This window comes from Nuphar pumila, chromosome 6 (assembly GCF_984573655.1).
Source record: "Nuphar pumila chromosome 6, dmNupPumi1.hap1.1, whole genome shotgun sequence".
NCBI lineage: Eukaryota > Viridiplantae > Streptophyta > Magnoliopsida > Nymphaeales > Nymphaeaceae > Nuphar > Nuphar pumila.
Window position 1 is genome coordinate 127,148,850 of NC_143254.1, and position 119,688 is coordinate 127,268,537.

Below are 119,688 nucleotides of genomic sequence, written 5' to 3' on the forward strand. Positions count from 1 at the left end.
GGAGACGTGCTCGGTCGTACAAAACCACGCTCCATCAGTTCTTGCAACTGCTTCTTCAGTTCTTCCAACTCCGTTGGTGCCATCCGGTAGGGTGCTCTTGATATTGGCTTCGTACCTGGTATCAGTTCTATCCCGAACTCGACTTCTCGCTTAGGAGGAAGTCCTGGAAGTTCCTCTGGAAATACATCGGCAAAATCGCGGACGATTTCCAGATCCCCAACCAGAGTCGACTTCATTTCTCCTTCGATCATACTGACTAGGAAAGCCATATCTCCTCGACGGAGATACTTTTGGGCCTTGAGGTCGAAATAACTCTTTTCTTGATTCCAGGCCTTGCTAATCGAAATTCAACTTCTGGCATATCCGGCCGAGACAGAATTACTTTTCCTTCTCTACAGAGGACTCTATCATAGTGTTCAAAGAGTCAATCCATACCCAGTATGACATCGTATTCGGTCATATCAAGTATGATTAGGTTGACAGGTAAGTTGTGTTCTCCTAAAATAACTTCTACTTCTGGCATCTAGTTCACACAAATTTCTTTGAATCCTATAGGGTTTTATACTACTAGTTCTTGATTCAATGATTCTGTGGGGATTCTAAGTTGTTTTGCAAATTATAAAGAAATGAAGGAATGAGAAGCTCCACAGTCAAATAAGACAAGGGCAACTTGGTCCGAAACAAGCACGGTACCTTGCACAAGGTCCCCCTTCTCTAGTTGGTCAGTTGTGGTAGCATACACGCGTCCTGCTACGCGTTGTGCAGCCGCCTGCGGCTGTGGTGGTGCACGATGTTGTTGAATCGGTCTGCTTCTTCCGGCACTCCTTAATGCAGTGCCCCATCTTTCCACAGTAGAGACATCCTCCTATCTCACGGGGACATTGTTGTTCGGGGTAAAAGCGATTGCACTTCTGACACCTTTGATTTTGTCCTGGCATGTGTCGGGTACCTTTGTTATGCCTTGGTTTCTTGGTTTGATGGTTGAAACATTTTCCACCAAACCTCTTCTTGAACTCGGGTTTCTGAACCCCCGTTTTGTTCTTTTGCGACTTTTGCCCCTCCTTCCAGTCATCGTCGAGGAGAGTCGCAATCTGAATAACAAGGATAGTTGATAACTAGTCAACGTTTCTCGATAGTCTAAGTGTTAATTTTAATACTTAAAATAAGACTTGTATCACAATGAATATAGTGATTTTACCTGAATGGCTTCGTCAAGGTTCTTTGGCCCTTGAGTATACAGACGGTTTCTAAAGCCCGTCTTTAAGCCTCGAGCAAACTTCATTGCTCGATCTTCATCCGATGTATACACATTTGGGCAATAGCGTTCCAAACTGTGGAACTTAGTGATGTACTCGGTGAGGGACATCTCACCCTGCTGTAGGTCCAAGAACTCTTGTATCTTCTTTGCCCTTTCGTACTTCGGAAAGTAGGCAGCGTTGAAGACCATCCTAGAACTTGACTGCCCTGGTGGTTTCCCACCATTTTTCAGCATGATCCTTGAGACGATATGTCCCAAAGTCCACCTGACGCTCCTCGGGCACCTTCAGTACACGGAAGTTACGTTCAATCTCCCAGATCCAACTCTCAGCAGCTTCTGGATCCGTCTTTCTAGAGAAAGCAGGAGGATCCATGTTCATGAATTTCTTGTAGGACATAGTCCCACCGTTTGTACTCTTCTCATGGGCCACATGTTGTAGATTATCGTCCATCTGCTGCTGCTTGCTGGCCTACTACTTCGGCCAGGTTATGTAGTGTTTCCATAATATCGTTGCAACGGTTTGCCCAAGCCATCTATTTGAGCAATTTAAAATTCATTATAACCTTAGCCATGATTTCGTGAAATACTCATACATATTCATATGGTTTTTTTTTCTATATTATAAAAATAACATTTCTACATACTTACAGAGTCATCGCGGTCGCTAAAAGAGCCAAGATATCAAATTATTCAGTCCTGCTCTGATACCAAAGCTGCAACGCCCCAACTTTTTATAGTAAAAATTTTGGAGTAATTTTTTTCTTTTTTTTTTGAAATAGCGGAAGTGCGAAAAACACAAATCGGGTGCATTATAGGGTAAAACAGAGAAGTACTAAAAGCGTAATATTCATTAATTAAAACATTAAAGTCATTAATTACATCTTATAATAGAAATGTAAATATATTCATCAGAGTTCAAACATAAAATACTGAATAAATGAGATCTCTTGGCTATTTCCATGACGACTCCTTGATGCTCTAATTTAGTTGCTTCCTGAAAAATATTTAAAGCATAAGGGTCAGACTTCCCTGTCTGCGTAAAAAGCATTATATTTATATGTGGTGCTCAGTGTCCTGTGTACAAATATGTGCAACAACTGTAGATATAACTAGCATGGAGATTTATATCATTCTAAGAAAATGATTATGCTTTCTAACTCATGATACAGTACAAAAGATAACTGAACTAAAGATATATTTATTCACATTAGCATAAGTTGTAGATTTTACAAGTTTTACGAAAGTCATATCAACAGTTCCTGATTCTTCAAGAATGAGTATTTTATTTAACTTAAATTATTTAATATTTATCTTACTCTTACTCTTACCATGTGGGTACGCACAGGCATAGACCTCGTAGCGGACCGAGACCATACGGGGGTCTATTAATTAATAACCTGTATGACTAGCCGTACGGATATCCAAAGGGGACGGTCCGTGACCGAGAGAGAACTCCCCAGTGGCTAGAACTAGTATTAGGATGCACCCCGTACTTCTGCAGAAGACTTGGATCTACCACCTAGGACATACTGGTAGTCCTGGTCCCCTAACTTCGTGGACTGGGGACCGGGTGAGACCCCTAGCTCTCACAAAAAAATAAGAATATCCACGAAGCTTGTACCACCTACCCTCTCCAAGGTAGACCATGGGTCCAGTAACATACACTATCTTTCAGGTGCAACCAGAGCCCTCGGAAACCAGTAACATATACCATTTTCAGGTATACCCAGAATCCAATATATTTAATTTATATATGTATAAATTTTCATTCTTGTTTGTTTGGGTCTAGTAACATACACAATCTTTTAAGTGTACCCAGAACCCAGGGAAACTAGTAACATATACCGTCTTCCAGGTATACCCAATCCCACATTTAAGTTATATAATGCATATTTTGCATTTTGTTAAATTCTTAGTGCGAGTCAATGCACCATAGGGTTTTCCAAATTCCCAACCCGCATTCGGGGTGATCTTAGTATATGCTCATTACCCACTAGAAGCCCAATAGGCGGCCACCAAAATTTCTCAAAATTCTGGTTCAACTTTGTGTCCAGTACTTATACAATCGGCATTTTAAGTTTTGTTTATGAGCTCGAGTGTACGTTTCGTACTCCCACTGGTTATGCCGCAATATGGCATTATCCAACTTTATCATTTATTAAGTGCTTGTTTGGCACTCCCAACATTTAGCGAAACCACATGTTCATTTTTGAACTCTTATATTGTCCTAAACAAGAATTGATCTTCGTTGTGCAAGTATATGTACCATGTGTGTTCCATGTATTGGACATAATCCTAAAGTCTATATGTGAATCACATATTTAGTTTACCATCAAAACTATTCCCTTCATAGATATTTCAACTGCATTTCATCTAAAAAGTCTTTAAGATAACTTTTCTAAAAGAACCCTTCATTAAAATTATTTTAGAAAACTTTTTACTTAATTTTTCAGGTTTATTAGTCGACCAATAGACTCACCGGTCAACCAACTTTTTTACTTCAAATCTTCTAAGCAAAATGTTATTTTTTATAAAATTAGTCGACCGAAAGTTTTATCAGTCGACTGAACAGAATATCAGTTTTCTGGAAAATTTAGCAGCAGTCGACTGAACAGAATATCAGTTTTCTGGAAAATTTAGCAGCAGTCGACTGATCATATTATCAGTCGACTAACTATTGTTCCAGTCGACTAATTTTGTCGTTTTCTGTAACTTAAAAAAAAAGGCGTGTCTTTTTATTTTCAAACATTTTGATCATTCTAAATAGACTGTTTTGCCACCCTTTCATCCTCAATGTATGAAATCTTTCAACTATAAATAGGAGTGCATTCCACGCTCAAAAACATCAAATCCAATCAAATTACCCAATATGAATGATACATCTTTATTTTACCATAATGTGAAATAGCAAATCACGTATACATAACTTCAGACTTGATTAAAACTATTCAATTTACAAAGTATGAAAGGTGTATTAAACAAGAAAATACAACCAAACAATAATTTCATGAATAATAATCTGAGATACTTAAGGTTCCACGCCATTCGCCTACTTAAGATTGTTTCGATCTTGAATACGTCATGGCTAACACCCACACCAAAAATATATGCATTTTCTTACATAGATTCGAACTGTAGGTTTTGATATGAGTACTATCTATCCCTAAGCATAGGAACATAATGCCCTTATAAAGAACACCACAGTGCCCCAACATTGGCCAAGGGTGAGAACCATTGGCTGAACCACTACATATTGACCTATTGGCGAGTAGGTGTTTCAACTCGTGCCACCTAGGTCTCGAGGCCCTAAATGCACATACATATAGGTGGTGCTTATCGCGTAAACTCCATGATATTGCAACATAGATGTGCAACAAGGCATCAACCACTTACATACAAATAGCAATGCTCCTTACCTCTTTGGAGTCTCACGACGGCAAGGCTGCAACCCCTTCTCTTCGTTAGAGCAACACCCCACGTCGATAATGGATGTTCACGCGTTCAGCAAGGGAGGTCCACACAGTCCAACAATGGAGGTCGACCACCATCGTGAGAGAGAGAGAGAGAGAGAGAGAGAGAGAGAGAGAGAGAGTAGTCGTCTCCTCCTTTTTATCGAATTTAATTTTCTTCCCTATTTAGGGAAATTTTTTATTTCAAAAAATATCTAACCTCCACCCCCACGTTTTGTGTGGTTTGTTTAGAAGCTTCCTAGATTGCCCCCCCCTTTTCCCCATTAGCAAAGTGTTTTTCCAAGGTTGCTTTATGGGTACCCCCACCACATTTGGGAGGATTTCTCATATTTCTTGGAAAAGGGGAAACACAAAGGCCAACTCCCACACGTTTATTGTGGGAGAGGGTCTAGAGAGTAGGGGTTTAACTCCCCCAATGATTTTCCTTTATATATATATATATATATTTTTTTCAAGTAAAAATTCTAACTTGTGTGTGTAAAAAGAAAAATCTGTGTACATGGGGCTTTAAACTTGGGTTGTGGTATCACACACCGTGTGTCCTACCACAACACTACACCATCACTTGGTGTTTACTTTTGCAGAAAATTTTCTTTATGTCACAATGGGACATTTTTCCTTGTTGATGGATTTCTTTCGTTTTCATATGGATTTTCACCCGTTTGTTCTAAACTTGCACTCGCTTACTCTAATTATGTTTCGGATCTCACGCTATCATTCTAAAACCATCAGGTTTCCCATTGGACCCCATAAGTCGGGTTGGATCATCGGATCTTGCCAAGATCCGGATCCAAAACCATTTGTGAGAGTTTGTTATCGGTTTCGTTCTAGAAACCACAAGTCATAAAAATTGTACTGCCTAACTTAAAATCTTATTATTTCACATAACTGCTCTCTTTTATTCATTTCGAATTTCATAAATTTCACGGGTTTTACAGACGCAATGGACGAGACTTCATATTTTCAACATGCTTACCGAGGCACTCACAATTTAATAATCGACACTCAGAATCGCCAGAGATTCAGACCATCTCCGAGAAAGGGGAAAGTTGCATGTGATAATGACAACGAAACACTTTTGATATATATATACATATTATAGTTATGTCTAATATATATATATATATGTGTGTGTGTGTGTGTGTGTGTGTGTGTGTGTGTGTGTGTGTGCGTGCGCTCTTATCGCTCGGATGCAGTTTTGCGTATTCTTGTCCCATTTTAATTATGTTATTTACTTTGACTTCGCAGTGTAATGTACACAAGCTCCAATTTTACGTAATTTACTTAACCCTATGTACGGTTTCCTACACCAGACCTTTGCTTGTGCAGTTTATTTAGTCTGATGCATGGTTTCACACATCGGGCCTTGCTTTGTGCTATTTATTTTGCCGCCATGCTGTAATGTGCATAGGCACCAGTTTTACGGAATTTACTTAACCCGGTGTATGGTTTCGTACACTGAGCCTTGGTTATGTAATTTATTTTGCCCGATGCATGGTTTAACACACTGGGCTCTACTTTATGCTATTTAATTTATTCTCGCACTGTAATGTGCACAGGCTTCTGCTTTAATATATATGTATCCTATGTATATATATAATTATATAGAACATGTTGTTTTGCATACTCTTGCTTTATATTTCAATTACGTACACATCTGTTTAGAGTATGCAGCTTTGTGTACTCTTGCTTATCTAAAGACGCAGATTTGCGCAAGCCTTGTTGAAACCCAATTTTTAAAAGAACCTTTATCAGGCCCTGATGTCTCGAAAATCAAAACATGTGTTTTACGTTTGCATATTCGTGATATGCAACAATTTTATACATAGCTTATTCTGCTTATAAAGCAAGGCTCCCATGCTCACATGTATCAATGTTGTCACGTCCGTACTTATCAGACAAACTCCCTAGCGTCAGAGGGTTATTTTCAACACCTTTTCAACCTGGTTCGAAATTTAAAATAAGTTAAGATTGACATGACTCAGGAATTCACAATTGAGTTTTCTCTTCAAACCAACTACACAAAAAGGCTTCGACTATGTAGCCTTCAACAATATGTATGTTAGGTTCTTTTTTGTATTCAGAATGACACATATATTTCTCAGCCTAAGGCATGAGTTATCATGATTTCCAATGTTCTGTTTGGGTTTCTTTCTGAGAAACTAATATCTTTCTTATTGTTGTAGTACTATCAGACGTGCTTGACATGCTAGTACGCTGATGAATATACTAGAGGATTACGTTAACCTCGTAGTGCGACATTGCACCATGTTAAAAGGAAATCACTTAAACATAGATGATTGCCTTCACAGGCAAGATGCTTGATTTGGTTTAATATACCAGAGCATAATGAATGGGTTATCAAATAAAATAAGACCTGACGTACTCATTCATCCTTTGGTTATGTCAAGAGAGAGAATAGGAGATACAAACTCTGATGGACAAGTTCTTAACAACTATGATCCTCGAGTGGCAATGACTCGGTGTCCCCAATTATCAGAGTTAGGGAACTAGGTTACCAAATATTATTCTAGGTAGTAGATCACATTGACTTTTGAAAAAGTTTGGATGCATGCTCTGGTTACAAGTGGCCTCTGAGAATTCTCTCTTGGTCATTAGACCATCCTCTTTGGAGCGGATTTAGCTAGTCATCCGGGGTATCAAAATAATGTAATATGAAACCTCTGAATGATCTCAGTTGTTTCTATATATTGTCATGTGAGTACACGTAAGTCATAATTATTGAAACAAGATTATTGTGTTCGCTTTGCTTCTTTTGAAACTGAATGTTGTGAAATACATTAATGCATTTGTTAGTCTTGTTCTGACGTTTGATATCAATGCACCTACGAGGCTTTCATGAGTTTGACATGTTTTATGGGATACAAGTGATAATTAGGTTGATGCTACAGGTGATGGTGCGGTGACACAATGATATCAAGAATTCACTCTTTTTGTTGTTCACTCCCCAACATGTTTTATAATTTTGTATAAGAGTTCCTTTATAATAACTCTTTCTATATAAAATATTGTTTTTTAATCTACATGATTTTAAACAAATGTATGGAGATACGAATGTAAAGTGTTGAAAAGGAAAGTTTGCCTGTAATCCACCTAAGGATCGTCGACTTGTTCTTTTCAAATATTATTTCCACTAAACTATCATTTTTAACTCTGAAAAAGGATTGATTGTAAAGTTTCATTTTTTTCTTAAAATTTTACAAATTCAGGATTTTGGGGCGTTACAATCATGGCTAAGGAACCACTATGACCCCAACGAGATAATGAGAACGAAGAAAAAAGTATCATGTGTTTGAGGAAAGAGCAGTGCCAGGGTGGACAAAAAGGTGAGAGCATTCTTGCTCTACTTTTTTGGCAAGCGTATTCATTGACATTGGTGGTAAGTCGATCCATGGATCGTACGTGCAACTATTTTTAGACCTAGATCGTGTTGATGAATACACATGGGAAGCAACCTCACTTGCACGCCTATATGCAAGTTTGAGTAACGTGAGATGTGAAAGAAAAAACATCATCAATATGTTGGTGGTGTTAGAGGTATTTGTCCATTCATTATACCTTAACTTTTGATTTATACTCAAACATGATTTAACATTGTTAATGTACTATATTGTGTATTAATCAATATTAATTGGTGTATTGATCCTTGCAGGTTTATATATTGGAACACATAACAATTGAAAAAACCATAAGACGTGATTGTGCCTCTGAATTTTCACATATTGCAATATGGAGTCAGCCACACAACGAAAAGGAGGAAAATGATCAAAGAAGGTTGGGTCCTCAGATGGGAAGGGTGCTTTGCGCTATAAAGTTGTGTGGGCTGACCAGGGCACATGTAAGTATGCATGAAAAACAATTTTCTATGTTGTTATTAATAATAAGATATAATACTAACCATGAATAAAACTTCATTTTGTAGGTAACGTGGTGCCCGTACGAAGACGCATACGAGGATGAGGAGAAAAATGTAGTTGTGCAAGCCATGGACATCGCGAGGAGGAACATTTGGTTGCACATGAATGAAGTTGAGTGCCAAATGATCAACCAAGTGGTTCAGCAGTCTGGGCTTGTTCAACAACCACCTTGTTGCCATCACGCAATTAGCAAAAGCATCTTTTTTTGCCTGAAGGATCGAACCAAGGATTTGTAATACCCGTAAAAATTCGATGAGTAGTTTTATCCCTATTGGACCCGAGATCCGTTACCCGGATCCAAAAAGGGAATATACCTATATATGAGTGTTAAATATATATATATATAACAATATTTAATAAAGAAATAAATAAAATTATTTTGGGTTTGATTCACAGTTGGACCCATTTGGATCCAACCTGTGGATCCACCTTTATAACATGATCAGATCCACATTCAAACTGGACCCAAATCCATGTTAGGATGGATCCAACACATTAAAGCCGACCCGGAGTGGATCCGGCATTGCGGGTCATGGTTCAGACCCAGACCCGGGCTTTGTTTTATAAAACACCCAAAAACAAGAATTGTGCCTAGGGCACGATTCTTGCAAGTTCGAAAGGGGAGGGGGAGGTTACAACAAGCATATCCGACTCCACCTTTCGCGGAGGAAGGGCCTTTGTTCGATAAAGGGGAAGGGAGAGGGTCTCGCCCTCTTTCTCTCGTCTCACTCTCGTCTCTGCCCTCCCTGCGTGCGACTGTGCCAGTGCCACATCTCCTCGTCACCCTCTCGGTCGGCATCACGGCTGTGGAAACAGCAGACCGACCATTGACAACAGCCTCCCGATCGCGCCCTTCACGGCGGCAGGACCAACCGAAGTCAACCCACCATCATCTCGCGATAGCAGTCTACGATCGCCGGAAAAAGCACCGAAAAATGTAGGTTTTCTGCCTCTTTTTGTGTGGAGTATGGATTGAATCCGCCTGTGCGTGGGTTGGTCAAGGGGAAACTTCAAATGATTAAGGACACTGCTAACCCTAAACCGAGAATCACAATTTCTTGGATTTGGGGGTTTCAGATTTCCTTTGTGAAGGGGGTGTTGAGTTCAATTTATGTTACCGCTAAGAGGAATGCTTGATTGAAATGTTCGATCTCTATTATTGCCAAACCAGTAAACGAAGGGGTTTCAGTAGTCTGCATGGGTGTGGGTGTGGTCCCATTGAAATTTTCAAGTTTACAAACTCCCTGTGTTAATTGTATATGTATAACTGAGTTGCACCTTATAGGGGTTAAGGTGGCTTTGTGATGCTTACGTATTCCAAGTTATGTTTATTTGAAAATTTTGCTTTTCTTTGTCGGATATTACCACACACTCAGGATACGTGCTCAGTCAGTTTCGTTGCATTATAGATGTATAAACACAGACATGCTCTGCATTAACTGCTATGCCATGATATTATTCACGATATGTCTGCCTATTTTCTATAGATATTCATCTGATTAACGAAACTTCAAGCATGATCAAAGATTTGTTAATGTGTTGTTTTCCACATGGAAATGCACATAAACTGAATCTGCGTAAAATATTGTAAAAGAGAAGTGACCTCAACGAGTTGAATTGTTATAAAATCAAGTGTCATTATGAATTAATTTTGGGAGGTTTAATGCATGCTCACTAACTCATTCCGAATGTATAAACCAATTGCTCTGTTATGATGATAAACATGTATATGTTTGCTTCAACGAGTTTGAATTATTGTATATCCAAGTGTCATTCACGAGTTAATTTTGGAGTTTGATTTCATGATTAATAACCCATTCATGTTGTGTAGATCGATTTCTCCCTTATGATTATAAACAGTTATATGTAATGGCAGCATAAGATAGACCGTTCATAATGATGTACATTGTTTGGTTGTTTCTTTTGTCCTAACATGATATGAAACCATACATACTATACATTGAAGATGTTCATAATTTTTAAGTATTTAGTTTGGCCGAATATAAAACTTTATTATTCAACTGTAACCTGTTTCAACTGCAACCGTTTACTGTTGATATTTCTAAACATATGTTACATAAATTGTATTTCCAGTATAACGTACATCTATGGTAGTTGTACTGTATTCTTTTTATTATTCTGATATTCCTGTACTTGGTTGCTGAACATGTGAAGACTTATCTCATGCACATGTTGGGTTCGAGATTAGCAGGCTCTAGTAGGGCTGTAGAGTTCGTTTTCTGTAATATGTCACTACCCGTTTGGGTGGATATGTACATTGCTCAATCATGTTAATTGAAACCTGCATATTATACTGAAATAGAACCAAGAATGGAGTGAATGAATTGGGGCATCAATGTTGTGTTGTAGAATTGGTAACATGTGAGATATTTGATGTCTGTTAATATGTTATTGCAAAGTTGTTTTGGTATAGGTGCATACATGATATGAATGTGTACAACCCTGAAATTTAATTCCTAGGTTCGGGTTATGTTCATGGGTGCGGATGTTAAGATATGTTATGAATGAAAAGGTTTCCTGTGCCTATATTGATGAGACATGTTTATTTATCATGCATTTATGGATTTGTTTCGAGTACATGTGCATACACGAAATCGATGTGTTTAGCATGTAAAATCAGGTATAAATGTCCTTATGTGCTTATGGATGATGAATGAATGCATGTGTGTTAAGTGATTACATGAAAGCACTTACACATGGATGGTGAACACATGCATATGACTGTGGAAGCTCATGCACATTGTTAAAATGGTATGAATGAATGTGCATTTGGAATCATGTTGGTATTATTGCATACATTGCAAGTTATGATTTTTGCATACGATGCATCGATGGTCTAAATGAATCATCACAGGCCTGAAGAGCCTTGAGCTTGGGTTTACTTTTTCTTTAATTGTTTAAATACATCGCAAAAATCATGCTTTATATTATTGTTCTATATTGCACTGTTCGATGTGTTTCCACGGGCTGGAGTTTCGTGATGGTTCTCGCAGGGGTTGATGCGAGCTTTTGCCTTGTTTTTTGCATGTGGAACTGCAAAACTCAATAATTGGCTCTTAATAAAAAGATAATGAATAAGAACAATGCAATATACGCTATGGGATATCTCATATGGAGTATGAGAATCTTAGAGATCCGGTCTTGGGGAGACTGTGATGATACAAAAACTCTGTGTGCTGTAATTTTGTCCCCTGAACCTGATATTAAGGTTCCTTCTTCTGGCCACGGTTTTAGGGAGAGTCCGTCACTTTACCCGATAGTGGTGTGTTTGACACAACTGTTATTTATGGTACCAAGAAAGTGACACTTGTGGGCGTGGGGTGTCCCTTGTGTCCCCGACATTAGATGTGGAGGTCTAATGTTCCGATGGATGGTGTTGTTTCCTGATATCGGTCGAGGACTAAGTTGGAACCGAGTAATAAAATACAAATTGTGTGCTAAGCTATCTTGGAAACCTACTTGACCTCAGGGTTTGTACCCGTTTAGTGTATCCGCGGACAACGGTAATTAAAAAAATGAACTTAAATTGTATGCAATTAATAGGGCATGCATATGGAAGAAAAACTTAAGGAAAGATAATAAGAGGATTCATGCATTACACATAAGTCATGCATTTTCCTGCTATGTATTAGAATATGCATATGTTATATATTTTCTTAATTGTTATATGTTTGGTGGATGCGTGATGTTTAACTTTCAATGTATGTTAAATGTCTTGTTGTAATAAAATTGTGCATCATGGTATGGTTGAATGTTTCTTTATGCATAATGGATGTACCTTGTGGTATGAATGCCTACCTGAATTGTGAATTGTCATAATTGCATTTTTCTGGATAATTGTGTGGATTCATATTGTGGATGTGGGATATATAAATGTTGCTATTGATGTTACTTGCCAGTTAGCTTCTGATAAGTTGTTGACTGTCATAGTATAGACCTTTGTTTATTTTTGGAATACACTGAACATCATACTTGACACTCATATCACATACTGGGTTCATGATATACCGCATTAAAAGTTACATATTTCCTACTTAGACAGTTGTAGTCTAATTCCTATAAATTTCAGGTGAAGATTTGAAGTTAGGAGCGGCTGCGGGATGAGGCTTCGATCAGGATTTTTGGATTTACTGTTCCAAGGATAGTGTGAGAAACTCTGATCTTAATTTTCATTGATATTGAAATGAAAAGATTGTTTTGGTCTTACTCCACCTGTAATGTTCTGGAATGCATAGCTCTGTGGTATAACTGGTTTCCGTTGTATACAAAAAAATTCCTTAAAAAATTGGGTTAAGATTTCGGGGCGTTACAGGATTACCCCACGATCTTCTTCTATGAACTTGAAGATTGGTGTAAAGGCAACGATGACATTAGCTTGTCATCCATGGTACATGCCTATGATGACGAGGATATAGTTGTTGATAACATGCAATTTGCAAGCAGCCCCTTCGCAAAAAAGAGCATTGAGGAGGAGGAGGAAGTTGGGGCGAAGAGTATGAAACATATAAGGACTGCAAGTGAAGCAAATGCATTGTTGACTCTTGCAAAAGTTGAAAACCTCATGCTGAAGGATTTACTTCAAGCGAAGGAGTCCATTATACAGACTCAAGATGACATGATCGCTAACAAGAATTTGGTTATCGAGGAAATAAGAATGCGCCTAACGCGACCACAACGTTGACTTCTATTTTTAGTTAACATTATTCTGAAAATCATTATAATTTAGTAAACAATATTTTTTAAATAATTATAATTACAAAAATTACTTTTGTAAATCATTACAATGATTGTAACTAAGTCAATGTATATTTCTAATTTTGAATACTTTTATATTTGCACACTTGTAACTTTTATAATTGAATATTTTTATAAAATTGAATGGATATATTATTTGTTTGAAATTATAATGTTTAAATTTAAATATCATTTCTAAATATATATGATTTGGGTGAATGTTTGGATTTAATATATATACAACAGGTGATTTTTTTTTCTATGAAATTATGAATGTATATGATTTAATATACAACCGATGATTTTCTGAATGCTATATATATATTGATTTATGGACGATATTCGCACAACATATTGTCCGAACTTGAGTACATTCACATATTGTGATGAGAGGATAGGGATGTTCACACACAATGATGCAAAAGTAATCCATTATTTACGAGTTTGAGGACATTCACATGATATTTATGCAAATGTACTCCATTATTTATGAATTAGAGGACATTCACACACAATGATAAAAATGCACTTTATTATTTACGAATTTGAGGATATTCACACACTGTGATGTGAAGATAGGGAGGTTCGATAATGTTTATATGAATGTAATCCATTATTTGCGTACTTGAGGACATTTGCATGATGTTTATGCAAATGTACTCCATTATTTGCAAAAGTCATTTTTTAATTTAAGTTACTGTATACGCTCGAAGGTCATCAGTTCACAACCTCCATTTGCGAATGTGAATCTCACCATTGTGTGTGAATGTCAATTCTTTCACATAAAGTTTATGCAAATATACTTCATTATTTGTAAACTTGAGGATATTCACATTATGTATATACAAATGTACTCAACTATTTGTGAACTTCAGGGCATTTTCACACTGTAATGCGAGGATAGACATAATGCTTATAAGAATATAATCAATTATTTGTATACTTGAAGACATTCACATGATGTTTATGCGAATATACTCAATTATTTGTAGAAGTCAATTTTCAACTTATTGTATATGCTCGAAGGTCGTTAGGTTCACAACCTCCATTTGTGAATGTGTATCTCACCATTGTGTGCAAATATAAGTACTTTCGCATAAAGTTTATGTGAATAAACTTCATTATTTGTGATCTTGAGGACATTCACATTATATATATGAGAATATACTATATTATTTGAGAACTTGAGGTTATTCACACATTGTATTGTGAGGATAAGTAGGTCTGCATGATATTTATGCAAATGTACTTCATTATTTGCGAACTTGAGAACATTCACATGACGTTTATGCAAATTTACTTTATTATTTATGAACTTGACGACATTCACACACTGTAATGCGATATATGAAGTATGAAGGTTTGCATGTACTTCATTATTTGCGAACTTGAGTACATTCACATGTTGTTAATGGATTACACTCCATTATTTGTGAATTTGAGGAAATTCACATCATGTATATATGAATGTACTCTATTATTTGTGGATGTCGTTATTGTACTTAAGTTTCTACGTGATATGCATGCAAATTGTAACATGCATTTGCAAATTTCCTCTTAAATATGTAAATTTTCTATGTTTATGGAATATGACCTTGTTATTATAAACAATTTACAAAACATCTAAATTACAAAACATCTAACCTGGACTGAAATTAAACAACCAAAGTTTACAAAACATTCAAAATTTACAGAACACCGAAGATTTAAGGAACATCCAACCTGAACTGAAGTTAAATATCTAAAATTAATAAAACTTTGAACATTTAACCTAGGGAACAATTTTCTTTATAAAATGTGATGTAATTTATGCAGGTAAGCAATAAATAAAAAACATATCCAAACTGGACAGTGTTTTCCTTGAAATATATAAAAATTAATTTTTATATTTGATTTTGCTATGATTTATTGATTTTGTTTAATATTTTAAAAATCTGGAAAAGGTAGATTCAAAATGATTTGTTTCAAGCCGATTCAATGGATTAGTTTTGAACGGTTAAAAAGCCGATTATGATTTATGACAACAAAACACTGTCCGCGGGACACCCAGAGCACGGGCCCCGTGCACGTTCTCATGCCTACGCAAATGCAGGACACGTGGACACATTTATGATGCATCTTGCAGATGGAAAACAATATCCCCTACTGTTCCATGCCCCTGAACGGAACAACGGAGGATGGACACTGCTGGGCACACTTGTTTTGAGGCCACTGGCTTCCTGTCCTGTGTGGAAAGTACAGAACAAGATGCGCTGTCCTGTCCATGAATATTTGCGATTCAAACACCCATGTCACAAAGATATGAAAAATAGGTCATGAGGATACAAAATTATTTAATTTTTTAAACAAAAACTATTTTTTGATATTTTAATATAGAAAAATAAGTTTTTTTTTAAAACAATGCTAAAAATCATTAAAAATGTTAAAATATTATGTGTACATGTCCATATTCATGTCCACGTATTTGATAGTGTTTGCACGTGTCATGGGGGACACACATACCAGAATGACCTGTCCTGTGACATATCACAACATTGGTACAACAGTGGCACCCTGCCGTAGAGGGAGGAACAGGTGACATGAGATTGCACGCTATATTGTGTTACTGCACCTAATCATAGAGTACAGCTGGTCAACCGTGGGGCCTAACAACAGATGGTGTGTAATCAGTTAGCAGCACACCTAAAAGTAAGCAATGACATTGCACCTGATCTCAATTTACCACTGCTAGGCCCATTTGAATCGTGTAACGAACACGTCCGCGAGAAGCTCAGAGTGTGGGCCCCATGTGCATCTATGCACCCACGCAAACGCACGATGTGTGGACGCTATTTTGGAGCATCTAGCAGACGCTAAAGCAAGGTCCTCGGTTGTCCCATTGCCCCCCCTCAAAACGGAACAGCGGAGGATTGACACATTCGGACGCTGTAAAAGAAATGAAACAAAAATTATTGGGCCCGTGGACAGGGTGGGACAGCCCCTCCACTCTTTCCCCCGACCAGTACAAGACAGGACAGTGCATCCCTGTCCAGAACTGTCCGCGAGTCAAACGGTCCTTGGAACTGACCACGCAACCCACCAGACCCGTCCCGCCCCGACCCACGCACCCCCTACGCTACCTGCTCCAAACAACGCCCTGTCTCTCGCCCTCGTGCCTGCAAGCAAAGCTTACCACCTCTGGGCTCAAGGGTTTCTCAATTCCGGAGAGGGAGGAGGAAGAAGGAAAACCCTAAACAGAGGGGATCATCATCCACCTCGACAGTCGTCGGCAACAACATCAGAAGCCAAAGAAGGAGAGCCGACACAAGAAAAATCGACAGAGAGAGACAATGGAGGAGGACGAGGGGCCGAGCGCGGCGGTGATGGAGAACGGCGGAGACGACGACGTGAAGCGGAGCAAGGCGGTGGTGAGTGGAGAGCAGATCGACGTTGATGCCTACGCCGTCCTCTACGGCGGCCACACGAAGGTCACGCGCCTCATCTTCATCGCCGACCGCTGCGGCAACGAGGCCGTCCAGGTCGAAGCCCTGCGGATGGCATACGACGAGATCAAGAAGGGCGAGAACACGCAGTTCCACCGCGACATCGTCCAGAAGATCGGTGGCCGCCTCGGCCCTGCCTACGCCCTCGACCAGCCCTGGATCGACGCCATCGAGCACCGATTCCAGCTCAAGAAGGAGAAACTCGAGAACGAACTCAGCGGTTACAAGGTATTCGTCCTTCCTCGTGCTTTCGCTTCCTCCATTTCGTCGTTTTTTCGCCGATCGTTTTCCGTTCGTTGCGATTCCGATCGTGTCTCTTGGAATTGTAAATGCTTTCTTTGTCTATTGTTTCCTCATTTAGGGTTTTACAGTGTCATGTTTCCACGGAGTTGTCCACAGGATCGGATTTGCGTGGTTTTCAGAATAGGATATCGAGGAAGTAGTGCCAATACGAGATAGAATCAATGATTCACTAACTCTTGGTTTATATCCAACCGCATTGCGAGAATCATGTGCCGGAGCTTGATAGTAAATGATTATTGGGAATTTCAATAGCCCTCTACATTGCTTCTGTTTGTTATCTGTGAATTCGTTGTTTATCAACCGCAATGCATTGCTTCTGTTATGTGATTTCTTTGCACCACAATGTCGTCTGGATGAGGATACCTTGTTAGAATTTTGATTTTTTCACAAATTCTAGGTCAGGCTGGGTTCTATGCAGGAATGGAGCCAGGAATCTAAACTAGGGTGGGCACAAACGCACAGTAAAAAGGAAAAGTAATTACTAATAAACTATACTAACAATATGTAAAAGAAAACTCAAATAGTATTAACACTCACTTTCGTTGATCAAAAAAGTATTAATCTACATTTGTATAACCTATTTAACCATTTCTCTAATTAAATCACCAACCAACTAAAGTTTTTCAGAATCCTCATAAAGATACATATACAAAGGGGTCGTTTGATAGCTGAGATAAATTATCCTTGATAAACACATTCAGGATAATTGATCATTGATAAACTTTTTCATGATATTGATAGGAGAAAAAATCATGAAAACTTTTTCTAGTGTTTGATTATAAAAGAAAGGAGAAAACCGAATGAGGTTTTGGTCTTGTGCGTGAGAAGCATCACTGCTTCTCATTCTCCTCCGCCCTTCCCAAACAAATACCACCACCACTCCTCTTTCTCCTCCTCCGCCCCTCATTGGAAAACCACCCCAATAAAAAACTTGCTGGTAAAACCTGCCAGTTCTTTTGATGGTTGGTTCTTCCCATTTATGAACCACCAACACCACAAAATCCTTCTCTCAAAATCGCTCACTCCTCCTTTGCCCCTCCCTTCTTTGTATTGTGGAGAAGGTGATCGAGAAGAAGGAGAGAGAGAGAGAGAGAGAGAGAGAGAGAGAGAGAGAGAGAGAGAGAGAGAGAGAGAGAGAGAGAGAGAGAGAGAGAGAGAGGCCAACAGTGGAGCAAGATCACCCTGGCGTGAGAGACGAGCATGATGAGTGAGTCGATATTTCTTTTTTTTTTTTTTTGGGGGGGGGGGGTTGGGGAATTTTGCTTGGAGAAAAAGTCACGAGGTGAGAGCCGTGACTCCCCCCACAAGGCTTCACCTCAAAAGCGGGAGAAGTTTCACACTACTATCAAACACACCTTAATGGTGAATAATAAGTATTTAACAAATGAAAGAGAACTTGACTAAGTTCAAATATTCAATATATGTAAAGTGAAAATATTGAAGTTTGTAAGCATACCAATAAAGTTAATGATGATAAAAGTATAGCTATATGAAAGACCAGAATAAGTCGAACAAACAAAAAAAAACACCAAAAACCCTAAAATCATAACATAATCAAACATTAGATCATAATTATTGCTAATTAAAAAACACAAAGAAAACCCTGAAGTCCTAGAAATCAAACATAAAATCATGGTTATTGATAATTGAAACTAATAGAAAAGAAAATAGAACAAAGGAAATGATCAAAACCCTAATTAGACATTCATGTCATTTGAAACAATGCAAATCAAAAACCTAAATCCTAACAAAAATTCATATATCTCTCATCTATGCTAATTGATAAAAAAACAAAACCCTAATATTCTAGCCAAAATCAAGCACTCATTATTCATTGATTCATGCTCAATGCTAATTGAAAAAGAAAAACACAAAAACACCCTAAAACCATAATCAAAATTAATGTCATTTAAAAAAAACAAATCAATACCCTAATTCCTACAAATATCATAAATTATGCTTTTATGCTAATTGATATAAAAACTAAAATCAATTCCTGAAATATTTATGGAGTCATGCCTAATGGTAATTAGAAAACAACACACAAAAACCTTAAAACCATTACTAAACATTTATGTCATTCTAAAAACCAAATCAAAACCCTAAATCCTAAGTTTCTAACATATATCATTCATAGATATGCTAATTAAAAAAAAGAAACAAAGCCCCTAATTAAATATTTATGTTATTTGAAAAACCAATATGAAAAATCTTAAATCTTGAAAAAATCAAAGTATTTAGGGGTTTGATAACCAAAATCAAGCACTCATTAATGGAATCATGCTTAATGATAATTTCAAAGAAAAATAGCACAAAAAAACCTAAAACCCTAATTAAACACACACCATTTAAAAACATCTAAATCAATACCCTAAATCCTAAGAAAAACATAGATTTACGCTAATCGAAAAAAACAAATGAAACCCCTAATATTCTAACCAAAATTAAGCATTCATTATTCATGCCTAATGCTAATTGAAAAAACCCCCTAAAACCCTAATTAAACATTCATACTATTTAAAAAGAAACTAAATAGAAAACCTAAACCCTAATAAACATCATAATTCATACATTATGCTAATTGAGAAAAAATAGAACTCCTAAAAGCAAAACCCTGTCAATTCATGATTCATGGAATATTTAAATATATATATATATATATATATATATATATATATATATATATATATATATATATATATATATATATATATATATATATATCGGACAGAAGAAGAAGACCCAGCCATGACCACCCAACCAAAGTGTGCCGGATGCAGTCCAGCAGAAAGAGAGAGAGAGAGAGAGAGAGAGAGAGAGAGAGAGAGAGAGAGAGAGAGAGAGAGAGAGAGAGAGAGAGAGAGATGGTTGGGTCCGGGTCATGCCCACTCTGACCGTAACATGGCTCCACCCCTGGTTCTGTGCATGCATTCAACCTACATTTTCATGACAATCAAGGGAACCACTGGTGTCGGATGGAACATGAGGGGGGGCTGTTTTCTTCTGATTTGGGTTTGCTTAAAAATATATTTGGAGAACTAGTTAGTGAAAAGATGGACAAAATATTTTCTGAGAGGTGAAGACCATTCCCAAAACTTAGTAAATCACCCGAGATTGTTTCGAATGCCGCTAATAAACACATGAAAGCCAGTGTGTTTTTGTTAGTATTAGCTTTACACACATACACACCCGTCTCTGTATATAATTGCAGAATTAGGTATTGCATGACAATGGATCTATCCTATCGAAAGAAATGGGTGAGGTTCTCCAATAGATGCAATATCAATGAAGCACTCTCAGTGAAGTGAAGGGCTCTGTTTTGGTGGTCATTCTCAATGGAGATGGAGATGGCATGTATTGCTCAACATTCTGGATCGATATGCCTTATCAGATTCTCTAGAAAGACCATTTTCAAGGGGATGATAGGATGCAAGAGTAAAGTTATGTTATTTCCTGAAACAGAATGAGACTATTGAAACGATAGCATATGCCACTTAGTGCGGTTATAGCTCACTAGGTTATATGCTGTTTTAATATTTCCTGCATTAGATTGAAGCCAAACCTGGACAAAGCCAATTATATATTAGTTTCCAACGTTCTTGTCTGAAATGACCTTCACTGCTACATTCATAGCCTATCAAATTCTCGTGATTTTGCCTTATCCATGTAATTTTAGAGCCCATAAAATGGGTTTTGTTATGAAACTTCTAGCAGTTAGTTATAGGCTCATAACTTCACATATGGTAAAATCAAATAGTGAAAGATTGATAAAGAGCCATGTAAAAAAATCAGTTGCTGAAATATTAAGAAAAGTTATGCTACAAGAATGTAGGGGCACCAGTGTCACCATGTATGTGTGTGGTGGGTGCATGGGTTCATGTGTATGCATATATATTCGTTGTAATGGTGTCAATTTCTGTTGTTCCTTTTATATTTATTGAATTTCAAATGAGATACATTATTTTCTTTTAGGGTCTGTCTCTTTGTTGATTGCATTGACTTTTTACCAAAAGACAGAAAGTTTCTCTTATAGTCCTTTGTCTGTTTCTGTTGCAGACAAATTTGATCAAAGAAAGCATAAGGATGGGATTTAATGACTTTGGTGATTTCTACTATGCACATGGTCACCTTGGTGAAGCATTCAGGAATTACGTCCGTACACGCGATTATTGCACTTCATCAAAGCATATAATTCAGATGTGTTTGAATGTCATTTTGGTTAGCATTGAGATGGGACAGTTTATGCACGTCTCTAACTATGTGGGCAAAGCAGAGCAAACTCCGGAAGTGCAGGATCCTATTATAGTTGCAAAACTTCGTTGTGCCCTAGGATTGGCTCACTTAGAAGCTAAGCATTACAAGCTTGCTGCTCGCAAGGTTTGTCTTGTTGCCTCTTTTTGGTTGACACATTACATTTTACTAGACGTTGAATACCTTCCCTGTCAATTTTTCCCTTTTTCTTTTGTAAGCTATACTACATTATATATTGGCGATTCCACATCTTTTGCATGTTTATTATGGGCAGAAATTGTGTGAATGGTGAAGCTATTTTCCATTTGCAAAATGCAAGTGAAAATTTTGGGTAGTCACTTCAAAATTCTAGTCATGACAGAATTTTATATGGTCCTTGAATAAAATCTCATGAATTACTTATGCTAAAATTGGTGCTTCTTGAGCTATAAATGCTGGTCAATAGATTATGCTCTTTAAACAAATTTTTATGGAATATGGAGCCTTCATGAATGCTTCGATGGGTGCATCTCTGCAGTGAAATATCTAGAGTTGCTATATATACTAACTGTTTCCAGGTCAGCAAATACACAAACACACAATATGAACATATTTGAATATCCAATGCATAAATGTTATGATCTAAGAAATAGAAAGAAAAAATGTGATTATATCCCTTTGCATAAGCTTTTATCAATGATTCAGTTTCAACCAATTGATTTATCACGAATGGGCATTTATTGGCAACTTTTTCAAAGAGGTCTGGCAGCCACCCAAAACTTTGCAGCTTGCTTATCCTATGGTTGAGGGAATATATGAGGGTGCTTTCACTGGTTGATCAGGAAATGCATATCCCAAGCTTGTAATCGGATGCCAATGAAGTAGTACAATGTAACAACCCCAACTAACCCTCGAAAATAGCAGATTTTTTTTTTAAAACATTTGCGGAAAACCTCCCAAGGACCCCGGGCACATCACATATTTAATATAACCAAATCACAAACCATTCCATGCATTAAATCAACTTGAAGTAATAAATGAACTTCATTAATTAAATAAAAAAGTCAAAAAGTCTAAGAATATCAAAATCGTGCCATTTGGTCAGAACCCAAACACCATCACAAGCCTTGTAGCCTCTAGCTAGCCAGTCCTACAAGTCACTGAACATCTGTGCCTTTAAAACAGTTTTTACGAAAACGGGTAAGAACCGAAGTCCTCTAAAAATCCAAACAATAAAGAAAACATTATAAATCAATTCATGCAATCGGAGGAAATCACAAGTCATAACTTACTACAACTATTTTACCATTCAAGCATTTAACCAAATATCATGCAAAGCCAAATATGCATAGATATATGAACTAATGCTGAACAATAAAACATGCATGAATAACTTATTAAGTTATTTATCAGAGTTGCTTTTGCATGTATGTCCCTATTTAAATGTACATAAGTTTAATTTTCACTTTTTCTTAAACCTGCAGATACTCAAAACAGGCATAAATTCTCGAAGTTCAAGTTACGTTCCCAGTCATTGCTTAACACACAATTTGTGTTTTATTTACTGGGTTCCGCACTTGTTCTTCGACCAATATAAAAAATCCGTACTTTTTATCGGAACATTAGGAATCCTCATCTAATGCCGGGACATCAATAAAACTCCTCAACCATTGACGCCACTTTCTTGGTATACCAACTACTACAGTTAAGTCAACACTCCCCCCCACCTAGGCAAAGTGGTTGAAATTTTTCTAAAGCCGTGGCCGTAAGGCGAATCACGCATCGGGTTCTGGGGTACAATCGCACACAGAGTTTTAGTATCCTCACGGTCCCCCATGACCGTCATCAAAGATTCTCACACTGTGAAAGGGATATCAAGGAAGAAATTAATTATTATAGTCTCTTTTACCATTTCAAATTAAATTTCAAGTTCTTTACGTAAGAACTATTTTGCAAATCTACATGCAAAACAACAATTTCGAGCCCTGACCCTCATAATTTAATAGTATAATTAAAATTGGAAAACCAATAATTTTCAGAAATTATTTTGCAATGCATAAACAAAATCAATAACATTGGATGCTCATGGCCTACACAAGTTCACACGTAACCACTAACATATCTCAAAAGTAATTTATGCCAATTGCAAAATTTCAGTAAACATGAAACACACAGTTTCTCAATATGTTTACAATGTACATTCGAAACACAAAATAAATGCACATTAAGCCAAGTACATACTTATGCGAATACAATGCTTGCCAACCACACCATTCATGATCAATTTTGTACATATGACTACAGTCATGCAAACCTCTAATTATTTTCAGATTCATGCGTATCATATGCACAATTGCAAACTAATCAGTTTAAGATCAGATTTATGTATTAAACCAAAAAATACAAATTCCAATTAGAATCATGTACATGACCATCTTCATGTACGTAAATCGGCTATGCAGAAAATTTTCAATAGCCGATCAAATTTGTGTACATGCTCAATTTCATGTACACAATCGACTATGCAGAAGATTACCACTACTGGTCAGATCCATGTACATGGGTCGACCACTCAAAAAGTAAACAGATCACAGCCAGTCAGATTCATGTACATGGACTGACTTGTCATAGATTGACATCTATGTCACATGGGTGCGGGGGTGCGGCACTTTCAAAAACTTGGGTGCGGTAAAAATATAAAAAATTATATATATATATATATATATAGTCCAAAAGTTGGACATAAATGACCCTGGGTGTGTTGACCTCACCCAGGGTCAGGTTGACAACATCGGGTGCGGGTGCGACGCGGGTGCGGCACCTAGTTGGAGAGTCCCTGTGACATAGATTGACATATTGTACATGGGTCGGCCAAACATGAATCAACATGATAATAATTGGCTGGGGCTGATTCATATACATGAACAGGTTCATGTACATAGACCGGCCAAGCATTACAAACAACTGGTTATGTATAAACATTATATCAGCTGTTGGTCTGATCTATGTGCATGATCAACATCATGTACATGGGTCGGCCGGACAGAAATAAACATGTATACAGTGAACTGGGCTGATCCATGTACATGGGTCGGCCAAACTTGTATACTCATGTATACAGTCAGCTGGACTGATCCATCGGCTAGACCTGTATACTCAGGTAAACAGCTGCTTGCTGATCTATGTACTTGACCAAACCTGTACAATAAGGTAAACAACTGCTGGTATGCATATATACATGAGTACTAAACTGGATAAATCTAAAACACATAAATATTCAGATGCATGAGTACTAATGATGCAGCGAGAGGAATCAACTTCGATGCACTTGACTGCGGAAGATGAGGGCACGACTCTCACGGTCGTGCGATGTTCAGAAAATAAGATGAATGGCCACCGAAATCGATGGTGCTGGCTTTTATTTCAATATGAACTTCAATCGAACAATCGGATGAACATAAACCAAATAAATGCAAACAATAGAAAGGAGTAAAAACCAAAAGGAAAACTTCTGAAAAAAAATGAGAAGGCTGTTCTAATATCCCAAAAGTTCTCTATTCCACGCAACCCTAGAATAGGGTATTTAAAAGGGGTCAACTGGATCCGTGTCTTGGGTTCGGTCCTGGACCCGAGACGTCTTCTCGTTGCTGCTGGACCTGAGACGCTCGGGCCTGTGCTCGTCTGGAGTAGGTATGCATAGGTACACTATCCCTGCGTCTTGGTACCATGATCTGGTCCGATCCTCAATCCCATCGTGCAGGTTCGGTCCCCTGCCTGGGTCTGGCTGTATGGATCTGCATCATTCTCCCTTGGTTGGGAAGAAGTCGGCTCTGATGACGTGTTGTCTCCACAGTAAGCATATATATCAGATACATTGAAGATAAACAAAATGTGTCAATCTTCAGGCAGTTCAAGGAGGCAAGCATTCAGGCCCAATCGCCGAAGAATCTTGAAAGGGTCATACTTCTTAGGACTCAACTTGCCATAAGTACCTACTGGAAAACGCTCAGGACGCATGTAAACCCATACTAACTGACCGACTTGAAACTGGACATCTCGACGACCCTGGTCTACAAAAGCTTTGTAGGTTTCATAACTTTCAACAAGTTTGGCTCAGACCTATCTATGGATATCACGCATGTACTCAACGACATCAAATGCGTCTGGGGCTGGGTCTGGGAGACTGGACATAGGTGCTAGATCTACTACATGGGTGGGTGACCGGCCATAAACCACTTGAAAAAGAGACTTGCCCGTGGACCGATTGATGGAACTATTATATGCGAACTCGGCTTGTGGCAAGACTAGGTCCCATGTTTTGACATTCTCCCCAACTAGACTCCTCGGCAAATTCCCTAGGGTGCGGTTCACGACTTCGGTTTGGGCATCAGTTTGTGGGTGGTATGCACTACTGAACTGGAGCTTGGTTTTCAATAAGGCCCATAACTATTCCCAAAAATGTCTCATAAAACGCGTGTCACGATCTGAGGTGATCGTGTGAGGCAATCTATGAAAGCGGGGCACGTCCTTGAAGTAGTATGAAGCTACTAGCGAGGCGTCCGTAGTTTGCTTACACGGGACAAAAATAGCCATTTTGAAAAATTGGTCAACCACAACTAAAATGGAATCAAAACGACACGAGGTTCTAGGAAGACCCACAATAAAATCCATGGACACATGTTCCCAATGTCACTCAAGGATGGGCAACGGGGTATACAAACCACTATTCTGACGTCGACCCTTGGACACTTGACACACCCGACAACTCGGAACAAACTTGACAACATCTTTGCGCATTTTGGGGCAAAAGTAGTGTTCATCTAATAGAGCGAACGTCTTATCATGTCCAAATTGCCCAGCTAGTCCCCCTTCATGTAACTCGGAAATCAACTGGAGTCTAAGAGAAAATGCAGGCACACATAACTTATTACCGCGAAACAGGTAACCATTATATATACTAAACCGTGGGTCGACTGTGCGATCCGAGGAAAGGCACCCTTCCCACATTTGCTGGAAATCAGGGTCCGTCGGGTACAACTCCTTGCATTGCTCAAACCAGAGTTACCAGTCGAAGAAGCGGGAGCGGGAAGCGATACGGGAAGCGGGACCGAGAAGCGAGGCACTTTCAAAAATTTAGGAAGCGGGGAAGCGTGGGACCACTTAGAAGAAAATTATGAACCGTCTCGGAAGCGACCTAGGAAGCGAACCGGAAGAGAGGGGGAAGCAAAAAATGAAAAAAATGGGGAAGCGTGGGGGAAGCATAAAAGGAAAGCGCGCTTCTCAAAAAAGGGGATGCTTCCCCACGTATTTTGGAAGCGCGATATTTCGCGCTTCCGAAGCGCGATATTTCGCGCTTTCGAAGCGCGTATCGGGGAAGCGCGCTTCCCCTTACGCCTAGGTGCTTCCGGTAACTCTGGCTCAAACCCAATGACCTGCACTGACATAGTCATCAAAAGACTATTCTTTCTGCTAAGTGCGTCAGCTACCTTGTTTAGAGTACCTGATTGATGGCGAATAGTGAATGTGTACTCTTGCAAGAAACTGACCCACTTGGCGTGTCTAGCACTCAACTTCTTTTGACTATTCAAATACTTCAATGCCTCATGATCCGTGTACAAGACGAATTCCTTATAAATGAGATAATGTTGCCATTAACGAAGGGCTTGTACTACGGCGTAGAACTCAACATCATAAGTGGAGTACTGACACCTGGCCTGAGTTAGCTTTTCACTAAAGAAAGCAATGGGCCTGCGGTTCTGACTCAAGACTGCACCAATCCCCACTTTAGAGGCATCACACACAACCTTAAAGACTGCGCTAAAATCAGGAAGGCTTAAGACAGGGGCACTAGTCATTCTCTTTTTGATGAGCGTGAAGGCCTTTCCCGCAACGAGCGTCCAATGAAAACTAGTACCCTTTAGGCACTCCGTGATAGGGGCCATGAGGGTGTTGAAGTTTCTCACAAAACGACGTTAGAAAGTGGCTAACCCGTTGAAACTACGAATCTCTCCTATAGTCTTTGGGGTAGGCCATTCTACAATCGCACGGACTTTGGCGGGATCCGCCTTAACTCCGTCAGACGACACAATAAAACTCAAAAATACAACACTTGACGTCATGAACTCACACTTTTTGTCATTGACATACAACTTTTCCTCCTTAAAATCTCTAAGACTTGATGCAAATGACTGAGATGATCAGACAAAGATGAGCTATAAATCAAAATATCATTTAAATATACAACGACAAACTTTCCTAAACAAGGACGCAATACTTGGGTCATCATGTTCATGAAAGTACTCAGGGCATTTGATAGCCCAAATGGCATGACTAACCATTCATACAATCCATCACGTGTCTTGAGTGCCGTTTTCCACTCATCTCCCTCTCGGATACGGATTTGGTGATACCCACTTTTTAAATCAATTTTGGAAAAAATAGAGGCACCGGCCAACATATCAAACATATCATCCAACCGAGGAATAGGAAAACAGTATTTGACAGTGATGCAATTGATCGCTCTACTGTCGACACACATGCGCATGGACCCATCTTTCTTAGGAGTGAGCAGGGCGGGTACTGCTCAAAGGCTCACACTCTCACGAATAAAACCCTTTTGTAGTAACTTTTGAACCTGCCTCAACAACTCGGCATGCTCGGATGGGTTCATGCGATACACGAGGAGGTTAGGAAGACTCGACCCCGAGACAAAATCAATGGCATGCTGCACTACCCACGTCGAAGGTAGACCATCAGGAAGGTCGTCTGGCATAATGTCACGAAACTCCTCAACAAGGGGCTCGATGTCTGCTGGAACTGACAACGATGTACTCATAGATGGCTTAGCCACCATGGCATAACAATAACCATCCTCCTGACAATGGCTCAAGAAAGTCTGGTAAGATAGGCCCGCGAGTTGGGGAACTCGCTCATGCTTATCCACAGTGGGGAAACCAGTCTCCTTGATAGGGAGAAAAACTATTTTATGATCCTTAAAAATAAATGAGTACGTGTTCCTACGACCATCGTGAATGGTCTTGCGATCAAACTGCTAGGGACGTCCCAAAAGAATGTGACACACACTCATAGGGGCTAGATCACACCACACCTCATCGTGGTAATGCTCCTCCATGGAGAACTGAACTAGACAACACTGGGTGATAGGAACCTCGTTTCCTCTTTTGAACCATACCATCTTGTATGGTTGCGACAATTTCTCAGTTTTCAGGTTTAAGGTGGTCACGGCACTCTCGGACACCATATTCTCACACGCCCCAGTATCAATTATAACATCACATGCATGCCCCTCACAGTTGCACCGGGTTCTAAAAATGTTATTCCACAACCATTTTGCGGGAGTCTACTCTCGGGGTGCGGTCAAAACATGACGGATAGACAATAAATTTTCGACGTTGCCGTCGAACTCTATGACCTCCCTCTTGTCATCTCATTCAACCAACAATTCATCCTCAGTCTCACTATCAGATGCTGACTCAACAATACCCTCAATGAAATGGGCGTTCTTGCTCATTGTGGGGCACTTGGATGCGACATGTCCTATGTAATAACCACACTTTTCTTTTATTTATTTGAAATTTTTATGCGTAAATTGGTTGATTTGGGCCTGGGATCCACGTTCCGGATCCAGGATCCCGATATGATTTCTATAAAAATAGGTATAATACCTTATATAAATGTATGCTTAAGACAAATATATATATATATATATACACAGACACACACGTAGGTATATCAATGGACTCACGATTGGATCCATTCGGATCCAACCCGTGAATCCATATCACGTGAGTGGTGCGGGTCCAAAACTGCGGCCGGACCCGGGTCTCGGACCCAGACCCGGCCCACACCCTGCGAAATGAAAAAGAAGAAGTAAAAAAGGCAACCCGATATGGGTTGCCCGATAAAACAGAAAGAAAGAAGTTAGGGTTCAGAGCGAACCCTAACTGAAATCGCGAGGGGGTGGGCCAGAGCTCAGCCGTCGGGGGAAAACTTATCCCCTCCTTCCTTTTCGGAAAGAGGGGAGGGGCTCGACTCTCTTCAAAAAGGGGGGGTCTCGCCCCTCTTCCTCCCTCGGTACCTCCCTCTTCCATCTGCCTCTCTCCCTCTCGTTTTTGCGCGCGCCAACAGGGGCAACCAACGCCCTCTGCATATCCCTCTGTCTCTCTTCCTCTCACGCTCTCTCTTTCCCTCACTGTCTCCCTCTCTCACCATCGCCCGACCTTTCCTCTCCCTTCCTCTCGCTCCTTACGTTCGACCGCCGCCGCCGCCGCTGCCATTGCCGACGAACCTCCAATTGAGCGGGAGTGGTCGGCTGCACCTCCAACGATGGCGTCTCAGAGGAGAAATACCAGTCAGGTTGGTTACTGTTCTTCTTCTCCGTAGGTAGCTCGTGTGCTCGGTGTGTGTGTGTGTGTGGGGGGGGACCGAAAATCCCCAAATCAGAGGGTGTGTGTGTGTGACAGTTTGGGATTTCGGTAAGTCCCACATCGGAAACCCCAAATCTTTGATTTGGGGGTTACGATTGTTTACGAATATGAGGATTGGAGGAGGATATGAGGGTTGTCGGAAGCCCCAAATCGACCGATTTGGGGGTTCCGACTGCCAGGATAAAAAAAAAGGGGGTTTATTTTTAGTAAGGGTTATTGTCGACTTTTGCTAAGGGAGTTCAATGTCTGCTAAGGGGGTTCCTAGTTCGGCTGTCGTGAACTCAACAACAACAAAAAAATTTAGTGGTGTAATCTGTTGAGTTTCTTTTGATGTTCATAGTAAACCTGTATAAAGGCCGTGTATTTCTTTTCAATATGCAATTGCTTAACCGATGTCTGAGTATATTTAGCTGCTATCAATTTAATATACAGATTATAGCATGTTCTTATTATTTTCCATGTTAACTTTATACTGTTCAGATAATTTTCTGTTCTGAGTATATCCCCATACCTACATTAGCACATGTTCTAAATTTTTAATACTCAAACTATCATGTGTTCCAAATTGTGGGTTAACACATGTCAATTGTGATAGCATACAAACATGCTATGCAGAATTGAGTTAAACTGGACACACAACAGAAGATGAAGAAATATTCCAAGCATTGAACATCCTAAACAACATGTTTGCCTACTGCAATAAATTCCTGATTTTAATTTGCATTTGCTGATCTTCCCATAATCATGTCAGTTGCTATATTTTATATTAGAGGCTTTGGAAATGAACCTCTTGCATAGAAGATCTGAGTTATTCTATCCGTATGGCAGAAATGGAATTTAAAAAAAAATGCTAGTCATTGTATTCTTATAAACCTACAATTTTAGTCATCTACTCCATTTGCTACCCCGTTAAAACTAGGAGGTATAAACAATCTCATGTTTCTTTACTACATATTGTTGATTTTGATTTATAGATGATTTTTCTAGAATCAGTGGTCTTCTTTTATCTCTTAATTTACATACATTAACTGCTAGCTCTTGGTTACATGACTTTGAGACAAAACTAGATATACCATTATCCTTCGATTATTTATCTGCAATTCATTATTTCTTCCATATCCTCCATTCATAAATAAATTTTGTAATTGTTATGAAGCCTCAATAAATCTTTGAAAAAGTTGGTTCATGCAGAATATTGCCTTGACAGGCGAGTATGAAGTTCTATAGCTGTAAACCACGAATCTCTGAACCTGGCCTATGTGCCCTTTTTCTAAACCGATCAATACTCTACTTGTTCTGGGTAAGAGTTGGTAGTGTACGACACTACGGGTTGGGTCATACTAGCCCTTGAAATCATAAGAGGAAATAATGTGAAAAAAAATTAACCACTCAACGTTTGGGCTTACCTTGGAGAGGGTAGGTGGTACACCACTCCGAGTACAAGTGTTTTATGCTTCGAGCAAAAATAACTCGTTGGTCCCCGTCCTCGGAGTTAGGGGACTCGAACTGTCAATTGTGTCCTAGGTGGCTGCTCCACTTCCTTCTGCAGAAGCTAGGGATGCATCCAGCATGGTTTTGGCCTTTGGGAGGTTCTCCCGGCTACTGACCACTCTCTTAAAATTACAGTTTCGGTTAGAACGTTCGGGTTAATAAACCACCTATGAATAATAAACCCCCGAATGTTCTCTTCCGTTACTAGTTCCGGCCCATGCGTACCCGCAGAATAAGATAAGATAAACATTAATTAGAACATTTTTGGTATCACACTGAGTATAATTATTAGATTTGCAGATTCACAGTTAAACAATCATTTCAAAATGTATATCTTTACTTTTAGCATGTTGTAGACTCTGTAACATGTGAGATATTTGATTTCTGTTGATGTGTAGTCTTTAGCTAAATGATGTACATATTACCATTGTTTCTTTACTTGTTTTTTGTATATGCTGAAAATCATACACGACACCCACATCACATACTTGACACATGATATACCTGCAAGAAGAATAACAATATTTTCTACTTAGACAGTTGTAGTCTAATTCCTGTAATTTACCATTTTTCAGGTGAAGAGTACAGTCATGAGCGACGGCGGGATGAGACTCTCACCAAGACTTGATCTACTTGTTTCCGGGCTGTCTTACTTTATTTCAGATTGGATTTTGTTTTGAGACTCATAATGTGGAAACTCTGATGTTTAATTTCATTATTATTGAAATAAAAATAAATGGTGTGATTTGCTCTTACTTCTCTGTATCGTTTCAGAATGCTTAACCTTGTAATTATTACTTGTTCCGCTGTTAAAAACAAAACAAAATTTTCCTCAAGAAAAATTTAGGTTAAAATTTCGGGGTGTTACAGTTATGGTATCAGAGCTGGGAACAGTAAATCAAAGATCACGGTCGTGCCACACCCTGCAATCGTTCTGTGAGTATATTTCATTTTATTGCGTATGTTACTTACACATTTCTTTACAGTCTACATATGTGTATACCTATACTTGGAATAATTATAGGAATAATACAACTTATAAGTTATAAACATTGGTGCTTATTGAAAATGTTACTAGATGTATCAACGAGCGAACGCTAGTTCGAGCACAGGCAATAAATGACAGGAACAAAGGGGTTTCGTGATGAAAACTCTCGGTAATCTGACTCAAACGATGGAAACCCAAATGCGCAACCAGACAGAGCTAGCCGCGGCCCTAAGCGGAAGTCATAATGCCGGCGCAATCACATATATGAAGTTTCTGAAGTTAAATCCCCCAACTTTTTCAGGAAAGGCTGACCCAGAGTTAGCCGAGAGTTGGATAGCGGAGACAAAGCAAACTTTTCGGGTTTTGCCTGTTCCCGAGGATAAGCAAACAGACTTCGACACCTATCGTCAGACGGAAGATGCTCAGAACTGGTGGGACACAGCCCGAACCATCCACTTTGTCGGGATGGATCCATTTCCATGGAAAGTTTTCAAGGAGGCATTTTTAGAGACATATTTTCCCCAACATGCTCGTGATCAGAAGCAACAAGAGTTCTTGGAGCTGACCCAGGGTACCATGAGCCTTGTGGAGTACACCACAAAATTCCGGAGCTTGGAACGATATTGCCCGAACCTGTTTAGCAACGATAAGGCCCAGGCAACCAAGTACGTCCGAGGATTGAAGGGCTGACTGCGATCCAGGGTGATGACTAGTCTGCCGTCCACCCTAGCACTGGCCATTAAAGCGGCCACTACACTGAACGAAGATTGGGAGCGATCCAGAAAGGACCAGGGTGGCGCATCGTGGAAACGGGAAGTCGCTACACAGTAGCAGTAGGGTGGCAAGAAGTACCAACCACCACAAAAGAAATAGAGGTCTCTTGGTGGAGATCGTCCTCAGCAGCCTCAGGGTCAGAATCGGGCTTGCCCAAAATGCAATTGGTTCCATAACAGGCAACCTTGCCCCAGAGACATGGGGGCCTGTCTATATTGCGGCAAGTTGGGTCATCACGCCCGCCAGTGCCGCAAGAAAGCGGCAGACACGCAGAAGAGAAACGCGGGAGCAACACCACTGCAGCAACCACCTCCACCTCCATCTCAACCAACACCTCAGCAGAACACCCATAAGAGGGTACCAGGTCGAGTGTATGCGACTACCGCAGAGGAGTTGGAGAAAGGAAATCTGGTACAAGGTACGATACTTGTTAATGGCCATGTTGCACTTGTTCTGTTTGACTGTGGTGCTACACATTCGTTCATATCCATAGAGTTTTCAAAATTACTAGGTGTACATACTGAATCCCTGAAACATGTATTAGATGTATACAATCCTATAGGATATAATTCTATATGTGTAAACTACATCCCCGATGTAGCGATTGTTTTGGTGGAGCAAAACTTACCTGCTGACCTGATCCTACTCGATATGACCGAATATGATGTCATATTGGGGATGAATTGGTTATATGAACATTTTGCCAATGTTTTCTGCCGCCAAGGGAAAGGGGTCTTGTCCCGACCAGGATTGCCGAAGGTTGAGTTTAGACTCTCCAGACTTACGATAAAGGCCCAAATAATATCAGTATTAAAGGTTCAGAAGTATATGTGGCAAGGGTGCCGAGCATTCCTAGCAAATGTATTTTCCTGCGAGCCGAAGGTCACACCACTAGAAGAACTGGAAGTGGTTCGTGAAATTTTGGAAGTGTTTTTGGATGAGTTGCCTGGACTGCCTCCACAGCGTGAGGTGGATTTTCATATTGAGTTAGTGCCTGGGACAACATCGATCTCGAAAGCGCTCTATCGTATGGCCTCAATAGAGTTGAAAAAACTGAAGAGACAACTCCAAGAATTGATGGAGCAAGGCTTCATTAGACCTGGTGTGTCACCATGGGGAGCACCAGTTCTCTTCGTAAAGAAGAAAGATGGGTCTATGAGGCTGTGCATATACTATCGGATGCTGAATCAGGCGATCGTCAAGAATAAATATCCCTTACCTCGCATCGAAGATTTATTTGATCAATTGCAAAAGGCTAAGGTATTTTCCAAGATCGACCTTAGATCTGGATATCACCAACTCTGGATCAAGGATGATGATATTCCAAAAACGACCTTCAGAACAAGGTACGGTCACTACGAGTTTGTGGTTATGCCATTCAGATTGACAAATGCTTCCACCGCATTCATGGATTTGATGAATCAGGTATTCAGAGCATACTTAGATACTTTCATGATCGTCTTTATCGACAATATACTTATATACTCCGAAAGCATAGAGTAACATCATGATCACTTGAGGATTGTATTGGAGACTCTCAAGGAACATTAGTTGTACGCAAAATTCTCCAAGTGTGAATTCTGGCTTGAGAAGGTCATGTCATATTGCGATATGGAATATCGGTAGACCCAACGAAGGTGAAAGCTGTATTGAATTTGGGGCAACCGAAGAATATCAACGATATCAGGAGTTTTTTTGGTCTAGCAGGCTATTACTGAAGGTTCATTCAGAACTTTTCACGAATTGCCATGCCTATGACCAAACTCCTTAGAAAAGGGATCAATTTTGAATGGATGGATAAGTGCGAGGAGAGTTTTCAAATCTTAAAGAAGAAGCTTACCACTGCCCCCATATTGGCTTTACCATAAGGTTATGGTGGATTCGTGATCTATTCAGACGCTTCGGGTACAGGATTGAGATGTGTCTTAATGCAGAATGACAAGGTGATAGTATATGTATCTCGCCAACTAAAGATTCATGAGTGAAATTATCCAACTCATGATCTTGAATTGGCAACCATGATGTTTACTTTGAAGATATGACAACATTACCTGTATGAGGAATAATTCGAGGTGTTCACTGATTATAAAAGTCTCAAGTACCTGTTCTCCCAAAAGAAGTTGAATATGCGACAACGACGACGGTTGGAGTTTATAAAAGATTACGACTTTACCATTTTCTACCACCCAGAGAAGGCAAATGTCGTAGTCGACTCTCTCAGTTGCAAATCTCGCAGCACATTGTCCAGTCTAGTGACAAAAGGATGGAATTTGATGGAAGAATTCATTAAGTGGAAGCCGTTTGCAGATGACAAGGAAAGTATCAGGCTATCCAATTTATCAGCACATCCTGAGATCCTTACAAAGATTATAGAAGGTTAGAAGGAGGATCCTCAGTACGAGAAACTAAAGTCACTAGCTCAGCAAGAAAATTTGCTCTTCTCACTGAAAGAAGATGGCAGTATCTGGATGCAGAAGCGACTTTGGGTCCCTAGTGATCCTAAGTTGAAAGAAGAACTATTGGGAGGGGCACATAAGTCCAAGTACACCATACACCCAGGGAGTACTAAAATGTTTAAAGACTTACAACGATGGTATTAGTGGAATGAAATGAAACGTGAGGTCGCAAGTTATGTCTCCAAATGTCTGACTTGTCAGCAAGTCAAGATCGAACATCAGAAGCCTGGCAGAATGATGCAGCGAATGAAGATTCTACAGTGGAAATGAAAAGAAATCACCATGGACTTCATGGTGGGTTTGCCCAAAACACGGAAACAATATGACGCTGTATCGGTAATAGTCTATCGACTCACCAAATCGTCTCATTTCCTACCCATACGGATAAATCAATCCCTCGAGAGCTTGGCAGATTTATACATAAGAGAGATTGTTAGACTGCATGGGGTACCAATCTCTATGATGTCAGATCGAGATCCTAGGTTTACTTCTCAGTTTTGGGGTCAGTTGCAACAAGCCTTGGGTACAAAGTTGAAGCTGAGTACCGCTTTTCATCCCCAAACCGACGACCAATCGAAAATGACTATCCAGACGCTTGAAGATATGCTGCGAGCATGTATCTTGGATTGGAAGGGTGAATGGGACAAACATCTGGTCTTAGCTGAGTATGCCTACAATAATAGTTACCATGCGAGCATCAGCATGACTCCTTTTGAAGCTCTGTACGGAAGACCTTGCAAATCACCTGTGTATTGAGACGAGGTTGGTGAACCCTCGATGGAATCACCAATCGTGTTGCATCATTATACCCAGCAGATTAAAATGATAAGGGATAAACTGCTATCAACCCAGAGTCGACAAAAGAGTTATGCAGATCAGAGGCGAAGAGAGCTCACTTTTGAAGTGGAGGATCAAGTTTTCGTGAAGATATCACCCACCGAAACACCAAAAGTGTGTTTCGGTTCGGTAAGAAGGGAAAATTGATCCCCAGGTATGTGGGACCCTTCGAGGTTTTGGAACAAATTGGTGAAACGGCCTATCGTATAGCTCTACCTCCCCAGTATGCTCAGATTCATAATGTATTCCATGTATTTATGTTGAGGAAGTATCTTCAAGATCCATCTCATGTCATCCAATATGGGGATGTGGATATCCGTGAGAATCTAACGATGGAAGAAAAGCCAGTAGAAATATTGGGTCTCGCCCCTCTTCCTCCCTCGGTATCTCCCTCTTCCATCTGCCTCCCATCTCCCTCTCGTTTTTGCGTGCACCAACAGGGGCAACCGACGCCCTCTGCATATCCCTCTGTCTCTCTTCCTTTCACGCTCTCTCTTTCCCTCACTGTCTCCCTCTCTCACCATCGCCCGACCTTTCCTCTCCCTTCCTCTCGCTCCTTACGTTCGACCGCCGCTACCATTGCCGACGAACCTCCAGTTGAGCGGGAGTGGTCGGCTGCACCTCCAACGATGGCATCTCAAAGAAGAAATACCAGTCAGGTTGGTTACTGTTCTTCTTCTCCGTAGGTAGCTCGCGTGCTCGGTGTGTGTGGGGAGGACCGAAAATCCCCAAATAAGAGGGTGTGTGTGTGTGTCAGTTGGGGATTTCGGTAAATCCCACATCGGAAACCCCAAATCTTTGATTTGGGGGTTTCGGTTGTTTACGAATATGAGGATGGGAGGAGGATATGAGGGTTGTCGGAAACCCCAAATCGACCGATTTGGGGGTTTCGACTGCTAGAATAAAAAAAAATGGGGGGGGGGGGTATTTTCAGTAAGGGTTATTGCCGACTTTTGCTAAGGGAGTTCGATGTCTGCTAAGGGGGTTCCTAGTTCGACTGTCGTGAACTCAGCAAAAACAAAAATAAAATTAGTGTTGTAATCTGTTGAGTTTCTTTTGATGTTCATAGTAAACCTGTATAAAGGCCCTGTATTTCTTTTCAATATGCAATTGCTTAACCGATGTCTGAGTATATTTAGGTGCTATCAATTTAATATACGTATTATAGCATGTTCTGATTATTTTCCATGTTAACTTTATACTGTTCAGATAATTTCCTGTTCTAAGTATATCCCCATACCTACATTAGCGCATGTTCTAAATTTTTAATACTCAAACTATCATGTGTTCCAAATTGTGGGTTAACACATGTCAATTGTGATAGCATACAAACATACTATGTAGAATTGAGTTAAACTGGACACACAACAGAAGATGAAGAAATGTTCCAAGCATTGAACATCCTAAACAACATGTCTGCATTTGCTGATCTTCCCATAATCATGTCAGTTGCTATATTTTATATTAGAGGCTTTGGAAATGAACCTCTTGCATAGAAGATCTGAGTTATTCTATCCGTATGGCAGAAATGGAATTTAAAAAAAAATGCTAGTCATTGTATTCTTATATACCTACAATTTTAGTCATCTGCTCCATCTGCTACCCCGTTAAAACTAGGTGGTATAAACAATCTCATGTTTCTTTACTACATATTGTTGATTTTGATTTAAAGATGATCTTTCTAGAATCAGTGGTCTTCTTTTATCTCTTAATTTATAAACATTAACTGCTAGCTCTTGGTTACATGACTTTGAGACAAAACTAGATATACCATTTTCCTTCGATTATTTATTTGCAATTCATTATTTCTTCCATATCTTCCATTCATAAATAGATTTTGTAATTGTTATGAAGCCTCAATAAATCTTTGAAAAAGTTGGTTCATGCAGAATATTGCCTTGACAGGCGAGTATGAAGTTCTATAGCTGTAAACCACGAATCTCTGAACCTGGCCTATGTGCCCTTTTTCTAAACTGATCAATACTCTACTTGTTCTGGGTAAGAGTTGGTAGTGTACGACACTACGGGTTGGGTCATACTAGCCCTTGAAATCATAAGAGGAAATAATGTGAAAAAAAAATTAACCACTCAACGTTTGGGCTTACCTTGGAGATGGTAGGTGGTACACCACTCCGGGTACAAGTGTTTTATGCTTCGAGCAAAACTAGCTCGTTGGTCCCCGTCCTCGGAGTTAGGGGACTCAGACTGTCAATTGTGTCCTAGGTAGCAGCTCCACTTCCTTCTGCAGAAGTTAGGGATGCATCTAGTGTGGTTTTGGCCTTTGGGAGGTTCTCCCGGTTACTGGCCGCTCCCTTAGGGTTACAGTTTTGGTTAGAACGTTCGGGTTAATAAACCACCTATGAATAATAAACCCTCGAATGTTCTCTTTCGTTACTAGTTTCGGCCCGTGTGTACCCGCAGGATAAGATAAGATAAACATTAATTGAAACATTTTAGGTATCACACTGAGTATAATTACTAGATTTGCAGATTCACAGTTAAACAATCATTTCAAAATGTATCTCTTTACTTTTAGCATGCTGTAGACTCTGTAACATGTGAGATATTTGATTTCTGTTGATGTGTAGTCTTTAGCTAAGTGATGTACATGTTACCGTTGTTCCTTTACTTGTTTTTGTATATGCTGAAAATCATACACGACACCCACATCACATACTTGACACATGATATACATGCAAGAAGAATACCAATATTTCTTAATTAGACAGTTGTAGTCTAATTCCTGTAATTTACCATTTTTCAGGTGAAGAGTATAGTGATGAGCGACGGCGGAATGAGACTCTCACCAAGACTTGATCTACTTGTTTCCGGGCTGTCTTACTTTATTTCAGATTGGATTTTGTTTTGAGACTCATAACGTGGAAACTCTGATGTTTAATTTCATTATTATTGAAATAAAAATAAATGGTGTGATTTGCTCTTACTTCCCTGTATCGTTCTAGAATGCTTAACCTTGAAATTATTACTTGTTCCGCTGTTAAAAAAAAAAACAAAAAAATTTCCTCAAGAAAAATTTGGGTTAAAATTTCGGGGCGTTACATCCTAACTCTTGACACCTAAAGCAACGGATGATAGACTCACTAGGCTTGGCTTTGGCTCTGGTATGTTACGCGGGTCCAGACTGGTCAGGTTTGCTAGGGTCTATTCCAAGGGTGGACTTTGAGTCTTCCTTCCTAGGGGAGCTCGCTCCCCTGACAGCGAAACTCGACTTGGGTCAATTGGATTGATCACTACGGGAGACTATATTTCTGCCTCATTTTCAAATTTTCCTCGATATTCATTGCATAACTGTTTGCCTGATCTAGTGACTGGACTGTGACACAATTGAAGTTATCAGAAATAGCAGGACGAAGACCAGAAATATACCTCGTGACCTGCTGGCGGGCAGTCTCCTCGATCTGCACTCGCAGGGATAGACGATGGAACTCAGCAGTGTACTTCGCCACAGTACGGGTGCCTTGACATAGGGTCAGGTACTTCTTGTAGGCTCTCTCAGCGTGGTCTGAAGGCACGAACTTTGACTGCATCAACTTCTGCATCTCCTCTCATGTCTGCACGCGCTCTAGTCCTTGTCGTTCCCTCGACCTCTGTAGCTCAACCCACCATGTCTGCGCTAGGCCTCTCAACCGAGTGGACGCTAGAGAGACACGAGGGTGCTCAGCTACTGTGTGGTAGTCGAAGAAAAATTGTACGACATACGCCCAGTCGAAGAACTGCTCTGCATCGAATCGTCCTGCGAACTCCGGAAGGTCTAGCTTCACCCCGTATGTGGAGGGGTTTTCTGGTGCTCTCTGCTGACGAGTCTCCACCATTCCTGCGGGGTAATCATTCCAGAAAGCATCATCATCCATCACGACATCATCACCTTACCCTCGATACTGCTCGCCCGGTAGCTGGTGCTGATGAACTCCAACGACGTGTGGTCGGTGCTCAGGTCACACTGTCCCATGCTGAATCAGCACGACGGCTGCTGGAATCGTCCTCGGTTTGGCCTACCCGTGAGTGGGAACCATCTGCGGCCGGTGTTGAGGCACCGGTATGACAGGAGGTCCTACCAAAGGTGGAAGGGCTGGTCGGGTCTCGGGCTCTAGGTGGGTAGGAACAAGATAATGTGGGTTTGGGTTAGGGTAGAGGTAGTGGGTCGGGTATGGTACTGGGTTCTGGATCGGGAACGAGTTCACGGATTGGGTCTGGTACACGCATTGGGTTTGGTTGGTGTAGTACTGGGATGATTCATCTGATTGGATCTGGATCAGGCCAAGTCCTAAACTATTCGTCAGACCCAGAATGGGATAGGTAGGATCATGGATTGAGTTGTGGTGTGAGAAGGCCTGATTTGAACTCAATCCTTGATCCATAACAAGATGGGTCTGGTTTTGACCCGGCTCAAATTCAAACTGGAGCTTCGTTTGGGTCCGATATAGGTTTGGGTCGGTACTGGATCTATTTTGGGGCTAAAAAATAGTGGGTTGAGTTCGATTCGGGGCGAACCGCGAACCAAACCCTATTGGGTATGGGGCTTCGAGACTCGGACCCACTCCCTGGGACCCAAAGGATGGTCCCCGAGATCCGGGCTTGGGTTTCGCTGTCACAAACTCCGGTCCGGACCCTCTCGGGTTCGGACCCATCCACAAGGGTCCATTACCCCCTGCAAGCTGGTGGGCTGCAGCAGCGCCCCCACGCGCAAGCTCGGGAAAATGGGCCTGATCAGTCCCAGCTCGAGCTGACGCTGCTGTGCCAGCAGTCTGGCCCAGCATCACGCTGGGGCCTTGCAAACCAGGCCCGGACTGCGGCACAGACACCGTAGCACGAGGCCAGGCCTGTGCACCCGAGTTGCCGCTGGAAGGCACGACCAGAGCTCTGTGATTTGGCTGGCAAGCACCGACTACCAAGTTAGCAGCCGTTATCCGGTCCATCGTTAGAGGAGGTACCAGATTTGGGGCGGTGATGCGTCCACAAGAGATCGACTGGCATGGTTCGGCTGCTATAGCACCTACTTGACTGTTTGCGCCGTCACCCAATCCCGCTCCCGTTTTCAGCATAGAAGTGCACGCGCCTCCCCAGATGACTCGATGACCATGAGCCGATCTTCGATTCCATCTAGTCGTTTCGACATGCTGGCTACGTCCTTGCCTACGCATAACATGTTTTCTTGGATCTTGGTCATCATGTCGATCATCCACAACATCGGATCCTCGTTGCCGGTTTCCTCCCGCTCTTTCCCGCTCATAGGATCATTCCTCACTTCTTGCGCCATGCCGTTGACGAAGGAGGAGGGCTGGAGCTCTGAGACCACTTTGATGCAGCAAGAGAGATCAGCTTCGATGCACTTGACTACAGAAGATGAGGGCACGACTCTCACGATTGTACGATGTTCAGAAAATAAGATGAATGGCCACCGAAATCGATGGTGTTGGCTTTTATTTCAATATGAACTTCAATCGAACAATCAGATAAACATAATCCAAATGAATGCAAACAATAGAAATGAGTAAAAACCAAAAGGAAAACTGCTGAAAAACAAATCAGAAGAAGGCTGCTGTAATATCCCAAAAGTTCTCTCTTCCACGCAACCCTAGAATAGGGTATTTAAAAGGGGTCAACTGGATCCAGGTCTCGGGTCCGGTCTGGTCCTGGACCCGAGACGTCTTCTCATTGCTGCTGGACCTGGGACGCTCGGGCCTGTGCTCGTCTGGAGTAGGTACGCATGGGTACACCATCCCTGCGTCTTGGTACCATGATCTGGGTCGGATCCACTACGTGGGTCCGATCCTTAATCTCATCGTGTAGGTCCGGTCCCCTGCCTGAGTCTGGCTGTATGGATCTGGGTCGTTCCTGCTCTGCATCAACTAAGCTCGACAAGTCTGAAACATAAATATATTCAGATGCATGAGTACCAAACTTGACAAGTCTCAAAATACAAATATATTCGTATGCATGATTTCTAAATTCGACAAGTCTGAAAAGAACAGATACATAGTCTGATGCATGATCAAGAAGGTTGACAGATCTGAAGTATCTATATATATACATATATACTCTGATACATAGACAAAAAAATCGATAAATCTGAGTGCATATATATATATATATTCAGTATGCATAAGTAAAGAAAATCGACAAATCTTAACCATGTATGTACTTTTAGATGCATGAGCATGGAAAACTAAAATATTTACATGTATAAGATCCGTTTCATAAAGTCGACAACCTGACAAAGTATGCATATAAATACCTATACATTAGATTTATAGAAATCGGCAAGCCTTAATATATACATATATATTCAGTATCCATGAACAAAAAAGTCGACAAACCTGAAATATATATACATATATATATATATATTCAGATTTGATGAACTAGAGAAATTGACAATCATGAAAAACATTATATATATATATAATCGGCAATATATATGGCTTTGAAATTATATTTCCCTTTTTCCCAAAAAACCTATGCCCAAATCATTTTATACAAATCCCTTCCCGTGTGAATTGAGAAAGAAACCCGTACCTTGAATCGTAGATCGAAAAACTAGAGAAAAATCGTCGGATGGTGTATTTTTCTTCTTCTCTTTTTCCTTTTTTTTTCTCTTTTCTATACCTCACAATTTCTCTCTCTCTCTCTCTCCCCCCCCTCTAGAACACGAGTTCTAGAGGGAGAGAGGACCCCCTTTTATAATATTTTTAATGGGATTTCTAGCGAAGGGGTGACATCCCCTCTAGAGGCCTCCTATTTGAGTAGAGTTTTAGAGCTTTACCTTCTTATCTTCTAGATTTTATTAAATTTTATTTTTATTATTTAGTTTATTTTATATTTTTTAAGGAATATTCCAAGGTTTTATGGGGTAGAGTTCTACCCCAGGTAGAATTGTACCTCATCCTTAGTCTATTTTAAAGTTGTTTTTAAAACTTTAAATTTAAAGTAGTTTTAAAATTGCCATGGATGGATTATGGATCCAAGATCCAAATTCATATTCAAATCCAAATGGATCCCAACATGGACCAGATCCGAGTCAATATGGATCCTGGACTGGGTGCATATCCATACTAACTTGGATCAAACAGAGTAGATCCAATTCGAACCAAACCAGAAAATGTTCAAAAATAAAGGCTGGTCATTTTTGAAAAAGGCATTTTTCGGGCCAACCGTAATCCGATTTCGAGAAAACAGATCTCCTACGAGATCTACGTTCCGAGGCGGATCTAACGGTAGTCATATTTCAATTTGGGTTTCGAATTTTGCCTGAATTTAACATGACTTTTGCTCGAATTTAAAGGTTAAAACTAAAGATTTCTCAAATTATACTTAACTCAATTAGCTTATGTCAGCGGGCTCTGGGCCACGCCTAGACCAAGCTGACGTCACCTCTATTTAACTATATTTTCCACGGTTTTATCAATTTAAATATAATATCTAATTCAAAAATTATATTTTAGACTTTTTAAAAATCATCGAAAAATATGAGATATTACACACAAAGAAACAATAAGCCAAAATAACACGCGCCACTAAGGAAAACATAAATGCACTAAGGCAAATAGGGTGTGAAAGTGAGAGAGCACACATAAAAAATATAAATTTATTAATAATAATGCTCACACCAAGCATACCATACAATGGGTTTGGAATCCCATTTAAATAGATACAAGGGACATGAACTAGCCGTTAGAAGTGTCTAAGAGCTAGTTAGACTAGCCATTAGGCACTCCTAATGGCTAGTTCAACAACCATATTACATGAAAAAAATACATCTTTTACATATTAATATATTATATATTATATATACTATACATACTTATATACATAATTAATATGTACATACTATGTAGTATATATACTTATATAAATATGTATATACAACAATATTTAACACTCCCTCAAACTTACGGTGAGATCATCAAAAGTTTGCTAAGAAGAAAAAGAAATCACAGTAAAAGTAGGACTTTGGTGAAAAATTCTGTGATTTGATAGTCTGTTTGTACTCAAGGCAAATCAGTAGTCCCTTTCAAGTGCTCTTTCTGAACGTAGTGGCAGTCAATTTCAATATGGTTCGTTCGTTCGTAGAATGTATAATTAATTGTTGGCAATATATATGGCGCTCTTGTTATCACAATACAACTTCGATGGTTTTGAAACATCAACTCCCATATATCTAAGAAGAGTCCGTAGCCAAACGACCTCAGTTGTTGTTGTAGCCATAACCCTATATACAACTTTCATGGAGGACACTGATACCTATGCTTCTTTTTACAACACCAAGATATAAGAGGATCACCTAGGAACACAGAAAAACCAGTGGTTGAGGGTCAGTTATTGGGATTTCCTTCCCAATTTGAATTAGTATAAGTAATAATATTTAAAGACGAGGAGGAGAATAAGAAAATCCCTTTGGAGATAATATTCTTTACATATTTGACTATTCGGAACACCGCACTCATATGAACTGAAGTTGGCACGTGGTAAAATTGACTTGCAGTATGCACTACATGCGCAATGTCTGGTCGAGTAGTAGACAAGTAGGTTAAGGAGTCTATAAGTTGTTGGTATGGTGTTGGATCATCTAGTGGAATTCCATCTTTAACTCTATCTTGACATTAACTAGTGTGTCAACATTTTTATCATCTTCATTAACTACAACTCTCATCTTGGCGAAAATCAATATTAGCTACAAACTTCATTTAAGATAAAATGTATCCTCTTGGCGAGTGGGCAACTTCAATACCTACAAAATATCTCAAAATTTTGAGGTTAGACATATCAAAAGTTTCTTTAAGCATATATTTAATTTGTTTAACCGCTTTCTTATCACTTCCGGTAATAATCATATCATCGACATATAAGAGCAGTATAACGAAAGTGAAACCTGTAGATCTCACAAAAAAAGCAGTGTTAGTATAATATGATTGAAAGCCAAGATCCAACAAGTTCTACTAAACCTATCGTATCGTGCCTTTGGAGTTTGTTTAAGACCATACAAGCCCTTACGAAGACGAAAAACCATACCCTTATCGATATTAAGACTGGAAGAAAGATCCATGTATATTTTTTCATTTAAATCTCTATTTATGAAGACATTTTTAACATCTAATTGATATATGACCCAGTTCTTAATGGATGCTACCACAACAAGAGTCCTGACACTAGTCATACGAGCAACATGGGGAAATGTTTCTTCATAGTCTATACCATATTCTTGAGAATATCCTTTGACAACTAGCCTAACTTTGTATCTTTCCAATAATCCATCACTTTTGATCTTTATTTTAAATACCCACCTCCATCCTATAGTCTTTTTCCCCTTAGGTAAAGATTGATTTTTTCAGGTTTTAGCTTTATGTAGGGCTTCTAATTCTAAGTTCATAGCTTTAAGCCTTTAACACATTCTTTTATGTCTTTGGCCTCCATATAGGTTGAGGGTTTATAATATGAGACTAGCTCTATAATTAGATGAAAAAGATTCATAGAAGACAAACCTGTTTGGGGGTCTAGAAACACGCTCGGATCTCCTAAGACTAGGTTCTTTTATATCATTGGATTGACTAGGTTCTTTTATATAATTGGATTGACTATATTTTTCAAGAGCACATGAATGATTCCCACCATCATGTCGAGAATAACATTGAAGTTCATGGGTAGGTTCAATATCATTATTATTTGACTCATGAATAAGTTTCACATTAACACCAATACCATTAGAAATTTTATCATTACCATCCTTCTTACTAGAATCACAATCAATAATTTTATCATTATTTTTGGGCAATAAATCAAACAATAAGGCATGCTCAAGATCTTTCTTAGATTATTTAACATAAAATCATTTTTCTTTCTCAAGAAATGTAACATTTCTAGAAACATAGAACTTATCAATTTTCAAATCATAACATATATAGCCTTTTTGGTTATCAACATATCCAACAAATACACATTCTATTGCTTTAGGAGAGAGTTTGTCATGTTTTTCAATAAGCACAACACACTTGCACCCGAACACCCTCAATCTTTACAAATCTAGGCTAATTTTCAAAAGTTTTTCTATTGGAGATTTGTTTTCCAAATTTGATGAAGGCATTCTATTTATCAAGTATACCGCGGTGAGAGCGGCTCCGACCCAAAAATTTTTTGATCTGCTTTTGAAATAAGCAAAGTTCTAGTAGTTTCAATAATATGTCAGTGTTTTCTTTTGTTAATTCCATTTGGTTGAGGTATTCTAGGGCAAGATTTTTTTTATGTAAAATCCCATGAATCTTCACGTAAATTTGAAATTCTTTATATAAAACCTCTCCCCATAATCGGAGCAAATTTTTTTGATGTCGGTCTTAAATTGATTTTTAACTATATTATGAAATTCTTTAAAACATGCTAAAACACCAGATTTGAATCTAAAAACATAAATCCAAGTATATCTACTATAATGATCTATAAAAGTAATATAATAAGAAACCCCCCCTTTCGACACAACGAGAGCCGGTCTTCACTCACCGAGGCTATCTTTTGTTTATGTGCTCCGGTTCATTCCAATGGTGGCAAACAATCTTTATTCCTTCTCTATTGTACCGTTTCTCGAAATGAGGAGGTCTATATGTCCTCACATTGTTGTCAGGCATTGAAATGGCAAGAACCTCCTCACATGTTTTGTTTATGTCAAGTCTTGTTTATTCATAGAACACTTCGGCAAGTGCCTCACTGATAAGAGACATGGTGGTCCTATGAAAAAGAAAAGACCTAATTTGCTTGAACTCTAGTCTAAGCCTAAACAAAAAGGAGAAAAGATTCTCCTTTTAAAATTGGTTTTGCCTCATTTCTATTGCTGGGCCTTCTCATTTAGGCCTGAGCATAGCCAATTCATCCCATAGTGGGGACAAATGATCATAGTAGTCTCTCACACTTTTATCTCTTTGCTTATGTTAAGTTTATGTAATATCATGTAAGGGTACTTTCGTCTTTTATGTACCTTAGTGTATATTTGTTATTACCCTTTATGTGCAGGGGTATTATTGTACACTGATGATGATGATGATGATATATATATATATATATATATATATATATATATATATATATATATATATATATATATATATATATATATATATATATATATATAGGCATTGACAGCAGAACACATGACCCTTGCTCATATTTCCCTCTTCTCATCTCCTCTTTTCTCTCTCTCTCTCTCTTGTCGTGTGGCTACCGGATACGATCTTCTCTCCATTTCTATCATGGTATCAGATCTGGGCAGGGATAAGACCCCGTGAAATCAACAATGTTTGATTCTCCTTCAAGGCTCGGATCATTCCATGTTAGCTCTAATCTCTTCCTTCAGATTTCTTCCTCTCCTCTTTCTTCCTTATTTATTTTCCTTCTTTATTCCCTCTCCTGTTTTCTTCACACAGATCTGGTCACGTCAGATCATTACCAGATCTAGGTGTGATTCTAAAAAAAAACTTTCATTTTCGTTCCAACAAAGTTTATATTTCTCCTTTCTGAGTACGCTGGTCTGATAAGGAAGTCCTTTGTCACGATAGGCCAGAAGTAAATCAAAACCCAAAATAAAAAAGGAAAGGAAAAGGACGTGATAAAAAAAAATTAGATCACATCGTCTCTGGAATTTTCTGGTCTTTCCTCTCTTGTTTCCTCAATATCTTCTTGCTTATTTGTTTCTTTTCTTTCTTATTTATCCTTCTTTTATTTGTTTTTCTTTCCTTCTTCTATAAGGTTCCTTAAAACTTACTTTCCTCTTCTTCTCACTTTCCTTCAAACTTTCCTTCTTCTTAAATTCTTTTGTTTAGTAACTTCTTCCTTTGTCAAATCTTCCCTTTTCTCTTCGGACCTCAATTAAATTCAATCCAATCGCGATTCTCACCACGACCTAAAAAAAAGGGTCATGAGTCTCATGACTCAGTACCTGATTCCTGTTTCAGCATCTTCTTCATTTTGGTTCAGTACCTCCTCTTCTCAAATTTTATCTCTATGGCCTCATCTAGTCACCTCAGTTTTTCGTTCCTCAGACACCTCGTCACTGTCAAGCTGAATAAAATCAATTTTATTACCTGAAAAAAACAAATCGTGCCATTTATCAGCAGTCATGATCTCATGGGCACCTTGACAGAACTGAATCCATGCTTCCGGAGTTTGTTCCTGCACCACGAGAGCATGAAAAATGAGGAATCAGGGGAGTCGTTACCACCACAACCGCATTCCCTTGTCCAGAATCCATGCTTTATATCATGGAAGAAAAATGATCTGTCTGTCGCGGCGTTTATTACAACCATCCTATCTCAAGTGCTGCTACACATCCCTACTGGAGTCTCAACACGTGAGTTATGACAGAGATATATCACCTGAAGTCAGGATTTGGGGCACTACAAAGAGGTAATTCCATCCCACATGATTTTCTCAACAAAGTGAAATTCATATCAGATTAGTTAGCAGCCATTGGGAATCCCATTTCCGATGAAAATATATGCACTCAAACCCTTTGAGGATTGGAACCTGAATACAATATGTTTGTAGTATGTATATGGGACATAGTCCAAGGCCAACCTTCAATAAGCTACGTTCCATGTTATTTGAGTTCTAATCTGTTTTTAAGTCACACCTAAGAAAGGACAACATACCAATCATGAGGTCTTGGTTGCCAACACCTTGTCCTGTAATTATCAGAATGCCGACAAATCCGGGGGGCAAGGTAGAAGATATGGAGGCAACAACAATAAAGGAGGTGGGGTCTTCTTCTCCCTCATACTGGTGGGCAGCAAGATGGACAGTGTGGTACATGCTCAAATCTCATTTGTCAGATGTGTGGTAAGAAAGGACATGGCTTTTCCGACTGCTATTGGCGCTATGTACCCACTTATAAGCCACCTACAATTCCCTATCCACCACGCATCAGGGCATGCTTGCCTTTATCTTCCATTCCTTCAGGACCATGTCCCAACATTGCTCAATAAGGATACCCTACATCTATGATAGGTCCAAATCGTGATATTGATGCCTTAAGCGTGTCTCTGAATCAAGTTGGCCTACATAACAATGAAATGAAATGGGGATCTTCGAAACACGAGCTTTGATTAACAAGAGCAAGTGTCAAGAATGACACTAAAGCATAACCCTTAAAAAGGGTATAACTGGAAACAAAATAAAAATAAAAATGTATTCTTTATTGATATGAAAAACCAATTGCTTAAGAAGCATTGGAGTGAAATACAAGAGGGGCTGCACCCCTTTATATACACAGCTGAAAGAGGACTCAATAGAGCTGTTGGGCACAGTCCAACAGCTCTATTTAGAGCTGTTGGAATGTGTCAGTCCAACAACTCTATTAAGAGCTGTTGGACTGTGTCAGTCCAACAGCTCTATTGCTAGTCAAGTCTGGACAGGACTTGACTAGCAACAGTCATTCTAGTTCAAACTGAACTAGATGACATAAAGACAAAAAATAAAAATAAAGGAAAAAAAATACAGAAAAGAAAGAAATTAAAAATATATTTATATATATATATAATAATATAATATTATTATATATACATATATGTACAGTTTTACATTTTAACACTCCCCCTCAAACTTACGGTACAATGGGCGAAAGTTTGTCTAAGAGAAAGTGAAATCGGGGAGCAGCGAGAGGCTTTGTAAAGAGGTCTGCTAACTGATATTCTGAAGTGACATATGGCAGATCAATTATCCCGTGTAGATATTCCTCTCTGACGTAGTGACAATCCATTTCGATGTGTTTGGTGCGTTCGTGGAATGTTCTGTTACTGGCAATGTAGATCGCACTTTTGTTGTCACAACACATTTGTGAAGCCTTTGTTGCTTCAACTCCCATGTCAGCAAGCAGTCGTCGGAGCCAAACTACTTCCATGGTCGTGGTTGCCATGGCTCTGTATTCAGCTTCGGTGGATGAGAGAGATACCTTCTGCTGCTTTTTACACCTCCACGAGATTAATGATTCCCCTAAAAAGACACAAAAGCCAGTGGTTGAGTGTCTGTTATTGGGATCACCTCCCCAATCAACATCAGTATATGCAATTAAATCAAGAGAAGAGGAGGAAGATAAGAAAAGTCCTCGTGAAAGAGAGGACTTGATGTATCTGATAATACGCATGACTGCTCCCATATGAACAGAAGTAGGAGCATGTTGAAATTGACTTGCTGTATGAACAACATGTGCTATATCTGGTCTGGTAATGGATAGATAGGAAAGTGCCCCGACAAGCTGTCTGTAAGGAGTAGGGTCTGCAAGAAGTTCTCCATCATCAATCTTCATTTTAACATTAACAACTTCTGGAGTGTCAACTTTCTTATCATCAGTAATACCAGACCTGAAAACAATATCAAAAGCAAATTTAGTTTGAGATAATAAATATCCTCTAAGAGAATAAGCAACTTCAATGCCTAAAAAATATCTCAACAAGCCCAAATCAGTCATTTCAAAATAAAATTTAAGAAGTGTTTTGATTGTTTCAACTCCCTGTTTATCGCTTCCGGTGATGATCATATCATCAACATAGAGAAGAAGCACAATGATCCCTGCATCAGAATTCTTAATAAACAAAGCAGTGTCAGTTAAACAGAATTGAAAACCAATATCAATCATAACACTACTAAACCTATCATACCAAGCTTTTGGTGCTTGTTTAAGTCCATAAAGAGCTTTTTCTAAGCGAAGGACTTTACCCTTAGGAATACTTAGACCAGGAGGGGGTTCCATATATACTTCTTTAACTAGCTTTCCATTTAAAAAAACATTTTTGACATCCATTTGAAAAATAGACCATTTTTTGATAGAAGCTAAGGCAATTAAGGTTCGGACAGTAGTCATACGAGCCACCGGAGCAAAGGTTTCTTCATAATCAATCCCATATTCTTGGGCATAACCTTTGACTACTAAACGGGCTTTATATCTTTCAAGAGTACCATCACTCTTGGTTTTAATTTTATAAACCCATCGACATCCTATAGTTTTCTTCCCTGGAGGAAGATCTTGAATATTCCATGTAGAAGCCTTTTCAAGTGCATCTAATTCAACTTTCATGGCTTCTATCCATTTGATATCATTTTTTGCTTGAAAATATGTGGATGGTTCTTCATATGAGTGAATTAATGCAATAACTGCCCTATATGTGGGTGAAAAAGACTCGTATGATACAAACTTTTCTGGAGGCCTCGAGATTCGGGATGATTGTCTAGTTGGAATGTTAGAATATTTCTCAAGTGCACATGGAGTATTAGACTCTTGTCGCCTGGAATATTGAATACTAGTATCTCTATGAACTTCTTCATTTTCAACATTAAGATCAATAATTCTTGGATCATCATCAAAGTTACAATCAAGGTAATATTCATCAGATGTTGATGTTAGATCTAGCAAAAAGGAGTACTCAGTGACGTCTTTTAATTTTCTAAAATCAAAGAAGCTCTCCTTTTCAAGAAAGGAAACATTTCTAGACACATATAGTTTATTATTTTTGAAGTCAAAACATCTATAACCTTTCTGGTTTTCAGCATATCCTAAAAAGGCACAGGGAATCGCACGAGGGGAAAGTTTATCATTTTTGTCAGTAAATATGAAACATTTGCACCCAAATATTCTTAATCTAGAGTAGTCTGGAGAAATGTTCATAAGTTTTTCAATGGGAGTGATATTTTGTAACGAAGAAGATGGCATCCTATTAATGAGATAGGTGGCAGTTAAGGCAGCTTCTGCCCAAAAGTCTTTAGGGACTTGATTTGCTATTAATAAAGTTCTAGTGGTTTCTATAATATGACGATGTTTTCGTTCTGCCAGTCCATTTTGTTGAGGTGTATAAGGACAAGATCTTTGATGTGTGATGCCATGCAATTTAAGATAATTTTGAAAATCTGTGGATAAAAACTCTCCCCCTGAATCTGTGCGAAAAATAGTAATATCATTTTGAAATTTGTTTTTAACCATATTATGAAAAGTTTGAAAGTATGAAAATACTTCAGACTTATGTTTGAGAAAGTACATCCACGTATGTCGGGAGAAATCATCGACAAAAATAACATAGTAAACAAATCCTCCTTTAGAAATTACTGGTGCAGGACCCCAAACATCCGAGTGTATTAATTCAAGTGGTCTTGAAGAGAAAAAGGTTCTGTTCTGAAATGGTAATCTTTTCATTTTGCCGAGAATACAATCTTTACAATCAAATGATTCAGAGTTACAAAATTTCCCTAGATTTGGAAAATGTTGGATTTTGGCTATATGTGGGTGACCAAGTCTCTTATGCCACAGTTCCAACTCTATTTTTTGAATATTATAACAAAAAGCTTTCTTCGGCATTTCCAAAAAATCCATGTAATAGAGTCCTCCTTCTCTATGGCCTTCCCCAATCAGCTTGCCTGACTGGCGATCCTGTACCCAACAACCATGAGAAGAAAAAGAAATATTACACCCATAATCAGAAATTTGAGATACAGATAAAAGATTTAAATTTAATTTGGGAACATGTCTAATTTCTGGAATAAAAAAATTTTTTGTTTTATAAATTTTTTCAAAATCTCCTATTCCTTCTATTTCAAGAGAAGTCCCATCAGCAGTAAAGACCTTTGATACACTTGTTTTATTTTTAACACATTTGGATAGACTTTGATTATTTGGGGTCATATGAAAAGATGCACCAGAGTCAAGAAGCCAAGAAATTTTACCTAAATCAGAAAAAGATGAGGCTGCTGCGCCGGTTGAAGCTTCAGATGAGGAAGAGGCACCTTTGATGAGAGGCTGAAGGATTTCCATTAGTTGGGCCAGGGAAACTGGTGCATCCTGATCTTTAGGCTCCGATCCAGCAATTGCAGCTCTTTTTTCTCTCAGCTCCTTAAGTTTGGGACATTGTGGCCTGTAGTGTCCCGGTTCATGACAGTGATGACAAATAACTTTCTTCTTATCATAGTCACCATTTTGTCGGTTAAAGTGAGGAGGCCTATATGATCGAACATGATTCCCTGGTCTAGACACGGCTAAAACGGAATCATCTTCAATTTTTAAAGAACCTTTCCGGAGACGATTTTCTTCCATTGTTAACTCTTCAATAGTTTCAACAATAGAAGGAATTTTTCCCCGGTGAAGTAGGGCCGATTTAGTGGCTTCAAATTCCGGCCTTAATCCAGTGATAAACTGGTAAAAATGTTCAACATCGAGTTGTTTCTGACGAAGCTCGATGTCTTCGGCACAATGCCACTTTGGTTCTAAAAGGGAAAGTTCTTCCCAAAGTTCGGACAACCCATTGTAATATTCACGAATAGTTTTGTCTCCTTGTGTCATCATTCAAACTTTTTCTTGGAGGTTGCACACGTGTGCAATATCTTTAAGGGAATACATATTCTTAAGGTATTCCCATGCCTTATCGGCATGATCAAATTTGGCAAGACTTGAGCATTTTTTAATGTCAACGCTATTGATAAGCCATGACATTATCTTCGCATGAGATATTCTCCATTCTTTCCATTTCTTCTCGTATGAGGCAATAGCCTTGATTTTCTCTTCTTCCGATAGAGGGACGTCTTTATCTCCCTCCTTTTTAGTAAGAGATAGCTTAGGTTCCGAATCGGAACCATCCACAATCCCCCATAAGCCTTTTCCCCATATATGGTGCTTCATGATTGAAGCCCATGTTACATAGTTCGTATCGCTTAGTTTCATAGGCATGATGGTGACTTTATCATTGTCATCCATCGATTACAAGGAGAGAAAGAATAGGGATAGAAGAGAAACAAGAAGGAAAATGAGAAAGAAAGAAAAAAAAAACAATACAACAAGATGTGAAATCTTCTCCAATGAAGTGATAAAACACTTCTCTTCAAGTGGCGAACACTTTTGCAAACGGGCATGGAAACCGAGGCAGCTTTTCCTCAAGATTTAGTACTTCCGCGGCTCTGATACCATGAAATGAAATGGGGATCTTCGAAACACGAGCTTTGATTAACAAGAGCAAGTGTCAAGAATGACACTAAAGCATAACCCTTAAAAAGGGTATAACTGGAAACAAAATAAAAATAAAAATGTATTCTTTATTGATATGAAAAACCAATTGCTTAAGAAGCATTGGAGTGAAATACAAGAGGGGCTGCACCCCTTTATATACACAGCTGAAAGAGGACTCAATAGAGCTGTTGGGCACAGTCCAACAGCTCTATTTAGAGCTGTTGGAATGTGTCAGTCCAACAGCTCTATTGCTAGTCAAGTCTGGACAGGACTTGACTAGCAACAGTCATTCTAGTTCAAACTGAACTAGATGACATAAAGACAAAAAATAAAAATAAAGGAAAAAAAATACAGAAAAGAAAGAAATTAAAAATGTATTTATATATATATATAATATAATATTATTATATATACATATATGTACAGTTTTACATTTTAACAAACAACACCGCACAGTGCAATTGAGCCAAATACTTGGAATGCTTTGACAAGCATTCCAACTTGGGCAGCTTTGTCAATTTCATAATCTCCTTCCCACATCAGCTGGCTGGTCAACTCAGGGGTTGCACATTATGTCGTTGACTATGGTAATCTCTCTAGCCTTATGCCCTATCGTGGTAATGGTAGTATAGTCACGGGAGATGAAAAACATCACCCCATCAAACACATGTGAACTGCCACTATTCCTACTAGTCGTGGTATCCTTAATTTCTCCAACACTTTTCTTGTTCCAAACATTCATCATAATCTTATATCTGTCTCCCAGTTAATAGATTAGACCAAATCTCATGTTGTCTTTTCTCCTCTTTTTGTTTCTGTGAATGACCCTCTTACAAAAGAAATCCTTGTTGAATGAGGAAGAGCTGAAAATCTTTATATCATGAACGAAGCTTGTAAAGGTTCTAATTGTGGTTTGTCTGTTATCATTTTCGAAGTTGAAGCAATCAATAGGGAAGTCCAATTATGGCATCACAAACTTGGGCATTGCAATTCTAGTTTCATCTTGCGAGATAAGAGTCCAAAAGTATCATTTTTGTGTTCCAAGTGTTGTCTTTGTAAGTCATGAAGTACCTTTCACAATAGCCAATAAAAGGGCTTCGTTTCCTTTTGAATTAATTCTTTATTATGTATGGAGGGCAGCTCTTATTCCTTCTATATCCAAATCCAAATTTTATGTAATTTTTGTGGATGACTTTACCAAATACACTTGGATTTCTTTTTTAAAGCACAAAGGTGAAGTTTTCCAAGTATTTCAGAGGTTCAAATCTTATGTTGAGACCCAATTCTCTCCAAAAATCCATCGTTTCCGTAGTGATAGTGGCAGTGAATATGTATCCTTGGCTTTCACTCACTTTTTACACGAGAATGACATATTGCATGAGATGTGTTGCCCGAAAACCTCTCAGCAAAATGGAGTGGCTGAGAGGAAGTATCGTCACATAGTCGATACATCAATAACTATGCCGATGGACTCCAATGTTAGAAAAGATCTTGGGACTAAGACATTCCATACAACAATCTATTGTATCAATCAAATGCCTTTATCTAAATTGGGAGGAGAAAACCCATTTTCTTTACTCCATGGGAAGCATTCGAACTATGCCCTCATGAGAGCTTTTGGGAGTAAGTGTTTTGTACTTATAGATACATCTTTACGGAATAAACTTTCTCCTAAAGCCCAGGAGTGTCAGTTTGTAGGGTACGATGATGATTTTGTTAAATTATGTAATCAATCTCATGTAATCCAATATATTATATATATATATATAAGGTAATACATATATCATATATATGTATATGTATCTACTTATTATATATATAAAATATATATTTTTATATTGTTAGCCGTAGGGGTAGCTTAGTCTTTTTATGCATATTCTTTTTCGTGAATATGCTTGTAATTCTTTTTGTATTTTCCTTTTTCTTTAAATTCTTTTTTTCTTTTAATTAAATGAGGTGTACTTACCTTGAGAGAGGCCAACACACTAGTCGTTGGACCCCTCCAACGGTCACATTTGTGACCATTGGAGGGGCTCCAACGACTATATGTGGAGCCCCTTCCAAGGCCCTCTAAGCCCTATAAATATGGGTCTTCATCCTTGTATTCTATATTGCTTTGGGTCTAAGCCCAAGCTTGTTTTATTAATGTTTATGATTCATTTGTATGCCTTTGTGCATTTGTGAGTTTTGTATTGTGCTCTTGTGCACAAGTGTTTCAAGTGTTTTTGATTGTGCCAGTGTGCACATGTTATTTATCAAGAATATTGTAATCTTGATCTTAGTATCTTGTTGAAGATACTTTTACATGATATCAAAGCCTCGTTGAAGAAGAAGGATCGTGCGTTTCTTCACTTTTTTGAGTGCCTCAAAAAACATGCCTTCAAGCTATTGGAATTTGGAGTGGATCAACTTCTTCGAGCAATATTTTAGAAGTCTCTTTTGTCAAGATAGACTTGAAAATCTTTTGAGGTAAGTGTTATTTTTCAACTTCTATCATCTCTAATGGGCGAAAAAGACTTCCACTTCTCCCTTGGATTTAAACTCAATGGTTCAAATTATCGTGTTTGGGCTGGTAACATGGAAGCACATATTAAAGGAAAGGAGTTTTGGGGGTATGTTCAAGGTTCGATACCGGAACCCAAACCCAAAATTACAATCGTTGAAAAGGAAGATATTAAGATTCTTGAAAGAGAAGAAAGACAAAGGGCTCTTGAAGATTATTCAAAAAAGCATGACAAATGAGAGATGAAAAACTTCAAGATCTTGTCTTGGATTTTTTCATCCGTTGAAACCAAGATCAATGCGAACATTATTAAGTTCAAAAAGGCTTCCGAAGCTTGGGTATATCTTGAAAAAATGTATACTTCAAGAGATTTGTCACACAAATTTTATCTCCAAAAGAGGGCCTTGACCCTTTAACAAAATGAGATGACTATTCGGGAATACTTTGCCGAATTATCTTCCATTTGGGACGAGCTAGCCATGCTAGAACCAAAGTGGAGTGGTGAAGCGATTGAATTAAGACATAAACAACTTGAGGAAGATCGTTTCTTCAATTTCCTAAATGGACTTAGACCCGAATTTGAACAAATTCGGTCTTCTCTTCTCTCCGCTTTCACATCTCCCTCAACTGAAGATGTTATCACTAAATTAAGTGGGGAGAAAACTCGTATGGGGATTAGTAAGAATAATCCTAGCATTCTTACTATCTCTTCTACTCAAGAAGATTGTGAAGGGGTGAATGCCATGTCAAGACCGGAGAATAATGTGAAGGCCTATAAACCTCCTCATTTCAAGAATCAAGGTCAAAATGATCGATATGGAAAAAGAGACTATAGCAAGTTAAATTGTCATTTTTGTAAAGAACCGGGGCATATTAAGCCCATTTGCCTAAAATGAAAGAAATTACTTGCAATGGCTATGACATCTCAACCGGAGGAATGACCATCATCATCAAATGGGTCTCTTTTCCTTCAACAAATCGTACAAGCTTTACAACCTCTTCTCAAGGGAGGCACTTCTGGAGCCGCTATGTTTACCTCCTCACCTCCCGGTAAGACATCTTGGCTTTCAGATTTTGACGCTTCTTTTTATATGACCCCAAGTGTTTGTTTTCTTTCCGAATTTTCTAAAAACTCTCTTCCATCTTTTGTCTCAACGACGGATGGAACACCTCTTGAAATTAAAGGAATAGGCAATTTTGAAAAACAAGATTTTTTATTCCAAAAATTCGTATTATACCAAAACTAAATTTAAATTTACTTTTCGTCTCTCAACTCTCGGACCATGGTTGCGATATAAAATTCTCTTCTAATAAATGTTGGATTCAGGATCGCCGGTTCGAGAGATTGACTGGGGAAGGCTCTAAGAGAGGTGACCTCTACTACGTTGATTTTCTCGAAGTTCCCAAGAATCAATTTTGTAATGTTGTTCAAAACAAAGATATTCATGTATGGCATAAGAGACTGGGACATCCCAACATTGTTAAAATCTCTTATTTGTCTTTTATTAAACATCTTTGTAAATGAGATTTTGTATGTAATGAATGCATTCTTGGAAAGATGAAAAGTCTACATTTTTCTCAAAGATCCATTTTTCAACAAAACCCTTTGAAATCGTTCATTCCGATGTATGGGGTCCCGCTCCTGTGATATCTAAAGGAGGATTCTCATATTATGTAATTTTCGTGGATGATTATACTAGGTTTTGTTGGATATACTTTCTTAAGCATAAACATGAAGTTTTTTCAACGTTTAAAACATTTCATATGATGATTTTAAATCAATTCAATGGAAGTTTAAAAATTCTTAGATTCGACTCTGTAGGTGAATACCTTTCAAATGAATTTAAGAGTTATATTGAAAGTTATGATATTCTCCATCAAAAATCTTGTCCGAAACCCCCACAATAAAATGGGTTAGCCGAACGAAAGATAGGCATATTATTGAAACAACTAGAACCTTGCACATTTCACAAAACATTATAAAGAAAATCTGGGCTAAGGCAACCCTTACTTCAGTCTATCTCATAAATAGACTTCTATCAAAAAATTTGAATAAAATTTCTCCCTTTGAAAAATTATACGAAAAAGAACCTGATTATAGCAGGTTAAGGGTTTTTGGATGTAAATGTTTTGTCCTTACGGATAGAAATGATAAGCTTTCCCCAAAGGCCATTCCTTGTGCCTTTCTTGGTTATTCGGAAACCCAAAAGGGTTTTCGATGTTATGATATTAAAAATGACAAATTGTATGTTTCCAGAAATGCGAGTTTTTTGGAAAATCTTAGTGGTTTTGAAAGACCAGAATCACATAATGAGAATGTAGACTATTCTTTTTTATTTGAACTATTAGCCAAAGATGATGATACTAGTGATGATGAGTAAAATCAGAATGACTAAAGTGATAATGAAATTGAGGAAATCATCCCTCTGCTCTCCTCCTCTCATCAACGTATCGATGAGGGATCATCTAGAGATCCCATCACCTATGTTCATATAGATAGAAATACCTTCAAAAGTGCTCTTGAAAGATATGATGATAGTCAGACTGTTCCTCAAGCAGAGGAGAATCTACGTAGGATCGAAAGACCTAGAAAAGCTCCCTCTAGGTTCATATTGTATGACTCTTTTTCACCCAAATATAAAGCATGTCTTAGTGCCATCCATTCTTACGTAGAACCTAGAAACTTTGAAGAAACACAATTTTTTTTGAATGGATAGTTGCGATGGAAAATGAACTCGAGGCTCTGAAAAGAGCCAAGACGTGGGAATTTCAAGACCTTCCTAAGGGTAAGAAAACAATAGGGTATAGATGGGTTTTTAAGGTTAAAACTAAGAGTGATGGATCCCTTGAGAGATATAAGGCCCGATTAGTTGCAAAGGGGTATAATCAAGAATATGGGATTGACTATGAGGAAACCTTTGCCCCTGTGGCTCGAATGATCACTGTTCGATGTCTCATAACTGTTGCCTCAATCAACAAGTGAAACATCTATCAAATGGATGTTAAAAATGCCTTTCTAAATGACGATTTAAATGAAGAAGTTTATATGGATGCTCCACCCGGAATGGAGGCCCCCAGAGGGAAAGTGCTTCGCCTTCGGAAAGCACTTTATGGTTTGAAACAAGCTCCCAAGGCTTGGTATGATAGGTTTAATTCTGTAATGTTAGAAACTGATTTTTCATCCTGTTTGACTGACACTGCTTTGTTTGTTAGAAAATCCAATGCAGAAATTGTGATCTTGCTGTTGTATGTGGATGATATGCTCATCACTGGTAGTGATTCTAATCGAGTTAAGAGCATAAAATTAATTTCGAAAGATAAATTTAAAATGTCAGATTTGGGTTTTCTAACTTATTTTTTGGGTATTGAAGTAACATACTCTCGTAGAGGGTATTTCTTATCTCAAACTAAGCTTGCTTCTGAGATCATTGACAGGTCAGGTATTACGGATGAAAAGGTTTGCGAAACTTCTGCTATAGTAGGAACTAAAATGAAGATTGATGATGATGTTCCTCTTTCAGATCCTACTCCTTACAGACAAGTAGGATCGTTGATGTATCTGAGTATTACCAGACGAGATATCTCTCATGTAGTTCATACTGCAAGCCAGTTTCAACATGCACCGACATCAGTTCACATGAGTGCCATCTTGCAGTCGTAAGATGTATAAAAGGCTACTCTAAATAAGGGAGTTTTTTTGTCCTTTTCTTCTGTTTTAAAATTAATTGCTTATACTAACTCTGATTAGGGAGGTGACCCAAATAACCGTCACTCTACCACTGGTTTTTGTGTGTTCTTAGGAGACTCACTTATTTCGTGGAGATGTAAGAAACAACAAAAAGTGTCTCTATCATCAACTGAAGCCGAATATCGAGCCATGACGACTACTATCATGAAAATAGTATGGATCCATCAGTTGCTAGAAGACATAAGGATCACAATAAAAGGGCCCACAAAGCTATGCTGTGACAGCAAAAGTGCATTTTATATTGCTAAAAATCACACTTTTCATGAGCGGACTAAACACATAGAGATGGACTGTCACTATGTTCGTGAGGCGTATTTAAAATGTGTCATTGACCTTCCATATGTCACGTCAGAATATCAGCTGGCAGATTTCTTCACTAAAGCTTTGTGTGCTTTGCGATTCAACTTCCTCCTTGGCAAACTCTCGGTCATCGTGCCCTAAGTTTGAGGGGGGGGGGGTGTTAAATTATGTAATCAATCTCATGTAATCCAATATATATTATATATATAAGGTAATACATATATATGTATATGTATCTACTTATTATATATATAAAATATATATATTTCTATTGTTAGCCATAGGGGTACTTTAGTCTTTTTATGCATATTCTTTTTCGTGAATATGCTTGTAATTGTTTTTGTATTTTCCTTTTTCTTTAAATTCTTTTTTTCTTTTCATTAAATGAGGTGTACTTACCTTGGGAGGGGCCAACACACTAGTCGTTGGAGGGGCTCCAACGACTATGTGTGGAGCCCCTTCCAAGGCCCTCTAAGCCCTATAAATATGGGCCTTCATCCTTGTATTCTTTAGTGCTTTGGGTCTAAGCCCAAGCTTGTTTTATTAATGTTTACGATTCATTTGTATGCCTTTGTGAGTTTTGTATTGTGCTCTTGTGCACAAGTGTTTCAAGTGTTCTTGATTGTGCGAGTGTGCACGTGTTCTTTATCAAGAATATTGTAATCTTGATCTTAGTATCTTGTTGAAGATACTTTCACAGATTTTTTGGGATATAGATGTTTTAACCCTACTTCTCAAAAACCAGTAATCTCTAGGCATGTTGTTTTTCAGAGAATGACTATGTACCTAGTCAAAATGCAGCCAATCAAATACAAGATACAGATTTTCAGTCCTGGCCTAGTGTCATATCTCCAACAACAAAGGATATGTCTACTTCAAGAGAGGTTGGCAGATCTGAATCAGCCAATGAACCACCTGCAGAATCTGACAGGTCTACTCAAGCTGTTTCAGATCTGAGATCTAATGCTGTTTTTCAGTTCTTTCCTCAAGTTTATGCCCGAAGAAAAGCCGTACAGCCTCAAACAAGGACTGATTCCTGCAACACTCTCCTAGTCGGCCGTTGAGAGTCATGTGCAGCTGAAACAGGCTGAACATACCTCTCAGCCCATAGTAGTTGTCTCTTCCTCAACACCGGAACCGCATATTGCTGTCCAAAAAGACACTTCAACTGAAACAAGCATGGCAACATCCTCACAATCTAGAACCTCCACAAGAGTAAGGCATCCTCCATGATGGGTCTCTTATGAGACCTTTACAATAGAATTTCAACTTTTTGCAGCAAGTCTCCTTCAAGAAAAGGAACCTAAATTCTATCGTGAGGCTTGTTAGAATCCAGGATGGACAAAAGCCATTAATGAAGAGATTTAAGCTTTGAATGAATGTAACACTTGGGACGTGGTTCCAAGACCTTCAAATAAGAATGTTGTTGGGTGTCACTGGGTGTTGGTAGTGGGCTAAAAGGAAGAAGAGGAAGATGGGTGGCAATTGAGAGAAGCCGGTTGGCCCCCCTCTCGTCTTGCAGAAAAAGGAGAGATGGAGACGACAACAAGGAGGGGTGGGTGGGCAGGCAGGCGGCTTGCCAGAATCAGAGAAGGGGGGAAGTGGGTGGCGGCTTCAGCTGCCCCACCGGGTCGGCATCCAACGGCCACAACAGTAGCCATTGGCTATTGCTGTCCTTTGAGAAAGCAAAGGAAGAAGAGGGAAAGATAGAGAGGCAGAGCGACAGGAGGCGGTGGTTCTGCCTCCTGTCCGGCAAAAACAAAAGAAGAAAGAAGAAGAAACAGGGGGGGGGGGAAGAACATACCTGAGGGGGTGGGGAGCAGCTGCTCCGAGCGCCGACGAAGGGGATCCCGACGTGAATAGGAGAGAGAGACGAGAGGGGTGCGTCGGGAATCGGGGCTCGAGCAAAGAGGAGATAGGAGGGTGGCTCAGGTGAGGGAAAATAGGGAGAGAGGGAGTCCGGTGAGGGTCCGACGAGCGTCGTGGTTTTTAGGCGAGCAGGGGTCCCGATGGGGGGTCGGGCTCCAGGTCTCAGTGGAAAGGACCGAGAGAGGGGTTTCGCGTGTTCGGGGGTTGCGTTATAAAAAGAACCCCCTCCTGTGGGGGGTTTAAATAGAATACGCAGGGGGGGGGGGCTGTGTGGACCCACATCCGGGTTGGATCTAACCTGGATCCAAAATATTTTTTTTTTCTAAAAGCATGAATCTTATAGGTACGCTTCAATACCTTACATTTACTTGTCCTGATATTACATATGCAGTCAATCGAGTGTCTCAGTTCATGCTTGAACCAAAGGTCATTCATATGGAGACACTAAAATGCATATTAAGGCATTTGAAAGTCACAATGGGAGATGGCTTGGTATATAAAAGGAGGTTGCAGGGAGAAAATATGTTGTCATTGTTAGCATACTCTGATGCTGACTGGGCTGGAGATCCAGATGAAAGAAGATCCATTTTTGGTTATTGTGTGTTTCTTAGAAATAATGTGATATCATGGAGCAGTCGAAAATAGAAAGTAGTTGCCAGATCAAGCACTGAAGCTGAATATAGTGCTGTGGCTGCAATCACCTCATAATTGACATGGATCAGGTTTCTTCTGAATGAATTCGGAGAAAAAATTTCAGTTTTGTTTTGTGATAATCAAAGTGCAATCCAAATATCAATAAATCCAGTCCAACACAACAAAACCAAACATATTGAGACTGATCATCATTTCATTAGGCAGAAGATTGAATAAAAGGAGTTGGAGACTAAATTCGTTGGAATTGAAGATCAGATTGCAGACATCTTCACAAGGGGCCTGACAATTAAGAGATTTTGGTACTTGAAGAACAAGTTGTTCATGGTAAATACATGTACAAATTGAGGGAGGATATTGAAATGTGATGAGACCCAAGATTTGGATCTGGATCCAGTCCAGACCCAAGATTTGGGTCTGGATAATCATGTTAAAGCCCTTTTGTTACCCTCATGTTGTAACCTTCATTTTACCCCTTATTTGTTTTACTTTAGAGTTATAAGGTTGTGGTCAATATTGTAAAATCGATAGTGTGTTATTATAAAAGGATTGAGTTTCATGTTTTCCTCTCTTGATTGAGGAATGTAGTTACAGAAAGAAACCTGTCTTCCCTTTTCTCTTCTTGCTTATCCTGTGGTAAACCTGACACATAGAGACATGATCGATATTCTAATATTTTGTACCTTAGTGTATATTTGTTATTACCCCTTATGTGTAGGGGCATTATTGTACACTGATATATATATATATATATATATATATATATATATATATACATGGGCGTGCACAACAGAATACATGACCCTTTCTCATATTTTCCTATTCTCTCTCTCTCTCTCTCTCTCTTATTGTGTGGTTGCAGGATACAATCTCCTCTCCATTTTTATCAGCTTCGTGGTGCACATTTTGTCTTGGAGATAATATTGTCGAGCCATATCCTTTTGAATGAATATGCTCTTAAGATCTATACATCACATGCTTTCTTGAATTTGATGATGTTGGTGGAAACTACAAGAGGATTTGATCATTAGTCGCCTCTCAATTCTCCATTTTATTTTGATATTCTTGCAAGCTATGTCACACAGACTCTTCTAACAGGGCACCGCAACCGCACCCAGGCGGGTGCGACAGTTGGACACAACTTCCTTTGTATTAGGTGAAGTCAACCACTGAGGTCCATTTTTATCCAAAAGTATATTAAGTTAACCTTAATCAAGTCCATTTTTATCTATATTATGTATATAAATACATAAATGCACTCAAATACATGTAGTGTTAACTTTATATATATATATATATATATATATATATATATATATATATATATATATATATATATATATATATATATATATATATATATCCTCCCCTCACCCCTGCACCCAAACTTTTTTAAAGTGCCGCATCCGCACCCGCACCCGCACCCGCACCCGCACCTATGTGACATAGTTTGCAAGGACTTTTATTTTTCTTCTTTGGTGAGAGACTTCACTTGATCTCCTTCTCTTTGAGTAAGCTTTAGTTATAGTTTCGTAGTGGTTCTACTAATGAATCCCCATATTTTTTCTCCTTTGATGTGGTTTTCCATGCCGGTTGCCCACATCATATAGTTGGATTCATTAAGTTTGAAGGAGATCACGGTGATAGACTGTGTCTCGGCCATGATCGTGAGCAATGCAAAAGAGGGACCTTGAATCCACAACCACCAACAAGAGAACAAAAGCTTGGAGCAAGATACAAAGTAAGGATCTAGGAACACAACAACACGATCACATGATCCTCAAGGCTTCCCAAACCAACGAACACAACTATCTTCAAGATCCAATACCATGTAATCCGATGCCAATGAAGTAGCACAAAGAGGCAATAAGCCAATAACACATGCCACTAAAGGCAACTCAAATGCACTAAGGCAAATAGGGTGTGAAAGTGAGAGAGCACACACAAAAAATATAATTTTATTAATAATAATGCTCACACCAAGCATACCATACAATGTGTTTGGAATCCCATTTAAATAGATACAAGGGACATGAACTGGCCATTAGAAGTGTCTAACGGCTAGTTCAACAGCCATATTACAAGAAATAATAAAAAAAGAAACAAAAATGCATATTATATATTATATATACTATACATATATACATAATTAGCATTTACATGCTATGTAGTATATGCACATATATAAATATGTATATACAACAATATTTAACATGGCCATGAAGAAAAACAATCTGCCAAAGTTGAACAGGTAATTGAAATTCATATTTCTTTCAATTATTAGCAGTGACTTGGTGCAAGATCACCATATTTATCTTCTTCAGGATCGTAGCTGTTGGTTACCTTGCAATAAGAGGGTGGACTTCTAATAAAATCATTTTTTAAGGTCATACACGATGCTATCATTCCTTATCTGCTTTTCTTTCAACATTCATGTCTTCCTTTTTGCAACCAATACTGTTATTAGTGGTCGTCAACTGGGTCGGGCCTAAAGGGCCTGACCCAACCCGAGCCCGAACCTGACTGGAGCCTGAATATAATTTAGTCGAGCTAGGGTTCGGGCCTGAATATGGATTGGGCCTGACCAAGTCCTTATCGGGCCCTAATCAGGCCGGCCCGATGTCCACCCCTAAGTAGGAGGAGCAACATACATCCAAGTTCTGTATCTGCAGATAAAAAGAAAAACTCAAGTTCGAACCAGATAATCAGCCTGTTCTTAATACCCACTTTTTTGCATAAGTAACTTTGAAACTTCACATGAAAAAAAAAGTCCAGCGGCATTCTCTAACAGACTAAACCGAGTAGGTTCAACTCACAGCATCTCAAGCTATGAATGTATTTCATAATTCTTTTATAAAATTCAGTAACAGACTAAACTGCATAGGTTCTCCTCGCAGCATAAAAAACCATGACAAATGACGAATCACATTACGTCCATAAAATTTAACAATGTCCGCCATCGCACCAGCCATTTCCTACACTTGAAGAGAAATAACATACCAAATCTCTTCATGCTCCTTCCAATGCCAGACTCCCGAAATTCCACCAGTTCTGAAATCCACCCAACTCCGTGACCCCGGAAACCCTAATTCAGTGGCATTCCACAGGTCACTTTGCCTGAACAAATGGACCATCTGGATGGCCTTTTTTAGATAATTTCTCACATATTGGGATATTATTGGAGTAAGCACCCTTGGCTTGTTCCATGAAATTTATGCCCTTGAAGTCTTGCGATAAGAACTCAACAAGAATGTTCCATTTCCTAGCCACTGTTACTGCCAAAATTATGTTAAGTTAGTTGGATATGTTATAAGGGCATGTATATAATCTCATTAACCACCCATAGACTTGATAAAGCTTTTCCTAATCCCTATCCTTGTCATGAAAACCAATGGTGCTCCCAACAAAACTACTTTAGCTGGTGGTGGATTTTTATGCTGCCAAAATATCTAGAATAAGTTGGAAATATTACAAGGGCTTGTGGATGATTATGTTAACCACCTATGAACTTGATAAGAATTTTCCTAATCCTTGTCATGAAAACAAATGGTGCAACATGAATCATTAAATTATTGGCAAATTTTTGATGGGTGCTTGGAAGCCCAACCTTTATCCCTTTAGCGAAATTTTGACTACACAATTATGTTTATTATGAATGCACTTCATTTACTTTTGAAGTTGTAAAATGCAAAGTTTTAAAAAGGCAGTCCAGAACCGTGTAAAACAATGCTCTATTTCCATGAAAAATCAAGTTTGCTAAGAGCATAAGATAGAAGTGCAAGTTTTGTCCATTTTTCTATTGTTTGTGAAAAAATAGGGGCAAAAACACCAAAAGGCATACCATTTCATAAAGAGACATAATATGGAGAAGAAAAAAATAAGAACAATTAGGAGGAATATGAGGAGGATTAGAGAGAGAGAGGCAATGTCCTCCCCCTCCAACTTTCGGATGGTCGGAACTAAGGATCGATGACTCGGAACGATATTCAGGGGCTTGGCACGCGTCGGCGATGTACAAGTGATGCGCCATGCGCCCCATGACCTGTGTTGGATGTTGGTTAAGTCGGCAGTGCCGCAAAGGCACGTTTCAGCCCATGTGACTGTGAAAGTATCTTCAACAAGATACTATGAATCAAGACTTCAATATTCTTGATATCCAACACTTGCACTCATGCACAAGAACACTTAGAACACTTGTGCATAAAAGCACAGCTCACAAAACTCTCACAAATGCGCAAAAGCATAAAAAATGATATAGCAACTTTATTAATCACTTGGGCTTTGACCCAAAGCCATAACTTTACAAAGGGGGAGTGCCCCTATTTATATACATAGAAGGAGGGCCTTGGAGGGGCCCAACTTGTAGACGTTGGAGCCCCTCTAACGGTCACAATTGTGACCGTTGGAGGGGCCCAACGTCTATACGAGTGGCCCCCCCAAGGTGCTTTGACTTGGTCAAAACAAAAAGAAAAAAGAAAAATAGAAAAAGAAAATAAAGAACAAAAAATACATGCATATTCGTAAGGTGAATATGCGCAAGAGGGTGAAAAGACTAAATTACCCCTATGGCTAATAATAAAAGAAATATATATTATATATATATAGTAAGTAGACACATATACATATATACAATATATGTATATGTATTACCTTATATATATAAAATATATATCAAATTATAAGGTTTGATATATATATTTTAGCACCCCCCTCAAACTTAGGGCAAGATGACCAAAAGTTTGCCAAGGAGAAAGTTGAATCGCGGAGCGCACAAAGCTTTGGTGAAGAAGTCTACCAACTGATATTATAAAGTAACATATGGAAGATCTATGACCCCTCTTAGATAAGCTTCTCGAACATAGTGACAGTCCATTTTAATGTGCTTAGTCCACTCGTGAAAAGTATGATTTTTGGCAATATAAATTGCACTCTTGTTATCACAGCATAGCTTAGTGGGCCCTTCTATAGTGATCCCCATGTCTTCAAGTAGCTGATGAATCCATTTCCATGATAGTAGTTGCCATATCACGATACTCAGCTTCGGTTGATGATAGAGACACCTTTTGTTGCTTCTTACATCTCCACGAAATCAGCAAGTCTCTTAAGAACACACAAAAACTAGTGGTGGAGTGGTTATTTGAATCACCTCCCCAATCAGAGTCATTATAAGCAATTAATTTTAAATCAGAAGAAGACATAAAAACTCCCTTATTTAAAATTAGTGTTATTAAAAACGCGCCTCAAGGTGCAAAAAGCGTGCCTCGCCTTAAGACGAGAGACTTTATGCCTTGAGGCGCAAGGATAAGGTGTAAAAGCCCTGAGGCGTGTGCCTCATAGGCCTTGAGGCGCATGCCTCGAGGCAAGGCGCGCCTCAAGATGAGGCGCATATGCCTCATTGCTTTTGGTCAAATAAGGGTCAAAACCCTTATTTGACTAAAACTTAGGGCTTAAACCCTTTTTATTTTGTTGGTAGATCTCTCACAAAACCTCTCTCTCGTCTCTCGCTCAACCTCTCTCTCTCGTCTCTCACGCAACCTCTCTCTCGTCTCTCACGCAACCTCTCTCTCGTTTCTCACAAAAAACTGGTACTGTTTCTCTCTCATCTCTTTTTTTTTCACACAGTCTTTTCTCACGCAGTCTTAGCGTAAGTTGATGATTTCAGAAACTTTGGAGAAGTTTTTTTTACAATTTTCAATGTTTAGAGTCTGCGTGTGAAAAAAAACATGTGAACTTCTCTCATTTTTTTTTTCACACACATGTTGATGATTGTGCTTTGCGATTTTGTTTTGAATCTGGTGCTCTGTAAGTTTACCCTGCTTTTCCTTAAATATGAAATGATGCAACAAAAGCTTAAAGTTTCTAACGTTACACACTTGCAATTTAGTCAATATCACAAGAAAAATATGTATTAGACTGGTCATAACTTGTTCCATTCAAGAAAGTCAGATTATGTGAACTGTATTGTGCGTGCTTGTGCACGTAAGTCTCAAGCTACCCTTATCACTCATTCTTTTGCCTTTCTATTCCTCCAAATCTTGAACTTTTTCTATTGGCAATGCCAAATGAGAACTTGTCATTTGTCTGCCTTCATGTTGCTTAAGCAGTAAAAATGAGTCAGTTGATTGGTGAAATACAAATTAGTATGCACTATTGAATATTTACTTTGCAGATTATTACAATTTATGTAGTATGGATTTAATGATTGATGAATATTATTGTGTTGTATGAGTGACTATTTGTTCGTTTATTTTTTCTAAAACCATTATCACAGTTTAAACCTTTTTTTTTTTGGGGGTGGGGTAACTTTCAGTCATAGTCATGTCTTGGTTGTAGGTAAAATCTTTGTTCTTGGGATATTATAAGCTTTTAGATAAATCTTGGCAAAAAACTATATACTAAAAAATACAATATAACAATAATAGTAAAATAAGTAGGTTTCAGTAATTTTCTTTTCAATAATGTAAAGAGAACACGGAAAATCTCTTAAAAATAAAAATAGAAACTAAGAGTACTTGTATTTAAGATATGAAAAGCATAAGCAAGGAAAAGTTTTGTAAATATAGTGATAAGTATCAGGGTATTTTAGAAATGTTTTCAACTTCTAAAAGTTTTAAGCTTTTAGAAGTGATAATTTTTTTATTTTTTTATAATTTTAGATATTTTTTATAGTTTTTTTTAAGTTTAAAAAAAAAAAATTAAGGCTTACGCTTTACGCCTCGCCTCAGATTTTGGTGGAGCGCCTCGCTACGCCTCAACACTTTTCACAACACTTTAAAATACCTTTTATGTATCTTACGACGCGCAAGATGACACTCATGTGGACTGATGTTGGTGCATGCTGAAACTGGCTTGCAGTATGGACTGCATGAGAGATATCTAGTCTGGTAATACTCAGATACATTAATGATCCTACAAGCTGTCTATAGGAGTAGGGTCCGAAGGAGGAACACCATCATCAATCTTCATCTTAGCTCCTACAATAGCAGGAGTTTCACAAACCTTTTCATCTGTAATACCTGACCTGCCAATGATCTCAGAAGCAAGTTTAGTTTGAGTTAAAAAATACCCTCTGTGAGTGTACGCTACTTCAATGCTCAAAAAATAAGTTAGAAAACCCAAATCAGACATTTCAAATTTATCTTTTAAAATTGATTTTATACTCTTAACCTCGTTAGAATCACTACCAGTGATGAGCATATCATCCACATACAACAGTAAGATCACAATCCCTGCATTGGATTTTCTAACAAACAAAGCAATGTTAGTAAAATAGGAAGAAAAACCATTTTCAATCATTACAGAATTAAACCTATCATACCAAGCCTTAGGGCTTGTTTTAAACCATAAAGTGCTTTTCGAAGACGAAGCACTTTTCCTCTGGGAGTCTTCATTCCTGGTGGAGCATCCATATAAACTTCTTCATTTAGATCGCCATTTAAAAAAGCATTTTTAACATCCATTTGATAGATGTTTTACTTGTTGATTGAGGCAACAATTATAAGACATCGACAATGACCATTTGAGCTATAAGAGCAAACGTTTCCTCATAGTCAATCCCATATTCATGATTATATCCCTTTGCAACCAATCGAGCTTTATATCTATTAAGAGATCCATCACTCTTAGTCTTAACCTTGAATACCCATGTGCACCCTATTGTTTTCTTACCTTTAGGAAGGTCTTGAAATTTCCACGTTTTGGCTTTTCTCAGAGCTTCAAGTTCATTTTTCATTGTTACTATCCATTTAGGGCACTTGCGTGCTTCCTCAAAGTTTGTAGGTTCTATGTAAGAATGAATGACACTAAGACAGACTCTATATTTAGGTGAAAAAAGAGTCATAGGAGATGAATCTAGAGAGAGCTTTTCTACTTCTTTCGGTTCTATGAAAGTTCTCTTCACTTTAAGGAAGAATCCTACTAGCCTCATCATATCTTTCAAGAGCACTTCTAAAGGTGTTTCTATCTCTATGAATATAGGTGATAGGATCTCTAGGTGGTCCTTCATCAATATGTTGATGAGATGGAGAGAGCAGAGGAATGATTTCCTCAATTTCGATGTCACTTGAGTCATTCTGACTTGACTCATCATCACTAGTATCATCGTCTTTAGCTAGTAGATCAAATAGAAATGAATAATCTACATCCTCATCATGAGATTCAAGACTTTCAAAACCACTAAGATTTTCCAAAAAACTCACATTTCTGGAAATATACAATTTGTCATTTTTGATATCATAATAACGAAAACCCTTTTGGGTTTCAGAATAACCAAGAAAGGCATAAGGAATGGCCTTTGGAGAAAGTTTGTCATTTTTATCAGTAAGGACAAAACATTTACATCCAAAAACCCTTAACCTGTTATAATCAGGTTCTTTTTCGTATAATTTTTCAAATGGGGAAATCTTGTTCAAATTTTTTGATGAAAGTCTATTTATGAGATAGACTGAAGTAAGAGCTGCCTCAACCAAGAGTTTCTTTGGAATATTCTGTAAAATGAGTAAGGTTCTAGTTGTTTCAATGACATGCCTATGCTTACGTTCAACTAACCCATTTTATTGAGGGGTTTTTGGACAAGATTTTTGATGGAGAATACCAAAACTTTCAAGATAACTCTTGAATTCATTTGAAATGTATTCACCCCCAGAGTCGGACCTAAGAATTTTTAAGCTTCCATTGAATTGATTTAAAACCATCATATGAAAAGTTTTAAATGTTGAAAAAACTTCATGTTTATGTTTAAGAAAGTATATCCAACAAAACCTAGTATAGTCATCCACGAAAATTACATAATATGAGAATCCTCCTTTAGATATCACAGGAGCAGGACTCCGTACATCGGAATGAACGATTTCAAAGGGTTTTGTCGAAAACATGGATCTTTGAGTAAAACGTAGACTTTTCATTTTCCCAAGAATACATTCATTACATACAAAATCTCCTTTATAAAGGTGTTTAATAAAAGACAAGTAAGAGATTTTAACAATGTTGGGATGTCCTAGTCTCTTATGCCATACATGAATATATTTGTTTTGAAAAACATTACAAAATTGATTCTTGGGAACTTGAAGAAAATCAACGTAGTATAGGTCTCCTTTCTTAGAGCCTTCCTCAATCAATCTCTCGGACCGACGATCCTTAATCCAACATTTATCAGAAGAGAATTTAATATCGCAACCATGGTCTGAGAGTTGAGAGACCGAAAGTAAGTTTAAATTTAGTTTTGGTATAAGACGAATTTTTGGAATAAAAAATTCTTGTATTTCAAAATTGCCTATTCCTTTAATTTCAAGAGGTGTTCCATCCGCCGTTGAGATAAAGGATGAAAGAGACAACAACAACAACAACTACGCCTTCATCCCAAAACAATTGGGGTCGGCGATATGAACCAACAAAGAAAATCATTATGGGTCTTCTACATGAATCCTTCTCCTCCATTCATTTCTATCCAATGCCATGTCCTCGGTGAGGTTTAAAGCATTCATATCCTTTCTTATCACCTCCATCCATGTCTTCCTAGGCCTACCCCGACCTCTTTTAACTAATATATTTTCCCATTTCTCCATCCTTCTAACTGGAGCATCATTAGGCCTTCGTCGAATATGTCCAAACCACCGTAAACGATTCTCTCTCATCTTATTTTCAATGGGTGCAACGCCTACCTTCTTACGTATCTCCTCGTTCCGAATCATATCTTTTATTGTATTTCCACACATCCATCTTAGCATACACATCTCAGCTACACTCATTTTTTGAATATGATGTCTCTTGGCAGCCCAACATTCCGTACTATATAGTAAAGCGGGCCTAATAGTCGTCCTATAAAACTTTCCCTTTAACCGCAATGGCATTCTACGATCGCATAACACTCCAGTTGCACTCTTCCATTTCATCCACCCAACCTTTATCCTATGATTTACATCTCCATCAATTTCTCCATACTTTTAAATGATAGATCCCAAATATTTGAAAGAATCATCCACTGGTATTTCGTGCTCACTAAGCTTCACTACACTCCCATCACTACTTCGTTGCTTACTAAATCGACATTCCATGTATTCTGTCTTACTCTTACTCAATTTAAAACCTCTTGCTTCCAATGTCTGTCTCCATAATTCTAACTTAGCATTAACCCCAGCTCTAGACTCATCAATCAAAACAATATCATCAGCAAACAACATACACCACGACACATTTTCTTGAATTGATCTCGTAAGCCCATCCATCACTATAGCAAATAGGAAAGGGCTTAAAGCAGATTCTTGATGTAACCCAACCGTTATAGGAAAATTGGTTGTCACCCCTCCACAAGTGCGGACATTGGTTACTACTCCTTCATACATATCTTTAATTATACTAATGTACTTGAGAGAAACACCTTTCTTCATCATTGTCCACCAGAGAACGTCCCTAGGTACTCTATCGTAAGCCTTCTCCAAATCAATAAAATCCATATGCAAATCTTTGTTCCTCTCTCTATTTCTCTCAATAAGTTGTCTAAGAAGATGTATAGCTTCCATAGTTGATCTTCCAGGCATAAAACCAAATTGATTCTCCGATATCATGACAATCTTCCTCAACCTAGACTCAATCACCCTCTCCCAAAGTTTCATAGTATGACTCATGAGTTTTATACCACGATAGTTTGTGCAATCTTGTATATCACCCTTATTCTTATATAGAGACACCAAAGTACTCTTCCTCCACTCATTAGGCATCTTATTTGTCCGCCAAATCTTGTTAAAAAGATTTGTCAACCATTCTAAACCTTTCTCTCCCAAGCATTTCCAAGCCTCGATAGGTATACCATCTGGGCCAACTGCCCTTCTTGATTTCATTTTCTTCAAAGCCTCTGCAATTTCTTTCTTTTGAATCTTGCGCATGAAGTCACGATTCATCTCATGAAAAGGAATTGAAAACTCTCCAAGATCCTGAGCATGACTTTCATTAAATAGCTTATCAAAATAATCTTTCCATCTCTCCTTAATCTCCTCATCTTTGACTAAAACCATTTGCGTTTCATCTTTGATACATCTAACCATACCCAGATCCCTCGATTTCCTATCTCTCATCTTTGCAAGCCTATAAATATCCTTCTCACCCTCTTTGGTATCCAACTTGTCATAAACCTCCTTATATACCTTATCCCTCGCGTTCCGAACTACTTTTTTAGCTTCCTTTTTTGCTATCATATACAACAACAACAACAACAACTACGCCTTCATCCCAAAACAATTGGGGTCGGCGATATGAACCAACAAAGAAAATCATTATGGGTCTTCCACATGAATCCTTCTCCTCCATTCATTTCTATCCAATGCCATGTCCTCGGTGAGGTTCAAAGCATTCATATCCTTTCTTATCACCTCCATCCATGTCTTCCTAGGCCTACCCCGACCTCTTTTAACTAATATATTTTCCCATTTCTCCATCCTTCTAACTGGAGCATCATTAGGCCTTCGTCGAATATGTCCAAACCACCGTAAACGATTCTCTCTCATCTTATTTTCAATGGGTGCAACGCCTACCTTCTTACGTATCTCCTCGTTCCGAATCATATCTTTTATTGTATTTCCACACATCCATCTCAGCATACACATCTCAGCTACACTCATTTTTTGAATATGATGTCTCTTGGCAGCCCAACATTCCGTACTATATAGTAAAGCGGGCCTAATAGTCGTCCTATAAAACTTTCCCTTTAACCGCAATGGCATTTTACGATCGCATAACACTCCAGTTGCACTCTTCCATTTCATCCACCCAACCTTTATCCTATGATTTACATCTCCATCAATTTCTCCATACTTTTAAATGATAGATCCCAAATATTTGAAAGAATCATCCACTGGTATTTCGTGCTCACTAAGCTTCACTACACTCCCATCACTACTTCATTGCTTACTAAATCGACATTCCATGTATTCTGTCTTACTCTTACTCAATTTAAAACCTCTTGCTTCCAATGTCTGTCTCCATAATTCTAACTTAGCATTAACCCCAGCTCTAGACTCATCAATCAAAACAATATCATCAGCAAACAACATACACCACGACACATTTTCTTGAATTGATCTCGTAAGCCCATCCATCACTATAGCAAATAGGAAAGGGCTTAAAGCAGATCCTTGATGTAACCCAACCGTTATAGGAAAATTGGTTGTCACCTCTCAACAAGTGCGGACATTGGTTACTACTCCTTCATACATATCTTTAATTATACTAATGTACTTGAGAGAAACACCTTTCTTCATCATTGTCCACCAGAGAACGTCCCTAGGTACTCTATCGTAAGCCTTCTCCAAATCAATAAAAACCATATGCAAATCTTTGTTCCTCTCTCTATTTCTTTGCTATCATATACTTCTCCAAATTCTCATTATCACGATTTTACTTAGATTTCTATAACACTCTCTTTTAACCTTAATAACTAATTTGACATCCTCGTTCCACCACGATGTATCCTTACCTAGCGGTGCACCGCCTTTAGACTCACCCAATACCTCCTTAGCCACCTTTCTCATGCCACCCGCTATCTTATTCCACATAGAATCTGAATCCTCCTCGAGACACCAATCAACTTCCTTAACTACTCGCTCTACAAACATTCCTTGTTTAGCTTCTTTCAGTGCCCACCACTTAATTCTAGGATCTATCATATGTCTATCCCTTTTGCGGTATTGTCTAATTCTAAGATCTAAAATTAAGACTCTATGTTGTGTAGCTACACTTTCTCCCGGTATAACCTTACAATCGATGCAACAACCCCTATCTCTCTTTCTAAGTAGGAAAAAATCTATCTGACTCGTATTAACCCCACTTTTAAATGTTACTAGGTGAGACTCCCTCTTCCTAAACCAAGTGTTTGCTAAGATCATATCATAGGACACACCAAAATCTAAAATCCTTTCTCCACTTTCGTTTCTTTCTCCTATACCATAGCCTCCATGGATACTCTCAAATCCATCCCTACTAATACCTACATGCCCATTAAGGTCACCACCGATGAAAAGCCTTTCTCCATAAGATATCCCTTGTACTACTCCATCTAAATCTTCCCAAAATTGACGCTTAATGGAATCATCTAAACCTACTTGAGGTGCATAAACACTAATAATATTAATAATATTCGTACCTAATACTAATTTAATAAGTAAAATCCTATCACCCTTCCTACGGACCTCAACTACATTATCTATAAACTCACGACTCATAACAATCCTTACTCTATTCTTATTCCTATTTATTCCTGTATACCAAATCTTATATCCCCAAGGTTCTATCACTTTTGCTTTCTCACCTACCCATTTGGTCTCTTGTAGACATAAAATATCAATCTTTCTCCTACACATAACATCTACTAACTCTACCAACTTACCAGTTAAAGATCCTATATTCCAAGTGGCTAACCTAATTTTATGGTCTTGGACTATCTTCTTTACCCCCACCCGTCCAACAAAGTGAGGGAACCCTTGCCTATTTGACACCACACTCGGGCGCCGGTGTGACGCGTCGCTTCCGGACGACGACCTAGCAACCCTTGCCCATTTATCACTGCCTCCGGGCCTATAGAGTACAACGCGTCGCTCAGTAGGGAACGCCCCAACGAAATTCTCATATTGGTTCATATTCATAGGGTATGACTAAGTTTTTATGCTGGCTGTCACAGGATGAAAGAGAGTTTTTGGAAAATTCGGAAAGAGAACAAACACTTGGGGTCATATGAAAAGATGCGCCGGAATGTAAAAGCCAAGATGTCTTACCGGGAGGTGAGGAGGTAGACATAGCGGCTCCGGAAATGCCTCCCTTGAGAAGAGGTTGTAAAGCTTCTACAATTTGTTGAAGAGAAAGAGACCCATTTGATGATGATGGTCGTTCCTCCGGTTGAGATGTCATAGTCATTGCAAGTAATTTCTTCCATTTTGGGCAAATGAGCTTAATATGCCCCGGTTCTTTACAAAAATGACAATTTAACTTGCTATAGTCTCTTTTACCATATCGATCATTTCCTCCTTGACTTTGATTCTTGAAATGAGGAGGGTTGTAGGCCTTCACATTATTCCCCAATTTTGACACAACATTCACCCCTTCATAATCTTCTTGAGTAGAAGAAGTAGCAAGGATGCTAGGATTACTCTTACTAATGCCCATATGAGTTTCCTCCCCACTTGATTTAGTGATAACATCTTCAATTGAGGGAGATGAGAAAGCAGAGAGAAGAAAGGACCAAGTTTGTTCAAATTCGGGTCTAAGACCATTTAGGAAATTGAAGAAATGATCTTCCTCAAGTTGTTTATGTCTTAATTCGATCGCTTCACCGCTCCACTTTGGTTCAAGCATGGCTAGCTCATCCCAAACGGAAGACAATTCGGCAGAGTATTCCCGAATAGTCATCTCATTTTGTTGGAGGGTCAATGCCCTCTTTTGGAGATAATATGTGTGACAAATCTCTAGATGTATACATTTTTTCAAGGTATAACCAAGTTTCGAAAGCCTTTTTGAACTTAATGATGTTGGCGTTGATTTTTGTTTCAATGGATGAAAAGATCCAAGACAAGATCTTAAATTTTTCATCTCCCAATCATCATGTTTCTTTGAGTATTCCTCAAGAGTTTTTTGTCTTTCTACACCTTCGAGAATCTTTATATCTGCTTCTTTAACAATGGTAATTTTTGGTTCAGGTTCCGGTATTGAGCTATAAATGTACCCCCAAAGCCCGTTTCCTTTAATATGAGCTTCTATATTACCAGCCCAAACATGATACTTTGAACCATTGAGTTTAAACCCGAGAGAGAAGTGAGAGTCTTTTTCGCCCATTAGAGAGGATAGAAGTTGAAAAAGAACACGTACCTCAAAGAATTTTCAAGTCTTTCTTGACAAAAGAGACTTCTAAAATATTGCCCGAAGAAGATGATCCACTCCAAATTCAATAGCTTGAAGGCACGCTTTTTGAGGCACTAAAAAATGAAGAAACACGCGATACTCCTTCAACAAGACTTTGATACCATGTAAAAGTATCTTCAACAAGATACTATGAATCAAGACTTCAATATTCTTGATATCCAACACTTGCACTCATGCACAAGAACACTTAGAACACTTGTGCATAAAAGCACAACTCACAAAACTCTCACAAATGCGCAAAAGCATAAAAAATGATATAGCAACTTTATTAATCACTTGGGCTTTGACCCAAAGCCATAACTTTACAAAGGGGGAGTGCCCCTATTTATATACATAGAAGGAGGGCCTTGGAGGGGCCCAACTTGTAGACGTTGGAGCCCCTTTAACGGTCACAATTGTGACCGTTGGAGGGGCCCAACGTCTACACGAGTGGGCCCCCCAAGGTGCTTTGACTTGGTCAAAACAAAAAGAAAAAAGAAAAAAAAATAGAAAAAGAAAATAAAGAACAAAAAATACATGCATATTCGTAAGGTGAATTTGCGCAAGAGGGTGAAAAGACTAAATTACCCCTATGGCTAATAATAAAAGAAATATATTATATATATATATAGTAAGTAGATACATATGCATATATACAATATATGTATATGTATTACCTTATATATATATAAAATATATATCGAATTACAAGGTTTGATATATATATTTTAACAGTGACAACATGCACTTGCTTGTGTGAGCGGCAAGACATGTTTGACCCTTCGGTTGGAGGTGCTAGCCGGTATGGGACGACTATGCATGTAAGTGGCTATCAGATGCGCGACGACCTTGATCAAATGGATTCTTTGAAAGGAAAGTTCGCTAAGTTGAAGTTCCACTATGTAAAAGAATTACGTGTGGGAAAACACGTGCTGTGAGGCTGATTAGGCCGTGAGGCCTAGTATCACACAGGCGTTATTTGGCTTTCAAGTACAAAAAATTGGGCCTTGGAATTTAGCCTGTGACAACCCTCATTTTTGAGCAGTTGAAAGAATGGGAGAGAAAGGGGACAAAAAAATAAAGGGTCTTAGGGTTGGGTTTGACCCCTGCCCCCTCTTCTCTTAAGTTTTTTCTTTAATAGAAATGAAAGCCAACTAGGGCTGCCTAATTGGTCGACTAGGGCCTGGCCTTCTAGGATGCTGGAGCCCAGTTGCCAGGTCAGTGCTTATAGGTACCTAGTCAATTGATTAGGCATTCTTTTGAATACTGATAGTTGAGGAACTTAATCTAAAATTCGGTTTTCTTTTCAATTTTCTTTGATCAACATCATCTTCGAGTAGATTTTCAAAGAAGAATTACCGCAGCAAGGATTAACAAATTGTTTATGGATACTAAATCCAGTTTAGTTCTAAAATTGTTCCAACCTTTACCCATGAGGTCCAAGATACATTAACATTCCTTTTGTTAAAAGCCAGGACTTTACTAGGAGTCATACTTCCTCGAGTCTCGTTTCCGGTAGTAGAAGTTGTGGTCATAGTTGGCAAACTTGGCGAGTCAACTTGTGATTCGCTCGAGTTGGCTCAGATTGGGCCCTAACTGAAACAGTATAACTCGGTTAGGACCAAACTTGGTCGAGTCAATGCTTTGACTCGGCCAGGTCTGTCAAGATTCCACCGTGTTTTTTGCAGTGAGATATATGATAAAATTGTTTTGTTTAAAAATTCAAAACATTAATTAAAAGCATTTAAAGCTTTCTATTTTTCAAAGTTCCTTCTAGCACTTTCCAAGAAAATGTTTTCTGTTATTGGTCATGGTACTTCGTGGATGTGAGAAACTTAAATAGCATTCAATGGATGTATATATGTATATATATATATATATAGATAGATAGATAGAGAGAGAGAGAGAGAGAGAGTAATAAATTAAATGATAATATTTTAACATTTAATAATGAAATAATGATAATAAAGGGAGATTTTACCAAAAAATGAAACTATTCAATGAATCGTAAATCACTCTCATACAATTTTTGAAACTTTCATATTTAGAATATAAATATTGCGATTAAAATGTGATGATTAAATTTTATGAAATACATCATGATATTTTGCAAATATCAGTCGATTTTACAATTTAAAATAGTGAACTAACCTATCATGTTTTCTAACCTCTCTAACATCTGTCACTATGTACACATTTATATAAATTTTTTAAGTTGAATGTATTATTATCTGTAATAAATCACACGTTAATTTTTTAAATTTTTTTATTATAAATTATATGTTATTCATTTTCAATAAATTACACAAGAAACTGTGGCTCATCTGAGTTGCATGCAATCCCAAAAACCGAGTTATGAGAATGTCAACCATGGTTGTGGTGCACATGCTGTAATGAAATATGCGGAAAAACAAAGAGTGCGTTAAGCACTTACAATATCCACTAATGAACAAACAAAAGGGCTAACACCCAAACCCACAAGAGACAACACAACATAAAAATATAAATGTCTCTTATTGAAAAGAGAGAGAGCTCACAAGAGTGAAGAATACAAGAGGGGTTCACCCCTATATATACACAAAACAAGGAGAGGAGGGGTGGCCTTAGGCCTTAAAAGGAGAGCCACCTAGGGGGCTCCCCATGGAGTCGTTGGGAGCCCCCAATGGTCACAAATGTGACCGTTGGGGGCCCCATCGACTCCATGGTGGGGCCCCTTATGTGGCCAAAAATAAAAAACAAAAAAAGATAAAAATAAAGTGCAAAATAATTACAAAAAATAAAAGCAAAATAACAAGTACCCCTATCGGATACTTGTGAAATGTCTAAAATACCCCTAGTGGGTATATTTAGACAATATATATATATATATATAGATTACATATGTATTTTAACACCCTCCCTCAAGCTTTACGGAGATATGACCGAAAGCTTGTTAAGGAGAAACAAGAAACGAGGAGCAGCAAGGGCTTTAGTGAAGAAGTCCGCCAACTGGTACTCAGATGTGACGTAAGGAAGTGTTATGGTTCCTCTTAGGAATTCATCACGTACGTAATGGCAGTCCATCTCAATATGCTTAGTACGCTCGTGGAAGGTGTGATTGCTTGCGATATAAATTGCGCTTTTGTTGTCACAACACATCTTCGAAGGAGTAGAGATGACAATGCCCATATCATTGAGAAGACTTCTTAGCCATACAAGTTTCATGGTTGTAGTGGCCATAGCACGATATTCCGCTTCCGTTGAGGACAAGGATACTTTGTGCTGCTTCTTGCATCTCCAAGAAATCATAGTCACCTAAGAAAACACAGAAACCCGTAGTTGAGACTCGGTCATTGGGATTTCCTCCCCAATCCGCATCAGTATAAGCAATTAAATCAAGTGATGAGGAGGAGGAAAGAAAAACTCCCTTAGTTATGGTGTTTTTGATGTATCTGACGATCCTTAAGACTGCACTCATGTGCACGGTTGTAGGTGCATGTTGAAACTGACTGACTGAGTGGACGTCATGAGCTATGTCTGGCCGAGTGATGGATAAGTAGGTTAGAGACCCAACAAGTTGCCGATAGGGAGTAGGATCCTCGAGAGGTGTTCCATCTTCCAATCTTAACTTCACATTAATGACTTCAGGGGTTTCTATCTTCTTATCATCAGAGATACCAGACTTGGAACAAATGTCAGCAACAAGTTTCATCTGAGAGAGAATGTACCCTCGAGGAGAGTACGCCACTTCAATTCCTAAAAAATATCTTAAGAAACCAAGGTCAGACATGTCAAAATTTTCTTTTAAAACTTTCTTAATATCATTAATTCCTTGCTCATCACTTCCAGTGATGATCATATCATCAACATAAAGTAGTAAAATAACTACTGAAGACCCTGCACTTTTCACAAACAAAGCAGTGTCAGTATAACATGAACGAAAATTCAAACTTGTCATTACATTACTAAATCTATCATGCCAAGCCTTTGGGGCTTGTTTTAAACCATATAATGCCTTTTTAAGTTTGAGAATTTTATTTTTACCAATACATACTCCTGGTGGGGGATCCATGTAAACTTCTTCATTTAATTCGCCGTTTAGGAATGCATTCTTAACATCTAGTTGATAGATAGGCCATTTTTTGACTGACGCAATGGCGATAAGTCCTAACACTAGTCATCCTAGCTACAGGTGCGAAGGTTTCTTCATAATCTATACCATATTCTTGAGCATATCCTTTAGCTACTAACCGGGCTTTATAACGTTCTAATGAACCATCACTTTTAGTTTTAATTTTGAAGACCCATCTACATCCAATCGATTTCTTTCCAGTGGGTAACGAAGTTATTTTCCAAGTTTTTGCCTTTTCAAGGGCACTAAGCTCTAAGTTCATGGCTTCAACCCATTGGGGAATGTTTTTGGCCTCATTATAGTGTGAAGATTCATGAAATGAGTGCAACGCAATTAGACACGCTCTATACCTTGGAGTTAGGGACTCATAGGAAACAAACCTATTAGGAGGATTGGAGATTCGACCGGATCTCCTTAAGGAGGTTTCTTCTATGTTGGATCCTTGAGAGTATTTTTCTAAGGCGCTCATTTGAGCTTGTTGACCACGCCTAACATAGGTTTGGATTGGTCTATCACTTTCATCTACAATATTGTCAAGAGGAATATCCTCTAGGTCATTCAAAGACTCATTAGAGATTTCCTCTTCTTGAGGAGTCTCATTTTCTTGGGAGAGAAGATCAAATAAAAAAGCATATTCACTTTCGTCAATATCTTTAGTTTTCACAAAACCATTTTCATTTTCCAAAAAGGTTACATCTTTGGATACATAGAGTTTGTTATTTTTCAAGTCAAAACATCTAAAACCCTTTTGATTTTCTCCATATCCCAAGAAAACACATTCAATAGCTTTAGGAGATAATTTGTCCCTTTTATGTGTAAGGACAAAACATTTACACCCAAAAATTCTTAATCTATTGAAATCGGGTGTTCTTTCAAATAGTTTTTCATATGGAGATGTATTTTGTAAGGATGAAGATATCATTCTATTTATTAAGTAAGTTGAGGTTAAGGCCGCTTCGGCCCAAAAACTCTTTGGAATTTCCTTGGAAATAAGGAGTGTCCTAGTGGTTTCCATGATGTGTCTGTGCTTTCTTTCGGCCAAGCCGTTTTGTTGGGGAGTCCTAGGACACGATCTTTGATGACAAATTTCATTCACTTCTAAATAATTTTGAAATTCATTTGATAAATATTCTCCACCCGAATCGGATCTAAGAGTAGAGATATTACTTGAAATTTGATTTTTAACTATCATATGATTTTTTTTGAAGAAGTCAAAGACTTCGGATTTTAAATTGAGAAAGTAGATCCACACATACCTAGTGTAGTCATCAATGAAAGTAACGTAATAGGAGTACCCTCCTTTAGACATGACCGGGGAAGGACCCCAAACGTCCGAATGGACTAACTCAAACGGTCTTTTGGACACAAAAGTTCGGTTTGGAAAATGAATGGATTTCATTTTGCCAAAAATACAACTCTTGCAAACAAAATGTTTCTCATTACAAAATTTCTTTCCAAATGGAAAGGAGTACATTTTTGAGAAACTTGGATGTCCAAGTCTTTGATGCAAAATTTCAATATTTTTATATTGGACATGGTTACAAAAAGAGTTAGTGGGGAGTTTCAAGTTGCTCATATAATAGAGATCTCCCCTCCTATGGCCTTGCCCAATCTGCTTCTCGGACCAGAGATCCTGTATAGATCTATCCTTAGTTGAGAAGGAGATTTCACATCCATGATCACATATTTGAGCAACAAAGAGGAGATTTAAATTAAGTTGAGGTACAACTCTCACGTTTGACACAAAGAAATCTTTGGAAAAGTTTAAAGTTCCAAAACTTTTTACTTGTAAAGATGTACCATCGACAGTTGAAACATAGGAGTTTTTATAGTTATTACACAAATCAGAAAGCTCATTTTCAAGCGGGGTCATATGAAAGGAAGCTCCAGAGTCAAGGATCCAAGAAGACATACCTGGAGGAGAGGAAGAAGCTATGGCGGCACCCGAGGTTGATGATATCTTGAGTAGAGTTTGTAGTGCTTCCGATAGTTGAGCAAGAGAAAAAGATTCCTTCCCTTTGATGGTTTCCTCTTTCTTTTGAGTAGCTTCTTCAACGGAAGCAACCTTATTTTTACGTGCTTCATTCAACTTAGGGCAATTAGGTCTTATATGACCCGGTTCTTGGCAATGATGACAAATGACTTTTCTATAGTTGCCATTATAATTACTTTGCCTTCCAAAATGTGGAGGTTTGTAAGCTTTCATATGGTTGCCGGGTTTTGATACGGCCAAAACATCATCTCCTCCTTTAATCATGTCAAGACGAGTTTCTTCTTGGCATATTTCGGCTATGGCATCTTCCAAGGGAAGAGGCTTTGATCTATGAAGAAGGGAAGATCTAACTTGTTCATATTCGGGCCTAAGCCCATATAAAAATTGGAAAAAATGCTCTTTTTCCATTTGTTCTCTCCTTAATTTCACATCCACACTAGAAACCCACTTTGGTTCTAGTAAAGATAGTTCATCCCATAAGGGTCCAAGAGTGCTAAAGTAATCCCTTACACTCATTTCCTCTTGCTTGATAGTCCGAATTTTTTCTTGAAAAAAGAATTGACGAGCAAGGTCTTTTTGAGTAAACATACCTTTCATAAAGAACCATGCTTCATTAGCCATCCGAAACTTAGCAATGTTGGCGCAAATCTTGAGCTCCACATTGTTCATGAACCAAGCAAGAATCTTGGCATGCTTACTTTCCCAATCTTCCACTTTAGATTGGTGATCTTCAATGGCCTTTATGCGGGCATTTCCTTCAAGAGTTTTTTCTTGATCACCATCCATCTTAGTTAGTTGGAGTTGTGGTTCCGGAATGGTGCCCATAACGTATCCCCAAAGTTTTTTACCTTTGAGGTTGTTCTCCATGGCGGCGGCCCACATCATGTAGTTGGAGCCATTGAGCTTGAAGGAGAGATCAATCTTTTGTTCTCCTTCCATTTAATCACTCACAAGAGGACAAACGAAGAGAGATACAACAAGAAAAAAATATAGCTACACAACTAGCTATATTAAGAAGAAGAGTATACCATGTAATGAAATATGCGGAAAAACAAAGAGTGCGTTAAGCACTTACAATATCCACTAATGAACAAACAAAAGGGCTAACACCCAAACCCACAAGAGACAACACAACATAAAAATATAAATGTCTCTTATTGAAAAGAGAGAGAACTCACAAGAGTGAAGAATACAAGAGGGGTTCACCCCTATATATACACAAAACAAGGAAAGGAGGGGTGGCCTTAGGCCTTAAAAGGAGAGCCACCTAGGGGGCTCCCCATGGAGTCGTTGGGAGCCCCCAACGGTCACAAATGTGACCGTTGGGGGCCCCATCGACTCCATGGTGGGGCCCCTTATGTGGCAAAAAATAAAAAACAAAAAAAGATAAAAATAAAGTGCAAAATAATTACAAAAAATAAAAACAAAATAACAAGTACCCCTATCGGGTACTTGTGAAATGTCTAAAATACCCCTAGTGGGTATATTTAGACAATATATATATATATATATATGTAGATTACATATGTATTTTAACACATGCATGCACTGATATGACAGAAGATACACTTATATTTTGTCATGGGCTTATGCTATACATATATAGACCACAAAAAATTGAAATGGAATGGGGGAAGACTGCACACCGCCCCTTGACTGGATTGGTCAGACTAAGCCCTCAAGCAAGATCTCTTTTTAACGACGATAGAGACTGAGCAACCTTTCCCCTAGTGTGAGCCAGTAAACTGGTTCCAAGCCTCTCCTCTACTGCCAGCCGCCTGGGTTCCCCACTCTCTGGCCACCGGCACTTGGTTCCTCTTTACTAGGCAGTTGCCTCAGCAAGCCTACATGTTCTAGACCTATGACTACCATAACCCAGCAAAGATTCCCTCTTATAAGAATATTGACTGCTGGTATGTGAAAAAAGCACTTATTTGATATGAAAGCCTGTATTAGGGATGTGATTGCAAAATTTTCCTTTTTTATTGGAAGAACTCAGTTGCATGGTGTGATAACTAAACGTCTCTTCATATTTGTAGTTTCTGGAGACAAATCCTGAACTTGGAAATAATTACACTGAGGTGATTGCACCACAGGATGTTGCGACTTATGGTGGGCTTTGTGCACTTGCATGTTTTGACAGAACGGAGTTGAAGGTAATACTTCAGTCATGCAACTTTATCATCTCTAAAATGTTGTACGGATTATGTGTTATATCAGTTGCCTAAGTTACTTGTTGAAGGTAACACTGCTTAACTTTATCATCTTCAGAATGTGACGTGATTTATAAATATTGTAACAGTTGCCTAACTTGATCCTTGTCAGAATAAAGTAATAGACAATATCAACTTTCGGAATTTTTTGGAGCTTGTACCAGAAATAAGAGAGCTCATTCATGATTTCTATGCTAGGTAAACCATCATTTCAGTTGTACTGTCTCTCTCTCTCTTGCTTGATTGATATCTCCCCCATAATTTTCTCAACTTGCTATATGAGCAAAATATCTATGTTTTTGAGTATGTATGTTTTGAATCTATTATGCACAAGGTTGCAAAAGGGTAGTTTGTCAAGTACTTTGCTGCTGGGGCTATAGAAGGAAAACATGGTATTCTACAAGATGGGAATCATAATGTTGTTGTCATCCTCTTGTTGATTTATCAAGTACTTGTACCTAACTGTGTCTGATATGTTTTACCTAGATTTGCCTTCCATTGATACCTTGATGGTGTCAATCATTGACAAATTCAAAGCAACAGTGACATTTTTAAAAAATGTTAGCGGTAAAATGGACTTAGGCTTGATGTTAATCTTTTTAAAAAGAAATCAATGTTTAGAGCATCATAGATTTGTTGGCCACCCATCACCATTTCCACAATATCCACTATTTCTACCATCATTTCCACCTTTCCCTCATCAGCATCACTACTATCATCTCCATTTTCGTAAACCCATTTATGGCACCATGGCCAATACTTTTGCTAATTGACTTTATTATCCATCAATATTTGGATGTTGTTAAGATTTCCATATTGAAGTGGTAGATGTTTAACATTCTGTGATTGTTGTTTATCAAGTGATAACTACAGTTGCAGAGAAAATTCAATGATTGTTACTTAAATATTATCAAGAATGTTGAGAATAATTCATTTCCCAAGTTCTCTTTGGTATTGGAATGGATTGATATGGGATTCAGAGGGTCTCTTAGTTACATTCTTATTTAGATAGTGCCAAATGGATCAATATCTTTGAAAAATCTGATTTGAACTCCACCGGCATCTCCTGGAAATTTCTCGATTTTTTTATATTCCTGAAGACTGAATGAGGGAATTGAATTGTTCTCAACATTCTTGATGCTATCTCTGCAAATACTCTTTGGTTTTTGGATTGATTGATATGGGATTCAGAGGGTCCTTTAGTTACGTTCTTATTTAGATAGTGCCAAAATCTGATTTGAACTCCATTGGCATCTCCTGAAAAGTTCTCAATCTTTTTATAATCCTGAAGACTGAATGTTTATCAACGTGGACTGTTCCCAGTTGATCACTTACTTCACCTGCACCCCTTGCTACCGCAGATTGTTCTTTCTTTCTCTTTTCCTCTTTCAGCTATAGATCTTTTTGGCTAAGATATATATCTGGAGCTTCCTCTATTATAAAGTTGATCTAAATTTCTCATTTGCCTTTCGTTTTAAGCACTTTCCCCTTCCCTTGCCACAAGGCTGATGCCAATGAGAAACTATCCCCAGTGGGCAAGGGGGAATATTTATGGAGTTTTACACCGCTGACACCCAAACTGGACCACGGTTTATGTGGCACCTCTCGTCCCGTAAATGGTCGTCCAAACCAAAGTGGTGGTTTCTCCCTGTTACAAAAAAGTACTTTCCATTTGAGATTTATTGTGGTCATTATCTTGATGTTCTCTAACATTGTCTCTGTTTTCTTCAGTCGTTATGCGTCATGCCTCGAGTGTCTGGAAAATCTCAAGCCAAATCTATTGCTTGATATTCATCTGTATGATCATGTTGAAGCACTATATGACCAGATCCGTCACAAAGCAATAATTCAATATACACATCCATTTATTTCTGTGGATTTGCACACAATGGCCAGTGCCTTCAAGACTACAGTTGCTGGACTTGAGAAAGAACTGGAAGCACTCATTACAGACAACCAAATCCAGGTAGGGCTTTTTGAAGTACTTTTGGTTGTCTATTTTTCTTGTTGGTTTATTGGGTTGTACTAACTTGGTAGTTTTCTATGCCAGCATAGTCTCTCTCTCTCTCTCTCTTGTTTGATGGTGGTGTCAAAGTTGTAGTTATCAAATGCATGTGCTTGTTGGTGGAAGAGTTGTTTTGTTTTCTTTAGGAGACCTTTGAGCACAAGGATACATTGAAATATTATGGAGAACTACATGCATTCATATATACACAAGGTTCATTTGCTGAATTTGTAGAAATTAAAGTGTTCTAATCCATTTGAGTTGCTCATTTCCAATATCTAATTTGTGCATGCATGTATTCTCCATGCTTGGATGCCATCCACCTAGGGGATGCATAGACTGGAACTGGTAGATGGATGCATGCTTGCACATGCTACTTGGACCATCTCTACATGGTTCAGATTCATGAGTGTTTTATGTGCACATGAAATACATCTAGCATTCGTTTCATCCATTTTGGGATTTCTACCTTGGTTTTATCTGGCTGGTTCTTTGAATCAGATTTTCTCTATCAATATTCAGTATTGGCATGACCCAAGTTAGTGCACTTTCCAGGCTCGGATTGATTCACATAATAAAATCCTCTATGCTCGACATGCTGATCAGAGGAACACAACATTTCAACGGGTCCTACAAAATGGTGCGGAGTTTGAGAGGGAAATCCATGCAATGCTACTGAGGGCCAATCTGATAAAGTATGACTACACCAACAGGGGTGCAAAGAAATTGTGATATTTTTCAAGTGGTGGTATTTGTTCGCTGCGTTGCTAAAGAATTATCAAGGAATATCCATGTAGATTGTCTGTTTTTGGCTTGGGGAGTTTGGTTTCACTGAGGACCATCTGATTCTACTTGCATGATGATCTTCCTCTTGTGAAAAGACAGCTATGGGATATAACAGATTTTGAATCGAGAAAATTTCGTTGAATTCTTGGTTGGTTGGATTGAGCAACAGATCTCATTCCTAGATTAGAATTGCATGGACCCCTCTGCAATAATTCTATCTTTATTGTGGGGTTTGCTCGCTGTCTTACACACTTGGCTGGAATCGAGTTTTGGTGTTCTATTGCAAATTTACCAGGGAGTGTTGTTCCAACTGGATTCCAAGATTCAAATGTATGACTTAAGATACTTCGTTAGTTGTGATATTTCCTAAATCTTTATGCTGGCTTTTTTGCCCCATACATAATGTGCAAATGTGGAAAGCTGCATGTATCTCTTTGCAATTGATTAAATCTGTAGTTTTCAACAACATTTACTGTTCGGACATTTTATAGTCTCAACTGGCTTGTGTGTGTGTGTGAACTGATAGATTTAGCCTGTTGTTGACTCATAAACGACCTAGTTTTAGAACTCATTTTATTTAACAAGCCGTGCCCTGAACATGAGCTCCTTTGATTGGTTTAGCTCATTAAGTTCATATATACATATCTTGCTCATAACGCTATATGGTTGCAGACTATATGGTAAATGGGGCGAGCTTTAGTAAGAGATTGTTTTTAAATCTTATAATATGTCAACAATATATACATAATTAAATTTAAGCAAAAGCCATATATATATATATATATATATATATATATATATATATATATATATATATATATTGTAAAAGAACCTAGGACTTAAATTTTATTTGAGGGTTTGTTTGAATGCCACGGATCTCAGGTCCAAAGATTTGAAAGGGCAGGATTTGATGTCCAACCGCTCCCCATTAGATTTCAAATTTATGGCACTCTATTCTATATTTCACAAAAGTAAAGATCTCAAATCCGAGGTAGCATATAGTGTTTGCAAAGCCCAGGATTTTACTACCATACCAGCACCACATCATCATGCCTGTAATGCATCAGATCCTCAGATCTACGATCCGAGGCATTCAAATGCAACCTGAGTGAATGGTCTAAAGAAGGCCCTCTATTTCTATTTTTGGGAAACCTAGGACTTATATTTTACTCTAGAAAGTATTGGTATCCTTTTGGGCATAGTGAAAAAATGGGTCTCTATTTATATTTAAAAATTCTTCCCCAAAATCGCTTCTCAATTTTGTAAAACTAAACAGCATGAAATGATGGAAGCTTGACTTGTGGATTTTAACTGCTGCACCATATGACCTTTTAATATGTTCATGTAAGATCCAGTGCGTATTGTCTGGCAGGAGCAGTTAGTGCAAATCACCTTATGTTGGGACGTTGCAAGTTCGAATCCCAATGGTATATGGTTGTATACCTGATAGGAGTCTGCGTAACCCCAGCTCTGTAAAAAAAAAAGATCCAGTATGCACGTGTGTGTGTACACGTGCACTCATGTGGAACTTGAAACCAGGGTGAAAACCACTTAAGCCAGTGACGAACATGGAGAATTTGGGAGTAAATGAAAAAGTTGTGTCAAAATCTTTGAAAACTCTCTACATTAGCCTTCAATGTTACATAATTACATTAAAGTTACCGACTCATAAGGGATGAACAGAGTGAGGCCCTTCTAAGAAAACAAATTGAGACAAACTGATTTTCTTTTGCTTTTCCATCGTCATTGGCGAGCTAAGAAATCAAACACCAAGAAACGTCGCTCGGCTTGTCAAAGCCAGATATTGCATGCCACAAATCAATGCAGTGTTCCTTCCTACACGTGATTTTTTTTGACAATCCCAAGATTTGGATCACGCCACACTATTTATACCAACCAGCAAGAAGATGCTTCAACCCGAAACAACAGAGACACGATACGGCCTGCAGTAATGCATATACATATACAAATAAATAAAACTCAGATGACTGATACGCGGACCGAAACATGAGTAGCACGAAAAAGAATACCTGGAAAATGAGTAGGCGAATGCAGAGAACCGTTTCTGTACATTTACCAAATCGGTTCAGGAACAAGTTGACAAGGTTCATGTCCTTGGTCCCAGTCAACAATCCAGTTTGTGGATCAAACCTGCAAGAACCAACGTATCACCTACTCATCTTATATAATGGCAATTAGTTTCAGCTACATAGCATAAGAAAGCAAACCATTTCACGAAAAAAATTTGCATGATAATTACCTTGGAAGACGATGTCGTGGGCATGGAACGATCTTAAAAAGCTGTCAAGAAACCCCGCAAAGTGGGAATTTAGATGCAAACAATGAAATTCATTCCATTCTGCAACTAACAAACAAACAACAGAAAGATAAAATGGAGGAATACCTGAGCACATGAGTATAGGAAATTTAGAACCTCAGGAAGAAAGAAAAGCAAGAGAGTTTCACTGCAAAAACATACAGAATCATGTTTAGACAAAAAATACATAAATAATAAAAGAAAAAATTAAAAAATGTTAAAAATAAGGAAGAAAACATATCGAAAATGTAAAAAATAAATAAAAACAGTAAAACTAATTGATAATATATCAATATGATAAAAAAAGCCATATTTTACCTATATTATCATTTGCTGAATTTACAGTGATAATATCATAATGTTTTGAAAATATCGCCGATATCTGTGACTATATATATATATATATATATATGGGATAACATTTGCTGTTTTGATCAAATCTGACCCCATGGATGTGTAGGAATTGACCCTTGGATAATATTTTTCCAATGTAAAAAATACAATTTTGAGGGTTGAAAATTTGATACATTATAGGCTATCTCATTACTTGGAAAATCTGACATACACACTGGAAAAACATGATCAAGGGCCGGTTTCTACTAAACCAAACATGCAGATCACATCTGGAAGGTCAAATATGCAAAAAAATAAATGATGTTTCACTAGAGGGTTCCTTACCCATGAGGGTAGCAAACATTATATATATATATATATATATATATGTATATGTGTGTGTGTGTGTGTGTGTGTGTGTGTGTGTGTGTGTGTGTGTGTGTGTGTGTGTGTGTGTGTTACAGAAATGCAACTGAAAGCAGCAAACACAAAAAGACACGCAATTTGTGATTTTTACACAGAAATCATGAGGGTTTTATTCATGTACTATGCAGTACATAATCTGCATACTGGAGATTAAATTGAAGATTCCAAGAAAAGAGTTATAGACTTACAGGCATCCAAGAGTCTAAGGCGAAGGGGCACATTTTTGCAAATATATTGCAATCTTGATGCCAGTTAGTGACATTTTGGTTCAAAAAGACTGAGAGTTTCAATGCTGCAACTACTTGAATCTGGTAATAATAGGCACATAGATCTTGATTTTTCTTAAAAATTGAAAAACAAAGATATGGGAAGCTTACCTGAAATGGCCTAGTATGCCAACCACAGCCAATGTCATCCCAGCAAAATAAGTGTATGTATCACCAACAAAAACTGAAGATGGATACCTAGAGTTTCCAGGTCATAAATAAATATCTTGTTGCATTAGAAACTTTCAGAAGCAAATGTCTAATTGGTGGCATCCAGTTACCAGTTATAAGAAAGGAGAGCCAATGAAGTTGCTAGCAATGGCAGCATGAGGTAAATAGAGAACGCATGTGCCTGCTGATATTGAGGATCTCAGGAACGTCCAATTTGCATCACGTTGTGTATCAAAACCTGTACCGAGACAATGGAGTTATGTTTGTTATGTGCAAAATTTGAGCACCCAGTTTAAACGTAGCTAAATCATTCTTACAGCTGATGCAATAACAATTGTTTGTCCAACTTCAAGGCCATTTAGACCAGCATGAATATTGATAGAGTTAGTGCAGAACACAACTAGAAGTCCCATATAAACTTTATATATCCAACCTGTGCACACATACAACAAGTAAACTCATCAGATAAATGGAAGAATGATTACTAGAAAGATAGCAAACTCAGAGCACTTTGCAAACACATTTCTTAAGATCTTTTAGCATCGAAACTTCAGTGGCAAAAGCAATTTCTAATGACTGAATCATGTTAACGGTAAAATAGCAAAATCAAGTGTAGAAGATCAGTAACTATATTTTGCATGTAGACTGCCAATCACAATCACAAGCCGATAAATGGGCAATTTACTGATTAACAACAATATTGGATATCTTGACTACGCATCTTTAGTTCATCACACACACACACACACACACAGATATATATATATATATATATATATATATATATATATATATATATATATATATATATATATATATATATATATATATATATATATATATAGGGTTAATATTTGGTACCTTTGAAGGCACCAAATTATATGGAACTATTGAGCTAAAAATCATTTGTTAGTTTTTTTTTGTAAATTAAATCTTATGGATGTGATCTACAATGTTTGTTTAGTGGGAAATGAGTTTTAAATCATATGATTGTGACACATAAACAGGTTTTTTAAGGGATTAAAAAAAGAGTGGTCTACAATGCACTAAAATTTCACGACTTATGACTCAAAAAATAATATTTTTTATCGAAATAACACAATCCAAGGCTTGATCCTTAGCAAACAAACCTTCCTGACCACATCTATGCGGTCAGATTGAGTTGATAAAGCTTGAATGTATGATTTTCAACTCAATAGTTCCATATAATTTGGTGCCTTCAAAGGCACCAAATATTAACCCATATATATATATATATATATATATATATATATATATATATATATATATATATATATATATATATATATATATATATAGCTGCTAACCACTTTTCTAGCTAATTGCCAGCTAACCAGGGTTTTCAAGGTTTTTTTTCATGTTTTCCTTAATCTGACAGTACAAATATGTTCGACATGGTCAATTTACTAGGGAATGATACTTGGATCATGTTTTTTGGATGAAAAACATGATTTTTTAAGCCTTCAATATTTATGAAAATCTTAGACCATCAATTTTTAGACTTTATAAAAACCTACCTGCATATCAGAATTGGATGATCTAAGAGTCTATTTCTATAAAATCAAGCATGTAGAGCACATCTGTACAATCAGATTTAAGGAAAACAAGGAACAAACCCTTCAAAATCCCAGTTAGCCAGAAAAGTGGTTAGCAACTACCACCTCTCTCTCTCTCTGTATATATCTATATATAGGGTCACTAGAATATGTTAACTGAAAATATGTGAACTAGAGTGTGAACAAGCATTTCCACACTTATTTTGCAAATCCAACCCTGCAGTTGTATTTGGTGTGATCCATTTGCTAGGAATTGACTGGTGGATCAGGCATTTTCAATGAAAAAAATGTGATTTTTGGATGCTTGAATATTTATGAAAATTCTGAGCCGTTAATTTTCAAGCCTTAAAAGATCCTTCTTATAAATCGTAATTGGATGATCCAAGAGTCTATTTCTATAAAACCAAGCATCTAGATCACATCCGTATGGTGAAATTTAAGAAAAAAAAAACCATGAAAATCTCGGTTCACACTCCAATTCATATGTCCAGTTAACAAATTCTAGTGGCCCTATATATATATATATATATATATATATATATATATATATATATATATATATATATATATCATGTACAGACACAAAAATTTTGATAACTCAAACAATATAGGATATTGGCTATATATTGATTACACATCTTTAATTCATTAGATATATAAATATATATATAATTATACAAACAATTTGATAACACAAATAGTAGAAAAAATAAAGCTTAAATAATTGCCAAAGGTGCAACAAAAAAAATTTACCAACCTCAAAAATGATAAATTTTCAAACATTTCATGCACAGCCACAAAAATTTTGATAACTCAAACAATATTGGATAATGGCTATATATTGATTACACATCTTTAATTCATTAGATATACAAATATATGAATATGAATATATTTATAGAAACAATTTGATAACACAAACAGTATAAAAAATAAAGCTTAAATAATTGACAAAGGTGCAACAACAAAAACTTACCAACCTCAAAAATGATAAAATTTCAAACATTTCAATCCCTTCTGCCATTCTAAATCACAACCCACAGAAAATAGCAAAATTTTCATAATCCAGCCCATCCAGAAGGATAACTTATATAGAAAACTAACAAAAGTTGGTAAATATAGGTAAAGAAACATGAAAGAAAAAAGCTTTTCTTTAAGTATCATGATGGTAACTGTTATTTGCCCTATATTTTGGGTATCATCCAGGTTTCAGAATGATATGCCAATGAATTAACTTTGCTACCAACCTTGTTTTCTGCCACATATGGATAAGACTGAATATGTAGTAATGTGGTTGCAAATTGAAAAAACATCATCCAAATTAAATCAACTGGGTCAGAGAAGGTGAGAATGGTGAATAGAAGGAAAAGAACACACTGATACAAAAACACCCCATCCTAAAGCAAAAAAGCAAACTGCAAAGAAATAGCTCTTTTACCATGTCAGATAAGATATATCAGCAGAAAACTGTTACTGGTAGGGAGCACATCATGAACGCGAAAAAAGATAAACAAACCTCTGATCAAGAAAATAAAGAACAAAGAATCGTATATATATATATATACATATATATCATCGCAAAATAAACTTAACGGAACAAAGATTATGGAAAACATATCATATTCATCCTTTGTCATGTTAAAAAAGAAAGCATTGTGAGAGAAACATCATGATTCAATATGCAAAACTATATTCTATCAAATGAAATAAAATAATATACATGTATTCACTCACCTAAATCTAGAACTTTCAATCCAACATAGGGAATTAGAGGTTTTGGAACCATGATGGTTGTATGACCAGCATATGCCATCAGCAAGGGAAGTGCTGCAAATGATGGTAACAACAATTTTCTGTTTTCATAAATAAACAAAAATAGGCAAGGGTTCCCTCACTTTGTTGGATGGGTGGGGGTAAAGAAGATAGTTCAAGACCATAAAATTAGGTCAGCCACTTGAAACATAGGGTCTTTAACTGATAAGTTGGTAGAGTTAGTAGATGTTATGTGTAGGAGAAAGATGAATAGTTTATGTCTACAAGAGACCAAATAGGTAGGTGAGAAAGCAAAAGTGATAGAACCTTGAGGATATAAGATTTTGTATACAGGTATAAATAGGAATAAGAATGGAGTAGGGATTGTTATTAGTCGTGAGTTTATAGATAATGTAGTTGAGGTCCGTAGGAAGGGTGATAGGATTTTACTTATTAAATTAGTATTAGGTACGGCTATTATTAATATTATTAGTGTTTATGCACCTCAAGTAGGTTTAGATGATTCCATTAAGCATCAATTTTGGGAAGATTTAGATGGAGTAGTACAAGAGATATCTTATGAAGAAAAGCTTTTCATCGGCGGTGACCTTAATGAACATGTAGGTATTAGTAGGGATGGATTTGAGAGTATCCATGGAAGCTATGGTATAGGAGAAAGAAACGAAAGTGGAGAAAGGATTTTAGATTTTGGTTTGTCCTATGATATGATCTTAGCAAACACTTGGTTTAGGAAGAGGGAGTCTCGCCTAGTAACATTTAAAAGTGGGGTTAATATGAGTCATATAGATTTTTTCCTACTTAGAAAGAGAGATAGGGGTTGTTGCATCGATTGTAAGGTTATACCGGGAGAAAGTGTAGCTACACAACATAGAGTCTTAATTTTAGATCTTAGAATTAGAAAATGCCACAAAAAGGATAGACATAGGATAGATCCTAGAATTAAGTGGTGGGCACTGAAAGGAGCTAAACAAAGAATGTTTGTAGAGCAGATAGTTAAGGAAGCTGATTGGTGTCTCGAGAAGGATTCAGAATCAATATGGAATAAGATAGCGGGTGGCATGAGAAAGGTGGCTAAGGAGGTATTAGGTGAGTCTAAAGGCAGTGCACCGCTAGGTAAGGATACATCATGGTGGAACAAGGATGTCAAATAAGCTATTAAGGTTAAAAGAGAGTGTTATAGAAATCTAAGTAAGAGTCGTGATAATGAGAATTTAGAGAAGTATATGATAGTAAAGAAGGAAGCTAAAAAAGTAGTTCGAAACGCGAGGGATAAGGTATATAAGAAAGTTTATGACAAGTTAGATACCAAAGAGGGTGAGAAGGATATTTATAGGCTTGCAAAGATAAGAGATAGGAAATCGAGGGATCTGGGTATGGTTAGATGTATCAAAGATGAAACACAAAGGGTTTTAGTCAAAGATGAGGAGATTAATGTGAGATGGAAAGATTATTTTGATAAGCTATTTAATGAAAGTTATACTGAGGATCTTGGAGACTTCTCCATTCCTTTTCATGAGATGAATCGTGATTTCATGCACAAGATTCAAAAGAAAGAAATTGTAGAGGCTTTGAAGAAAATGAAATCAAGAAGGGCAGTTGACCCAGATGATATACCTATCAAGGCTTGGAAATGCTTGTGTGAGAAAGGTTTAGAATTGTTGACAAATCTTTTTAACAAGATTTGGTGGACAAATAAGATGCCTAATGAGTGGAGGAAGAGTACTTTGATGTCTCTATATAAGAATAAGGGTGATATACAAGATTGCACAAACTATCGTGGTATAAAACTCATGAGTGATACTATGAAACTTTGGGAAAGGGTGATTGAGTATAGGTTGAGGAAGGTTGTCATGATATCGAAGAATCAATTTGGTTTTATGCCTGAAAGATCAACTATGGAAGCTATACATCTTCTTAGACAACTTATTGAGAGATATAGAGAGAGGAACAAAGATTTGCATATGGTTTTTATTGATTTGGAGAAGGCATACGATAGAGTACCTAGGGATGTTCTCTGGTGGACAATGATGAAGAAATGTGTTTCTCTCAAGTACATTAATATAATTAAAGATATGGACGAAGGAGTAGTAACCAATGTCCGTACTTGTGGAGGGGTAACAACCAATTTTTCTATAATGGTTGGGTTACATCAATGATCTTCATTAAGCCCTTTCCTATTTGCTATAGTGATAGATGCTTACGAGATCAATTCAAGAAAATGTGTCGTGGTGTATGCTGTTTGCTGATGATATTGTTTTGATTGATGAGTCTAGAGCTGGGGTTAATGCTAAGTTAGAATTATGGAGACAAACATTGGAAGCAAGATGTTTTAAGTTGAGTAAGAGTAAGACAATATATGGAATGTCGGTTTAGTAAGCAACGAAGTAGTGAAGCTTGGTGAGCAAGAAATACCGGTGGATGACTGTTTCAAATATTTGGGATCTATCATTCAAAAGTATAAAGAAATTGATGGAGATGTAAATCATAGGATAAAGGTTGGGTGGATGAAATGGAAAAGTGCAACTGAAGTGTTGTGCGATCGTAGAATGCCATTGCGGTTGAAGGGAAAGTTTTATAGGACGACAATTAGGCCCACTTTACTATATGGTAAGGAATGTTGGGCTGCCAAGAGACATCATATTCAAAAAATGAGTGTAGCTGAGATGCATATGCTTAGATGGATGTGTGGAAATACAATAAAAGATAAGATTTGAAACGAGGAGATACATAAGAAGGTAGGTGTTGCATCCATTGAAAATAAGATGGGAGAGAATCGTTTACGGTGGTTTGGACATATTCGGCGAAGGCCTAATGATGCTCCAGTTAGAAGGTTGGAGAAATGAGAAAATATATTAGTTAAAAGAGGTCGGGGTAGGCCTAAGAAGACTTGGATGGAGATGATAGGAAAGGATATGAATGCTTTGAACCTCACGGAGGACATGACATTGGATAGAAATGATTGAAGGAGAAGGATTCATGTGGAAGACCCAGAATGATTTTCTTTTTTGGTTCATATCGCCGACCCCAATTGTTTTGGGATGAAGGCGTAGTTGTTGTTGTTTGTATAAATAAACAAAAATAAATAAGAACTTAAAAATAAAAAGATGTCAATTTTGTCAATCAATTCAACGATGCATGCATCATAACATGGTATCACAAATGGTTAAAAACATTATTAACAAGTATCAGGTAACTTACACCCTCCAAGGGACATCAAGGACATCATCAACAAACCCAAGAATAAGCATGAAGCAGATAGAGGCTAATGCTGCATTATACTCAACAAGCCACTGCACAAAGGAATAGAAAATAGGTAAACACATTTGGCAATCATATATATATATATATATGCCATGTCCATCATTAAATCTCTTACTAACTGTATATTTGATTCCATAGGATGATAAACATTGTTAAAAACGCACCTCCCTCGCCCCAAGGCAAGGGCCCATGTGCCTTGAGGTGCATGTAAATAATGTATATGCCCTAAGGCATACGCCTCATAGCCTTAGGGCAAGGCACATGCTATTTTAGTATCGGGTCAAATGGGGGTACGCCTCGATCCTAATTAGGGTCGGGGCCTCCCCCTTTTTCTCTCTCTCGTCTCTCGCTCTCCCTCTCTCGTCTCTCATCTTTTGCTCTCCTTCTCTCTACTGAAAGGAAGAAGAAGACACATGTACTCTCTCTCTCTCTCGTCTGTGTGTGTGTGTTTGTCTCTCTCTCTCTCTTGATGTTGCTCGGTGTATTACATGTGCATGCAAAAATGTGTGTGCTGATCCTTTTGATGTAGTGTTCGGTGAAAAATGGATTTTAGTGCTTTAAATTAGGGGCTTTTGTGTGTTTGTTAATATTCTTGCATTCTTTTGTGTGTGTTTTAATTTTTTGGCATTCTATTGCGTATATAATGCAAAAATGTGTTGGCTAACTCTTTTGATATAGTGTTTGGTGAAGATAAATGGATTTTAGGGCTTTAAATTAGGGGCTTTTGTGTGTTTGTTAATATTCTTACACTCTTTTGTGTGTTTGTTAATTTTTTGACATTCTATTGAGTATATACATGCAAAAGTGTGTTGATTGACCCTTTGATATAGTGTTTGGTGAAGATAAATGATTTTTTGGCATTTATTTCAATTATTTATATTTTAGATATTTTTTAAAGTTTTCAAATTTTTTTTTGAGCCTTACACTTTACGTCTCGCCTCAGTTTTTGGTGGAGCGCTATGCTATGCCTCAACACTTTTCACGACATTGAGGATGCTACAACTTTATGAGAAATTCTTGCTGAGACAGATGCATAAGGCACCAGAAAACAGTTACATTAGTCTTCAAAGTGGTTGGAATTATTTTACAAAGAAGGTACCAACCAACATTCGTTAGAGAAAATATAACATCACTCTGGAAAAAATAATCTTCATCGAGAAATAGTGATCTTTTCACAAAAAGAAGAACGACATACACATTTACACCAGTCACCAGGTACTTACATCAGAATCAGAAGCGAAGTTGAAATGTTGGAATACAATTGTGACAACCAAGTATACAATCCCAAGAACAATACCCAGTGATTCAGGCCTGCAAAAAACAAGGTACCATCAACAAATTTGATCAATGTAGAAATCCTGACAGAATCAACAATGAAGTAAGACCACGCTAATGGCATCTATTTTTATTATTCAGCAAAGTATTCTATTTTTTTATTTCCTTGTCACGTTTAGCTCAACCAACAACAGAATGGATAATAAAGCAAAAAGAAGAAAATAAAAAAGAAACAATTTATTTATCTAGATGAAGTAAATTTACCAAGTCTCCATCTGTAAATCAAACGTTTTTCCCCTTCCAAGTCATTATTGTGAAGAAGAAAAGATAATTCTGTAGGATGGGATGCTATAACATATTTTGTGTAAAATCCTTTCTGAAGAAACAGCATCGTGCTATTTCAAACAAAACGTATTACTGAATTGCAACAAAAGCACTGAAATATAACAACTACAAGCAAAGACAAAATTGGAAAAGTTAAAATATCAGTGAACCATATATGAGAACATTGGAAACCATGTGGTCAGCGGGGTCCGGCGTCTAATCCCGCTGGCGCATGGGGCCTGCCGTTGCTTTTATCACGGTTGGGGCACGTAAGGCTGGGTGGTCATGTCCTCAACTCATAGTTTTACCTCGCAGTGAGGCAGACCCAATAAGCGATCTGGTTCCCAGTGAGGGTTTTCATCGTCATAAAAAAAAATTAAAAAATCTAAAGGGTTCTTTGGATGCCCCTATTTATCCAGAAAACCAGGATAAGCTGGGTATTGCAGTGTGCGCCACAGTACAAAATCCCCACTTATCCTGATCTTCTGTAGAATAGGGTATCCCAAATAAATGTGTTACAACTATAATCTGAACGCAAACATTCAACAATTCCAGTATTATCATAAAAACCAAACTGCATTTCAATATTTTCAACAATTTCAGTAATAAAAAACTGTTATAATTTCATAAAAACATTAAAAATCAAATTGCATTAAAGGAATCATCAAAATTCCATAAAAAATTCGAATTTAAATTCATAAAAAACCAGATTCTAACTACTAAGTCGCTCCAAATGAAGCATGAAATCACAAAAAAAGAAACTAATTTCACGAATGCACACACAAAAGAAACAATTATTAAAAGTTCACTAATTAAATCAACATGAAGAAAAATCTAAAAAATTCAAATTAAATCAAGAAAAACGAGAAAAAGAAAGAGGACCCACACTTTGATCGTTCTCTGGGGAGACCCCCTCTTGTTGATATCGTAACCGAACAAATTCCTCCTCAGGACGTATCGCGAGGCGACCGGAATCAGCGTCAGCGTCAGGTCTGGGACAACACAAGCTCCTGTACATCATTTTTTTTTAATCCAAAAGAAGTTAATGCAAAAGCCCTCTCTAAACTATCAGAGCCAGGTCTGGGACCTAGGGATTATGGATGCATACATCAATTTTTTTGTTTTAAGGGACAACAATTACATACATCAACCACATTAGCTTCCAAAAATCAAAGTGGTAGTTTTGTTATATCCAATTACCATAAATGAGATCATCACCAGTGAAGATGGTGAACACGGTCTCTAGGACATCCTAAAAGGTTTCATGTTTATGTCAAGGCATATGGTACATAGTGGATAAGCATGATTAAAATTTATATTTATGAACTTTGTTCAGAATCAAATGGCCAAATAATAGGGCATATAATAGCTCAAAAGTATGCCATTGCTGCTTAATAAATATTTCTTCAAAGGCAGGTTTTTATACACACATTGTTCTGAATATGTTAAGCAAAATGAAACTCAAAGATTTTTACTATTCTCAAACAATAAGGGGGGAGAGAAATGTTTTTAGCTTGTGTCTGTAAGTATGCGTACCTCCCTTGGAGTAACAAGATAAAAGTTTTCAAATGATGGTATACTAGAGTAGCCAACATAATCACCAATGAGGTTTGCTCTTAAAAAGTTGTCGCTTGATACCACCATTTTCTTTTCAGGACCAAGAACGACCTCCTGATGCAAAAAATAAATAAATAGAAATGGCACTCACCAAGTACTGTTGCAATCTAAATAAAAACCAAGAGTTTCAACTAGCTAACAGATTTAATGTACTATAATAATTGCAAAGGGTCTGAAAGAGCTTGATTTAAGAACAAATCAACAAATTGATGAAATTTTCAATGCTTTTAATTTATGATTATAGTACCAAATGTCAATCAGCTGTGGAAACACTAAGTTTGTGCCATTAGCTCTACAACTGATTGCATCTAGGGAAGCAAACAATACGTGCATATGGACACAAACAATAGAAGAGATAATTTGCAACTGTTCTCATATGAAGCAAATAACTTGAAATTCTATCGGAAGACATGAATCATCAAAAACACAATAAAGGACTTCTTCCTCATTCCAGGAATTATATATCATCATCCATGTCCCAATCGTCGTGGGCATTCAACAGCTTTGGTACCACTATGAAAACGTATTTGACTAACCAGGCATCTTTTTTCTCTATCCAATGAGGACCTGGCTACAAGTATTTTCTGAATAGAAACCCTCCCGAACTAGGTAGTTGATTGACCAGATCATTCAGATCGCATCCTTATTTATCCAAAGTAAGTATTTTTTAAGAACACCTTCTTCCAATTTTCAAATCTTAGAAAGGAATAAGAAGCTAATTGTTTGTTGGGTATCAAGAACTTATAAATCTGTCTACTGACCTACAGTAAATGGCAATGGTTTAGGCAAGATAAGGATCCAGCCAGCCAAGAACCCCTAATGTTCTTTGATGGAGAGGGGCGACTCCATTATAATCTTACATATATGAAGAAACATTAAAGAGTGTGAAGTACATGTTCTCCAAATGTTTCACAAGGTTGGAAAATTGCCAAAATAAAATAAATACAAGAAATATACAACAGAATAAAATAATTACAATAAAGTCATTAAATTGATGCCACTAAGAAAAATCATGAATTTTTTCCTACTGATGCTTCTCGATACTCCAAACAACTTGTATATATCATTTTTAAGTATGCACTTGTCTTTCAAGAACTGCTTGATAAGCATTTCATGAGAATATCCACCACTTGATATTTAGAACTAATAAACTTTGCTTCAGCTTTTGATTCTTTTCTTTTTCAATAGTCATTGATTCTTCTTTCTTTGACAAGCTATGTAATATCTGCAAAATTTCTAAGATTTTTAAATAAATGAAAAGTGAATTTCAGGAATAATGTGGCCATTATTATATTATAATTAGCATTAAGTGTAGATTATATTTTTAATTTGCCATCTCTTGCTAATTATAGTTTAATTGGCATTTATGAGTTAATTGGCATACAATTTCTAATTTAAATTAATTGACAATTATTAAATTTATTTAATTAGGCATTTAATTGTCCATTTGATTTAATTGACATTTAGTGCTAACTATATTGTTAAGCATTTTTATTGGCAAATAATTGTGCACTTAATTAAGATAGTAATTTAAATATAGTTAGAAATTAATTAGCAATTTAAATTGGGGTTAATTTGCCCAAACTGGAATTCGTTGGATCCATGTGGGTTTGGACCCAATAAAGGACCCAAGATGGGGTCGACCATGGTGAGGTGGAAAAAGGGAAGAAAATCAAGAAAGAAAAGGAAAAAAGAATATTCTTGTTAGAAAATCAAAAAAGAAAAGGAAACAAGAATATTCTTGTTAGTGGTAAAGTTGTTGGCCAAGTGGGCATGGTGTTGGCCAAGTTGTTGGCCAAGAAGGCGTGGTAGTGGCAAAGTGGGAGGCCAAGGGAACAAGTGGGGAATATTCCTTAGGGCATGTTAGGAGATTCCTCCCCCACCCCTTACACGATTTTGGCAGGAATCTTACAGAAGACTCTAGAAGATTCCCTCCCCACTAGCTTGGGTCTCTCTCTCTCTCTCTCTCTCTCTCTCTTGGCGCCAATTTGCTTGGAGTAAAGGAGCTCCGCTTTCATGATTTTGGGAGTGGCCTCTAATTAGGCTCTCCCTAAATTTATGAATTTGAGATAGCTCTCAAGTGTGGGGATTTACCATTGAAGGAGTTGTCATTTTTGGGTTTTTGTAAGCTTCAAACAAGGTAGGGGATCCTATACTCCATAATAGTTGTAGGAACTCAAAGCATGCTAATTTGTTTATGTTGATATGCATATCGATTTTGGCTTAGCATATTTATGTTGATTTTAATGCTTATATGCATATTGCCCATGTCGATTTTGGCTTAAAGCATGTTTGTGATTTTAAAATGATTTTGCCTATGTTGATTTTTGGCTTATGGTATTTTGGTGCTGATATGATTGTGATGATTTTAAAAATGCCTATCATATCATGCCCATGTTGATTATGGCTTAGGGTATGATTATGTTGTTTTTTAAAGTGCCTATATGCATATATCCATTTTTTACTTTGAGAATGGTTGTGTTGATTTTAAAATGCATATATGTCTATGCTGATTTTGGTTTTGAATAGGATTGTGATGTTTTTAAAATGCTTATGTATATGGCTTTGAATATGATTGTGTTGATTTTAAAATGCCTATATACATGCTTATGTATATGGCTTTGAATAAGATTGTGTTGATTTTAAAATACCTATATGCATGCTTGTGTATGTTGATTTAAAAAATGCCTGGATGCATATTATGCCCATGTCGATTATGGCTTAGGGTATGATTATGCCTAGATGCATATTATGCCCATGTCAATTATGACTTAGGGTATGATTATGTTGATTCTTAAAATGCCTATATGTATATATCGATTTCTAGCTTTGAGAATGGTTGTGTTGATTTTAAAATACCTATATGCACCCATTGATTTTTGCCTAAAAAGAATGATGGTCGATATGCATGCTTATGAATATTGATTATGCACATATAAATTTTTGGCCTATGAAATGACATTGCTCACAAGATGTATAACTCCGTGAAAACCAAATTAAAATGGAGCACTTCTACCAATTTATTAATGGACTTAGGCCCAAATTTGAAGGAACCAAGTCAGCTCTCCTACATAGAGGAAGCGTACCATCTATAGTAGAAACTCTTGAGGAATTGACTATGAAAGAAAATAGATTGAAGAAGCCTTTCGCTTCAAAAGATGAAGAATTTGTGCTTGCTATGTCAAAGCCCGGTAATTATACTAGAAGCTATAAACCTTATCATTTTATAAAAAATGAGAAAGGAAGAAACCCTAACAACTATGAAAGAAATGAAAAGTGGGGTGACCATGAATACAAAAAAATAAAAAAATCATATGCTATCATTGTTATGAACCGGGACACATCAAGCCATTTTGTCTCAAAAGAAAGAAGGATGATCATAGAAAAGACAAAAGAGTTGCTTCGATTGAAAATAGTGATGTAGACGACCCCAAATGTATTGGCTTACTATCTTTGACTCAACTAATGGAGGTGCTTGTGATCGTTGCAACATTTTTTTTTCCTTTTTTAGGGGAAAGAAGAGAAACACTCGCAAGGTTTCACTTGACCTTTTTGAAAAAGATTTTTAGAAATAACTCGCTTCCGTTTTGGAATTTGTGGGAAAATGGAGAGACGGGGCTCGCTCGTCGATACGAGGTTCAACCGTTTCTAGCACCTTTACTGGGGGTAATTGAACCAAGAATCGAATTCATACATTTGCTATGCCTAAATTTATCTAAGTAATTATTCTAAGTCTTAAATGCACATTGAATCAGGCTTGTGCTATGAATTTGAACTTGAAAATGTGTATGTTTTTGGAAATGTTTCAGAAATTTAGATTTTCCAAGTGATTCCGAAATGGATTTAAAAACATCTTTCGAGAAATGACTTTGAAGTTCAAAAATCGATTTTGAGAATGTTAGAATTTTGAAATGAATTTGAATTGAAAGTTTGAACTTGAAGATTTTGACATTTAATTCAAAGTTTAAATTTTAAAATTTGAAATCTTTATTGATTTGAAATTGAGGATCAAAATTGGAGTTTGATTTCTGAATTGAGAATTGAATTCAGAAATCAAACTTTGGAATTTATATTTGGAATTTCAGGATTTGAAGTTTGAAAATCAAAATTGAGTTTGAAAATTGAAATTTAAACTAAAGGAATTTAAAATTGAGTTTGAGTTTGAAAATTGAGTTCAACTTTGAAAATGGAATTTGAAATGGAAATCAGAGTTTGAATTTGAGAAATCTAATTGAAATTGGATTTAAAATCGAATTTCAAATTTAAGATTGAAATTTCAAAATTAGAACTAGAATTAAAATTGGAAATTGAAATTAAACTTTTGAATTTTAAAAATTTAAATTTAAAAATTTAAATTTAAAATTAAAATTTGAAATTGAAAATGTGATTGAATTTGAAAGCTGAATTGAAAACTAAAAATCAAAATTGGAATTTGAAAAATAAAATTGGAATTTAGAATTGGAAATTTAAATGAAATTTGAATTTTAATTTGGAATTTGAAATGAAAAATTAAAATTGATATTTGAAATTGAAATAAAAATCGAATTTTGGAGATTGAAAGTAGAAATGTGAAATTGGATTTAGAATTGAGTGAAGAAAAACTTGGAATTGAAAATTAAAATTTGGAATTGGAAATTAATTCAAAATCTAAAATTGAAAATTAAAATCAAATTTTAAATTGATTTTGAAGTTTGGAATAGAATTGATTTAAAAATTGAAATAAAAAATCAAAGTTAAGATTGAAAATTGGAAATTTGACTTTGTTTTGAAATTTCAAAAAAAAAATCGAATTTGAATTTGACAATTGAAATTGAAATGGAAATTGAAATCAAAATTGAAATCAAAATTGAAATTATTTTGGATTTTCAAAATGATTTTGAAAATACTTTGAATTTGCAAATGATTTTTTGAAATTGAATTTCATTTTTGAAAATAGTTTTGAATTTAATTCTTGAAAATAAAACTAAATGGAAAATAAATTTCAAAAATCACTTGGAAAATGCATTAAAATTAAAAATGCTTTGAATAATTTTGAAAAATGGAAAATAATGATGCAATTCTACCTTAAATGACGAATGTATTTAAAAAAAATATTTAGAATTGGAATTAAAATCAAATTTCATTCTTTAATAGAATTAAAACAAGATTAATTTTTAATATATTCATGACTATGGTCACAAACATATTATAATTTAATCTTTATTTAAATTCCAAGAAAGAATAAAATAAATTTTTATGCCTTTATAGAATTAAAACAAGATTAAATTTCCATATATTCATGACTATGACTACAAATATATATTTGATTTAATATTTATTTTAGATTCTAATAAAAGAAGAAAATATATTTGAAATATGTTGATTTTTTAAAATGAATCGTATTTTAATAAAGAATAATAATTCTAAGTATTATTCATATTCTGACAATGGTCGTAAATATGAATTTTACTTAATTTTATTTATCCTTTATTAAATGGTGCACGTGTCATTCATATTTTTTCATAATGAATTAAAAATAAAAATAAATACATATATCAATTATGAGAAATTAAAACTAATCTATATGCTCATTCATTCTAAACTAAGCATAAAGTAAATTTCTTATTAATTGAATTATTACAACCCTTAAATTGAATTAAAATAATTAGAAAAAAAATAAAGAGGAAATTCTGCAAAATGAGAAAACCTATTAGAAATAAATGTAGGCTTTATGGATCTTCTTCAATTATTGAAAAATTAAAGAAAATCCAACTTTTAGCCTTTTATGCCCCAAAAAAATAAAGAAAAAACACAAACATATGTTAGAAATTCATAAAATTTGATGTGAAGGTTCCTAATAACCTTAGAAGCATTCTAGAATTGAAAAATGCAGAAAAATATTGGAAGAAAACCCGAATTTGGGGATTTTTATCCAATTAAATCAAGATTTTTCAAAATCTAGATATGCAAACAGACCCTGTCAGAGTATTTCGCATGAATGAAAGTCTAAACCAACTCAATTTGAGCTAAAATTAATGCTATGGATTCCTAACTGATCAGGGAAACATTTCCAATTTATAGATCTTGAAAATCATTTTTAAAACTTGAGATATGATTGAAACATTGAAGATTGAATTTTGAAATTAGGAAATTAGAGTTTTACAGATAAGTTTATGTAATTTTGAAGTTTTAGAGGCTAAACTGATTCAAATTTTTCCAAATTTGTGGGAGGAGTTGATCAATTCAATACAAAAATATTTTCAATTTACAGAATTAAAAAATCAATCCTGGTTTGTATATGGTGACTTCGGAAAGTCACAGTTTTAACTCATGATTTGAACTTGTTACAAAATTTGAAATTCTCTAATCAGTTTTGGTTTTTGACAAATTTGAAATATCAAAATATCTTAAAAAATTATGAATTTTTACATGGATAAACTAGACATTTTGATGAACATTTTTTTCATTTTACAGATTTTAGAAATGAATTCCCATTTGAGAGGAGTCATCTCAACAAGTTGAATTAAGTTATGCGAAATAAAGCAAAATGACAGAGTTCTGATTCTGATTCAGAATGAGATATCAAATGTCTATTAAAATGAATAACATTTCTCAGGGGTAAACTAGAGATAACAATGAGTTAAGTCCAATTTACAGATCTAGAAAATGATCTTCCATTAGGAAGATCCAATCTGATCAAGTTGGCTAAAAGCCTGTGACAAATTTAGCAAATAAATCATCAATCCTCTGATTTTAAATATGATTGGGATTTCAAATGTTAATGAAGTTTGATGAAAATTCACATGAGTAATATAGACATTCTGATGAATATTTGCTCTTTCTACAAATTTAAGAGATGACCTCCCATTTGGGAGATATTAATGTAACAAATTGGTCCAAGGTATGAGCAACACTTGAAGTTGCAAACAGACAGGGTTCCGACTTAAAATACAAAAGAAATAAAAATATTTCATAGAAATTACTGAAAATTTACATGGATGAATTAGATACTAAGATGAACAATTTTTTATTTTATAGATCTTAAAAATGATCTTCCATTTGGGAGATATGATTCAAACAAAATGGATAAAAATTTAAACCATAAAAGTGAGACAATATAACAGGGTTGCAATTTTCAACCAAAATCAGATACGAAAACACTATAGAAATTGTTGATTTTTTTCATGAACAAACTAGACTCAACTCTGAGCACAACACTTCTTCCAGATTGGAGAGATCGTCTTTGGTTAGAGAGATATCACTCCGGCAATCCAATGCAGTTTTACGTCAAATTCGGGCAAAGCAAAATGATAGAGTCTGAATCTCGATTTTTAGAAGGGGTCAAATCAACTTAGATTGATCTGATTTTTAGCATGGATTTCAATAACATATTAATAAATATGCAGTAAAAAAATTAGATCAAATTAACAACTAATTATATACAAAATAATTAAATAAAAAATAAGCCAAAATTGAAAATATCATCTCAACATGAATGAAATAGAATCTCATAAATGAATTGATCAAATGATCAAAACATGAGATTTATCATTCTAGATCATAGATGATGATAAAATGATGTAAAAATAAATCACTTAAACATGAAATTAAAAACATTGGAGCATAAATTGATTTTGATTTTGCCTTTTGAATGAGGAATTTGATCTATTGAGGATCAAATTCCAGTTCTAAATGGCTAAAATGAAAATGCATGAAAGAAATAACAATTCTAATGAATAAAAGAATTACAAATAGAAATTAGTATGGAATTGAGACAATCTACATTGCTATTATGTTGAATTTAAAAGGAAATCACAAGAAAAGAAGAAAGAGAGGGGGCGCAATTTTGAGGATTTGCAAGAAATAAAGAAAGAAAATAAAAAATAAAAAAATAGAAAAGGGGAAATGGAGAGGCCCACCTTGGCTCCTTCCTTCCTTGTTTTAGCCACCAACACCAAACAATGAAAATGAGAGAGAGAGAGAGAGAGGAGTTTCAAGAGTTTCAAGCCTTAAAAAATTGCCCCCCCTAGGGGGGTTATTTATAGCAAGAATTAGGGGCAAAAGGGGAATGAGATTTTAATATATTTTGGAGGTTTGTTAGGGCTGACATGAAAAGGCACATGGGGAGGGGTTGGCACCAAACCCTATGAGATTTTTGTGTTTGTTGCATGGGCAATAATGCCCTTTTGTCAAAATTTTTGACACATGGCACCCTCTTGCAAGAAGGTGCACATGTGTGTCTTTTTGAAATTTTCTAAATGAGCAAAAGAGAGTTTTGTTTGAAAATTTGACACATGGCATCACCTTTTGGATGATGCTCATGTGGGTTTTTAAAAGTGAAGGGGGTATTTTAAAGATTCATTAAAAATCGATTTTGATTTTAAATATTGAAAATGCCAAGTGGCACCCCTCTTTGAAAACAACATTTTTATTTTAAAATTTAAGAAAAAGGAAAATGAAATATGAATAATGAAAAAGGGGATTTTAGAAATAATTGGATTTCAAAAATCCAATCTTGATTTATGAAATCCAAATTGGGCAAAAACCGGATCTAGATTGAATTTTGAGAGATTTTACAAAAATACTGATTTTGGTTTCTGAAATTTCAAAGATTATTTTGAAATTGGGGATAAAAAATGGATTTTGATTTTGGATTTGAAATCCCCAAATTGATTTTAAATAAAAATTGGGTTTTGAAACTGGATCTGAATTGAATTTTGAGAAATTTTGCAAAATACTGATTTTGATTTCTGAAATTTCAAAGATTACTTTGAAATTGGGGATAAAAATTGGATTTTGAATTTGAATTCGAAATCCCCAAATTGATTTTGAATAAAGATTGGATTTTGAAGTTGGATCTAGATCCATTTTGGTATTTCCAAATCTAGATTGAGTTATGAATTGGATCCAGGGTATCTTTCAAAAGGAATTTTATAAAATGATGGATTCAAATCCGAAGTTTCAAAGATTGATTTTGAATTTTAGAATAAAAGTTGAATTTTGAAAAGGATATGGATTCGAGGTTTTGAAAAAGATTGGATCTGGATCTCAATTTAAGGGAAATTGGTTCGAAATGAGAATTGAACCCTAAATATGGGTTTCTAAATAATTGAAAATAGAAAAATCCCCAAATTCGCAATGAAAATTGGGATTTTAGATTTAGATATGGATCTCATTCCCTCGCATGTGGAGGTCATTATAGCAGTCGAAAGACTGCGACCAAGACTCTTCAGTCTGGATTTTATTGGCCAAAACTCCACAAGGATGCGTATGATTTTTACAAGTGTTGCATTCACTGTTAGCAGATAGGGAGTATGTCGTGGCGAGATATGATGCCTTTGCTCCCGATCCTTGTTGTTAAGATTTTCAATATCTAAGGCATTGATTTTATGGGCCTATTTCCTTCGTCATTCAGTAACCTATATATTCTTGTAGAGGTGGATTATGTGTCCAAGTGGGTGGAAGCCGTGATGACCAAAACCAACGATCATAAAGTGGTGCTTAAGTTCATTAAGCACAATATTTTTAGTCGGTTTGGGATGCTACGGGCGATCATTAGCGATGGCGGAAAGCATTTCCGAAATGTGCAAGTTGCTTCTTTATTGAAGAAGTACTCTGTACATCACAAGTTGCCATGCCATATCACCCATAAACCAACAGTCAGGTTGAAGTATCTAATAGAGAGATCAAGAGAATTTTATAGAAGACAGGCGATCCTGACAGAAAGGATTGGTCACAACATCTGGATGATACACTGTGGGCCTACCAGACTGCATTCAAGACTCCCATTGGAATGTCTCCTTACCGCCTGATTTTAGGAAAGGCATATCACCGCCATGTAGAGCTTGAGCATCAGGCATTTTGGACGATCAAGAAGATGAATTATGATTATGATCAGGCAGGGAGAGAGCGCCGCTTGCAGCTAGCTGAGTTGGAAGAACTCAGAAATAATGCATACGAGAGTGTGAAGATTTATAAGGCTCGCATCAAGATATTTCATGACAAACATATCAGCAGAAAGGTGTTCGAGCCTGGTCAGAAAGTATGGCTTTTCAACTCTCGATTGCAACTATTTCAAGGGAAATTGAGGTCAAAATGGAATGGACTGTATGTCATCTTGCAGGTTTTTGTATCTGGAGCAGTAGAATTTCAGGATCCTTGCACTCAGTTCAAATTCACCGTGAATGGAAAAAGATTAAAGCATTATATTTCTGGAGACCCACAATCGAAGGAGTGCGATATAATTCACCTCATTGATGAATGAGGATGGCGCGATGATTGTTGTAAAATAATTAGCATAGCGATTGCTTTTGATTCTTTTATTATTTGCTTTTGTTTTTACTTCCATTATCTTTGATTTCCTTTCTTTTCCATCTTATTGTATATCATTGACAATTTGTCTAATCTTTTGAGCGAGATTGTGTGCAATTTTAGATTTTTGAGGACAAATGGACGTATTGAAGAACCTACAAGCCAGATCAGCAAAAAACAAAGCATCAAAGTGTGCATTGTGGTGGTGCATAGGCGCGTAGAGGACCTTCATATCCCATAAGGTTGTATTGCTCCTTCTCCTTTATTAATTATTATTGTCAGCATGCATTATTTGTTCATGATATTAGCATTAGTCTAAGCATGGGGGGGGGGGAGATCTTTTAAAATTTTTAGTCCATGTGTTCATTTTTGAAAAAAAAAATCTCATAATTGAGGTTACAAAAACTATTTTTTAGCTTTGTATGGAAAGCTAGTTGGAGGATTTAACATATTTTAATAATTTTAAGCCCCATATAGATTTTTTGTTGAAAACCATGCTAAAATGCATGATTTTTTATGTAACTTTCAATGAAAAGATAACATAAGAATGTGTAACACCTATGCGAAGTACTAGTATGATCATGTATGACCCCGTGAAATAAAAGCAATGGAAAATTGAGAAAAGAGCAAGTGTAGTTGTTCCTCTTTATCTGGTGTACTCATGTAGTGGGGTGGAGGTATAATTGATTTATTTCCACTCTATTAACCAGAGCCACTAGATGAATGAATACCTTACTTAGTTGACGTTAGCGAAACCTATTGTGTTTGAGCAAGTAAGCCTGAAGGGTGTTTACACCTGGTACCCTAAGGCCAACTGGTTTGGGAGCTGCCGGCTCAAAGCTCGTTACGAGAATACAGTAGAAAGTCTAATAGGCGTTAACATTGCACACGATAGGGGTGACACAAATACTAATGGTATTCCAAGCCTAACAATGTGACAAGTTGTTAGGGTTGAGATAGATGTAGAGCTCATTGAAAAAAAAAGTGAAAGAAAGAAAAACACTACCTTAGAAAAGAAAGAAAGTCATACAAAAATTATACAAGTATGAATCGAAGGGTGTTAGCATGAGTATGTTTGATTTTCTGCGATTGATATGTAAATTATTGCAAATTTTAGTGAGGTTTAAGGAAAATATTGCTACTGTGGAGGTGAGAATTGTTGTTATATATTCAGTCCTACATAAGCATGACATGTTAAAGTTAAAATTGATTTTCTTGAAGGTTCAATACTTTTATAAAATAGATGAAATGCATTGTAATGATGTTTATGGGTAGCATCGCTGGAAACCCTCACGAGACCACACTCGTCCTCTGCGGGTGAAACCCAGGGGTTGAAAGGGCTTATTGCATGCGCTAAATGCAATCGCGATGCCTGCGAAAGTGAGTTAGGATAGTTGTTTGATGTTTAGTAGATTTGATAATCTCTAAAATTTTTTTATGTTCATAGTAAGTAGAGTATATTTTTTGTTATGTCCTAAGTGTTGCCCGAGGTCTAGCAACAAGTAAGCATGGGGGATTTTGATGATGCATGAAATGCAACATATCTGAGTCATTAATCACATGCATCTAAGTACAATTTCATGATTTAAATCCATGATTAGGTCGTTGCAGGGTTCAAGGAGATACGTTTTGAATTTGAGTGAAAACGAAGTTAAAATGAAGAAGTTAGAAGCATTTCAATGTTCTGGAGCGAATTCGACAGTGGATCAGATCCAATTCTGACCCAGACTAAGCATTGTGGGTTTTGGATCATACAAGTTCCTAATATCCATTCCAAAATCCAAATCCATCTAACTTCATATTTTACAAATTTCAAAATAACTCAAAATAAAGGAGTGTTTTTAGGCTAATTGAATTTTAAGAAAGTTTTCAAGTGGAAATGAATTTTTATGAAAAGAGAGAGGTGTTTTGAATTTTTAAAACTTGTTTTCTGAACCTCCCTCATAAGGGATGAGTTCTCCATCAGAGAGCTTTGTCCATGGCTGAAGAAAAAAAAATCCAATTTGTTTCTCGCACCTATTCCGTATTCTTCGTCGAAAATCTAGCTCAATTCTTCTATCACTTCATCCTTCTTTGTCCCTTCATTTTTAATTTCTCTGTACTTCTTTGTTCCATCTTTCTTCATGGTTGTTGTTGTGTTTTTGCAGGGATTTATCAGAAGAACGACGTGATTCGTTCTTGAGCAATCAAGCATTGTTAAAGTTTGAGTCGACCTTCTTGCATCTAACGTCTCACACTTCTCATTTTCGGACACTCCGGTGTTCTTTCCTCTACCCATCCACCATGAACCTTGCTGGATTTTTGCAGACATTGAAGCGGCCATTAAAGGATGTCCTTGGAGTGATCCGAAAGCCATGGTCTGCTCTTCTTGCACCTACACTCGTCGAGCTTCTGAAAGGTAAGCCTTCTTGCATGCCTTTCGTAGTTTAGGACCAAAATCTAAAAATCGTGTGAATGTTTTATTAATTTTTTTTCTGTCAAGTTTCCTCAAATTTGTTACAGATTTGATTAGAATATGCCATGAAAGATATTTCAATAGCTGAAATCTAAATTACATTAGTTGGCTGCACACGATTGCATTCAAGGAAAGATTGCACAATTTTTATGAAAATCGCTAAAATCAATTGTAAAGATCCGGCGTGCATCTTGGAATTTTTGGCATCCAGCCATGAATTATGGGCTCTTCAATTGAATTTCAGTCTGGGTCACATGTGTAATGGAGTTTCTAGCAATTGACCATTTGACCATGGGCATTTTGGGCTAAAGTAGTTAGCAATTTATTTTTAGTAAGTTTTGACTAGGTTTAAAATTCTAAATGTCATTTTTTTTAGATATCCTTCACGAAAGTCGACATCCTTGAAGGGGTTACTAATTAGGGTTAGTCTTAGTCTTAGTCAAAGGTTTGAAAAAGAATTAAAAAAAAGGTGTTTCCTAATTAGTAGGGGCGTGAGTTAGTTGCCAAAATTTCAGGGGATTTTGAATTTCAATTTCCTTAAGTTTAGCTTGACTTTTATGAAAAGTTAATTCTAGCATTAACTCTTAGGTAATTAATTTAGGATTACCTTAGTTAAATTAGGTTTACTCATCTCTAATTTGGCAAGTCAAAATCGTGAGTTGATGTGTTGCCTAAATTATAGGATTTCATAGTTGTTCATTTTCAAAAGTAGATTTTTTAGTTGTTACTTTCCCTAACGTGTAGCTAGGATTTTATTTAAAGTAATTTTTGTTTAAATGATTTAGATTATTGTAGATTAGGTTAATTTAATTGTGGTAAAATGCGTGGGCCCCCCTCTTAGGTGTCGACCCTCTCTCTCTCTTATCTCTCCCACACGCCAAATCATCTCTCTCTCATATCTCCAAAATTCATTTCTCTTTTTTAGGTGTTACTTGAATAGGCCCCACATCAGCCACGTGTCCTTTGTCCTTGATTGACACTAAGTGTGTGTGGGCCCTAATAGAAACATGTTCTAGTTTAGAAGGTCTGAATTTTTGTCTTACTTTTACTTAGTAACTTTTAGAATTAATTCATATTAGAATTAGGTGTTAATTTGCAATTAACGATTTCTAGTATGCATTTCATTTCATTTTCAACAATTTTCTGTTATGCATGTGATTAGCATAGGTCTGATACAATTTTCTCAGCATAGGTTAATTAGAAAGCATGTTTAGGTCTTCATCCATGCATGGTAGTTAGCATAGCTATTTTAATTCTTTGATAGTCACTTCCAATATTTAGTTTCTTTCTTGTTTATTTTATTTGATTAGATTTTTGACATTTGTTTCTTGAGTGGCTGCAGGGTTTGCACAATCTTCAAGTCAAGATCAACATCTAGACGTGAAGGCATAGCTCTTAGAAGAAGACTATTTGATATTGCCAAGTGCTCCTGTCGATTTTATAGAATTTTTAATTGTTATTTCATTTTTAGTTTGTGTTATGAATTCATGTATGTAGTGTAATGTTCAATAACATTATATTTAAATATCAATAAAGTGTGATTATATTAAGGATATCGAATTGTTCCCATTCCCTGTAAATCGACTCGACTCACTACAATAGTGAAAGTTGGTTTTTATATTTTGGTGGACGATTTTCACATTCTTTTATTGAAAATCTTTTTCTAAAGTTTGCAACCAATGAAAAAAGTACCATCAAGGACCAAAAACATGTATCAAATGCAGCAACTAGAAGTCGACTGCAGTCAGGAGTGTCGTGAGATTATTATATCTAGTGTTATCATTTTTTATAGGACTATAAAAAATGATAACTCTTGTATTATCGTTTTTGATAAGACTCTAATTTTAGTCATCGTTAATGTTGTGTATTCTTCTAAACATTATAAACTGTTAACATTATAAATAAAGTGCTCGGTCCTTTTGGTGTACAAGAGAGAAAACCGTGTTTACCACAGAGCTAGTACTTCTTTCACATATAATAACTTGGTCGACCACAGGTCTTCATTAATTTTTTTTCTTGGGCATAAAAATCCAAGAACGGCCCCACACCCAATATGGTCAAGAAGCTTAAGCCTAGATCAATGTTATCTTGCAATGTTGTGTTTAGAGATGGTAGTAGATCGAGAAAAATGGGGCCCCGTGCGCCTCCTCCCATTTGGATTGGGGATGGAGGTTAAAATCAAAACCCGTGTGTTGATGGAGGTGGGGATGGACTTACGCTTTCCCCGGCCAATCCCTGATCTCTGTTAATAAAATAACTAAAATACGATTAGGGATGACAGTGGACCATGGATGGAGGACATAAAACGGGGATGGAGGTTAAAATCAAAACCCGTGTGAGGATGAAGCGGGGGATGGAGGGCAGAATTTTGAGATGGGGTGGGGGTGAAAACCTTGTCCCCCGCCTCCACCTCGGTCCACTATGTAACAATTCTAAACTGACCCTTAGAAAAATGTGATTATTTTTGAATGAATAAATGATTTTAAAATATTACAAAAAATATCTCAAAGATCCAGAGCACATTATAGATTTCATATCCACAAACTAACATACATTTCAAACATAAATTTAAACTGAAAGTAATTTAACTGAATAATTCAATTTCAAGTTTAATAGGTTCCCAAAAATAATAAACTCCTATAATGGTCAAAACCATAAACCGTTGCTCCCTCCAGTAAGTTGCCATCAATGAGCCTCAGTACTTTAAAAAGGTTTTTAAAAAACAGAGTAAGAATCAAAGTTCTCTTATGAGACCCTCTCAAAATCCAATAGTAAAAAAAATAACATAAATCAAATCAAACATAAGTTTAAGAGGACATTAACAAACCATTCACACTTAAAACAAGCCTGTAATATAAATCAATTTAATTAATGCAAAAAAAAAACCACATGCTGCAGTATCACATAAAACCACATTAACAAACCATCCTAATTGCGTTGAGTGATGATTTGTTTTAGTATTGGATGGGAAGGTGGAAGCATAGTTACAAATATCGCAGAAAATTTGAAAATCTCACTATATTATCGTGTGATAATCACAAAACAAAATAATATCGATAATATTGCGAGATTTTGAAAATCTATCGAGTTTTTTTGCTATATTAACGCGATTTTATTAAGGTCATTTGTTCAGCCACCAAAGCAAGATATTCTTTCAAGGTACAAATGAGGAACAGACGGATGGGGCTACGCTCATTAAATAGAGGTGGGAGGAAGGTATGTTATTACTCGCTTGCTTTATACCTAAACACGAATTATCTTTTTATGTTTTGTTTTTTATATTAAAGAAATATCATATACCCCACCTATAGAGTATAAACTACGATTAAACAAATTTTTATTTTTATTTATTTTTGTATATTTTTAAAATATTTTTTAAAAATGATTTTTTTTTCATTAAAAACAAAATCTTTGAAAATCTCCCGAAATACTCCATCGCCGAGAACGTCATTTGTGACTACGGGTGAAAGTCTATCTTACAAAGGTGACAACGTCAGAACACCTGGCTTGGCATTCTCAAACGTTTTTCACTTTCACCTTGAAAGGAAAGCCAACATCCTACCTCATACACTTCCTCCCAAATAGATGTTCATGGGACCAAAAAGTAGAAACAATTTCAAGGAAAGCTGTTCTCAGTCAGCAAACAAGATAAATTCTTTCCTGCACTATGGGTGCATGTGTAACATGGAAGGGGGGCCCACACCACCTTCGGAATGCGGAGTCCCCTCTCCCTTCCTTTCACGGGAACGTTACCACAGAAAGGAGGCAGCACTGATTTGGCTCCCCTTATCTGGTAGGAGCAGCTAGTGCACATCACCTTGTGTTGGGACGTTGCAGGTTCAAAACCCAATGGTATAGTTGTATAACTGGTAGGGGTCGGTCTAACCCTAGCTTGCCTTTGAAAAAAAAAAAAGAAGCTCCCATGTTTGCGTTGCCACGGTAGACCCTCCAAAAATGCATGGGGTGCTATGTGTTTTCATGGAAACCCTTTCATGTTCGCAGCATGTAAATGCACCATTTTTTTTATAGTTAGGCTAAAGGAAAACCCCCCATCACTGACTGCACATTGGATGGCCTCCGGTTGATAAAACCAACCCAGGTCTCCCTGCCGACTGGGGAAGTACACCCAGCTTCA

General features: G+C 37.2%; 1 protein-coding gene and 1 pseudogene across 1 annotated transcript; one reads left to right on the plus strand and one right to left on the minus strand.

Moving 5' to 3' along the window:
* The first annotated feature begins 16,551 nt into the window (after positions 1 to 16,551).
* Positions 16,552 to 89,932, plus strand: LOC149836125 (COP9 signalosome complex subunit 1-like). Its single transcript, XM_090010794.1, has 6 exons — positions 16,552 to 17,131; positions 21,263 to 21,583; positions 86,504 to 86,620; positions 86,790 to 86,875; positions 88,409 to 88,643; positions 89,238 to 89,932. Exons 1-6 carry the CDS (start codon positions 16,751 to 16,753, stop codon positions 89,412 to 89,414), a joined length of 1,317 nt encoding a protein of 438 aa, XP_089866920.1. The 5' UTR covers positions 16,552 to 16,750; the 3' UTR covers positions 89,415 to 89,932.
* Positions 89,933 to 91,134: 1,202 nt separating this feature from the next.
* On the minus strand, positions 91,135 to 102,835 carry LOC149836126 (uncharacterized; annotated as a pseudogene).
* Between the last annotated feature and the right edge of the window lie 16,853 nt (positions 102,836 to 119,688).

Coding starts and splice junctions, on each gene's coding strand:
- LOC149836125 (XM_090010794.1), top strand. CDS start 16,751: ATGGAGGAGGACGAGGGGCCGAGCGCGGCGGTGATGGAGAACGGCGGA. Junction 17,132..21,262: donor ACGAACTCAGCGGTTACAAG/GTATTCGTCCTT, acceptor TTTCTGTTGCAG/ACAAATTTGATCAAAGAAAG. Junction 86,621..86,789: donor TTGACAGAACGGAGTTGAAG/GTAATACTTCAG, acceptor GATCCTTGTCAG/AATAAAGTAATAGACAATAT.